Raw genomic sequence first — 108,596 nt, 5'->3', positions numbered from 1 at the left:
CTTCACCGGTGGGAATCGGCCGGCTCAGTCTCTGCTGCCCAGTTCCCAGCCGGCACGCCCTGCGCCCGGAGCCCTGGCTGCAGACACATAAATAAAGGCCGTCCGTGACAGCCAGCCTTGGCAGCCAGAGCTGGGGCCGGAGCGGGGAGAAGAGCCGATGCAAGTGCCGCAGAGACAACACTGTTTTTCTGGGACAAAGGAGAGACCGAGTGATGTGATTCCGTGGCAAAACGCAGTCTCATTTGCACACACGCAAACCATCTTTTTACAAATTCCGTCCAGCCCTGGGTCCAGGCACATGCTGTACCCAGGAAGCTCCAGTGCGGACGATCATTATTAATACCCTTGTTTTCCGCCCTCCCGCGCTCGCTCGCTTGCTCGCTGCCAAGGGAAACAGGGAGCGGAGCCCGGGCTGCCGCAGGAAGCGGGCCAGGAGCACGCGTCTCCGGAGAGAAACGGCCGGTCAGCTTTTCCGCTTCCTCGGGAGGCTCTTCCCCGAGGCTGACCCCCGGGGGGAGGTCGCCCCTGGGTGCCACCCTGGCTCCCGGCTCCTCTCCCGGGGGCGGTCCCCACATGTCCGTGGGGCTGGGGACACAGCCGGCCTCTGTCCGGAGAGGGGCTCCGCAGGGCCGTCAGCCCCAGCCTCGGGGACACTGCTCTCGGCCGGTTTCCTCTCGGCCGGGCCGGGCCTGGAGGGCGGCCTCCGTCGGGGCCGGAGTGGTTCTGCTCAGACCTCCCGTCCCCGCTCCTCGGCTCTGAGCCCTGGAGGAGGCGCGCGGCCCCGCAGGCATGCGCTAGTGCCGGAGGTATGCGGCCTCCGCGCAGTGGCCAGAGGAATGTCCCGGCCCAGCCCGCCTTTCCACCAGCTCAGGGCTTCTGCCTGCTTTCTGGAACATCGCTGAGCTGAGCTGTGGGAAGAAGAAATGAGTCCGGCTCCCTTTTTCCTTTCTTTTATTTATTTATTTTTAAAGCGAGAGAGACAGAAGCAGGCCTGTAGCTGCCCCACGCTGACCGTATGTTTCCTTACGGCCCCGCAGCCTTTCAAAGCTGGGCCGTGGGTGGGAGCCTCTGCATTCACGGAGGGGGCGTGCCGGCCACCGGGGAGGGCACCCGCCCACCCGCCCTCCGTGGTCTGGACGTCAGCCTCGCAGCCAGACCTGCGCCGTCAGGCTGAGGCTTGCAGGTAGCCCGGGCCTGACGTCCAAACCAGGCCCCTGGCCGCCCCGCTGGCAGGCCCGTAACCCTACCTGCCGGCCGCTCGGGGCAGCGGCAGACACAGCCCCACGGCGCGGATCCCTGGGAGGATCCTGTTTCCTGGAGCGGAGCCGAAGACCCAGTTGCAGAGGGTTAGTTTCCACCCTCTCCGGTAACAGAAGCCACCGAATTAGCCCCGGCTGGTGAGCTCAATGGTTAGAGCGGCAGCCTGCCCCTGAAGGGTCTAGGGTTCGATTCCGGGTCAAGGGCACCTGAGGGAGGCAACCAGTTGACATGTTGTACCTCTCTCTCTCTCTCTCTCCTCTCTCTCTCCCCCCCTCCCTTCTACTCCACCTGTAAAGGCAATGGAAAAATATCCTCAGGAGGATTAACGAAAATAAGAAGTAGCAGCCGCTGAATGAAAACTCCATAGGCAGAGGGAAATCTCCCTGTGATCGGTTTGCCCCGGGCGATGCAGCTCCCTCTAGTGACCGATACCCAGGCCCACACACACGTGTCTCTGAGCGCGTCCGGTGGGGTGTTCGGACCCGTTCCCGCCCAGCTGACCTCTGGGAAACGGAGTGGGACTGAAAGGTCATGGCCTTTGGGCTTGTTTCTTCTGGCTGGCCAAAAGGGTCGCCTTGTCCAAGTGTCATTTTTAGACCGTGACAGTGTGGTCCTCAGCATGGACACTGAGGCGCTGCGGGGGCCCGGGCCCAGACGGAGCGACAGGAGCCGCCTGCGAAGCCCACACCGAGGCCGCCTCCCGCCTTGTCCCGGTTTGGAGCATTTTCCCTGAACACGGCAGCAGGTCCACCTGCTCCAGTGCACGGTGCTGCCGCCCTGGTGGTCAGCCTCCAAAGTAAAGTTCCTGCTGACGAGCCAGCAGCTCCTGGCGTCCGGCGGGTCCAACCGGGAGTCGGAAACCACCCGGTGGTTTTAAGCGAGAGCGTGGGGCATGAGGAGCCGGTGACAGGGCTGAGAGCAGCAGGAGGCCACAGAAGCCGTCCCTCCGGGAAGCGCTGTCCCCGCAGGACCAGAGAGACTGAGCGGCAGGGCCCAGTGACCCTCGGCCGGGCGGGCCTGCGCCTGGGGCTGTTTGCCCGGCTGGGGGACCTGGGGGAGCAGCCCTGAGCGGGGCTGAGTGGAGGGGGCCCTGCGGGTGCAGGGAGGCTGGGCCGGGCCTCGGTCACCCGCATCCTCTGAGCTGCTGGAAGGGACCGCCTGGACGAAGAGCCGTTCCCGGGCCGACCCTGGCAGACGAGGAAACAAATGCCAAGGAGACTGTCCCCCGATGCCCCCCAAGGCCCCCCCAGGCCTCCTGCCCACAGAGCCTGCTGAGGAGCAGGCGGCGGGCGCTGAGGTCCGAGTGAGAGCTGGGGCCGAGGGCGGGGCGGGCAGGGACCGTGGCCTAGCAACCAGCACGCTCTAACTGGGACACGTGTAACGAAAGCCCCGCGCTGGGGAAAGCTGGGTTTGGGGCGCCGGCCGGCCTGGCTGTGAGTCTTCCTGCAGACGGCCACCAGGTGTTCCTCGGCAGATCCGGGGTTGTATTTCACTGCCCGAGGCCGTTTCCACCTGCAAACAGAGCAGCGCACCTGCCTCTTGAGGCTGGGGAGCGTGAAACAGGCGTGTGTGTGTGTGTGTGTGTGTGTGAGTGTGTGTGTGTGAGTGTGTGTGTGTGAGTGTGTGTGTGAGTGTGTGTGTGAGTGTGTGTGTGTGTGAGTGTGTGAGTGTGTGAGTGTGTGTGTGTGTGTGAGTGTGTGTGTGTATGTGAGTGTGTGTGTGAGTGTGTGAGTGTGAGTGTGTGTGAGTGTGTGTGTGTGTGTGTGTGTGTGTGTGTGTGTGTGTGTGAGTGTGTGAGTGTGTGTGTGTGTGTGTGACTGTGTGACTATGTGGTGAGTGTGTGAGTGTGTGTGTGAGTGTGTGTGTGTGTGTGTGTGAGAGTGTGTGAGAGTGTGTGAGTGTGTGTGTGTGTGACTGTGTGGTGGGTGTGTGTGTGTGTGTGAATGACCGAGAAGTCTGCCCGGCCGCCCGGTGAAGCCTGCAGCCCTCCATCCCTGTGCACGCCGGCTTTCCGATCGCCTGCAGCCCCAATAAGTCAAAGAGTAACAGGTCTGGTGAGGAGGGAAGTGTGTGGCTGTGAAAAGGCTGATAAGGACACCCTGTGGAGAGGGCATGGCTGTCCCGTAACCGGGCACCGGACGCACAGAACTGCCCAGAGGAGAGCAGCCTGGTGTGGAGGACAGTGTCCGTCCACCGGGACACGGGAGCGCGGGTTTCATCCGTGGACACCAGTGTGACACGGCTCTACCTGCGAGGGGACCCGGCACGCGCACAGGGGCTGCGCTGAGTCGTCTCAGCCCGCCTGTGGTCACACCGTCTCCGCTAAAATGTCAACGGAAAATACCACGCTGATGAAGACCAGGTGCTGTGGATGCTGGGGCTGCCTGCCGGACGCCCTCGCGTCAGCTGCCAGACCAGACAGATATCAAGCAGGTCCATGTCGTACTGAACATGTGAAGCCGTGTGCCCAGGGACATAAACAGGATGGTGTGAGGTTTCGAGGCCCATGGATTTACCTCCACAAACACAGGTAAAAGCTATGCTACTTTCCAATCGGATTTGGACTCCAGAGAGCAAACAAACGGGATATTATGGAAGATTTGGGGTGAGATCCTACCACACAAATGCAGAGCTGGGCACCGCACAGTGGTCTCCCCTGGGCCATGTCCTCCCATCACTCTTTTTGGCCCAAATCATCCAGAGCCGTGGTCAGCAAACCATGGCCTGAGAGCCACATGTGGCTCTTTGGCCCCTTGAGTGTGGCTCTTCCACAAAATACCACGGCCTGCGCAAGTTTATTTTGAAGAAGTGCTGTTAGAAGAAGTTTAAGTTTAAAAAGCTTGGCTCTCCAAAGAAATTCCAATTGTACTGTTGATATTTGGCTCTGTGGACCAACGAGTTTGCTGACCACAGAGCTAACCTCTCCCCTCCAGCCTGTGTCTGGAGGCAGCCGTAAGCCAAGCTCTCATCCTGAATGTCAAGATGAAGCAACATTTCAAGGAACTCGGCTGGCCGCACAGATAAGGAACGTCTCTAGGGTGTGTGGCCAAAGACCTCGCCAAACCGCCGAGGGAGCCCACAAATCTCGCCGTTTCCTGCGGGGCCTTATCTCTGTGCCCGCCCGTGCTTACACAAGCGGCGGCGGACCATCAGATTCCGTCTTCCTGCGGTGGGACTGCGGCGAGCGAACCCGTAGACCTGACCGGCTGCCTCACCCCCGCGGCTGCCCTGGTTCGGAGACAGATCGCAGCGGGCGTCGGCCTGGCTCCACAGTGATGGAGGAGAGCCGTCCAGACGCCCGCGGCCTCTCCCCGCCAGGAAGTCAGGCGCCCCGAGCCCTCGCTCCTGGCTCCTCGCTCCTCCCTCCGCTCCCGCGGGCTGCACCTGCTCTTCGGGGGGCTCCGAGCGTCTCTCCCGCCGTGGAGGCCGAGCAGGGTGGAGACAGCCCTTCTCCTGGGCGCTCCGGGCCCAGGCCCCGCGCGCACGCGCGCGTAATGAACGGAGAGTGTACGACGGTCACGCCACAGGACGCCGCTCAGTCCTGCAGCTGAGGGACAGCCGGGGGCTCAGACAGGAGCGGCTGTCACCGAGGGGAAATGGGCCCGGCGCTCTCATGGGGCTCATCGGATTAGCGACGTGGTGTGAACCCCGAACCAGGGCCGTCTCACTGGGCTCCGCGCAGAGTGGGCGTTCTGCAAACCCGCCAACGCCTGGGGAGGGGAAGTGAGAAGGAAGATCCTCACACGGGAGCCGTCCCTGCTGGGATGCGATGAAGACACGGGGCTCAAACAAAAGTCACCCTCTTCTTAAAAAAGAAAAAAAAATCTATTGATCTCAGAGCGGAAGGGAGAGGGAGGGAGAGAGAAGCATCCAGGAGGAGAGGGAATCATGGGTCGGCTGCCTCCCGCACGCCCCACACTGGGGTCGAGCCTGCAACACGGGCCTCTGCCCTGACTGGGAATGGAACCCTGACCTCCTGGCTCCTAGGTCGACGCTGACCCTGAGCCACCGGGCGGGCCTCCCTCTCCTTCGGAAACTGTTCTATTATTGCCCTCGTTCTAATTTAGGACCCGGCCGGCCAGCGGAGCCAGCACGCTCGCCCAGAATGGGTTTCCCGGCACCGCACAATGGTGGCTCCAGCGGGAGGCGATGGCCGGAGGCTGGGCCTCTTCCTCCCGCTCCCACCAGCTCCCGGGAGAGGCTGCCAACCGGGGCAAAGGGCGCCCTCGTGGAGTGCCGGGGCTCCGAGGCTGTGAGCGCCGCTCCGTCCGTCCGGAATCCCAGCCCGGGGGGCAGTTTCCAGGGGGCCGGCCAGCTCCGGTGAAGCCGGCTCAGACCAGCGCCTCAGCACGCCGCCTGAGCAGCGGGGGACAGCGGGAATTCACCCCTGTTCCCCAGCCTGAGCCCCTCAGGCCCCTTTGGTTTGGCCCCGATTCACACACAGACGGTCCCTCTCCCCCTAACAAACTGTCACACCCGAGCCCGGGAGACCACCTGTTCGCCCAGCAGCGGCCTTTAAGAAAAAACATTAAAAAAATATATATTTTTTTGATGTTTTACAGAGAGGAAGGGAGAGGGAGAGAGAGCTAGAAACATCGATGAGAGAGAAACATTGATCAGCTGACCAGAATCGAACCTGGGCCCCTCCAGTCCCCAGGCCGATACTTACCCACTGAGCCATACCAGCCAGGGCCCAGCAGCAGACGTTAGGGTCAGAGACAACGTGTGAACAGGTAATCTGCCACCAGGACCGGGGGCGGGGCCACGCCGGGTTCCTGGGGCCGTTGTGGTTGGTCATCGGTCCGCACGTTTCCTCCTGCCCCTGCCTTAGCCAGCGAGGCCTCACTTCCCGACCCTGAGCCTCGAACCCTCACCCTGAGCCTCGAACCCTCACCCGTCACTGCCACGCTCACGCACCCCGTGCTGCAGCGTCACCTTCCTCTCGCATGTAGCCTCTCACCTCCGCCCCCTCACCATCCCCCCCGGCCCCTCGGAAAGCCCTCCTGCTGACGCTGGCCACCAAATCACTCCTTCACTCCTCTCCCCCCCCTCCCCCCGCTGTCCCCCCAATGTCACAGGATGCTTGCCTCGGGCTGTCACTCTGCTCCCAAGGTCCTGTCCTGTCTGGAATGCCTGCCTGGCCAGGGCTTAGTCACCGCCCTGGGGGCAGTGGATAAGGTGTGTGTGTGTGTGTGTGTGCGCGTGTGTGAACGTCATTCAGAAATCACTTTAGCTTACTCCTAGTTTTAAATATATAGGCGTCCCCCCAAACCAGACACACTTAGGGTGATGATTCACCCCGTGGGTTACATCTGAACAGAAACATCTACTGAGCCATGAACACGTTGTGTGCACATTGGGGGGGCACCCTATATTTCCCCACCGCCTTCCCGGGGTCCCTCGGCGGGGGTGTGGCTGGGCACGGCCAGCTCTCCCGCTGCAGCCGGTCCGCAGTGAGTCAGGCCCCGCGCCCGGGCCCAGAGGCCCCGGCAGGGCCCAGGCTGCCGGCAGGCCCCCCGGACGGGGCTGGACGGTGGGCCGCAGAGTGACGGTGCCGATGCCGCCCGGCCCACCCCCCGGGAATGCCGTCTTCTCCGTGGGGCTGTCAGAGTCGCCGCACTCGAGGACGGTGTCACGCACTGGCCGGTATTTCCCAATGTCTTGTTTGCCTTGGACGCGGTCTGTGTGGTCTGAGGCCGGAGGAAAGCTATTCCCCCCTCGGAGGAGCCGACGAGAAATGGAGCTGCTGTGGTCAGGCTGCTAAATCATTAACTACAAGTGGGCCGAGGCGTCAGGAAGCCGTCACTCCTGTTTCAGCTCGCCGGGAACGCGACCTCTTGCACTTCCCCTGCTGGGTGCGTACCTGCACGCACGCCGGCGGGCGGCACCCCCCGCGCACGCCGACCTGGTGGCCGCCGTGAGCCCACGGGCCTGGGCCCCGCCCGGACCCTCCGGGCCAGGAGCGGAGCTGGTTCTTCCGGCAGCGTGCCTTCGCGTCGGCCTCTGTTCTCCCCGGGACACGCTGGGCCCCGAGCCCTCGGCAACTCGGCCTTTTTACTTCTCAGCCAGAGCCACCGAGCGCCATGCAGAGCCATGTCTTTCTTTCTGTCTTTCTGTCTTTTTAAAAATACATTTTATTGATTTTTTACAGAGAGGAAGGGAGAGGGATAGAGAGCTAGAAACGTCGATGAGTGAGAAACATTGACCAGTTGCCTCCTGCACACCCCCTGCCGGGGATGTGCCCACAACCAATGTACATGCCCTTGACCGGAATCGAACCCGGGACCCTTCATTCTGCAGACCGAGGCTCTATCCGCTGAGCCACACCGGTTTCGGCTATGCACAGCCATTTCTGTGATTCCCTGGACTGAGTGGGGAGAGTGGGAGGGACGGGTCGGGCTCTGCAGAGGAACCCACCGCTCTGAGCGTGCAGGAGGTCCTCAGGTGACCGCCGTCTCCTCGCGGGGGGGGTGGGGCCGAGGGAGAGCGGGTGGGTAGTCCTGGCTGCTGGAGCCAGGTCTGCCAAGGTGGCCGCGTCTCAGGAGCCCCACCTGGCTGACCCTCATCACACACCACAGGCCGGCAAGGTCGCCTGGGAGTGCTGGTGCGGCCGCGGCAGCTGTGCTTGGGGCTCGAGGTGGGGACTGAGCAGAGTCCTGGGCGGGAGGGCCCCTGACTACCTCCGCACCCATGTCCGCACCCGGGAGAAGACTCGGACCCTGGGAGGAGAGGGGTCCGTCCAGAACCTGCGAGGCTGGGGGGGGGGGGTGTGCTGGGGCGGGACGATGTCAGGGAGGGGAGACCGGCGACTCCTCAGGGGCCGAGAAGCTGTGGAGAGCCAGGCGGAGACCAGCCGGAGGGCGTGGAGGCTGGTCCCTGTAGCATCAGCACCCCAACCATCCCATGTGGCACGCCACATTGTGGAGGCCCAGACCAGCTTTGGGGGCTGTTCTCTGCCCCCTCCCCCCCAATATATTTTATTGATTTTGGAGAGGAACGGAGAGAGAGACAGAGAGACAGAGAGAGAGAACATCAACGATGAGAGAGAACCACAGATCGGCTGCCTCCTGCACGGCCTGTGCCCTGATGGGAATCGAACTGTGACCTCCTGGTTCCTAGGTCGATGCTCAAGCACTGAGCCACGCTGGTTAGGCAAGTTTTTCCTTCTTCCTGTACACACTCGCATGCGCACATGGGTGCACACACGTGCACACACAGAGCCGGAACTGCCCCACTCTGTGCCCTATGGCCGCCTTTCCGCCCAGGACCACGCACTGCATGTCGCTGTCACTTTCTTTCACCCAGAACAGCTCCTTTGCTGTTTAAACATCCACGTTTGACAAGGACACGGCTTTGTAGAGTGTCTAGATTTCGGGTGTCTGATTAGGTTCAGGTTAAGCATTTTGGCTGCAACATGGGTACAGGTGTGCCCATGCCCCCACGCCTGCCCTGCAGGTGGCTGCCCAGTAGCCCTCGGGGCCCTGCCAGGGACAGCAGCCAGCGGCGGGACGAGCAGGTGCTGGGCGGAGCTGGGCTCCGGGAGCTGGAGGGTCGTACCCCGGACCCCACGCTGGGAGTCAGAGGCAGTTCAGAGGAAGTTGCTCAGTGTTCCCTGTGATTCTCGCCTTCCATTTCTCACAGACATGCCCTCAGACCTCCTGGGTGCTTAGAATTGGACCTCAGTGCCCTGGTGGTCAGGCTAGGGGTCACTGAGGACCGACAGGGTGGAGAGCCCACGGGAGCGGGTGCGAGGCTCCCTAGGCCTGGGCTGGGGTGTAGGCCCGGGACCCGGACACGCCTTCCGAGCTGGAGCGGAAACCTCAGGCGAAGGGGCTGTCAGGCTGGGCTCCGGGCAGGAAGGACAGGCCCGGGGGCCGGGCGCCGGGCCGAGGACAGGGACTTGGCAGGGGCCCAGGCTCTGCCTGAACAAGGAAGCCAGGCCCCGGAGAGGAAGCAGGGGCACCGCTGTTCACAGCCAAGGTCAAGGTCAAGCCCAGAGCCCTCAGGGTGGAGGCAGCTGGACAGCTGCTCTGGGCAGGAAGCCCTTCCTGTGAGTCTTCCCCTGTGTCCTCGCCCGAGGGCATGTTTTCATGACGTCCGGAGAGTGGAAGGGAGGGGAGAGACACAGAGAGTTACGTCGATGAGAGACACATGGAGCCTGCCACTGTGGCCCGTGTCCTTGACCGGAATCGAACCCGGGACCCTCAGTCCAACGCCGTCTCTCTGCACCGCCCAGCCCGAACGGGCTCCTGTCAGCGGCTGTGCCGGGCTCGGAGACACAGGCCCTGCGCCCACGAATGAACAGACGTGTCCGCGTCCGGTTCGCTTTGCCGATCATTGTGTCCCAGGCGCCTGCTCCTCTCACGATCGGCTGCAGGTCCCCGGGGACGGCCCTCGCTCACACTCCTCTGCTTCCCTCACCGGGCGCCCCTCGGTCCGCCGCACCCCACAGCCCTGGAGGGGACGCCCCGACTCCGTGTCAGGTGCAGCCCGCGGAGCCGGTCCGGGCGGCTCTCACCAGGCCTGTCCGGGACGGTCCGGCCGTCCAGCCCGTTCTCCGGAGCAGCGGGACTGATCCTGAGTCTCAGTGTGAACGCCCTGACCTTAGCCTCCTCCCGACCCGCTGCTCACGGTTCCCAGGTGCCCTCGTCTCCGGCAGCGAGGCCTCGCCGACTCCGGCCGTCCTCTGAGCAGGGCGTCCTCCGGTGGGCGTCGCCATCGCAGCCCCCAGAGCCCACGTATGGGGGGGAGGGTCTGAGAGTCCCGGGGGCCATGGCGGGGGGGGGGGGGGACAACAAAACGCAGCATCCCTGGGGCATTCAGTCTCCTGGCGGACGTGACGGAAGCAGAAGGTGTGGACACACGTGTGAGGTCCAGGCCTTTCGAGGTCGTGAAGCAGCAGCACACCCCCCCCCCCCCACGGGAAGCCGGGAGGAGGCCCGGAGCGGGAGGAGCCCGAGAGGAAGCTCAGGCGCAGGCCGCCGCCCTGAGGCCCTGACCTGGGAGCACCCCCCCCTGGCGGACGGGGGCCTGGGAGGTCCCTTCCCGGATGTGAGCTGTGGGGGGGGCTCAGGTGACTCAGGAGGGAGGATTGGAAGTCCAGCAGCTGCCATTGTGCTGCCAGCGCCCGGTCAGAATGGAAAAGGCACAGGGACAGGAGGGGGGGCTGGGGGTGGCCTTAGACAGGCTCCTGCTCACACGCTCTCCGCTGGGTTTATTGGGGGGAGCGGGGGAGGGGCGGAGGGAGGGGGCAGGTTTATTTTTGGGTGAGCAAACCCCTGTTCTCTCAGCACTCCACAGGTGCTGCTCAGCCCTCTCTGTGCTACCACCAGGCCCAGCGCCGCTGCCTCCTACTGGCCGAGGCCCTGGAGGAGCTGGTGACCTTGTAGTTTCCATAAACCTCCTCCTGCCCCCACGCCTCCCCTTCTCCCACCCCCTCCCTTCTCCTCTTCTCCCCCCTCCGCTCCTTCCCACCCCCCAGCTCTGCCAGCGTGTCAGAGCAGCTGGGCCCCGGCTGCTCGCCCAGGCCTCCTCCTGGAGCTGCTGTCAGGGCTGGAGCGCTGGCAGCTGCCGCTGAGGACCTGGCGGGAGCAGCCTCTGGCCACGGGGCGCCTCTGGCTGCAGCACAAACACCCCCCCCCCCCCAAACCTGGGAGCGACAAGAGCCACCAGCTCGTTGGCCTTGGATGCTCCGTGGCCCGCCCGCTGCCGCCTGGGTACGGAGCCACGAAAGGACCAAAGGTCACGGCAGCCCGCCCTCAGCGTGTCCCCCCTCCCGCCCCCCATCCTCCCCAGCTGGCAGGCCCCCCGGAAAATTCTCATATTTATGGTCCCGGAATGGGTGCTGGCAGGGCCCTGAGCGGGAGCCGGAGGGAAGAGCCGGCGGCCAGCACCTCCTGCGGGGCTGGGCCTGTCCCCACATGCTCCTCCCCGAGGCCTGAGCCTCCGGGCGGCCTCCGGGCGGCCTCCGGGCGGGGTCTTAGGGTGATGACAGCAGGGCCAGGCCCTAACCCAGGAGCTGCTCCCCTAAGAGGGAGAGATGGGGACACGGGGACACGGGGCAGGAGGGGCCGTGGGGCGGGAAGACAGTCCCGACCCCCCACCTGGAGTCAGGGGCCATCCTTCCTCCGCAGGACCGGCCCCTCCCGCCCGCAGGTGCAGCTCCCGCGTCTCCTGCTAAAGCTCAGCGGGTGCGAGTGGTCCCAGCAGCCCCGTAACGTCGCCCCCTCCCTCCCCCTGGGCGCCGAGTCCTGCTCCCCCGGGCGGGACGGCCCGCAGCCACCACCGGCCTGGGCCCAGCGGGAGCTCCTGCCACCCCGGTGAGGGGTGTCCGAGGGTGGGGGCGCCCGGCGTCTGCTGGCCCCTCGCGGCCACCTCCGAACCCGAGATGCCATCATAACGCAGACGTGGCCCCGACACGGAAAGTAGGGCACTATGACTCACCAGCCCTTAAGGAAAAGGGAAGGCTCGTCCCCGAGAGCCACATCCTACTTTCCATGGGCAGCCACACCACCCCCGGAGTCCCCCCCGTGGGCGAGACCACGGACACACACCATGGCCACAGCATGCCGGAACCAAGACAAAAATCTCCTGCCCTGCAGGAACACGGACCGCCCGCGGCCGGACCAGAGACGGCAAACGAATCATACATGGAACACGCACTGCCCGCCCAGAGCCTGAAAGCCGGTCTGGTCCCCCTCACGTGTGTAGGTGAAGGGGATGCACCGCCCTTACGTACAGCCCGAGGGCCGAGGCCCGATCACCTTCCTGTGGCCCCGGGTGGGCTGGGGGCTTAGGAACCAGCTCACATCCCACAGAAGCGTGAGCTTCAGGTAGATCGACGTAAGAGACCAAAATTACCTTAAAAACTGGGATCAAATGAGGAGTTTGACGATCCCCGGTGATGGTCATGGGCACAATTTCACAGGACGAGTATTTCTAATAAAAATTTCTACTTTATTTCTGGTTATGTTTCCTGTGAAAACACACTGAACTAAAGCATGAACATAAGGTCATTCAATGAAGCATTGTTGACAACAGTGAAAAATCAGAAAGAACCAACATATTCCTCAAAGAAACATGACTACATAAATGAAGAGAGCCTGGCCAGGGTGGCTCAATGGTTGAGTGTCAACCTATGAACCCGGAGGTCATGGTTCGATTCCCGGTCAGAGCACATGCCCAGATTGTGGGCTTGGTCCCCAGGAGGCAGCCCATCCATGATTCTCTCTCATCAATGATGTTTCCATCTCTCCCTCTTCCTCTCTGAAATCAATAAGAATATATTTAAAAAATAAATTAAGGTATATCCTTATAGAATGCTGCACAGCTTAAAAAAAATTTATGCACACAGACATGAAAATACCTCTAACACATGTCTCAACTTATTTGAATTCAGTTCTTCACCTGTTAGATCACATGTGTCAAACACAAGGCCCGCGGGCCAAATCCGTCCCGCCAGGCCTTGCAATGTGGCCCGCACCGCGCTGTCATCACTGCACTCCGCTGCGTTTCCATCACAATGACAGTTTATGACTGTTCAGTAAACCATTCGGCCCGCGATTTAGGCTGGATTTTAGATTTTGGCCCCTTCTCTGATTGAGTTCGACACCCCTATGTTAGATGGAGAGGTTGGACTAAAAAAAAAAATCTCTGATTCCTTCTAACTTCATCTTATGCAAAGAGAGGTGTCATATAACTCAAGAATTTTGTGCTTTGAAAAAACAGAATTGTCCATTTTCATCATTTTTTCTTGGGAAAATCTAAAATTCACAAAACTGCTCCACTGGTGTGCTCAGAGGTTGAGTGTCAACCTATGGACCAGGAGGTCACGGTTGATTCCTGGTCAGGGCACACTTGCTGGGCTACATGTAGAGCACACGCCTCAAATGAATAGCACATGTCTGATCTCTGCCTGTGGGGACAGAATAGCTCTTTATTGTCCACTCGAGGCCCAACGCATGAAGATTCGTGCAAGAATCGGCCTTCTGTCCCCGGCTGCCAGCACGGCTTTCACTCCGGCAGGAGCTAGCTGTCTTTCCACCTTCCCACACTGCCCTGAGGCCCACTGCTGCTGGGGCAGGGCAGAACCCTGCGTCCCGCCCCACCCCCAGCCTCTCAGCACCTGTGTATGCAAATTAACCAGCCATATTTGGTTAATTTGCATACTCACTCCTGACTGGCTGGTGGGCGTCATGAAGGTACGGTAAATTTGCATCTTTCTCCTTTATTAGTGTAGATCTGCAGCTGGTTTCAAGCCTCTGCCCTCCTGCTTAGCCATCGCTGTGGTGCAAGGAAGGCTGTGTGATGCACTGCTCCCAGGGCGGGCAGAAACGGCTGAAACGCAAAAAAACAACAACAGACTTCCTGCCCAGCTTGGAGTTTTAAGAACTTGGTTTTGACGAGAAGAGTCGAGTAGGAAGGGGCGCTCAGCTCTCTGAATCCCGTCAGCAATAGAACCATAGCTAGCTGTTTTCTGCTTGTTAGCACCAGTTGTTAGAAAACGGTCTTTCTTAGTCCTTTGATGGCTGTTGGTGCTTCCTCTTGTGAATTGTCTGCTTTTACGTTCTTCTCTCATTTTTTAACTGGAATCTTAGATACTTCCATATTGCTATGTCAATCAGTAACCAACATCTTCCATATTGCTACGCCATGCACTAGCCAACATCTTCCCAGTTTGATATTCCTCTTTTGATTGACTTTATGACTTTTTAGGTCTATAAGAATATAATGGTTTTACATGATCAAATCTCCCACTTTTCCCATGCAATTTCCTCTCTGCTCTTTTTAAAAAATATATTCTTATTGATTCCAGAGAGGAAGGGAGAGGGAGAGAGAGAGAGAGAGAAACATCAATGATGAGAGAGAATCATGGATCAGCTGCCTCCTGCACGCCCCACACTGGGGATCAAGCCGGCAACCCCGGGCATGTGCCCTGACTGGGAATCAAACCGTGACCTCCTGGTTCATAGGTCGACGCTCAACCACTGAGCCACCCAGCTGGGCTCCATGGCTCTTAACCTCTGGGTTAACCCACGCAGTCTCGAGAGAAACATTGACTGAGTTTCTTCTATTTTGTTTGTAGTTTGATTTGTTACAATGCATCCGGAGTCTACTTATCCCACCAAAAACTTTCCCCAACGCCCAGTGGAGTCTGACCAGGCGCCGGGGGAGGGAGGGCAGCAGGCGAGTCCCTGCCTGTGGGGAGAGGAGCGAGCGACGATGGCTGGTTTCCAGCAGCCGGGGAGGCGGCGAGGCTGTGCTGGGCGCAGAGCTGAGCCTCGTGAGCGCGGCCGGCTGGGGCTCAGAACCCCGGGAAGCTCCCAATCTCGGCTGCTTTTCCCCCGAGGTTTCCGGTGCGTTCGCTGATAACGGAAACGACCCCGCAGCGCCGGACCTGAGTCACCGTGAGGCCGGCATGAATCAGCTCCCGCCATCAGGCAAGGAGTCACCAGACACCCAGGAGCCGTGAGGGCTATTTTAGAAGGACCCGCGGGCAGCGACCTGGACGTCCGCCGAGGTCCCAGACCGGTCCGCAGGCGCGGCTGTCCGCGGTGATTTAGACCGGCTCCGCACAATAAACAATGAGAGGAAATCGCAGGACGACCGCCTCCTGCGAGAAGAACAATCTCGCTGCTAATCAGAGGCTCCAGTCCCCAGGGAGCGCTGTCACTGACGCGGACCCGTGCGACCTTTCGGGTCAGCCTGAGGCGGGGTGCTGCCCCGGGGCTGGGATCGGCCCTGCCCGGTCTCGCTCCCTCCCCCCGCGGTCCCAGAGGCCCGTCCAGGTGTGCCGTCCACGGGCCCCATCCCTCGGGGCCCCAGGTGCTGCCTCGGACCCGCCACCCAGACAGGCAGGCCCCTCCCACGCCCAGCCAGCGCCCCCGGCCGGAAGGCCACAGCTCCGGGAAAGGGCGGCGAGCGGTGCCAGCCTGCCCTCCCGGAGTGAGCTGGCCAGGGTGGGAGTGAATTTGGTGTCCGCTTGGCCGGCCACACGATCCAGGCATTTGGTGAACCACGTCTGGACGTCACTGTGAGGATGTTTTAGACGTGACGAACATGGAAATCGATAGACTGAGTCAAGGACGTGTCTCTCCATGGCCTGGGCGGGCCTCGCCCAATCACCTGAGGGCCCCTCAAGAAAGACCCGCCTCTCGAGGAGAGGGCTCCTGCCACTCACACCTCCTGACCCCAGCTCCCACCCCACCTCTCCCGGCCTCCAGCCCCCAGCCTACCCCCGTGGATTTGAACTTGCCAGCCTCTACAATCACAGTGTCTTCCAACCTCTCCTCCCCTCCCCTCCCCTGCCCTCCCCTCCCCTCCCCTGCCCTCCCCTCCCCTCCCCTCCCCTCCCCTCCCGTCCCCTCCCCTCCCCCCTCTCTCTTTCTCTCTCTCTCTCCCCTCCTGTTTCCCGGCAACATGCTCCTGCCCCATGTGTCACAGGCTCTGGGGCTGGGGAGGGGGTTTATTGGCATGAATGCAGTCATGGTTCTGCCAATAAGATTGGGACTCCTGCCGAAACCAGTTTGGCTCAGTGGATAGACGCTGGCCTACAGACTGAAAGGTCTCAGGTTCAATTCTGGTCAAGGGCATGTATTAATACCTTGGTTGGGGGCACATTCCCAGTTGGGGGTATGCAGGAGGCAGCTGATCTCTCTCATCGATGTTTCTAACTCTCTAACCCTCTCTCATCCTCTCTGTAAAAAATCAGTAAAATATATTAAAAAAAAGATTGGGACCGCACAGCCCCAGGTGTCTGCACGTGCTCCCATCCTGGTCTGAGCTGCAGGAGACAGGTTCTTCCCCACCAGCTCCTCCGTCAGCCACGACGCCCCCACTGGAGGGCGAGGCTGGGGTGTCCTGGGGACGCAGTGAGAGGCGGGCACCTGCCGGGCACAGTGCAAGGACTGCTTCAGCTCCTGGCGCTCTGAGGCCAGCGCGGCCGTGGTAGAACTGCCCTCGTTTGCAAAGGAAGGAACCGAGGACCCAGAAGCTGGTTCCTGTCCGCCCGGCGAGTCTGCGGCAAAGCCGGTGTGAGCAGCCAGCCCGTGCCTCTCCGGCACTTTCCCTGCCTTCATGGTACCAGGCCGGTCAGCAGGCTCTGCCAGCTGCAGCCTCCAGCCCAGCCCCCGAAGCAGGAAATGTGTGGGTGATTCCGACAATGAGAGGAAAGGGAGGCAGCCGGTGGGAAAGGGCTGAGGGGGCCTCGGCTGTAGCGCTGGGGGCTCAGGGAGCCAAAGCCAGGCCCCACTGCCCCAGGCCCCGCTCCCCCAGGCCCCGCTCCCCCAGGCCCCGCCCCTCCAGGCCCCGCCCCTCCAGGCCCCGTTCCCCCAGGCCCCCCTCCCCCAGGCCCCACTGCCCCAGGCCCCGCCCCCCCAGGCCCCCGCCCCCCCAAGCCCCGCTGCCCCAGGCCCCGCTGCCCCAGGCCCCCCTCCCCCAGGCCCCGCTGCCCCAGGCCCCGCTGCCCCAGGCCCCCCTCCCCCAGGCCCCGCTGCCCCAGGCCCCCCTCCCCCAGGCCCCGCCCCTCCAGGCCCCGCTGCCCCAGGCCCCCCTCCCCCAGGACCCCCTGCCCCAGGCCCCCCTCCCCCAGGCCCCGCTGCCCCAGGCCCCCCTCCCCCAGGCCCCGCTGCCCCCGGCCCCGCTGCCCCAGGCCCCCCTCCCCCAGGACCCCCTGCCCCAGGCCCCCCTCCCCCAGGCCCCGCTGCCCCAGGCCCCCGCTGCCCCAGGCCCTGCTCCCCCAGGCCCCGCTCCCCCAGGCCCCCCTCCCCCAGGCCCCGCTGCCTCAGGCCCCGCTGCCCCAGGCCCCCGCTCCCCCAGGCCCCCCTCCCCCAGGCCCCGCTGCCTCAGGCCCCGCTGCCCCAGGCCCCCGCTCCCCCAGGCCCCGCTGCCCCAGGCCCCGCTCCCCCAGGCCCCCCTCCCCCAGGCCCCGCTGCCCCAGGCCCCGCTCCCCCAGGCCCCCGCTCCCCCAGCCCCCGCTCCCCCAGGCCCCGCTGCCCCAGGCCCCCCTCCCCCAGGCCCCGCTGCCCCAGGCCCCCCTCCCCCAGGCCCCACTGCCCCAGGCCCCGCTGCCCCAGGCCCCGCTCCCCCAGGCCCCGCTCCCCCAGGCCCCGCTCCCAGGCCCCGCTGCCCCAGGCCCCGCTCCCCCAGGCCCCACCCCTCCAGGCCCCGCTCCCCCAGGCCCCGCTCCCAGGCCCCGCTGCCCCAGGCCCCGCTCCCAGGCCCCGCTGCCCCAGGAGAGCCCATCCCACGTCCAGCAGGGAGTCGGGCTGTCCTCTCCTCTCCTCTCCTCTCCTCTCAACTTGTCAGACTCGTGTACGTCCATGGCCCCTCGGGAGGCAATGCCTCACCCCCAGGCACGGCCATCACGGGCGCACGCCCTCAGTGCAGGGCCGGCCGTCCATCAGGCAGCCGTGACCTTCTCCTCAATGGGCTACGACTGGGGCAGAGCGCGCCTTTCTCCACACTCCCCGACCGAGGCGCTGCGAGCTCCTCCGTGGACAGATGCCGCCCCGGGACGGGGGAGGCCCGTGGGGGACGGGGGAGGCCCGTGGGGGGCGCAGGAGGCCCGTGGGGGACGGGGGAGGCCCGTGGGGGGCGGGGGAGGCCCGTGGGGGACGGGGGAGGCCCGTGGGGGACGGGGGAGGCCCGTGGGGGACGGGGGAGGCCCGTGGGGACGGGGGAGGCGCGTGGGGGACGGGGGAGGCCCGTGGGGACGGGGGAGGCGCGTGGGGGACGGGGGAGGCGCGTGGGACGGGGGAGGCCCGTGGGGGACAGATTGGCCCGTGGGGGACGGGGGAGGCCCGTGGGGGACGGGGGAGGCCCGTGGGGGACAGATTGGCCCGTGGGGGACGGGGGAGGCCTGTGGGGGACAGATTGGCCCGTGGGGGACGGGGGAGGCCCGTGGGGGTCAGATTGGCTCGTGGGGACGGAGGCGGCTGTCACGTGATGCCTCAATGGGACGGTCTGGCAGGAAGGATGATGACCTTCAGCTGCTTTCTTGCCCGGGTCAGGCAACAGCATTTCCCAGCAAAATGCAATTAAACAAAATTCCACAGTTGTTTTTTTTCAAAACAATTTGATTTCGTTTCTTTTATTAAAAGACAACATGACCTTCCCGAGGGCACAGTTTGGGCTCGGAGTTCCCGTCAGACTTGTGCAATGCATGCGTGTTTACAGGATCCGAAGGCAGGTCGGGCGCGGTCCCCGGGGACGGACTGGCATCTCCCTTTAAGTCCCAGCCTGATGCAGTTCTGTGGTTTAGGCGTCAACCAAACGTGGACAGTGCTTGGATGTGCAATTGGGAGGAGAGAGCAAACCCCCCGCCCCCCGGCCCTCACAGGCACCAGCCAGGCCGCTGTGATGAGAACACGAGCCTCGAGGCTGCCCCGCTCAGCGCTGACCTCGCCGCGGGCCCGGGGATGTCCGGGAGCCGCCCGCTGGCCCTGCGCGAGGCGCCGCTGCTCCTCCCATTGGTCAGTGCGCTCTGCCGCCGAGAGGCACCGCGGGGGCCGCGCCGTGTTAAGGATGCCGAGAGAACACAGCAGACAGAGGCCGAGGAACACGCCTCATAAAGCTCGGCTCACACGCAATTCACCAATAAAGGCAACCCGCTCCACCGGGGCCTCCTGAGGGGAGGCAGCCGGGGTCTGGACTCCTGGCGGCCGCTAGGAGATGCGTGAGCGTAGTCCTGGTGTGGTCTTGGCGTGGTCCTGGCGTGGTCCTCACGTGGTCCTTGTATGGTCCTGGTATGATCCTGGGTGTAGTCCTGGCGTGGTCCTCACGTGGTTGGTCCTGGCGGCCTCTCCCAGCCCCCGATGCCCGCCGGGAGGGTCAGTCTCTCCGTCCCCAGCAGCCCCTGCTCACAGCCACCATGCACACGGCTCCTCCCTTGGATCACACGTTGTCTGGGGCACGAGTGTCAGCTACACCGTTGCCTCCTCCAAGGCACGGACAGTTCATTATTTATGAAAATAAATCAGATTCCGACAGAAATTCGCCCAGTGAGCTCCAGGTGGAGACAGACCTCTCCGCCTCCGCAGAGCAGCTGACGGTAAATGCACCGGCTGTGAGTGAAACGTTCCCGTCCCCGGGCCCCTCGGCGGTGGGCCCTCGCTCCAGGACCTCGCATGTCGGTGACGGAGCTGGGAGGATGGTCCTTCATAGGTGCCAGCGTGTGTCCTCCGCCCAGCGCCAGCCGACCAGCACCCACCCAGAGCCTCTTGGAGGAGGGCGTCTCCAGAAAACCCACTTTTGATTTTATCACATCCTCAGGTGTGCGTTAAGTAAGCAAATCCAAAGAAACTAACGCGAACCACACCAGAGCAAAAAGCGAGAGAGGAGGAGTTAGAGAATGCGGAGCGATGGCGGCAGAGAAAGGCCACAGCTCCCCACGGGGTCTGACTGAGCGTGTCTCAGCCTCACCTGGCCCGGCACGCCCACCGCTCAGAGGCCCAGGCCCGGGGGCGGCGTTCAGGACAAGAACTAAAGGAGGCAGCGCCGCTCAGCATCAGCCTGAGCCGGGTTTGGACGTCCCTCAGAGGAAACAAAAGACAAATGCCCGCTTTGCCTTAGTTCAGTGAAGAATACATTCATTGTCTGGTTCACTTTGATTGCTCGATGGGCAAACACAGGTCAAATCCTGTTTCCGTGTGTGAACATCCAAACCCAAGTCTTCATTGTTATGTGTTCACTGGAGACCCGGTGTTCACTGGAGACCCGGTGCAGGAATTTGTGCAGGAGAAGGCCTTCCTTCCCCTCTGCCGGCACCCCTCGCAGCCCCGGCTTCTCCAGGAAGGTCGTCGGTCTAATTAGCATATTATGCTTTTATTATTATACACTTATTTTAAAAATATTTCTATTAGTTTTTAAAGAAATAGGGAGAGGGGGAGAGAGAAACACGGAAATGGGAGACACACATTCATCGGTTGTCTCCTGTATAAGCCGGAACCTGGGCCAGCAACCAGGTACATGCCCTGGACTGGGAATCGAACTGGACCCTCGGTCCTCGGGCTGATGCTCTATTCTGCCGGAGCTGAAAACTCCTTTTCAGAGATGAGAGGGGCCACTGGGGGGAGCAGGGGCCGAGCCTGCAAGATCTCAGGGAGCCCCTGGCTTCTGATTCCCGGGGCTCCGACGGACAAGACAAAGCACACAGCAGAGGACTGCCCAGCACAGACACGCATGCTCTCCATCACCTGTGCTGAGACAGGTCAACAGAGCCAGACATGAACGGGGCGTCTCTAACCCACTGGCTCCCCTGCAGGCCCCCTCTCCCGCTCCCCCCAGGCTGCCCGCCAGCAGGAGTACCGAGCCCGAGAGCGCCTCGGAAGGAAGGCTGTAGAGATGGGAGTGGCTGTAAGTATTGGGGGGCGGGGGGAGGAACTCGGGGTGCGCAGAGCAGACTCAGCCCTCTCGGCGTTACTGTCAGGGGCCGGCCCTGGGGTGTCAGCCGGTGATGCTCTCTGCTCTGTGTGGGCCTGAGCATGTTCCCGGCGAGGCCTTCTGAGAAGAGCTTTAGGGAATGGTCCTCGGTGTACGCCTGCGTCTGTGGACGAGGCTGAGGGCTTCGCTGAGATACGTCGCCAGTTACACAGTGGGGGCGGGGGGGTCTCCTTCTGCAGGGCTCCCCTCGCCCAGAGCCAACCTGACCCTACAGGAATGAGACGCAGTGGGCGGCAGACCCCACTCGGGCCCCTCCTCCACCCCCTGCTCCCTGGGGGGGCCTGTAGCTCTGCTTCCTCCGCTCTTCCCACCGGCAGAAGACACCCCCACCCCCTGCTGATCGGTGGAGCAATCACACTCCACTCCGAGGAACTAGGATTTCGACCGAAGTCACCAGATCAGAAACGAGAGAAGTCAGACAGCAGCCAGTGCCATGAGTGCATTTATTCTGTATAAAGTTCATGGCCACAGCCTCCAGTGACCTTTTCTTTTTCTTCCTTTCTTTCCTGGTTAAAAACTCAGTCTATTAACACTGGTGTCATGGAGATTTCTCTTTAGAAAATGAGGTATTTGGTTTACTGTCCCCAACGGTCAAGGTTTGGGCAAACTGCAACAACGGTCAGGGAGTGACAGAAGGAAGGGAGTGCAGTGAGCCTGGGCGGAGTCCGGGCGGGGCGCCCTGAGTCTTCGTGGTCGCCCACCTCGTGCTCTCCTGAGGGCACACCTTCCACGCAGGCCCCAGTGAGGAAGGCGGCGTGGGACAGGAGGCGGGCGGGGACCAAGATGGCTCTTACTGTGCCTCCCCGCAGGAGCCACGCGGCTGCCGCCCGGTTTCGGGTTTTCCCGGCAGGATGTGCAGAGCCGCGGTGGTGACCAGCGCTCCGGGCGGACACCTGGCGCGGACAGTGTCACATGAAGAACTGGGCCAGCAGGTTGGCCAGGCCCAGGACGATGAGGAGGACGTGGAAGGCCAGCGTGGGCCACGTCAGGCGGTCCTCGTGGCGGAGGGAGAGGATGTGGATGAGGGACGGGTAGACGAACACGAAGGCCAGGCCGCAGGCCGCTCCCGAGAACCTGGAACGAAGCGCCCGGGGTGAGAGCCGCACCACTCGCCTTTTCTGATTTACCAGGAAGGTGACTACGGCACAACCCGCCCTCCTCATCCGCTGAGCAGGCCTCCGGATCCACCTGCTGCTGACACAGCACTGGAGGCCAGTCATTGGACTAGCCAAGTTACTATAAACCATCACTTCCTGTGCGTCTTTACGGCAACTGCTCGACAAAGGGTTTTACTCGTCCCTCCAATCCAGGGATTTCCTCGGGAACATCTGGAGACTGGCTCTCTCGCTTTGATCTTTTATAAACTAACTAGAGGCCTGGTGCACGAAATTAGTGCATGGAGGGGGCGTCCCTCAGCCCAGCCTGCACCCTCTCACAGTCCAGGAGCCCTCGGGGGGTGTCCGACTGCCCTGGAGGCAGGAGAAGCTCCCGCCACCACTGCTGCACTCGCCAGCCGTGAGCCCGGCTTCTGGCTGAGCAGCACTCCTCCTGTGGGAGCACACTGACCCCCAGGGGCAGCTCCTGCACTGTGTCTGCCCCTGGTGGTCAGTGCGCATCATAGCGACCGGATGATCAGCTGTATGGTTGATTTGCATATTAGCCTTTTATGATACAGGACTAGGATTCTGCATGTGTGAAGGGCTGCATCTCCTGAGGATGAGAGGATGAGCATGCGCAGCATTCAGCACCGATATCAAAGGTCCTAACAAAACGTCACACACGAGCCTGCAGGCCACACTGCCTCCCGGTTCGCTCGGAACCGGTCCGCGTGTCCAACGGGCATCGGGCTGCTCGCCACTCTCTGAGGGAAGGGCCTTCGGCAGGGACTCAGCCCTGCGTTCTGTAGGTTCAGGGACACATCATTCTGAGCCCCGTGTCCGTGAGAACCGAGGCACCATGTTCCCAACCCACTCGATGTCCCCAAACGTCACAGTGTCTCTGGGAAAGAATATTAAGGAAAGCTCCCTTAGGACCTGAGCTCTTCCTTCCTGACAGCTGACATTGGACTATATTCTTCTTTTTTACTAAATTATTGGGGTGACACTGGTCAGCATGAGCACATCAGTGTCAGGCTGGGCTTCCATGTTACAGGTCTGTGTACCGCACAGTGGCCACACCCCACAGCCAGAACTCCCCGTCATCTCCTATCAGGCCTTTCCCCCGGGGCCGTGCTCCTGAGCAGAAAGTGAGGGCACAGCCGTGATACGTGAGAGACCTCCCAGGTGCCCAAGACATGCTATGTACTACACGCCACTTCCACGGGTGAGACGACAGGACACAGGAGACAATGAGAGAGAGAGCAGGTGCTGCCGCTCAGGCCCGGGGCTTCCAGTTAGAAAGGAGCAGAACGGAGGGCGAGACGTAAGCGACAGCAGACAACGTGCACATTACAGTTTTAAGCCCTGAAATCTCCCACAATTGAAGGAGACCGCAGCCACACGGACAGCACCCCTGCAGAGAGCACCCCGCAGGGGCGAGGCCCCCAGCAGAGAACACCCTGCAGGGACGAGGCCCCCAGCAGAGAGCACCCCGGCAGAGGGCACCCCGGCAGAGGGCACCCCGACAGAGGGCACCCCGACAGAGGGCACCCTGCAGAGAGCACCCGACAGAGAGCACCCCGCAGAGAGCACCCCGCAGAAAGCACCCCGCAGAGAGCACCCGGCAGAGAGCACCCCGTAGAGAGCACCCCGCAGAGAGCACCCGGCAGAGAGCACCCCGCAGAGAGCACCCGGCAGAGCACCCGACAGAGGGCACCCGGCAGAGGGCACCCGGCAGAGAGCACCCCGCAGAGAGCACCCCGCAGGGGCGAGGCCCCCAGCAGAGAGCACCCCGCAGAGAGCACCCCGTAGAGAGCACCCCGCAGAGAGCACCCGGCAGAGAGCACCCCGCAGAGAGCACCCGGCAGAGCACCCGACAGAGGGCACCCTGCAGAGAGCACCCGACAGAGAGCACCCCGCAGAGAGCACCCCGCAGAGAGCACCCGGCAGAGAGCACCCCGCAGAGAGCACCCGGCAGAGAGCACCCCGTAGAGAGCACCCCGCAGAGAGCACCCGGCAGAGAGCACCCCGCAGAGAGCACCCGGCAGAGCACCCGACAGAGGGCACCCTGCAGAGAGCACCCGACAGAGAGCACCCCGCAGAGAGCACCCCGCAGAGAGCACCCGGCAGAGAGCACCCGGCAGAGAGCACCCCGCAGAAAGCACCCGGCAGAGAGCACCCGGCAGAGAGCACCCCGCAGAGAGCACCCCGCAGAGAGCACCCCGCAGAGAGCACCCGGCAGAGAGCACCCGGCAGAGAGCACCCCACAGAGAGCACCCCGCAGAGAGCACCCGGCAGAGCACCCGGCAGAGGGCACCCCGCAGAGAGCACCCGGCAGAGGGCACCCCGCAGAGGTGAGGCCCCCAGCAGAGAGCACCCCGCAGAGAGCACCCCGCAGAGAGCACCCTGCAGAGAGCACCCCGCAGAGGGCACCCCGCAGAGGGCACCCCGCAGAGAGCACCCCGACAGAGGGCACCCCGCAGAGAGCACCCCACAGAGAGCACCCCGACAGAGGGCACCCTGCAGAGAGCACCCGACAGAGAGCACCCCGCAGAGAGCACCCCGCAGGGGCGAGGCCCCCAGCAGAGAGCACCCCGGCAGAGGGCACCCCGACAGAGGGCACCCCGCAGAGAGCACCCCGACAGAGGGCACCCCGACAGAGAGCACCCCGGCAGAGAGCACCCCGGCAGAGGGCACCCCGACAGAGGGCACCCCGCAGAGAGCACCCCGCAGAGAGCACCCCGCAGAAAGCACCCCGCAGAGAGCACCCGACAGAGAGCACCCCGCAGAGAGCACCCCGCAGAGAGCACCCCGCAGAGAGCACCCGGCAGAGAGCACCCCACAGAGAGCACCCCGCAGAGAGCACCCCGCAGAGAGCACCCGGCAGAGCACCCGGCAGAGGGCACCCCGCAGAGAGCACCCCGCAGAGAGCACCCGGCAGAGCACCCGGCAGAGAGCACCCGACAGAGAGCACCCCGCAGAGAGCACCCCGCAGAGAGCACCCCGCAGAGAGCACCCCGCAGAGAGCACCCCGGCAGAGGGCACCCGGCAGAGGGCACCCCGCAGAGGCGAGGCCCCCAGCAGAGAGCACCCCGCAGAGAGCACCCCGCAGAGAGCACCCCGCAGAGAGCACCCCGCAGAGGGCACCCGGCAGAGGGCACCCCGGCAGAGGGCACCCCGCAGAGAGCACCCAGCAGAGCACCCGACAGAGGGCACCCCGCAGAAAGCACCCCGCAGAGAGCACCCCACAGGGGCGAGGCCCCCAGCAGAGGGCACCCCGGCAGAGGGCACCCGGCAGAGGGCACCCCGCAGAGAGCACCCCGCAGAGAGCACCCCGCAGAGAGCACCCCGCAGAGGGCACCCCGCAGAGGGCACCCCGCAGAGAGCACCCTGCAGAGAGCACCCGGCAGAGGGCACCCCGCAGAGAGCACCCGGCAGAGCACCCGACAGAGGGCACCCGGCAGAGGGCACCCGGCAGAGAGCACCCCGCAGAGAGCACCCCGCAGAGAGCACCCCGCAGAGGGCACCCGGCAGAGGGCACCCCGCAGAGAGCACCCCGCAGAGAGCACCCCGCAGAGAGCACCCCGCAGAGGGCACCCCGGCAGAGGGCACCCCGGCAGAGGGCACCCCGCAGAGAGCACCCGGCAGAGCACCCGACAGAGGGCACCCCGCAGAAAGCACCCGGCAGAGAGCACCCCGGCAGAGGGCACCCCGACAGAGGGCACCCCGCAGAGAGCACCCCGCAGAGAGCACCCCGCAGAGAGCACCCCGCAGAGAGCACCCCGCAGAGGGCACCCCGGCAGAGGGCACCCCGCAGAGGGCACCCCGCAGAGAGCACCCCACAGGGGCGAGGCCCCCAGCAGAGGGCACCCCGGCAGAGGGCACCCGGCAGAGGGCACCCCGACAGAGGGCACCCCGCAGAGAGCACCCCGCAGAGAGCACCCCGCAGAGGGCACCCCGCAGAGGGCACCCGGCAGAGGGCACCCCGCAGGGGCGCGGCCCAGCAGTACCTGATGATGCCGCCGATGTTGGGGTACAGACAGGCCATGCTCACGCCGGCGCCCACAATGACCAGGTTCAGGACCAGCACGTGGAAGACGCTGTGGAGGGAGAGAAGTAAAAATAAAACAGGCACGTTATACCACGGACGTGAGAACACAGTTCTACCAGCACGTCTACAGTCAGCACGTCTCACACAGGCCAAGGACGCCCGCGGAGGCAGAGGTGGCCCGCGGGGCCCGCCCTCTGTGCGCGTGGAGGAGTGCACGGTGAGTGTCCCAGGCCGTCTCCACCACTGCCCCGCTCAGTCACCTCCAGACAAAAGCTCTACCATCGGAGGCCAGGACAACTGCAGTGCCCTGGGTCTGCCATCAGTCACCGAGAACGCGTCAGCCGTGCGCGGAGGGCGGAGGGCGGCGCCGGGCAGACGCGGTGTGCGCTGGCGGTGGCAGAAACGCCCTGTGAGCACAGGGGCATTCCAGACCTTCCCGAGAAGGAAGCCCATTCCGCGGGCCCACAGGCCGGCCAGGGCAGCAGGCAGGCCCAGCGCGTTCACTGGCCGTCTCCGCCGGCACACCGCGGCCTGACCCGCTTCCCGACCCCTCCCGACGGCACCGCCAGCACCGGCTGCCACACCGTGCTGCCGGCCTGGGGACCCGGCCTCCTGCTTTACGGTTTGTCACCAACACACTCCAGATGGACTGCCTCAGACCATGGTGTGCCGGTTACTGTACACATGACCTTTGGTCAGGTTTTACCCGGATGTTTTCTTCGTTTAGGATAATGCTTTCCCAGTAAGACAGGGCCAGCCTCGGGACTGTCTGGGGGCTGTGATGAGACTGAGCAAGAGAGCAGGGAGCCGGGCCCACGGTGTCCGGGAGCCTGGGAGAGGCGCGAGCCATGCGATGCCACTGCGGCTCGCAGCTCCTCGCCGGCGAGACGGCCACGCAGGAAAGACCCTGCCTGACGCTGCCTTGCCTTCGGCGGCCAGCTGCCACGCAAAAAGGCACACGCGAGGAAAGGCACACGCCTGTCAGGGACTAAGTGGACACCAATCGCCATCACGCGAAGGAGGCCCGGCCCAGGACCTCTGCCCCCAGCTGCCCGGGCGTGCGTGTGTGCATCGGCGGCAGCAGCCGAGTCGGGTCCCGGTCCCGGCACAGCCGCAGTGACCTGTCCCCAGACATCTCCCCGGTGCTGCGGCCGGCGGCCCCCGCCCTCGTGCCCGCTGGTCGGGAGCCCTCCTCACCTGGGGTACGGGTCCCCGAACACATGGCCCAGCAGCTGGACCCGGGCCAGGTAGCCCAGCAGCGGGTACACGGTCACCATCTGGAACAGCAGGAATATGCGCGCCACGAAGGACAGCACGTCGCTGCTGGGGAAGTTGTCCAAGAAGTTCTGGTCCGAGCGAGTGAGTGAGAGAGAGTCGTGTGAGAGCCGGGTCTGGGCCCGTCTGCGAGGTGGTGCCTGCGCCCTGTGGGCGCCCTGTGATCGCCCTGTGGGCGCCCTGTGATCGCCCTGTGAGTGCCCTGTGGGCGCCCTGTGATCGCCCTGTGAGTGCCCTGTGGGCGCCCTGTGGGTGCCCTGTGATCGCCCTGTGGGGCCCTGTGATCGCCCTGTGGGGCCCTGTGATCGCCCTGTGATCGCCCTGTGGGGCCCTGTGATCGCCCTGTGGGGCCCTGTGAGTGCCCTGTGGGGGCCCTGTGATCGCCCTGTGGGGCCCTGTGAGTGCCCTGTGATCGCCCTGTGATCGCCCTGTGGGGCCCTGTGAGTGCCCTGTGATCGCCCTGTGGGTGCCCTGTGATCGCCCTGTGGGCGCCGTGTGAGTGCCCTGTGATCGCCCTGTGGGCGTCCTGTGATCGCCCTGTGATCGCCCTGTGGGCGCTCTGTGATCGCCCTGTGGGTGCCCTGTGATCGCCCTGTGGGACCCTGTGATCGCCCTGTGGGTGCCCTGTGATCGCCCTGTGGGTGCCCTGTGATCGCCCTGTGGGTGCCCTGTGATCGCCCTGTGGGTGCCCTGTGATCGCCCTGTGGGACCCTGTGATCGCCCTGTGGCGCCCTGTGATCGCCCTGTGATCGCCCTGTGGGTGCCCTGTGATCGCCCTGTGGGGCCCTGTGAGTGCCCTGTGATCGCCCTGTGGGGCCCTGTGAGTGCCCTGTGATCGCCCTGTGAGTGCCCTGTGGGTGCCCTGTGATCGCCCTGTGGGCGCCGTGTGAGTGCCCTGTGATCGCCCTGTGGGTGCCCTGTGGGCGTCCTGTGGGTGCCCTGTGATCGCCCTGTGGGACCCTGTGATCGCCCTGTGATCGCCCTGTGGGTGCCCTGTGATCGCCCTGTGGGTGCCCTGTGATCGCCCTGTGGGTGCCCTGTGATCGCCCTGTGGGGCCCTGTGATCGCCCTGTGGGTGCCCTGTGATCGCCCTGTGGGTGCCCTGTGATCGCCCTGTGGGTGCCCTGTGATCGCCCTGTGGGTGCCCTGTGATCGCCCTGTGATCGCCCTGTGGGTGCCCTGTGATCGCCCTGTGATCGCCCTGTGGGTGCCCTGTGATCGCCCTGTGGGTGCCCTGTGGGTGCCCTGTGATCGCCCTGTGGGTGCCCTGTGATCGCCCTGTGATCGCCCTGTGGGTGCCCTGTGATCGCCCTGTGGGTGCCCTGTGATCGCCCTGTGGGGCCCTGTGATCGCCCTGTGGGGCCCTGTGAGTGCCCTGTGATCGCCCTGTGGGTGCCCTGTGATCGCCTTGTGGGCGCCGTGTGAGTGCCCTGTGATCGCCCTGTGGGCGTCCTGTGATCGCCCTGTGATCGCCCTGTGAGTGCCCTGTGGGTGCCCTGTGATCGCCTTGTGGGCGCCGTGTGAGTGCCCTGTGATCGCCCTGTGAGTGCCCTGTGGGTGCCCTGTGATCGCCCTGTGATCGCCCTGTGAGTGCCCTGTGGGTGCCCTGTGATCGCCCTGTGGGCGCCGTGTGAGTGCCCTGTGATCGCCCTGTGGGTGCCCTGTGGGCGTCCTGTGGGCGCCCTGTGATTGCCCTGTGGGCGCTCTGTGATCGCCCTGTGGGTGCCCTGTGATCGCCCTGTGGGACCCTGTGATCGCCCTGTGATCGCCCTGTGGGTGCCCTGTGATCGCCCTGTGGGTGCCCTGTGATCGCCCTGTGGGTGCCCTGTGATCGCCCTGTGGGGCCCTGTGATCGCCCTGTGGGTGCCCTGTGATCGCCCTGTGGGTGCCCTGTGATCGCCCTGTGGGTGCCCTGTGATCGCCCTGTGGGTGCCCTGTGATCGCCCTGTGGGTGCCCTGTGATCGCCCTGTGGGACCCTGTGATCGCCCTGTGGCGCCCTGTGATCGCCCTGTGATCGCCCTGTGGGTGCCCTGTGATCGCCCTGTGGGTGCCCTGTGATCGCCCTGTGGGTGCCCTGTGATCGCCCTGTGGGCGCCCTGTGATCGCCCTGTGGGCGCCCTGTGGGTGCCCTGTGATCGCCCTGTGATCGCCCTGTGGGCGCCGGCCCACGAGGGGGGGAGGGCCCTGCCACGGACTGCGCTCCCGTTCCCCTCAGGGAGCCAGCCCGGGACGGAGTGTTCAGGAACGTGTACAGAAACACGCCATCGACATGTCTGTCCTACTTCATGACAGCACCAGGCTGGCCCGGCCGGTGGCTCAGTGGCTGAGTGTTGACCTAGGAACCAGGTCACGGTCCCATTCCTGGTCAGGGCACAGGCCCAGGTTGTGGGCTCGATCCCCAGTGGGGGGCGTGCAGGAGGCAGCCCGTCCATGATTCTCTCTCAGCATTGATGTTTTTCTCCCTCCCTCTCCCTTCCTCTCTGACATCAATAAAAATATATTTAAAAAGTATCAGCTGGCAGCTGATGTGGCATCAGAACGACAAAGAAAGCCTTGTCCTTGCTCCGGAGGAGCCGGTCCGAGGGCCCCGCCTGACCATCGAGTGGATTTAATGGCAACTGAGCCGAGGCGGTGCCGCCCCGAGGCACACTGCCTTCCCGCCAGGGGCGCAGGGAGGGGGCAGGCCTGTCCCAGGGTCCCTGCATCCACAGCCCATCACCGGGAGAACAGGACTCTATCCGCTTCCTCTCACGGCTCTTGTCCGTGTCAGCGTGGCATCTCAGAGGAGCAGCCAATCCCCTCCCCCTCAACAAAACACCACGGACACCGCTGCTCCCGGTGAAGGGCCTTATGGGCTGTTGGTCAGGGAGTCTGCAGCAAACGCCTGGCAGCCAAGTTCACACCACAGCAGCCACTCAACCTGTTTCTCTTACCGAGAAGAGATGCCATCAGCACAACCATGCTGAAGCCACCTTTACCACTCACCTGTGGCTCTCACACCCATGACACTCACACCTGTGACACTCACACCCTTGACACTCACACCTGTGGCTCCTCACCTGTGGCCCTCACACCCGTGACACTCACACTTGTGGCTCTCACACCCATGACATTCACACCACACCTCCCACTGCACCCAGCAGGGAAATGCTGGCCTGGCGGGGGCTCAGTGGTTAGTGTCGCTCACACTCCGAAGGGCTGGTGTCTGGTCCCACAGAGGTCCAGGCTCACCTGCTCGATGCAGTCCTTGGACAGCGGGGGCGAGGGGAAGGCGGCGAAGACCAGCACTCCGATGTACAGGTAGGTGAGCGTCACCAGCAGGTAGGCGATGGACAGGTCCCGCACCTGCGGGGAGGACGGCAGCTACACGCGCGCTGCCGCGGAGTGCGTCCCACAGGACAAAGCAGCCTGGCACACACGGGGTCTACTTTGGCTGTGTGTGAGTGTGTGTACATGTGTGTGCGTGTGCATGCGTACACCTCCCATCTGCTCACAGAAAGGAAGGGAAACAATTCACAAGCCGGACAGTTAGTCTGCCGTGTGGCGCTCCAGGGGGGTGCACACGGAGCTGCCGATGGGCAGGGGTAGGAAGCTAACCTAAGTGGTGGTTTAAGATGGTAGGAATTCTGGCTTAAGTTCAAATAGCAAATAGTTTACCAAGTGAGTAAGTTTTAACTGAAATAACAAAGCTAAGGGACTACCACTCTCAGGAAGGCCCGAGAATGAACATCTCCCTTCAGTAAGGAGCTCCCAGCGCCAGAGCCTGTGCAGCCCAGACCCGGGACGGAATGGAAGACGTTATGAGGAGGGGAAGCTGCGGAGGAGCAGGCAGCGGGCAGGCACCACAGACAAGCCTCAGTGACGTGAGAGCAGGACGTTAGCGGCAGCCGTTGCACAGCCGTGCCTGCCATGCCGGCGGCCAGCGGAGGCGGGCGCCGTGCACAGCGGGCCGTGGCCCTCCACAGCCTCCGCCCCCCACGGCCGGCCGGACCTCAGCACCTCAGAGCGGGACAGGCCTGTTCACTCTTCATCTTAAACACCAACGGCCGTGAGCGCTGAGGAAACTAAGCACACGGGATCAGGGACTGTCTGACAGGCGGACACCTTTCCTCCTGTGTCCGCCCGATTCGCTTTTCGCTCCCGTGCGCACACTTCTCCTTCCTCGCTGTGCTTTCACCTCGGTCTGCCGTTCCCTCTGGAGCGTTAGGAGACCTTGTGGAAGTGGCTTTCACGTGGAACCAGGCAGGGAGGAGGGAGCGAGAAAGGCAGGATCGAGGGCCCCGGTAGGCGCTTCCTAGGACCTAACTCATCCAATCGCAGGAGGGAGTCCTGGCCAAAGCCAATGTGTCTCGTTACACAACTTCATGGCCCAGACGAACCTGCGGGAGACGCTCCTGTCAACAAGTTCTGTCCGTCCATCGCGTCAGGAGGGAAAGGGAGGGTCCCGACCACGTGAAACGCCTCTCCTGCTTGGTAGGAGTTACCTGCGATGGAGACCCCGAGGGCCAGTGTCAAACCACACTGCTACTCCCTGGGAAGACCGTGACAGTGGAAAATCCAGATTCACTCCATGCCAGCTCCGCTCCCAGGTCAGATGCCAGGTGTGTGCTCCCAGGTGACCCAACACATGAGAACAGAGGACCTGACCCACATTCTTGCCCGAGGTTGACAGCTGACTTCCCTCCACTTGAAGATGTTTGCCTTCTCGCTGCCTCTGCCAAAAGCTGCCCGGAGCCCCCTCAGAGCCCGGGGCCCAGGAGCGCTTCCTTCCTGTGTGGTTCAGTGCCGCCGCGGGAACCTCTGTTTACACGGTTAGAAGCCATCGCCTGAGCTCAACATCCGCAGAGAGGCCACAGGCACCTGGCTCCTCCTGCTCGCTCTGGGTCCGGTTTGCTTTCTTCTTCCAGAGTCTTAAGGTGGAAGGGTAGGCTATTGACTTGCGATCTTTTTCTCTTTGAGATAAGTGTTCACAGCTATAAATCTCCCCCTAAGCACTGCTTTAGCTGCATCCTTTACATTCTGGTGTGTTTTGTCTCCATTTCAGTAACCTCAAAACATTTCCTACTTTTTCTTGTTGGTTATTTAAGAATATGTTGTATAGTGTCTGCCAACTTCCCAGATTTCTTTCTGTTACCGATGTCTAACTTCTCTATGGCCAAAGAAACACTTGGTACCATTTCAGTCCTTCCACATTTACTGGGACTAGCCCGGCACATGGGCCACCTTGGGAAATGCTCCGTGTGCGTTTGAAAGGAAGGTCCATCCTGCTGCTGTGTGAGCGGAGACTTCCATAAATGCACTGAGACCAGGAAGGCTGCCAGTGCTTTCGTGTTTTCTCTCCCTCAGTGATTTCCTGTTTGTTCCCTCAGTTACTAAGGGAGGGGCCAGGAGATCTCCAGGAAGTTGTCATAGGGTGCACACATGCTTGGGATTATTATGTCTTCTCGATGAATCGATCCCTAAAGGTCATTAGACAATGTTCCTCTGTATTTTGGCGATACTCCTCACTTGAAGTCCACCTTTCTCTGTGCAGCGTCTTTATGGTACGTCTTTGTATTGGAAGGAAGTTTCTCATCGATAGCATAGAGCTAGGTTTTCAATCATTCTGACAATCCCTGTCTTTTAACTACAATAATTGGACTGTTTTTTTTCATGTGATGACCAGCGTTATGGGGTTAAAGCTCTCTTCTTGCTCTGTGTTTCCTATCTGTCCCTTTTCCTGGCTTCCAGGTCACTGGGTATTTTTAAAGCTTTCATCACTCTGCTGGCTACTGGCCTGGCCTCTGTGTTTTCAGTGCTTGCTCAAGCAGGAGCTGGCAAACTGTGGCCCCCGGTGAAATCCAGTGAAGCCCGGCAGCTGTTCATTTTGATAAATAAAGTTTCCTTGAAACACGGCCATCACTTGTTTACATAGCGCCCATGGCTACTGGGGCCACCACAGGCCTGGGGCGGTGAGGACAGGGCCCCCATGGCCTCCGAGGCCTGAAATATTGACCACCTGAATCTTTACGGGAAAGGTTTGCTGACCATGGTCTACCACTTAAACTTAAACTTAGAAGCTAAGGCCGAAGCAAGCTCCCTTTCCTCAGGTGTCACTCACGTTGTGCTCCTGGTTCTTGTTGCTCTTGAGGAGTGTGATAACACAGTTGTGGATAAAGAAAGCCAGGGTCAGCACGCCTGTCAGCTGCGGGAACCGAGCTCTAATCTCTAGGAGAGAAAGAGGGGAACCACGTTAACCCCATTAACACCGACAACTACGAGAGCGTAAGCTGCCAAACGCTGATCACTAACAACCAGCTGTCTGCGTTTGTCAAGGGGAGAAGAACACAAAAGCCTCTTTATGGAGTTCCTCAAGGTTCATGCTCTTCTGAGCAAGTGCTCAAAGTGGCAAAGGAACCACATGGGAGTGACTCCTCGGGAAAAAATAACTTGAGAAAAGGAATCCTGGGAGGGAGGATTGGTCGCTTACCATTTCTTAATGGCTAATGGACATAGCATTGCTCAGAAATACCGAAATGACTTGGCCGCCTGCATGACGGGAATGGCTCTTCGATGAGCTGTCAGTGATGTGCAGGTGTGAGGATCTACAGGAGGACTGCATGTCACGGCAAGTGCTCAGGACGATGGCAGGATCTTACTTTTACTGAAAACAGTGCGCATGCACGTGCGTGTGTGTGTGCCTGTGCAAAGAAATATGGGAGGACCATCCCAAAGCACAGATGGGTTGCCTCTGTGAGTGGGATTTATCTTAAAGGAACCCTTACCCATGCTCTAAACTTTCTGCAATAAACACAGTGGCTTTGAAAGGGAGAGCAGTAAAGGTGACATCATCTCAATGGCAGCATTATGCTTACGTAACTATAATGGAGGCACCCATGTGGGAAAGTGGATAAAATTTTTACTTATGACCTTATTTGCAGATACAGTACTCGTTCCAGAGGAACAATGGAAAAATTCAGTAAGAATCCGACGTCACCTCCCCATGAAGGAAGAACGGAATCACAGGAAACAGTGAACAGCACGGCGATAGGAAGCCCACACCCACCAATGATTAGTTTCCGTGAGAACAGACTGAGCTCTCCAAACACAACACGGTGTGGCTGAGCGGACTTGCTGCAGCCTGACCCACACACACGGATGGACAGACGGACAGAAAGTGGGAGTGAGAGGGGGAAAATACTCCGAGGAAGCCCAGGACCACTGCTCAGTGAGTTAAGGAACACAGATTCCTTGACAACGTGGTCTTGAGGAGCCCCGAACCGCCCATCCTTGCCAAGCTGCTGCCTTATTGGTTGGAGAAGACACATTGAGAGAAGGGGGCAGGGGGCATAGCTGTAATACTGCCATCTGACACAGGACGCACATCTAGAATGAAGAACGCTTACAAATCAATTTAAAAAACAGGAAGTCGGGCAAAAGACTTGAAGAGGCACAGACAGTATGTGGGCTTGGCATTGTAGGTGAAATAACCTGAGCAACGGAGCCACCCACCAGGGCCCCACGGACCTGCTTCAGCTTAACGTCCCCGACGACGCTCAGCTCAGCGTAAGCAGCCATTCCCGTCATGGAGGAGCAGCCGTCCACGTGGTGAATGTAAAGACCCGCTGCTAACACATTCTTACAGCAGCTCTCCTGTCTACGGCCATGCCACCTGACCACGTCCCATCTCGGCTAAAGCAGCTCACTTGTCTACAGCCATGCCACCTTGACCGCGCCCCATCTCTGCTAAAGCGGTTCATCTGTCTACTGCCATGATACCCGACAGCGCCCCATCTCTGCTAAAGCGGCTCACCTGTCTACGGCCATGCCACCTGACCGCACCCCATCTCTGCTAAAGCGGTTCATCTGTCTACTGCCATGACACCCGACCGCGCCCCATCTCTGCTAAAGCGGCTCACCTGTCTACAGCCAAGCCACCTGACCGCGCCCCATCTCTGCTAAAGCGGCTCACCTGTCTACAGCCAAGCCACCTGACCGCACCCCATCTCTGCTAAAGCGGCTCCCTGTCTACGGCCATGCCACCTGACCGCGCCCCATCTCTGCTAAAGCGGCTCACCTGGCACAAAGAACTCCGTGGGCTCGAACCAGTGGAACTCCAGGTGGAATCCCGAGCGAGCGGCCTTCAAGGTGACGAGGAAGGTCAGGTAGACGACGGACACCGTGCCTGTGGGAGACAGACCAGCGGGCCTGCTCAGTGCAGATGCCGCCACCTGCTCGTCCCGGCTCTCAGCAGACGGGCCCTGCCGCCGGCACTGCTTCCCCACCACACGGGGGCGGGGCGAGAGCGGGCAGGAGGGGGCTGAGGCAGGAGCGGCGCGGTGAGCGGCACACAGACAGCGGAGCAGGGGGCCGGAGGACCGAGGAAGGGCCTCAGCCGTCGCTGAAGGCCGCGGCCAGCGCGCGCCCGAGCTGAGCTTAGCGGAGGCCGGAGCCCAGCACAGAGCCGCCGGGCGACACAGAGAGGGACGTGGTCTTCGTGCTGGAAGGTTCGGGTGTTGACAGGCTGGAACGTCAGTCTGCATCCAGGGCAAGGCGAGGGGCCTAGAGCCGGGGCGCCGCCTGGGCCTGGGGGGCTGTGATGAGCAGCTGCTTGTGAGGGGCGAGGGGTGTGGGGGAAATGGTCCACCCACAGCCTCAGGCACAGGGACGGGGTTTTGAGGGACTCAGCCTGGCAGTCGGAGGGGGAGGGCCGGTGGATCGCTCCCGTTCAGGTGTTAGGTCGTCACAGTGGAGCTGAGCCAGGAGGTTCCTAGGGAACCAGGTGCTAATTTCTCTCAGGAAGCTACAGCTTTACAAGAAAATGGCTGAGGCGACCGTCCTTACTGTCTGGGCGTGCATCCTGCGAGGCCGAGCCAAGAGGACAACCCTCCCTCGTCCGTCGTCGGCTGGACACCCGAAGGCCACCTGCTCAGTGACGGAGCCTCTGGGGCCTATGCTCAGGGCTGCCAGCGGGATCGGGTCTGCAGGGAGGGAGGCGCTACCCTGAGCTGGTCATCAGCTCCTCATGACGGCGCCTGGTCTCTAGCTAACCGGCTCGGGGCTGCCCGGTGCCTTTGGCCACCCTGAGGCTGAGGAGGAGACACCGCAGACTTCGCCCCGTGATTTCAGAAGCGTGTGAGACAGGCTCCCCGGAGGAAGCCTGCTCCTCTGGAAGGCCACATGTTCCGCAGAGAAAAAGCGCCGAAGAGCTAAGGCAGGCAGACTGAGGAGCGAGTGCAGACGGCCCAGGCGGACGGTCAGGTGATGCTCCTGTGCTGCACGCCAACTAGGATTGGGAGAGCCACGCCGTGTCCTCCCTCGGCGAGGGCTAACCTGCCAGCCTTCGGAACCGAGGGCCCCCAAACCCCTCCCTCCACACTCGGAGGGAGCGGGCAGCGCTGTGTGGCGATGGCCAGTGGGGACCAGTCCCGGGTTCGATTCCACTCAAGGGCACGTACCTTGATTGCGGGCTTGATCCCCAGCCCTAGTGGGAGGTGTGTGCTGGGGGCAACCCATTGATGTGTGCCTCGCATCAGTGTTTCTCTCTCTGTCTTTCCCTCTCTCTTTCCCTCTCTCTAAAACCAAGGAACAATGTCCTGGAGTGAGGATCAACAAAAAACACAACAAAACAAAACAAAAAAGCAAGCCCCCGAGAGGGGAAATGTGCGCGTGAATAATTAACACGGAGGCACGGCCGGGCAGCCCCGCCCCCCCCCAGGCATCCCCACGGGCCAGCAGCTCCCCGCCCGCCCGCCCGCCCGCCCGCCCGCCCGCCTCGCACCAGCGCACCCAGCACGTTGAACCTGGCGAAGAAGGACGGCGACCGGAAGCTGAGCAGCGGCAGGAGCAGCCCCACGAGGTAAAAGGGCACCGTCCTCGACTTGTCCCACCAGGCCTCGAACTGCGGCAGGCCCGCGGCGTCCGCGGAGAGGACGGCGGAGCCGTTGTCGGGACGGCCGCTGCCCGCACTCGGACAGACCACTGCAGGGGGAGGCGTCGGTCAGGAGAGCAGGGAGCAGGCGGGACCCGGAGGCTCGGCCTGCACCCCACACCCAGCCCCTCGTCTGGGGAAAGACGGAGGCTTACACTCCGATGTTAGACACAACGGAAGGGGGAGGAATGTTAGAAATGGGCAGGCACGCCCCTCATTTCTGCTGGGAACTGTGAGTGCTCCCACAAACCCCTGTGGCTCCACGGTTACATACAGGTAACGGTAACATTACACGTATGTAACGGTAACATGAGAGAATCCACGCGGGTGGCATGCTGTGGTCAGCCCCCCGCGGCCAAAGGACAGGCTTCTGCCCACACTGAGCTGACCCCTGGTTCTGGAGTAAAAAGCGGACGCCGCTGAAGGAGCTGTCACGGTGCTGCCCACGCCTCACCGCCGGTCAGAGCGTAGGGACCCTGACTTCCGGGAAGCCAGTCATTCTCCCGGAAGTGGGTCCCAGTGGACGGCAGCCGGGCACCCAGAGGTGACCAGGGAGCGGGGAGGTGAAGCCAGCTCCCAGCACCGACGCGCATGTCAGCGTCACGCAGCTGGAACACGGCCCGCCCCGCGCCCGGGCTCAGCGGGCAGCGCAGACCCACCGCCAGGCCGTGGTGTCCCTGCCGCTCCCGTCAGGAAGGAGCGACCCCACGGGAAGCAGGCGTGCGCCTTCACGGCAGTGACCGAGCACCGAGGGCTAACGCTGAGGCAGCAGACGGACCTGCGCCCCGGACCCAACACGGGCAGGGCTCCAGGCGCGTGAGCTGCGTGCTGAGTCTTCACGGCAAACACGGGCCCTGCCGGCGGGGCCGCAGCCGTGAGGTGGCACAGGACCTGGCATCGCGCCCTCACATCAGCACAAGCTGGGGTGCGGCTGGTTTCCTGTGCTTTTTAAACACGCTGACGGCCAACAGTTCAATGGTGGCCCGGGTAGACAGTGGGAACGGTTTTGTGGCAGATTTACCTAAAACAGAGCCATCATTTCCACCTTAAACCTATTCTGAAGCCCAGTGGGGAGTAAAACCAAGCTGAAGGTTACGTCGCACACGACTTACCAGGGTTGCTGTCGTTGGTCCTCAGCACAGCATCTGTGTCATTAATGTGATGAATGAAATCTGGAAACGAAGGAAAACAGAGTTCGATAATGCTGAGTGAGGGGCTGAGCTGATCACCGCTGATGTCTTTATCCGTGACCAGCTGGGAAGGTCTGGGCGGCCGGGGGGCCGGGCGGGGGGGGGGGGGGGGGGTGTTTCCCGCTGCCGGGGCCTGAGAGGCTTGCTCTGCGCTGCATGGCGCTGACCTTGGTTAACCCAGGAGGCGTTAATAAGCCTGCTTGGTTAAACTTAAAAGAGGCAGTAAGGAGGTGAGAGGCGATCTCAGGTCGTAAAGTAGGTTAAACACGGGGTCTCTGCCGTGTGGGTGTTGGCAGAGTGAAGGGAGTTCCGTGCTCCGGGTTTTACGGCATCCCCGGGGCAGGGTGTGGTCTGCGATGAGAAGCTGGGGATGTTCATGGCGACCCTGGCGCCCACGCTCACGCCTGCCTGGAGCCAGGAAGCCCTGACACCTGTGCCAGCGGGTTCCCGAATGGGATCCTAACGCCCCGAGGATCCAACGCCCCAGGATCCAACGCCCCAAAGACGAGCCTCTGCAGTTTGCTTCCCCAAGACCCTATACAACTTCTTTTGTAACCGACAGCTATGAACGAACTCTGTAAGCAGTGTTGCACTAAAATCTCCTGGTAGACACGGAAACTGCTTAAAACATCTGCTGGAGCTCAATACATTTTATATTAATTAGAGCAGTGTTTCCCAACCTTCTCTCATGATGAGAATCACCTGGTGGAGTTGTTAAAACACAGATTCCTGAATCCCAACTAAGAAGTGCTAAACTAGAATTTTTGAGAACATATAGGTAAAATTGCATACCTAACTTAGTGCTCTGTATATAAAATCTGTCTTAGAGCACTAGTTAAATATACAATTTTACCTATATGTTCCCAAAAATTCTAGTTTAGCACTTCTTAGTTGGGATCCGGGAATCTGTGTTTTAACAACTCCACCAAGTGATTCTCATCATGAGAGAAGGTTGGGAAACACTGAATTAGAGAATCTGAAGGAGCATAACCGATTCAAAAATTAGTCTTTGCAAATGAGCAACACACATTATATATGAGATCATACCCACAGAAACCAAATATATTTCCTAGAATTACAAATAGCACCTTTTTCTTTGTCCCAGTTCAGAATTTAAGGTGGGAACTAAGCCATGACAGTGGTGATGGCACCTGGAATGACTGAATGCACGTGGCAGATGTGGAGACTTACTGAACATGAACTTCCCGGTGTTGAACAGGAAGTTGGACATGAGCACCCAGTACACGACCATGGCCCCGACGAGCGACACCAGGGAGAACAGGAGGCTGGACCACTGGCCGAAGGCGCCGAAGTAGTGCCTGCACACGTCCGGGAACTCCCAGGCCGCCGTGTCCACCGACGCTGCGAGCGAGAAGGGGAGGAGAGAAACTGGGGTCGATGCCATATTCATCCTTTCTTTCCCCAGATTAACTCAGAACATTCAGTAAAAGGCGATGAGTGTTACAGCAGACATAGCAGATCACAGTAAGAAATAACACAAGTGAGAACACAGAGCAAACGCATAAAAATAAATGTAGGTCAACAGAATGGTTGTAACCAGAGAAACAGGTAACAGCACAGGAACAGTTTGTCATGAGTAAAAGCACGTGGTAAGCCCCGGAGAGACACAATCGTTAGTAAAGGGACAGGAGGCATCATGCTTAGATAATAATAAGGGAAACAGTTTTCTTGAGTCATGCTTTATAGCACACATGCCAATTTAAGCTTCACACAACTGAGTTAAGAATTAAAAAAAATCAGCGGGGCCGGAATGGATCAGTGGTTGAGCGTGACTCACAAACCAGGAGGTCACGGTTCAATTTCTGGTCAGGGCACAGGCCTGGGTTTCGGGCTTGACCTCCAGTAAGGGATGTGCAGGAGGCAGCAATCAATGATTCTCTCTCATCATTAATGTTTCTATTCCCCTCTCCCTCTCCCTTCCTCTCTCTGAAATCAATTAAAAAAAAATTAAAAAAAGAATTTAAAAATTAAATTACAGAAAAGTTAAAAGACTGTAGAAACAGAACATGAAAGTTTATCCTTTTTCTACCAACTGAATTACAGTGGAAAAGATGGGCAGATATAAACAAACCCATGTAATAAAAAAGCCATTCAAATACGGAATGGGGGGAAATTGACCAGAAATAACAGAATAAGGGCTAGTGGCTACATCATAGACAGAAGTTGGCACATCTACAAGAGCACCAAGGGGCTTGTGGGTAGAGGGGAAGGGCCGTGAATAAGCAGCACAATGAAGGGGAAACACGCCACTGCTGAGGAGAGACAGAACAACTGGGCAGTGCCGTCGCTGACTCACACTTGCTGGGAGTCAGTTAGGTCACGTGCGCCTGTTTAGCCCTACGTTACCCCAACACAATCCAGAGGGCGTCTCCCTGATCAGAGTTTACGGAGACGAGTGGAGGAAATGTGTTGGTACAGTTTTTAGAGTTCGCTATAAAGGCCACATTGCTCACGTTTTCATGTTTTTCTGGATATAATTTCCACTTTTAGGAGAGCCCAACATTTAGGTCTCTGGGTCGGGATAGGTCAAAGCCAGTCACCGTTAACTGGAGAAGATCACGGATTTTTAACGTGAGCTTCTGCAAAGCCTCCGTTTACCAGCAGGCCTTCTCCTGGGAGGACTCTAACTCCACGGGGAACGTGTTCCGCAGAGAACCGCGGCTCTGACTGCCGGGGGCGGGCAGCCAGCGTTGGGCACCACACGGGAAGCACAGGCCGGCGGCTCCCTGCGCGGGAGGCCCTGCACGCCCGCCTGTCCTCACTGAGCAGCGCTTACGTATCGTGGCTCGTGACCTCACCACCCGGTAGCAGCAGTAAAGGGTCAGCAGGCCCATCAGCAGGATGATGCACACGCCGGTCGTGAACCCCGCCTGTTCGAGACAAAACGCAGAGCGGCACACGCATCACGTCAGAGCGAACACTGACGCCGCCATGGGACGCCGCCCTACGTGACCCTGAGAAAAACCTGGCCAGCAATTACAATAAAGACATCCCTCTTCATGTAGAATTAAGTATTATCATCTGCTCTTTTAAAAAACTGATGTAGATTTATTAAAACCAATACTCCAAAAAGAACAAGAATTCAGGCTGAAAAATGACATTACCTGCTTCACAAATAAAAAAAAGCTAAAGAAGTTCATCACCGCCAAACCAGAATTATATGAATTGCTGAAGGGGGTTATTTAGGAAGAGGAAGAAGATAAAGTTAAAAATTATGAACAACAAATACGTAACTATCAACCAGTGAAACTAAAAACCAAGGGAATTAAAAAAACCTGATGAACAATATTAACTGGTGAATATATTGTAATAGAATCAGAGGTATGGAAGGGGAGTGGACTGACGATTCTCGGGATAAAGGGGAGTGGGGGTGCGGGAAGAGACTGAACAAAAACTGTACACCTATGAATGAGGACAATGGGCGATGGGGAAAGGACAGAGGGTGGGGTGGGAACCTGGTGGAGGGGCGCAATTGAGGGGGAGGGGAAAGAGGATCACATTTGTAACAATCTGAACAATAAAGATTTATTAAATTTGAAAAAAAAATAAAGTAAAAAAAAAATGACATTACCTGCTTGATGCCCCAAGGAATACTGAGAATGGAGGTCCCCATCATGGTGTTCCAGATCATGAAGCTGGAACAGAGCGGCAGCGGGCGGGGTTACTCCGAAGAGCTTCCCGGGACAGCGCCCGCGGCACCCCCCGCGCCAGGCCCACTCGCGCCCAGCCCCCGCGGCGGCCGGCGGACTCACATGGTCACGAGGCTGCTGTTCCTCCCCGAGCCCTCGGGGCAGCTCTGGAGTTTGCTCGCGGAGCCGAGCGGGCTGTACACGTAGCGCTCCTCAGGCGCCGGCACCACGTGGTCCGGGGCAACCTGTGACACGGACACGCATGCTGCCTGTGACACGGACACGCAAGCTGCCTGTGACATGGACACGCAAGCTGCCTGTGACACGGACACGCAAGCTGCCTGTGACACGGACACGCAAGCTGCCTGTGACACGGACACCCAAACTACCTGTGACACGGACACGCAAGCTGCCTGTGACACGGACACACAAACTACCTGTGACACGGACACGCAAGCTGCCTATGACATGGACACGCAAGCTGCCTGTGACACGGACACGCAAACTACCTGTGACATGGACATGCAAACTACCTTTGTAATGGACACACAAACTACCTGTGACACGGACACGCAAACTACCTGTGACATGGACACGCAAACTACCTGTGACATGGACACGCAAACTACCTGTGACATGGACACGCAAACTACCTGTGTAATGGACATGCAAACTACCTGTGTAATGGACACACAAACTACCTGTGAAGTGGACATGCAAACTACCTGTGACACGGACATGCAAACTACCTGTGACATGGACATGCAAACTGCCTGTGAAATGGACACGCAAACTGCCTGTGAAATGGGCATGCAAACTACCTGTGACACGGACACGCAAACTCAGGGACGGCAAATGCCACTCAGTGTGTCTCCTGTGTGTCAGAGCACCCGACGCCAGACACACGTCCAAGCGTCATGAGCAGACGACAGACACATCCCGATAACACACGTTCTCCTGCACACAGTGAACCCTGCAGGGCGAGCTCGTGAGGGCTGGCCCCCAGGAGCCCTCCATCCGAAAGGCGGGAGGCCTGGCCACGCAGCCCCCACGTGGGACTCCCCTCCTCCGTCCGGGAGCGGAGAGGGGTCGGGAGGCCCAGGTCAGGAGGCTCCGGCAGCCTGGCCTCCGGGGGGGAGCCTCCAGACGAGGTGGGATGGATTCTGAGTGAGGGGGGCGGCCCGCAGGGAGGGGCTCCCACTGTTAGGGGCGCAGGAGCGGCCAGGGGAGAAGGAGCGCTGCCGTAGGCCCCTCGGACCCTGCGGTGGCTGGAGGGAGGGGGGCAGCGCAGCGTAAGGAAAATGATGGGTAAACACCTTCATTAAAAACGGTCGTATCCATTGCTAATTTTAGATCAACCGTGTATGTGCTTGGATTCACCAGTCACCTCACAGCCGGTCACAGAAGGGCTTCCCCGGGGTGCACGCTCACCGAGTATCCCGGCAAACCACACACAGCTGGCCCGCCCGGGCAGGCCCGCCATGGCTGCCTCCACAGGCGGAGCTGCAGGGTCTGACCAGATCCGAGCTGCTGGGCTCCCTGTGCTCCCAGAGGCTGACGCAGTCCTGGGATGAAGCCAGGACTCACCACCACCACGGACGGGAAGGCCTCAGGAGGAATCGGTGAAAAACTGGGGGAATCATCTCCTCCGGAATGTTCTGGAAGCCCCTGCTTTGGCTATGCACAAGGTCATAATGCCTCCCAGTGCTTAGCATGAGCTCTCCACGAGGGACTGCCCAGCCTGCTCCCCAGCCGCCGGCAGAAAGCTGCTCCCTTCCCACGCTGGTGATCACTCAGGAAAAGCACCGTCTTCTCTCTCAGAACGCCTCCTGGCTCTGTAAGCTTTGAAGTTTCTGAGTATCTCTAACGTGCTACTGCTTATAGGCAACCAGCTACTGAAAACCCATGTTTTTGGTCCTCGGCTAGCAATGCAGTATGAGGAGGTGAAGGTCAGGCACCCCAGTCCGGGGCCGTGGCCTCCCTCCGGGCCCCCAGCACAGGGTAAGCAGCCTCTCCCGCAGCAAACCGCCGGCTGTTGTCAACACGGGGAGAGGTTTGGCGTGCCAGGCCCCGCGGGAACGGCCTGCCGGAGGGAGGACGGGCACAGTGAGCCGCGTCTGACTTTCCATGACGCCACCCTGGGACCGGGACCAGCGGAGCCGAGCCCGGAGCCGCCCGGCGGCTGCTCCCGTCCATCCTGAGCCCCAGGCGGCGGCGGCCTTACCAGCGCCTGGTCTGCGGGGGCCGCCAGCCGGCTGTAGTAGTGGATCCGCTTGCTCATGGCTGCGGCGCGGTCGCTGACCCTCTGCGCCACGTGGCTCGCGCCGACGATGTTGGTGGGCTCCACGTGGAAAGGCCTGCGGAGGGAGACACTTGTCAGACATCCCGGAGGCTGGGACCAGGGTGCCTGCCCTCGGGGGGTCAGGAGGCGCTGGGCCAGGCTGCCTCCCACGCGGGCAGGAAGCGCACAAAGGGAGCCTTCTCCGGCGGGCTCTGCCCACCACGCCCGGCCGCTGAGCTGCCCTTTAAAGGAAGACAGCAGCAGAGGAGACAGAGCAAAGGGCCTAGCCGCTGTTAGAACAGAGCGGCTGCCAGTTTTCACCCACAGACTCAGACCCACTCTCCTGGGTCTGATGGCATTCAGAGCTTGGCGTTCTCTCATGGGGCTGCTGGCCCTGAGTCAGAGAGACCGACAAGAACGTCCCTCCCTGTGCTGGGGGCCACCCCGGGCCCAGCAGCTCCTGCCATGTGGCCCGTGTGCCCAGGCTGCGAGGCCGACCCCGGGGACGGCCGGGGGAATGTCCAGACGCCAGCTCTCACATGTGCCGAGTTCAGCTTTGCCTGGAATTCAGTGACACGTCCTATTTGGTGAGCTCCTGCTCATGCCCTGTCCCCAGAGCTCAGACTCTGCGTGTCAATCACCACTCTGTCTCCACCCCTCCAGGGCCTCCCTGAAACCCCCGCCTGTGCTCTACGCATCCAGGGGCCCCCTCCGCCCAAGGAGGCGAGGCAGAGGCACGGAAGGAGCCCTCCTCTGCGGATGCCCAGGCCGCCGTGGCACACGGTCTGCACCCCACACGGCCAGGAACGCGCCATTTCAGGAGGGAAGACCGGGGCTTTGTCACTGGTTCCGTGCGACTTCCCTGCACGCTCGGCTCTGAAGGCCGCTGAGGACGCACAGAAGAGGGGCCGTCATTTCTGAAGACACCGCCGAGCTGGAGACCCAGGGACTGGAGTCTAACTTCTGCCGCTCGAGAGAAACGGCGGGAGAGGCGGGAGAGCAGCCTTGTGTCTCGGGTGAGCACAGATCTCCGGATCGCTATGACTCATCCCCCGCGGAGCACTCGGAAACGGAGGGTACGTTCACTCTAACCAGCTCAGGTCCAGGAAGGGCCCTCACCAGGCCGACGCGTGGCTGCGAGACCGTGGGACCTACTCTGGGACCTGGCAGAGAAGCGGAAGGAAGCGAGCGGCCTCCATAGGCCTCACGTGGACGGGAGGGGAGGAGGGTCAGAGGGGAACACCGGCCTGCTTACACATCAGAAGCCTGAGAAAGCCCCCTCACAGCGTCACACTGTCTGCGGAATTTAGGCCAGGATGGTGACACTCAGCAGGACTAAGAAGCAATGCAAAAACAGTATGTCTGCCCGGCTGGTGTGGCTCCGTGGTTGAGCATCCACCCAGGAACCAAGAGGTCGCTGGTTCAATTCCCAGTCAGGGCACACGCCCAGATTGTGGGCTTGATCCCTAGTAGAGGGGCGTGCAGGAGGCGGCCGATCCATGATGTTTCCCTCTCACGGATGTTCCTATCTCTCTAAAAACCAAAAGAAACATTTAAAAAAAAACTATGTCCGGGAGACGTGATCATCCCTGGGAGCTCACGCCCACAGGGCTCCCTTGTTCTGCAGCAACGACACCCAAAGCTCAAGGAGGGGTTACAGCCTTGATGTTGCTTAGGAGGGGACGGGGCCCAGCCCGGGAGCAGCAACGGGACCGAGGAGCGCGGCCCCGACAGGGACAGGGACGTCCTCCTGCAGCCGCTGCTCTGAGCCGTGTGTCAGTCAGGTCAGTCCCGGACTGATCGCGGCCGGCAGGCAGGCATCAGGGTGCTGCCTCCCTGGCTGCCCGGCCCCCACCGGGCTGCCACCTGTACCCGCTCAGTGGGCTCCACGGTATCTGAGCAAAACCACTCGGAAAGTTTTCCTTTTCCGACCGTTTTCATAGAGATGCTCTGCGCCTGTTCACACAAATATTTGGGCATCTTTACAAAATAGATTCTCTTTAAAAATATACAACTCAGCATATTTCAACGGAATTATTAGAAACAGATGCTTAGAGCTTCATCTCACAGAGCAAATACAGAACTTAGACGTCTAAACTGAACTTTCGCTGGATCTGAAAACACTTTTAAAATGAACGCTCTGTTGGGAGAACCCGTTCGGAAGCAAGGACGTGAGACTCGGGCCTTCCTTTGCCCGTGTCACACGACCGCTTCCTCCCCACGTTCCTTGGCCGTCCCACCAAAAATACATCACAGAATTTCATGTAGCTGTCACATTCGTCTGGCATTCTATTTATGGCCGCGCTGCAGAAAAAATGCATTTAACCTTCAGCAAGATTTAAAAAATAGTTTAACTTATGACTCAAAATCCCGCATTTTTATTTAACATCCTTGTAAACAGAGAAGCCTTATTTCCACCACCGCCTTTCCCGGGTTCCACTGCTTACATTCCTCGGACGCTTTGGCTCTCGCCTGGGCCTCCACCCTCCTGCCCGCCGGCTGCCCCTCGGAAGGTTAGGAGCAAGCACGACCGGACGGTCACCCTCGGGAGGAAGGCCCTGGCCTACAACTGCCCTTCTCGTGCACGGCCAACGCCCGGCACCCAAACCCCTGCCGATGGGCCGTGCGGAGAAGAAAACGAAAAGGGGATCAGGATTAAAAAAATATCAGGCCAATGAACACGCACAGAACGGCCCACCTGCTCGCAGCTCCTGTGTATATGTGTGTTTGTGTGTGTGGGGGGGGGCATGGGGGGGTGGCTGCGGGTCTGCCAGCGGCTCTCGGGAGCAGGAGGAGCTGAGCGAGCGTAGGACCAGCCCCACTGCGGGATGCCCTGGGACCCGGGCCTCCGCTGGTGCCCACAGGACTTCCTGGCACAGAGCACGGCCCCTCACCTCGGCCCACACCGTCCCCAGAGGCCCACCATTCTCTTTCTATGCCGGGTTCTCAAACCTATCTACTTCCTGCAGGTTTCACACCAGTCATTCCCATTCACAGACCCGCCCTGCAGCCACTGTGTGTGGGAACAGAGCGACCTCACGGAGGGTGGAATTTACCAGCGATTTCAACAGACACTTCGAGCTGATTGTTGAGCAAGATGGACGTGGGATTCATATGAGTCTGAGTTACTAGCTGGCAGCTAAATGCTTTTAAAAAATAAAGGCATATTCAATTATTGCCGATGACATTATAAAGTCAAAAGTTTTGGCGACTGTTAATGAGTAAAAGGTGATTTGTCAAGGTTAATTATGACATCTTACAATTTTAGATGCGATTTTCACGGTTCATAATGTACACAGCACACACATAGGATCTCAAACACACAGGCACATACACGCGGACAGGCACTGCACTGCTTACAGACTGTCCCTCTGCCCGTCGCTGTAAGGGTGGCCTGACTTCTCTAAGAACAATTTCAAGTTCTTTTCATGCAAGTCAGGCCTTCAAATTTTGGTTTTAAAAATATGTGTAAGTTGTTTTAATTCTACTGTTGTGAAAACACTCTTTTCTCTGTGGCTACAAAGTGACGGGCAAGAGAAAGGTGAGGGGTTTTGTGTTTTGTTCCTGCTATCAGCCTACCCCAGTGGTTGGTAAACTCCTTAGCCAACAGAGCCAACTATCAACAGGACAACGATTGAGATTTCTTTGGAGAGCCACATTTTTTAAACTTAAACTTCTTCTAACGCCACTTCTTCAAAACAGGCCGTGGTATTTTGTGGAAGAGCCACACTCAAGGGCCAAAGAGCTGCATGTGGCTCACGAGCCGCAGTTTGCCGACCACGGCCCTAGCACAAGGCTGAAAGGCTAATGGAAACGTGGGTCCAGTTCAGAAGCACCTGTAGGTAATACCCACCGACAGGTCAGCTCCCAGCCGCTGTGAAGCAGCGGCCCAGCCCTGCGGACGCCAGCCCATCCGCCCATCCGCCCATCCGGGAGGCAGCCCACTCCGCACTGGAGTGACACTCAGCAAAGACAGGTCCGGTGTGGGAAAACTCCCCAAGCGGCTCCTCCTTTAGCCACTGGACAGGAACGTCAAATAGATCACAGGCGGCCTTATCTTAATTAAACACAGTTAAGATGGCCCGCTGAATATTTTGAAATAAAGAGCTTGTCTTAATTCTAAGAAAAGGGCCGGCTTCCGCCTGCGGTATCGTGCCAATTATTACTCTCCTACACAAACCTACCAGAAGAATTTCTGGGAAAAAGTAGCATTTCAAGTTTCATAACCTAACTATTCCCCATTAAAAAAAAAAAAAAAAAAAAAAAAAAATGCCAGAGAGAACAATGCCCGGCCAGCATTTTAACTAAAACTTCCTCCCAGCTCCAGGCTCAGAACAGGCGACTGTTCTGAGCTAAAGGTGACCGAGCCCCTCGGGCTCCAGGGGGACATCTGCCCCCACCAGCCTGGGGGGCTCTAAGGGAGGGGCCTCGCTCCCCCCGGGGCCAGGCTCAGAAGTGACTTCCTGGCAGAGCCAGCCTCTCATCAGGAGCACGTGCTCTGTTATCTGTGGGCCTGGCTCCCCTCCCAGGCCCGGGGCTGGGCCTGCCCCAGCCCAGGTCACCTGGGCCTCAGGTGCCTTGCTGTGCCGGCCTCTCCGGGACGCGGGGTCTGCCTCTCCTGTGTGTGCGGCTCCCACACACGCGCCGTGAAATGGGGTCACTCTCTCGTGTCAATCTCTCAGGAAGATCTGATGACCGGGCCCGCAGGCAGACACCAGAGGGGAGAGGGAGGGTCTCCCTCCCCCACAGCCAGCTCTCCACCCTCTCCCTCCCACCCACACACAGGATCCCTCCGAATGCCGCTTCTCCAAATTCTGTGGACGAGGAAGAGGAGGGGGAAGAAAATAAACCACGGCTGGTTTGTGGGCAAGGCAGAAACAAACAGAATCGGAAGGAATTCGGGGGGGGGGGGGGGGATTGGGGCAGGCATCTGGGGAGAGAAGGTGGGGAGGAAGGATCCGAGAGGGCAGGTTCTGTGGAGCAGAGCTCAGATCCCACTCCGTGGTCACATCTCCGTATGAAAGCTCTCGAACCCGGGCTGGGCTGTCTCCCAGAGCCTTTAGCAAAGCAGTGACACGGGAAGGTAATGGGAGATGGGGAGAGAGCGGGAGGAGCAGATGCAGGGAGGCATCCACGGGCAGGGCAGGGGGAAGGCCTCCCAGGGATTCTGCCCCTGGAGAACGGGGCACAGAGAGGAGCCCCAAAGCCGAGGCTCGGGGTGGGGGAGGAGTTGAAGAGGGAAGCTCGCAAACCAACCAGCAGGCTCTTCCCAGCGGCATCGCCGGCAGCAGGGCCGTCCAGAGCCGGGAGGGCACCAGGCGGTCCCCACACCAGCTCCACGGCTGCCAAAGGCCTGGACAGGCGGACTGCCTGAGCCCTGCTCCCGGCTCCGCCACCCACCACGCTGTCCAACCTTCCTGCGTCAGACCCGCACCCCCACAGAGGGACGGCGAGAGGACCACAGCTCAGCAGCAGGTGCTGTTTCTGACGTTAAAACCACCAGCGCGCCAAGAGGCCCGCCAGCCTGGGATCACGGCCGGCACCACGGAGGCACCGCCTGCCAGCCCGGCCTTCCTCGGGGCACCCTCCTGGCTGCAGTCATCGGCCCCCTGACAGCGACCCCTCGCCGTGTCCCTCCTGATGACAAGCCCTCCCGTCCGGCACAGAGGCCCGTCCGGGTGCACCGGAGGCTGCCGGGCCGAGCAGTGCTGGGAAAGCCAGTGGGATGTTCTTTGGCCAATCCACAGTGTCCCAATGTGGCTGCTGTCAGGCGGCTCCGGAGCAGGAGGGCAGGGGCAGGGAGGGCGTGTTGTTTTAACTGTTTGGCATGATGGCAACGCGCTCCTTCAGACTCATCCTTTCACAGACACATGGAGATGCGGCTAAAGTGGCCCTAACTCTTAAAGGTTAATAACGGACAGATACACTAAGTCATCCTGTGATACAGGCGGCCGCGGGGTGTCCCTAGTCAGAGCGTCACTCAGAAACGCTGGAGTTCTCCCAGCAGCTGCCGAGCTGGTCCTCTAACGGAAGGCACGTCCCCCCGGGGAGTCTGACTTTTGTTACGGACGTAAAGTGGAGTCACTCATATTGTCATAGAAATAGAGTTTTAAGGCACTCCAGCATTTCTCTTCGTCAGGCAGCGTTTTGAACATAGATCATTTCACAGGCAAATTAACACTCAATGCTGTTAACACTCCATCCGTCTGGATATTTTCCTTCCTTACCCCGGGCTTACCCAGGAGGCTATGCCGGGATGGTGAGCCCGTGCTTACCCAGGAGGCTATGCCGGGATGGTGAGCCCGTGCTTACCCAGAAGGCTATGCCGGGATGGTGAGCCCAGGCTTACCCAGAAGGCTATGCCGGGATGGTGAGCCCGGGCTTACCCAGAAGGCTGTGCCGGGATGGTGAGCCCGGGCTTACCCAGAAGGCTATGCTGTGATGGTGAGCCCGGGCTTACCCAGAAGGCTATGCCGGGATGGTGAGCCCGGGCTTACCCAGAAGGCTATGCTGTGATGGTGAGCCCGGGCTTACCCAGGAGGCTATGCCGGGATGGTGAGCCCGGGCTTACCCAGGAGGCTATGCCGGGATGGTGAGCCCGTGCTTACGCAGGAGGCTATGCCGGGATGGTGAGCCGTCGCCCTCTCATTCAGTTAGGTTTCGTTACAGAAAACAGATTTCCATGTCATCTCCAGGGTCAAAGCATTCTCTCACCTCACCTCCCGCCCACGCCCTGCCGTGGAATGTGGGGTGATGCCCTGTATTCTCGTGTCACAGTGTCACTTACTTATCATAGAACTTAGAGCCGTGGTTCTCTGCCTTCCTCATGCCGCGGCCCTCTCCTACAGCTCCTCACTGGTGGTGACCCCCAGCCATAACATTATCTTCGTTGCTACTTCATAACTGTAATGTTGCCACTGTTATGAATCGTAATGTAAATATCTGTGTTTCCCGATGGTCTTAGGCGACCCTGCTAGCGGTTCTCACCCTGTGGGTGGAGACTCAGGGTGACCGCGTTGAAGCAGCAACGAAAATAGTTTTATGGTTGGGGGTCACCCAACGTGAGGAGCTGAATTGAAGGGTCGCGGTGTCAGGAAGGTTGAGAAGCACTGGCGTAGAGGCTTCAGAGAAACCCCAGCACCCATCAGCGTCCCTCCTTTCTGTCCTCCCTGGAGTGGGAATATGCAAATGACAGTGACAAGATCCGTGATCTCCCGTCACGGCCGCCTTACATGCCTCCTGCGACCACCCTCACACTGCCGTCTCCAGCTGCAGCATTAAGCACCATCACGTGCCACATGATGACGCCGTGGACGACGCCGGGTGGCGTAGGTGACGATGGTCCCCAAAGGCTATGACGGGGCTGGAAGGTTCCGCTCGCCTAGTGGCACCTAGCCAGCATGCGATCACGGCACAACACGTTACCATCCCGGCAGTGCTCGGCCCGGGACACGCTGGCCAGGCTCATGGCCCGGGAGCCACAGGCTGCACCAGACGGCCTGGTGTGCCGGGGCTGGACCGTCCCAGCGTGTGCAAGGGCCTCTGTGACGTGTGCACAACGCACTTCTCGGAAGCCATCCTAGCCGAAACCGGTTTGGCTCCATGGTAGAGCGTCGGTCTGCGGACTGAAAGGTCCCAGGTTCGATTCCGGTCAAGGGCATGTACATTGGTTGCGGGCACATCCCCAGTGGGGGGTGTGCAAGAGGCAGCTGGTCGATGTTTCTCTCTCATCAACGTTTCTAGCTCTCCATCCCTCTCTCCTCCTCTTTGTGGAAAATCAATAAAATATATATATTAAAAAAAAATAGAAGCAGCAGCCATCCTAGTGGTTAAGCGACGCACGACTGTCTCTGGAACACGGGAAGGGGACGTGGAGACTGGCTCACCCCGCCCCCTCCCCTCGGGGCCTGTACGACTGCGCCCTTAACAAAACCAGGGCTCTGCGGGCAAGGCCCAGTGAGCTTGGCGAGCTCCCGTCGGGGGTTCGTCCGACGGCGTCTGCTGACCCCACCTCGGCTCTCAGGCTCTCCCTAGGAGGCCCCGCGCTCCCGCGCCCGGCTGCCTGCAGAGTCCCGTGTACCCACGGTGCGATGTTTACTCCTCGACTGATTTCCTACCAAACGGCGGTGTACCGTTCACGCCGCCCTGCACTCCCCTTCGCTCACCTAGCAGAAGAGGTGGAGGTCTCCTTCTATTATGACACGTACTAAAGCCACTTCCTCCTTCCTAACGGGTAAAAGATTCCATTGTATCACCCTGCAAACAAGGACCTTCTGGCCGTTCTCAGTTTCTGGCTGTCACACACATACCCCGCTGAACAGCCGTGCACACGCGTGGGTTGGCGCTGGGAACGGGTGCTGGGAAGTGGAGCTGCCTGTGGTACCCAGTGCAGTCACGGCCGCGCCCCTCGGCTGGCGGGGGCGGCCTGCTGCTCCTGGATGAAGCCTGGCCGGCATGCTACCAGGCCGAGCGCTACAAACATTCAAATTGGCTGCGGCAAGGGGGGTGGGGGGATCACATTAAATTTATGGTCAGCCGAAACCGGTTTGGCTCAGTGGATAGAGCGTCAGTCTGCGGACTGGGGGGCCCCAGGTTCGATTCCGGTTGGGGGCATGTACATTGGTTGTGGGCACATCCCCAATGGGGTGTGTGCAGAGGACAGCTGGTTGATGTTTCTCTCTCATCAATGTTTACTAACTCTCTATCCCTCTCCCTTCCTCTCTGTAAAAAATCAATAAGATATATATATTTTTTTAAATTTATGGTTAAATGTGAAGAGCCATTCCAGTCTTCCACTGAGAGCAGAAAGGCCTTCCGCTCCCGTCACAGTTTCCTCGCTCTCGCACACACGTAAACATTTCTCAACTCTGGCTGCAGCACACGGCCCAGGACTCCTTTCAGCCTCTGGGAGCCAGGAATTACTCCTGGTGGCATGGTGGACAAGTGTCAACCCGGTCACGTCAGTCACCAGAACACTTGAGGACCATTTAAGGAAGAAATATGAGCCCTGGTGTTGTTAGAAAACCTTTGGTGACACCTCCTGGAAAGAACAGGCAAGTGCAAGCTTCAAAACTACAGGTGTCAGCGATTTGGAAGAAAATGCATTATCAACGCTCTTCATGGTATAATACAAAGAACAATTCTGTATGGAGTGGGTGGGGCGGGGAGGCACCGATTTTGATGACTCCAAAAAGTGATTTGGAAGAACTGTTCAAATGAGGAGAATCACAATAGTAATATCTTAGCTGATACACTGTTTAGATTTTCATTTTTATAGTTATACAAAAGGTATGAACAGAATAAAGTGCCAAACAAGTCCAAGAGTTCCTTCAATAAATAAAAAACAATGCAAAGCCCTAAGAGAATATTACATCAAAAGTATTGGCCACAGCTTATCACAGAGTCTAAGTTGCACTGTGTGTGTGTGTGTGTGTGTGTGTTTGTGTGTGTGTAGCATCGTATCCATCATGCTATCACACACACAGTGTGTATATATGTGTACACACACACACACACACACACACACACAGTGCAACTTAGGATCAGCACCTCAGATTTGAAGAAATCCTCAAATCTTACTGTAGGTCCCTCAGTAGTATTTCCAAAGATTCTCTTGTATTGATTTTGCAAGGTTATTCCTATGTATGTTATCTCTTCTTCCATTACATTTTTTCATCAGAATGCTATTTATTTTTGCCTATTTAATAAATAGTCACCTGACTAAACTCTCTTACTATTTATAACAAAATTTCAGGGCATTCTTTTGGGTTTCCCAAGAATGCAATGAAATAAGTTTAAACTGAAATCTTAAACTAACGTGCTGGAAGTTACCGTATTTTTCGGACCATAAGACGCAGGGACTTTTTCCCCCCCACTTCTGGGGGGAAAAAAGTGCGTCTTATGGTCCAAATATAGCCTACACATATACTTTTAAAAAAAAGTTTTTTTACTTGCCCGGCTCTGTGTGGTCTCTGTGTGCTTGCCCGGCTCTAAAATGGTTCTAAATGCTGCTGTTTACTTTACAGGGTTGATTACATGTGTTTATGACTGTGATGTTGGGTTTTAATGCACATAAAATATTTTAGGACACTATTTGTTTCAGAATCTTTTTTTCTTCATTTCCCTTCTCTAAAAACTGGTGCGTCTTATGGTCCGGTGCGTCTTATGGTCCGAAAAATACGGTAAGCCCCAAGAAGGTCAGTACTGTGCGTTACTTTCAGTGTTCTATGCTCAGCACCTAGCCCATTACTAACCTCTGTCAATGCTGTTTCATCCAACTAACCCCTACCCACAGAGATGTGGAGTTTAGTTAAAAAAGTCAAATATAAATGAGGAAATGGTATTCAGGATCTTACAGATCCTGCCAGAAACTGGGCATTTTATAACTGAAGCACTATACGTTTGGTTATAATCAGTTCTATTTTAATAAAAAACAAAACAAAAACTAATTGTGAAATAAGAGTTTTACTTTCAACACTCACCTGTTGGATCTTAGATCGGACGACTCAAACTGGATATTCATGGGCCCAGGATGGACTTCATGGTCCGCCTCAGGGATGAGAAGCTGCCTGGAATCGCTGTCCAGATCTGCCATTTCCTCCGGCTCCGAGCACTGCAGTGGTCAGTCCTAGGTAAGTCAGAAAAGATGGGCCATTTAAAGTTTAATTAAAATTTATTTCACTGTTAAGAAATAATCCTTTTGCATGCATAAGAAACTGGAAAAATCCCGGAATCTGCTGCAGATATCTTAATGCAGTCTATGCCTGAAAGACACTTATTTTTATCAGAAACTTGAAGTTACTGCTTATTTTTCAGCTTGCTAAAAAAAATAAGTGAATCGATTCCTTTCCAGGAATAAAACAGATTTGGCTATTTGACCCATTTTTCTGCAGAAAAACAACTAAAAGTCAGGCCAAGTGTGGGTAAACTTAAGGAACCTAGAGAGACAAGCAGCTTAAGGGAGTGTTCCTGCCCTGAGGCTGTTTGCTGGGCCAGGGGTATTGGGCTGAAGTTTCCAAGGCCAACTGGGCGGGATGGCTCAGCTGGATGGAGTGTGGTCCCAAGCACCAAAAGGTTGTGGGTTTGATTCCTGGTCAGGGCACATACCTAAGGGAAGCAACAGACCCATGTTTCTCTCTCTCCCTCTCCCTAAAAATCAATAAACAGATTCTTGACTGAGGATACGTTAAAAAAAAGAAAGGACCCATACAATGACCGAAATTGAAAACTCAATGAATAGATTTAAAAGTTGATGAGGAAATGAATAAACTCAAAGATTAAATCAGAAGAAGCTATCCAGAAGTGACAGGGGGTGGGGTGGGGGGGAAAGACAGAAAATGTTGGACAGATGAAGAAAGACAGGGGATAGAGTGAGAAGGTCTAACATGCATGTAATCAGAGAGTCAGAGAGAAGACAGCAGAGGCACTATTGGAAGAGATAATAGCTGGAAAATTTCTAGAGTTCATAAAAGATAATCTGCAGACTCAAGGAGCTTAATGAATCTAAGCAGAATTAATAAACAATATATTACAGGGTTGAGACCTACTGCCCAGAAGGAGATTCCTTTTAAACTATTCCTGCTTACTGACAATGCACCTGGTCACCCAAGAGTCAGAGGGAGGTGGACGATAAGATGAATGTTGTTTTCATGCCTGCCAACACTGCGTATATTCTGCAGCCCATGATCAAGGAGTAAACTTGACTTTCAAGTCTTATTAGTTAAGAAACATGTTTCGCAAGGCTATGGCTGCCACAGTGATTTATCTGATGGATCCGGCAAAGTCAATGAAAAACTTCTGGGAAGGGTTCACCGTTCTAGATGCCATTAAGAACACTCACAGGAAGAGGACAAAATGCCTACACAAAGAAGTTAATTTCACCCTCAAGCAGGACGGAGGGGTTCAAGACCTCAGCCGAGGAAGTGACTGCAGATGTGGTGGGAACCCCAAGAGGAGGAGAGCTGAAGTGGAGCCTGACCAGGAGGACTGCGGCAGAGCAGGAGGGCTGCTTAGGGACGAGCGGGGAACAGTGGCTTCTAGAGACGAGTCGGCATCTCAGAAGTGAAGAAAGCCACTCCCGGTGATGCTGTGAAGATGGCTGAAATGACAACACCGGGTTTAGAAGAGTCCACAGGCTGAGCTGGCAAAGCAGTGGCAGGGTGTGAGAGGACGGACACTACAGTGTTCACAGTTCTGTGGTGGGCAAAATGCTGAAAGAACGCATCCCATGGGCAGAGACATCAGCAGACAGGAAGTGGATCAGATCAGCGCAGCAAACTCACTGTGACCACCTGTCCCAGCGCCCAGGCCAGCAACCCCCGGCCCATCGCTGCCCTCCCCGTGGAGGCTCAGAGTTTCCATTGAGATGTGCACGTTCCTCAGACACAGCGCCATGGCACATGAACAGGCGGCCGTGGAGTGTAAACATGGCTCTCACAGGAGCGGGGGAACCAAACAGCTTCTTTCCTGCGGGGCCCATTGACCAGCGAGGTCTCCAGGATAGAGTGAGAATCCAGGGTCCGCCTGGATTCTGGACGGAAGAGGTCACGCCTCCTCCCTGCCCGGCCACGCACCTCCCCACGGAGCCGGCAAAGCTGGAAGCCGTACCTGCCCGGCCCGCCCACTTGTGGTCCCCGCGCGGGACCCCGGGCGCCCTCCGATCCCGCGGGCAGCGCTTCGCCGGCCGCCGGGGCAGCGAGGACGCTCCGAGACCCGCACCCGGTCCCTGCAGCCCCTCAGTGACCCTGGGTCCCTACGGCTCCCGCGGGCACCCACTCGGCCTCTCTCCGCGAGCCGCGCGCGCCCCGCTCCGGAGCGATCTCCTCGGGCTCGGCCTCACCGCCCCCCTAGAAGCCACTGTTCCGCCGAGTCACCCAGAACTTCCCCGACTGACAGCCGCGCCGCCGCCAGCTCAGCCGTGCCGCCGCTTCCCCTCCGCTCCCTCCCGACGGGCGATCTGCAAGCTGAGGGAAGATGCTCTACCTGAGCAGGCCGGTCCTCGGCCTCCAGAGCTCAGGGGGGGATAGGTGGGAGCCTCCCCAAAGCCTCGGGACTCGAGGCAGCCCGGCTTCCCGTAGCCGGGGCCGGAAGGGGCCACGGCCTGACCGCGGGGGCCGGCGGGGAATGGAGTTCCCAGAGCGCTGGGCCGAAGCTGTGGACTACAACTCCCAGCGGCCCGTGCGGCAGCCACACGCCCCCGGCCGCGGAGCCCCGCCTGGGTGTGGCGGAGCGCGCGGCTCCCGTCGGCTTCTGCCTGGGGGCTTCCCGCCGGGGCCCCACGCCTGCCTGAGGGTCCACGGCGGCCTGGAGGAGGGAGGCGTCGCCGGCTGCCCTCGCAGCCCGGAAGCCTCGGGGAAAGGGCCGCTGTGGCATCCCATGCGCTGTCCCTCGGGCTCTCCTGGAGGCCTGAGCCATGGGCGCCCCCGGGAAGCTGGTGGGAAGAGAATTGTCGTGTTGGCACGCTTCCTCCTGCCTAGACACTGAGCTTTTTTCCCCCACTTTTTTATTTTATTTTTTTATTTTTTTATTTTTTACACAGAGAGGAAGGGAGAGGGATAGAGAGTTAGAAACATCAGTGAGAGAAAAACATGGATCAGCTGCCTCCTGCACACCCCCCACCGGGGATGTGCCGGCAACCAAGGTGCATGCCCTGGCCTGCCCTGGCCAGAATCGAACCCGGGACCCTTCCGTCCGATGCTCTATCCACTGAGCCAAACCGGTTTCGGCTCTTCCCCCACTTTTAAGTGTGTGGACAGATTGATGGCGGGGGAAAGGGGAGCTTTGGGAGGACTACGTGCACCCGAGTACATTAGTGCTTGGGTTAGGAAAGTCTGCTCCCGGCGGCAGTCTGTGAAGAGCGCGTGGCAGCATGTGCACTGTCATGTGATACCCCGAGTTCAGGAGCCCACGGGTAACAAACTGCTGAGGTGAGCTTGGCTCCAGATGCCTACTGCCCCCGGGGTACAGATAAGGAAACAGCCTGGAGAATTTATGACCTACCCGAGGCCAGAAACTGAGAGGCAGATAAGCTGGAGGCCAAACCGAGACCTCATTCCCCAGAGCGAGTGCTCCCACTGCTGGCCTTGCCCCACCTTTGCAGGCGTGGGAACTGCATCGGACGTGTCACGGTGGATATGGACGGTCTCTACCTACAAGGACTGAGATACGATTTTTGACTTCACGGTGGTATGGAGGTGGTACGCACTTGGTAGAAACTGTGCTTTGAATTGTGATCATTGTGATCATACCCTCTCGCGCTGCAGGTCCCGGCAGCAGTGTGGTCAGTGGGTAAGTCACCAACGCTCCACAGCGAATTAATCCATCCTGAGTGGCTTTGCCCAGCTGCAGGTTAATGTCAGTGACCTGAGCACATACACTGAAGGGGGGCCAGGCTTAACGATGATGTTCGGCAGGCTAGGTGTGTTAAATGCATTTTTCATGAACGTGACGTTTCACCTAAACCATGGGTTTGTTGGGGCGGAACCCCACTGTAAGTTGAGCACCTGTGATTACTTTAAAACAGATAAAAGCTATTCTGCTGATGATACTCTTGCAACAGCTCTTTGACCTGCCTTCAAATCAGCAGCACATTTTTTTTTTTTTTTTTATAGCTTCAGCGATAGCAAAATGTTGCTCTTTCTCTGCATTCCATGCTGGAATAATAATCTGAGGCTTGGTCGAGTAAGTGGTACAGAATGACATCAGCGAAAATGGCAGAGTAAGGAACTTCAAACTGTCCCTCTAAAAGCAGCAAATGAACTGGAGAAATTGGAGTCATTTTTTTTTTTTTTTTTAAACACTGGAATCTAGGAAAGACTGGTGAAGTTTGGTAAGAGATCTGTGATCCTCTACATTCCCATCTTGGAAGTGGCCTTGAAGACAGCAATCCATATTCTTGGTGTGGGTTGCTGATACTAAGGAGCAATATGGACCTAACTCTCAGGAAACTGTATTGTGTGCGTTACTATCTGGCGGAAGGGCTTGCCTTTGCTTTGCCGGCCTCACAGCTGCCTGGCGTAGCTTCCCAGGCAGCATGTGTGGAAACGTTACAGAAAACGCATCAGCACTGCCACTGGGGCTACGTTTACCAGCCCGGGAAGCAAGAAACAGACAGGAAACCGAGGAAGGGAGAGACTGGGGAGGCAGGCACTTGGAGGAAGAGGGTTTAGAAATGTCCCTCTGACCCTGGGAAACCAAGAGGGCCTCACGCATGCACTGTTCGGACACCTGCTTGGAACACGCCTGAGAAGACCCCAAGCTCTCACCTCTGGCTGACCTCCAGGCTCTGCAAGCAGAAGTGAAGGCCAAGGCAAGTTGCACACTGACTAAGCGCTGAAGGAGTGCCCCAATACACGGCTAACTGGCAAAGGCTGGGAGAATTTGTTTGCGTTTTGGCTTCTTTTTAAAATTTTTAATGGTTTGCTTCCAGGGTTTAATAAAGACATCCCTGTTAAATCACCAGCTGACCACTAAGCTCCTGGGGCAGAGACTTCAGTGCCACACCACAGAGAATGCAGACTTTGTAAATGAGGAGACTGGTAGTCAACTTTAAAACCTGGATCATACTCAAACTTGGTGTTTTGTGTGTTTTTTAAATATATTTTTATTGATTTCAGAGAGGAAGGAAGAGGGAGAGAGAGAAACACTAATGATGAGAGAATTATTGATGGGCTGCCTCCTGCACACCCCACACTGGGCATTGAGCCCACAACCCCGGGCATGTGCCCTGATCTGAAATCGATTTGTGATCTCCTGGTTCACAGGTCTACACTCAAGCACGGAGCCACGCTGGTTGGGCACAATTGGTATTTTACATCAAGCGTTCACAGGTGGTGTCTGTACTTCCCACCATGCCCGGAAGCACAGGAGGGCTTCCCCTGGTGACATGAAGGCTGTCCGGTGGCCTCAGATACTGCTTCTTCCTAAGTTCCTCTCGCCAGCTTTTCACCACTCATCGATGATCACCTGCTAGACCAGGTTCCTGCCGCTTCAGTGTCTGAGTAACTTTTTCTCAGTGTCCTTAGTTTCTGTTTACTTAGTAAGTATTTAAGTCCAAACAAATTAGTATGTGCTTCGGTCCTAACAACTTAGTAGCCATTTAAAAACATAGATAGATGAAAAGAAAAATGTTTTATTTTCTTCTTATCCACCATTGCTTACTAAGGGGATGCACACACGTGTGGGCCCTGCACAACTTCCTCAGATCAGATGGGACACCGCTCCCCCATTTCCTGGCCCACAGTGGATTTTGCATACTTCTTTGAGGTCACAGCAACTGCTGAAAACTCAGCTTTGCAAAGTAGGATGTTCTCCAAACGAATGAATGTGAGCTCATGTTGAAATTGGGCGCTACCTCAGGTTCACATCGTGCCTGGCAGAGGTTGCTGTGTTTTTCCTCAAAAATGTAAAATGCTCTGGTGTCCCTGCGAGTTTCCATGGTGCGCTCACAGTTTGGGAGAGGCGGGTCACTAGCCATATTTTCCTGGCCTACAGCAAAAATTGGCAAGCGTTGTCTGTAAAGGCGCAGTAGCAAATACTTTAGGCCATATAGCGTCTGTGAACAATTAACACTGAACGTAGTGCGAGTGCCGCCAGCGGAACACATGTAAACGAATGCGTGGCTGCCTTCCAATTCGTAGCAACAGCAGGGGCTGGGCTGGCTTTGCCCCCGGGGCCCTAGTTTCCTGACCCCTGGCCTAGAGGACAGAGTGGAGGCTTTTGTTTACCAGCTGGAATTCGTCTAAGGGAAATAATTGTTCCACCACAGTTTCATCACCCCCAAGCATGTTATCAAACTTGTTTTTCTTTTCACCAGTTTTCAAAACGAGTTGGCTGCCTAGCATCTCGCAAAGGTGATCCATTATTTGGATAACGTGGAGATACTAATTCGGAAAATGCCTAATATGTCCATTCTCCTAATCTGCATTACCTTGGAGGATTTAGAGCCTCTTTCTAAAGTGGGAAGGGTCTCACCTGTAAAGTTGCTTCCAAACTGTGAGACACTTTTGAGGAAACTCTTGTTCTTCCTTATTACATCAAATTTGGAGAAACTATGTAAGCTTTCCAGCAAGTCTTTTGAGACAGGAATCCTAAAGTTCTAGCTACGGCCACGCTTTTCACTGGGCGGCTCCTTGAGAGACGGGCTAATTCCATGTGTAGCACATGGTGTAGCACCTGGAATACGGTAGGTGCTCACTTAAAGCCTATTTAACAGCTAATGAGTTTCTGCTGTCTTTTTCTACGTTGCCATGTATTACCACCACCAATAAGACCAGGGAGGCTGAAACCGGTTTGGCTCAGTGGATGTGTGTCAGCCACTGGAAGGTCCAGGTTCGATTTTGGTTAAGGGCATATACCCTGGTTGCGGGCACATCCCCAGTGGTGTGTGTGTGTGTGTGTGTGTGCACGCGCGCGCGCGTGCGCGTGCGCGCAAAAGGCAGCTGATCAATGTTTCTCTCTATCCCTCTCTCTTCCTCTCTGTAAAAAATGCCGACTGGTCTGTTTGTCCTCTTTCACTTGATGTTCACATTTTTGAGTTATATCATTTCCATCCACTTCCTTTCCTCAATATTGAACTTCAGTTCTCATCAGAATTCACTTTTTTAACCAGAGCTAGCTCTCCAAAGTTATGTAAATTGGATGTTCCATAAAGAACCATTTTATTGTAATATCTGAAGGCAACAAAAATCTTTTCTTTCCAAGAGGTGAATAGCAGAGAATGTTAAATGTTTTTTTAAAAATGTTTATGTAAGAAAGTATCTCCAAGTTGTCCATATCTTTTAAAAAAAATTTAGTTGCTTATCATTCTATCTACATAATTTCATATCTTGCTTTTTTCATTTAACGTAAGACATTTTGAAAGAACCACATTCAATGTAAAGTTGGTTAAGACACTTCGGGGAAGCCTGCATAGGAATCCAGAGCACCAGGGGTGCCATGGCTGTCCCCACACAGAGTTACCTCAAGGACACGATGTGAAAATTTGGTGTAAAAAGTTATTAAGCCTGACCTGCATGACTTAGTGGTCGAGCCTCAACCTATGAATCAGGAGGTTGCAGTTGGATTCCCAGTCAGGGCACATGCCTGGGTTTCAGGCTCGATCCCCAGTGTGGGATGTGCAGGAGGCATCTGATTGATAATTCTCTAATCATTGATGTTTCTATCTCTCCTTCTCTGAAACCAATAAAAATATATTAAAAAATGAAAACAAAATATATTTTTATTAACAACATAAACTGATGAACAAAAACAGTTCCAGAGACAGACATCGATTAGAGCCAGGGGTCCTCAAAATTTTTAAAGTGGGGGCCAGATCATGGTCCCTCAGAGAGCTGGAGGGCCGGACTATATGAACTACTAATTCCTACTGTAACACCTCGGCTGCGCTCACTGCCCAAAAAACCTGGCGGGCCGGATCAGACTCCTCTGCGGGCCGCATGTGGCCCGCGGGCCGTAGTTTGAAGACGCCTGGATCATTAGACCATCAAACCTCAGAGGGAAGGTAGGGGAGGGTGGGGGTAAGGGAGAGAGGTCAATTAAAGGACTTGTATGCAATGGACACAGACAACAGGGGGGTAAGGATATGAGTGGGAGAATTGGGGGGGAGATGGGGGAATAAGGACACATATGTAACACCTTAACCAATAAATAAATTATATATTTCAGAGAGAGGGAGAGGGAAAGAGATAGTAACATCAAGGATGAGAGAGAGTCATTGATCAGTTGCCTCTTGGACGCCCCACACCAGAGTTAAGTGCCCTGACTCGGAATCGAACCGGAATCGAACCGTGATCTCTGGCTCACAGATCAACGTTCAATCCCTGCGCCACGCCGGCAGGGCTCAATGAAAATATATTAAAAAACAACAACCAGAAGTTATTAAAAATGACGGTCATGTTAACATACATTCTGGTTTGACCTTTGTTAAATATGACCTCTTGGAAACAATTCACCTTGAAAATCATCTTCAAGGTTACTGCGCACTGGCTCCATCCTGACATAGTCCTGGCGGGAGACCGGACCCACAGGCGGCTCCGGAGACGGAAGGCGCGAAGCCCAGTCTCTGGGCCGGACCGGGCCGCTGGGCTCCACATTCCCGCACGAGATGCTGGGCGCACGGAACAAGATGGAGATAAAACCCAGAATAAGGAGGACAGTCGGCGAGCAGCCAGCGTCCTCGTCCGAGGGCTTGCGCCTCCAGACCACGTGACTGAGGGGTCCAGTTTGACCTGTGCCCCTGGGGTCGAGGGGTCACTGGCCCAAGCGCAGCTTCCTCTTCCTTAGGGTCAGAGGGCGGCTCTTCTGCAAAGGCGTGGACCCCGCCTCCGGACCCCTCGGCCTCCTGGGACACGCGTGGGCAGCACCCCTGCCACCCCGGGGCTGAGCGGAGTCCCCGGATGTGAAGCGGGCACCGCAGACACCACCCGAGGGGCCAACCGCCGGGCTGCGGGCTTCGGGGCAGCGCAGGGGCGGGACCGGGTAGGCGCGAGCGAGCGCAGCCCGCGTTCCGGGTTAGGAGAAGGCGGGGTGACTGGGCGCTGGCACAGGGGGGCCGGGGCTCCGCACGGGGAGGGCGCCCCAAAACCCGAGAGGGTTACCTCCCCCCTCCTCCCCCCAGAGGCCGCGGCCAGCAGAGCCCCCTGAGGCCCAACGGGCCCGGCGTCGAGGGTGAGTGGGCGGGCGGGCGGGCGGTGGACGGGCTTCGGGGGGCGGGGCCTGGGCGGGGCCCCGCGCGCGCTCCCGGCGCTGATTGGCTGGCGGCTCGCGCCTCGGGGTGCCTTCCGCGCAGCCTCACGCACTGACGTGGGCGTGGCGTGGGCACGTGCGGCCGTTTAGGCGGCGGCGGCGCCCGCGAGGACCTGGGCTCCGGGCTCTGGGCGGCAGCGGGCGGCGAGGGGTGAGCGGCGGGGACGCGGGCGGCTGGGCCGGAGGGACCCCGCGGGGGACGGGGTGGACGCCGCGGGCCTCGCCTGCCGCCCCGGGTCCCGTCGTCGCGGGGCGAGTCCGGTGTGAGGGCAGCGGGGGTCGTGCACGGACGCCCCTGGAGGGCCCGTTGACCTGTGTGGGGGCCTCGGCCTGCCTTCGGGGAACTCTCCGGGACGTGGGTCTGCGGCCCGCTCCCCGGAGAACTAGTCAGCGCCTCGAAGCTCAGCACCTTAGCTCCCCCGGAAGGGACCCGGCGCCCCTCCGCGGGGGTCAGGCTTTCGAGTCCCCGGAAGTGTTCCCGCCCAGTCTGGAGACGGAGAGGAGGGGTGGACGTGCCGCCTCCGTGAGACACGGGACTTGGGCCCCTCGGGCGCCCCCCGTTGGCGGGGAGATGGGCGCCCCGGGGAGAAGGTGCAGGGCGGGCGCGAGGCCGCCGTGGATGCGCCTGAGGACGCGGCTCTGGGCTCCTGGAGGCCAAACGTGTGTGTGTCTGTTTTAGGAAGGCAGGGCTGGACCACCATGGGCGATGAAGACTGGGAAGCGGAAATCATCACCCCGCACCTGTCCTCCTACGTGCCGGTGTTCGAGAAGGTAGCCCTGCGCCGCCCCCGCTGCGGGGCAGGGGGTGGGATAGGGGTGTGTGGGGTCCAGGGAGGGCGCCGGGAGAACTCCGGTCCGACTTCCGGTGCCTCCTCTCCGTCCCCCGCCGTGTCCTGGGATGGATGTGATGACAGTAAAACTGCCGCTGGGAGTGGACTCCCGCTCCGGCACTGGTGCTGCTCCGCGTTCCTGATTGCCTGAAAGTGACTTCTGTAGGAGAGGATCAAGTCTAATCTGATTGACTTCCTGTTGGCGTGACGTTAAGGGTTAGCTTTTCACTGTAATAGTGTCACGGATATCTACAGCTTATTCTTTGTTTCAGTTTGGGAGTATTTTTTTTTAAGTGGAATTACTTGGTCAAAGGGTATTTTATGTTTTTTCTCCCCTACCCCAAGTTCTCAATAGAGATGTTAGACTATAAAGTTTAATTCACAGATACCTTCTCCAGTGGACTTTCATGGTCACCTGTCTTTTTATTTTTCCTTCATCTGAGGTTTTGCCCGTATTAAGTTTCCTCAGACAGTACGCGGGCCTGTGGCATCCTGTGCGTGTCTGGCATACGTGTTTGGCGTTAGGTGTGGCCCACTCAGGTCTTTCCAATGTGCCCTTTTAGAATGTCCGCGCTATTCAGTGACATACCTTGTTTCGTGATTTGGGAATACTAACTTGAATGTAATTTTTGTCAACAAATCTACCTTATGATTCTTGATACATATTTGTGTGGATCCAATTGTAGTCAAATTTTTGGGTTTGTGTGCAAACTTAACACTTGGTGCTGGCTTTTGCGGTAGTTACATGGGCTGCTTGACTTGAAGGGACGTGGTGTCGTTAGCAGCTTTTTGGCCTGCCTTGGTTGAATAAAAAGTGCAGACACTAAGGAGGAACATGGGACTTTTTAAAACAACATTTTTAATGTAGGAGGACTCGAGTTCTTTTTTTCAGCCCAGTTCATTGTGAAGGCATCATTTTGATTGGCTTTTCAGACCCAGTTTCCAATGGTAGAGACAGCTGGGTTTCCTTTCTGTTGAATTGATAGTGGCTCTGAGACCGTCTTGAATTGGTGTCATCTTAATGTCTGTGCTCAGCCCTTTCTGAATCTTCTCAGGATTCTATTTGGAGATTTTTTTTTTTAAGTATTTTATTGATTTTGTACAGAGAGGAAGGGAGAGAGATAGAGAGTTAGAAACATCGATGAGAGAGAGTCATCGATCAGCTGCCTCTTGCACACCCCCTACTGGGGATATGCCCGCAACCAAGGTACATGCCCTTGACCGAAATCGAACCCGGGACCCTTCAGTCCCCAAGCCAACGCTCTATCCATTGAGCCAAACCGGTTTCCGCTCTATTTGGAGATTTAATGTTGACACGTGCTTATATAAATTTGAATAATTGGCTAGTGTTCTGGTAGCTCTTAGGATTTCGAGATTCTAGATTTTGAAGGGAGTGTACCACCTCAGGATCGAACAGTGAGAGGTGGGAGATGAAGAAGAGTCGATCACTAACACGTACACGTGTAGGCAGACATCTCAGTGCTCGGGCAGTGGTCCTGCATGCGAGCTGGTTGGGACATTGCAGAAAGCAAATACTCCTATGCTTCAAATGGAAACAGCTTGAAATAGTCCATCCACAAATATAATTTTATAAAGCTGGAGCAGCAAAGTTTGTAAAACGATTTAGGTAAGAAAGTAAAATCTGCATCCTCTCTGTTCCATCCATGCTGTGGTTCTGAAGTAGCGGAAACAAATGTGGTCCTCGGCCATCATGGAGTCGGCAGACCTAAGGAAGCTGGCGTGCTGGAGCCCGAGGGAGAGTTCTGGCAACTTCTGCGTCTGGTCATCAGCGAGATGTGGGAGGAAAGAGTGGCACATAATCGAGAGCATGACGCTCATTTATGCTGAGTAGGGCACGCTGTGGGAGATGGACAGTGTCTCCTCCTCACACCCTAACGGATGGAGTCCAGGCAGAGGGCCGGGTGGGAGAAGGCAGGGGGGGCGGGGAGGCTAAAGAGAGGCAGCGACGGCTGAGCTGATCCAGAGATGGAGAAAAGCCTCCTCTTGGAGGAGGGCCCGCAGCTTAGACAGCTGGTGGGACGGCTGACCTGGGAGGAGCTGCACCCAGTCTTCTGTCCATTGTTCTGTCCTCATCTACGCTCTGTCCTCATTTACGGTAGTTCTGTGCAGCCTGTCGCCGATCACCTCACTATGAGTTTGGATTGTTAAATGCTTTTGTTTGGGGAAATTACTTTTATTTGAAAAGGGGTTTCACACATAAACCAGGGCCCACGTTGTAAGCTCCACAGCAGTCCCATTTGTTTCTAAATTTGAGGTGCTTTGCTCTTTGTTGGGAGACCTGGAAGCCCCTGCACTGTGGGTCTGATGGGACACGGGACTCAGGCAGGTGTCTGCAGCTCAGAAGGGGCCAGGAAGGCATCCCTTCCCCACAGCAGCTGTCAAAGTGCTGACGGGGGAGCCAGGCTTCAGCGTGGGGCTGATCTGGCTGGGACTGCTGAACCAGAAGAAGGGGTGGAGGATGGCATTGTCTGTTCTTGGGACATTAACTTGTGTGAGACCAAAGGAGGAGAGATGTATTTTGTTCAGAATTTAAATTTATGTGGCAAACGACCTGTGTAACCGGCCTGGTCGTCTGTCTGGGCAGCCTGCTCGGCGTTGTGTGACGTGGAACCTGGTGTTTGGGACAAGTCCATGTAACACTCTGCTGGCTCAGGGATTTCGGCATCAGATGAAAGCGATGCTTGCCAAGACCCTTCAGGGGCTGTGAGGAAAATGTGGAGCTGCCTGCATGGACACTCACCTGGGCCGGGAGGCAGCAGCTTCAAGGTTCATGTTGTCCAGCTACACGCTTATTTGAGTAGCACACTTGACAAGCATTTGGGTCCAAACCTTACCATGTCTAAGAAGAAAAACAGCTTACCATGTGAGGGAAATACTCATTTGCTTGGAAAAGATAAAAGACTTAAAGCTGTGGTATTCCAGATTTAAAACAAGAGCACTAATGAGGGGAAAGAAATGTGTTTATCAGCATGCACACATTATTTGCAGCTGCACGTGAGGGGTATTTGTAGTTGCATATGCTCTTATGTGAAACATTTTGAAATTTCTAAATTGGTTCATATGGATGGGTTAAAGGTGACAAATGGTTTGCAGTGAAGTCTTCTAAAAGTAAGCTTAAGACAAGACCTGTGTTTTATCCAGTAAATTTTATGGAGTCCTGCTAGGTGCTGGCGTGAGTGGTGAGCACTGTAGGAAGGTATTTGCTGTCATGGATGTTATATTTTACAGGGGGACAGAATAAGCACATTGAGAACAAATTATAAATAGTGAAAAGTGCTAGGAGGAGTTCTGAGGAAAGTGTGTGTGCAGATGGGGAGCGTGGGGTGTGTGTGAGACAGACAGACACAGACAGACGGTGGATGGAGATCAAGTGGAGAGGACAAGCGTCCCTGGGACAGGGCCTCAGCCTGGGCCCCGAGGAGCCCCACAGCACGCTGTGTGCAGAGGTCCTGAGGGGGAGCAGGGCTGGCCATGGGGGGCCATAGGAGGCAGTACAGTGTGTTAGTTCTAGGACTGCTGGAGCGAAGGGCCCCGCTGGGTGCTTCAAGCAGCAGACATGGTTCTCTCCAGCCCTGAGGCTGGACGTGAGCAGGCGGGTCAGCAGCATCGGGAAGCTGTCAGAGAGCCCACGGTCCCTCCAGCTCTGGTGGCTGCATCTCTGCTCCGTCTTCATGGGGACTCCTCTGTGTCCTTTTAGCGCCCTTTGCTTTGCCCTGTAAGTACACGTGTGATGACATTGAAGGCCCCCAGGATCCCACACTCACCTCCTCATTTCTCAATCTTGAATCACACTTGCAATAACTTTTTCCAAGTAAGCTAACATTGACAAGTTTCTGGGATTAGGGATTGATATCTTTGGGTAGGCATTATTCAGCCTCGGACAGTCTGCTTAAAGCACAGCGAGATCAGACAGGAGGGGTAGGAAATGAAGTGAGCATGGAGGAGGGGAGAGGGGCCTGGTCGTAGCTGTGGACATAGGAGTGAAAGGAATCCAAGGTGCTGGCTTGTTTTTTTGACTTAAGCTACCAGATGGGTGATGTCATTTACTGAGAGGCAATCTATGGAAGATGAACAAGTTTGGGACGAAAAATGTCTTAAGAACTCTCTGTTGTGTTCAACTTGAGATGCCTGTGAAACACATTAGTAAGGATGCCAGTCACTCTATGAATTTGTTGCTTAGGAGAGGGATCAGACTACAGATATAAAATTGGGAGTTATCTGCATGTTAATGGGATTTAAAGGTATGCGATTGGGTAGAGTTCAATAGAGTAAAACAGAGGGATCTGCTGTGACCCGGGCACGCCAATCTCAGAGGCTGAGAGGGGAGGAGCTGGGAGGAGCTGGCCCGAGGGCAGGCAGTAACCAGGGCTTGGTGCTCCTCCAGCCGGGAGAAGAATGTGTCTGGAGGAAGACACTGTCATCTCAGATGCTGCTGAGGGCGCCTCTGGAGGAAGCACTGTCTACCAGTCGCACGCATCACTTCCTCATTGGAGGCATAGTCCCTGCGGAGATAAGCTGGAGGCTAGGCTTGGGGGCTTAAAGAAAGAATGAAAAAAAAAAATTACAGCTAATAAGTAAAAGGATAAAATATGAATCTGAAAAAAGAAAGGAAGGAGAAGGTGCAGGCGGCAGTGTTTAGGAGGGTCGGAGAAGAGGTGCAGTCGTTGGAGGGGGAGCGGAAGGAAGCTGGCACTTTGGAAGGTAATGAAAAGGTTAAGAATTTTAGGATGAAATGATTATGCTGAAAAACATTTTTTGATGTTTTGTTTCAAAATTTTTCCTCAAAATTTATAAGTTCCATGTATATAGGACAGGAGATCATCTAGTAATAGCTTTTCAGTTCTTTAGTGCCGGAGTGTTCATTATTTTTTACCAGCTAAAACCAGCCCTCTTGTGGTGCTCTACTCACCCAGTAGTACTTTGACTGCCAGAGAGGGAAACATCCGTTTATTGCTCCACTCTTCTGTGCATTCAGTAGTTGACTCTTGTATGTGTCCTGACCATGGATGGAACCCACAACCTTGGTGTTGATGGTCTAACTTTGTGGTCGGCAAACTGCGGTTCTCGAGCCACATGCGGCTCTTTAGCCCCTTGATGTGGCTCTTCCACAAAATACCATAGCCTGAGCGAGTCTGTTTTAAAGAAGTAGCATTAGAAGTTTATGTTTAAAAAATCTGACTCTCAAAAGAAATTTCAATGGTTGTACTGTTGATATCTGGCTCTGTTGACTAATGAGTTTGCTGACTACTGGTCTAACCGATTAAGCTGCCTGGCTAGGGCCTAAGTGATAAGTTAATATGCTACGCATACAATGTTACTGTGAGGGTTTTGGAATAATTAATAAAGGAGCATCAGTGACCCAGGAAATCTTAACAACGTACCTTCTTTTGTTCTGAACAAAGCCAGTTATTGAAGTTTTCTAGGATTTGTGAACTAGATTACACATTGTTCTTATTCAGGGTAGAAAACTAGTCTTCTCGTTCTTCTTACAGGATAGATATTCTTCTGGAGCCAATGGAGACACTTTCAGCAGGACTCCAGTTCCATCGCCAGGTATGGTTAGGCCGAAAGGAGGAGTCCTTCCTGGTGAAGGCTTCTTCTCGGGAATGAGGAGCTGCTGGTAGACGGCTATGGAGACACTTTGAAGGTTCCCGAGCGAGAACTGTCTTGTTGGGATATTTGGGGTGGGGGCCGCTTCCAGCTAGAGAAGGGAGAGACAGAGAGTATAGTGCCATAACAGCTTTATTTGATAGAGGGGTTTGCTGTCCCCTTCTAGGCATAGCCTAAGACAGTGTTTTTCAACCTTTTTTGGGCAAAGGCACACTTGTTTCATGAAAAAAATCACGAGGCACACCACCATTAGAAAATGTTAAAAAATTTAACTCTGTGCCTATATTGACTATATATAAAGTAATTCTCTTGAATAGGAATCAAATAAACACAAAGAAAGTATTTTATAATTTATTATGAAATATTAAGTAAACAAAATAGTGAAAAATTATAAAATTCTTGTCTTGTCTGCACCTACGGCACACCAGGCAACATCTCGTGCCGCGGAACAGCGGTTGAAAAACGCTGGCCTAAGAATCTCAAAACGCAAACCTGAAAGAACATATGCACCCCTGTGTTCATAACCGTGCCATTTACCACAGCTGAGGTCTGGAAACAGCCCCAGTGCTCATCAGTAGACGAGTGGACAGAAAAGCTGTGGGACATCTACACTATGAAATATCATGCAGCGGAAAAAGGATTGATTACCCTTTGAGACAGCAGGGAGAGACTGGAGAGTGTTATGCTAAGCAAAATAAGCCAGTCAGAGATAGACAAATACCACATCATCTCTCTTATATGTGGAATCTAATGAACACAATAAACTGATTAAAATAGAACCAGAGGCACAGAAACATGGAACAGACTGAGGAATCTCAGAGGGAAGAGGGGTGGTAAGAGATTGAAGAATTTATATGCATGCATGCATAGCCCATGGACACAGACAGTGGGTGGTGAAGGCCTGGGGGGGGGGGCAGGAACTGAATGGAGGGAGCAATGGGGAAAGGAGGACGTCTCCCACGCTCTCCCCAATAAAGGGGACTCACTGAAGCCTCTGCCCCACCTGGTGCTGCATGTTTGGCTTTTAGGCTGCTAGGAGCTTGCCAGGGTCCCTGCCGTGAGGTGGAGCCAGTTGCAGTGGTGGTCACATTGATTTCTGTCTGGAGAACTACCTGTTCTTATTCATAGCCCTTTTCCGCTAGGGCTAGGCCATCCATCTTTTCCATTCCTAATGAAAACGCCTCCTCCGCCATGTGAGCGGGTAATTGGAAAGGTGTAAAGTGTGCGTACCACCAAGATACTTGTTATTTTGACTCATTTCATGATGTTATTTGCTTTAGAAATTGATGATGGACCTTCTCGAAGAGATCATTTCATGAGAAGTGGTTTTGCCTCTGGGAGGAGCTTGGGAAACAGAGGTAAGTGGCTTTGTCTCCCCTTAATCTGTCAGCGGTGAGCAGTGGGCTGAGTCGAGGCTCCTGTGGCTGCTGAGTGCAAAGCCAGGTCTGTTTGATTTGGTGACTGGGTTCTCTGGCTAATGCAGTCATCATCTTCTCAAATAGCATTGTTTCTACTCCTGTCCTTACTTCTATGGCTTAGCAGGAAATAGTGGAACTGCTTAGATAGATGGGTTAAAGGGAGTTGCTTCACAGAGCGGCTGTGTTTATGATGATTGATTCCCACCAACTGTCGGGAGAGGGGAAGCTTCAGAGGCAGGGCGGAGGGAGCTCCTCCTCAGCTGGATGTTTCTCATGGGAAGCATTTCTGTCATCTCAGTAGTAAGAGCTTATTTTTCAAAGTTTGAATTTTTAAGAACTTGATCTGACAGATAATGACACAACCTTCCCACGGTCCATCTTTAGATTTGATAATAAAATGCTGAAAATATTCTGCACTATGGTTTTTTATAGTGAAATAAAATATTAGGATCTCAAATATATTTAAAAACACGTGACTATTTTTTTATGAACTGTCATAAGCTAGGACTAACTGTAGTTTTAAATACACATAGCACTTACTGAATTTATTAGATAGTCTTTGAAAAACTATGGATATTTCTAGATATTTTTATTCATTGGAAATGAGAGGTTGATGTGTGTGGTATTTCATTTGATATTTGGAAAACTTAATTTCTTATTAAGATACAGTTAACAAAAATATGAATTTTATATTTTGACATGTTCCTACTACTAATGGATATAATTCATTCTTTAAAGATGCATATACTGTTTTTTAAACCTGTGCGTTAACTAAGAGGTACTGATGATTTGGACCATGTAATTCTGCCAAGAGGTTCAAGTGTGGGTTTTGTGTGCTGTTACTAACATTAGAAATAATAAATGTCTTCATATTATACTCAAAGGAATGTTTAATACTTAGGTCTAGTTTACGGCTCTATTTTAGAATAGGTTTTGTGATATTTTTCATGCAGACTCGTAAACACTGTTGAATAAAGCCATTTTAATGAGAAAACCATAACAGACATTTTACTATAATTTTTAAAATTATATTTTTATTGATTTCAGAGAAGAAAGGATAGGGGGAGAGAGAAATATCAGTGATGAGAGAATCATTGATCAGCTGCCTCCTGCATGCCTCCTACTGGGAATCCAGCAACCTGGGCATGTGCCCTGACGGGAAATCAAACTTGACCTCTTGGTTCATAGGTCAATACCTAACCAGTGAGCTACGCCAGCTGGGCTAAAACACATTTTTAATTCCGTATGTTTTAGGTTGAAATACACATTACATTTCTGATCAAAACTCTTTGTTGAGTGCTAATACTTTAGAAAGTGAACTTTATACTCCATATAACCCTGAAAATTCACAGACCCATGAGCATAACTTCTTTCTCTTACGACTCATCTGACTTTTTAGCTAGTTTCAGTGTCCATGTTATTTCCCCTCAGAACTTGTATACCTAGTAATATGTTTTTGAAAATGACTCTTAACCACTTAAAATATAACACTGGTTAGCTTTTCCTGGTCTGTGAAGTAAGGCCTAAATAGCCTCAACTTCTCCAATCACACACACCCTGAGAGTCTGATGAAAAGTGCTGACGTGGCTCAGACACAGCTTTGCATGTGGCTTTAGGAGTTGTGTTGGATGTTACAGAGATGGCTAGCAGTGGGCAAGGATCAGGAACCATGCTTCCGCTTTCCCAGGGATGGAGTGCAGGGCAGTTTAGCTGCTTGGGTGTCTGTTACAATGTTTTGTTTTAAATAACCCTGCTACTTGCCATAGTAACTCTGCCCTTGACATTCTTAATACAATGGGGGAGAAACACAGGAATGCAGTGTTGCTGGGGATGTGGGGGAAGGGCTGGTTCTGACTGGAGCACTAAAGGGAGACTTCACCAAGAGGTGGCCTTTGGAAGGGGAATTTGTAGAGTGAAGAGAGTTTGATAGGGAGAGTAGAAAAGCAGGCCCACTGCACTACAGGAGCAGCACGCAGAAGCTCTTGGGGGCGTGGCTAGCGTGCACTGTCGTGGCGGTGGTGATTGGCAGGAGGCTCGTGTAGGGACATCTGTGGCAGGGAGAGGACGCAAAGGGCAATGGCACTCAGCTTATTTTCTGTATCTGTGGCCCCTTCCCTTTCAGTTAGGGCAGCGGAGTGAGAGGGATTCACTCAAGAGAAAACGCATTACTGGTAGAGCAGTTTGGAAACAGGACCAGAGTATGACAGCATTTTGAGTAGCAAAGACTTCCCCCGGGGGCATAGTGTCAGTAGCTCTCTCTCAGGTGAGGTTTCTATACAGAAAGTCAGAGTTGCCCTAGCCTGTTTGCTCAGTGGATAGAGCGACGGCCTGCAGACTGAGGTTTGATTCCGGTCAAGGGCACATGCCTGGATTGTGAGCTTGATTCCCCAGTAGGGGGCGTGCAGGAGGCAGCTGATCAATGATTCTCTTTGATAATTGATGTTTCTAGTTCTCTCTCCCTCTCCCTTCCTCTCTGAAATCAGTAAAAATATATTTTTTTTGAAAGGAAGAGTTGAATTTTCTGAACAAAGGTTACTACTAAAATAACTAGTCTAACGCTGTATTTCCTGGTATGTTTATTTTTTTGCCTTGGTATCACAATTTAAGAGTTTTAAAAGAAGTTGGAGTATGTTAAGTACATCTCCTAAGCTTTTGTACTTCTCTCTCCCTATCCCTGAAAGTCTCCCAGATTCTTCCGATCTCTGCTTGGATGACATGCTCACAGTTCCCTGCTAAAGCCTTGTCCCCTGAACTCTTTCAGATGCCGGCGAGTCTAATAAAAGGGAGAGCGCGCCCACGATGGGTGGCTTTGGAGTTGGAAAGGGTTTTGGAAACAGAGGTAACTTGCTTGTGATGTCTTGCAGTCAGAACTCGAGGGACCACGAGTCCTTCCGTCTTTGAGTTCCTATCTCCCTGTGGCGCACCCGGGAAGTATGTGCCTTTCCCAGGAATCTCTGTAGCTCCTGGGGTGCCCCACTCCGGTTAGAACAGCCGTCTGTGCTGCTCTGGGGGGTCTGCTCTTCCATGTGGTTTTTACTGGCCAAGCTCCGTGTGCAGCATCTCTTCATGCTGACCCCACCACAGGTGACCCCAGTTCTCTTCTTCTGTACTCGTCTCCCCGCCCTCCCAGACACGAGGCAGGCCATACTTCATGGTGATTTGGAGCAAAGAGAGCTTTGAAAATTAAACTTTCTTCCTAAAACCTTTAAAAACTAGATCAAGAGTAGAGTTTAACCTCAGGGCCAGTAGGTGTAACTGGGAGACTCTCCTGCGCATGTGGAGATCAGCATTGGCTCTTGAGGGAGGCGAGGACAGCAGGAACGGGGCCGTTGCAGAGGGTAGTGGAACACAGTCCTTTTCTGAGTCAGCTGCAAAGATTGCCAGCATTTCAATGAACAAAGGAACTGAAGACTTAGATCCGTGACGGCTCATGCTTTCTGTAGGATTATCTTTATTTTGAAACGACATCTGCTCTAAGAAAGACACCTTTATCACCCAATTACATCCCAAAGCCAGGGCACTAATACTATAATGGTGTATTAAAGCTGCAGAGAGCTTCATGCTGGAAGTGATGTTAGGTTAGGGTTGAACCTGAGATGTTAAGTGACTTGATAGGTATACATTTTTCATATAAATTTAATATCTGTCAAACAGTAATTGGTTAGTCTCTGAATTACATAAACTATAATTTAATATTTTATAATTTAGATTAAATACTAATTGACAGACATCCTATTTTATAACTAATTTTAAAGTATATAATTTCTTGAATATGTTTTTCCCTAAAGATTATTTTATTATTAAGACTCAACATTTTAAAATGCTGTAAAATATTTAGAATTGATTTTAGAGACATGTCTATATGCTCCAGAGATGCATAAGTCTAGACACAGGTTTTTATTGAAGGAGAAAATTAAAAGCAAAGGTTGGTGGTGAAAGGTTAAAAAAATTTTTTATAAACAAGAATTTGGCAGAATTTTCTTGTTACTGATAAGGGAAAAATTACTGAATATTGGATTACAATTTAGTTGTACTATCCTCTGGCACATAAAGAAATTGAGTTAATTTATAAATTTTTTTAAATTTTGGTACGTGGATTTGAAAGTATGTAGTAGTAATACTGACCTGCACCCCTGTAATGGTCTATGTACATCTAGAGGGTCTGTGACACCTGAGGCCTAGAACACTGGCTGACATTCCCCCTCAATAACTGACACAGCAGCCTCTCCGGGCCACGGGTTCCCTGCAGTGTTGCCCAGCACACCAGAAGGTAGTGAGTTCGAGTCCCTGTCAGGCATGCATGGGAGGCTTTCTCACATCAGTGTCTTTGTCCCTCCGTCCCTCCCTCTCCCTTTCCTCCCTCCTCTCTCTCTCAAATCAATAAAAATATTTCCTCGGGTGAGGACTTAAAAATATATTAATAAATTGACACAAGGGAGAAATTGTAATACAATCTATGTGAATTCTTCAGTATTTGTATTAGTTGTCTGTGGTTTACCCTGCTCTAAAGGGACATCATAACAAGTAGTTCCCGGAAGGTGTTTTTTGTTTTACCACAGAGTACAGGTAATGATTGTTTTCAGAAATTTGCAAGTTTACTTTAAATGTTTACAGGTTTTCCCAATAACAAGCTTGAAGAAGGTGACAGCTCTGGTTTCTGGAGAGGTGAGTTCAGTGTCTTTGTACTGACTTAAAATTTAATGTCTAGAGTACATGCTACAGAGAAACTAAGATGGAGTCTTTTAGTCTGTTCCATTTCTGGAGCACTATCACTTTATACTTTCAAAGTCAACATCTCTGGAGGTGGGCCTTGGGAATTTATTTTTAATAAACTTTCCAGACAATTTTTAAGCATTTAGAAACCCTGGTAATGTCAATAAACCCAGAAAAGCCAGGATATCCCTTCATTTTTTCATTAGCAAGAATGGGGAAACACGCATTTCTTTTTAAAAAACACTGATGTCTCAGGTTTGTTAAACAGGCAAAGTACAGACATAAGGATGACCCATAAAAGAACAGTCATGTGCTTCTAGTGTCTGCGGACCATGTTTGAGACGACTAATGGTTAAGATATTTCTGAAACCATTCTAGTCAAGTGGGCAATCGTGAAATGCTTACGTCTGGCTGTGCCCTGCGCTGGGCACAGGGTGCTCAGTTACACACCTCCCATCCAGTAGTTGGCTGTAGTTGGCGATTTGCATGGGGACTGACTGAGTAATGTCTTTGTATTTCTGTTGTTAAAGTATTTTAAGAATTGTTTGTAAGTTAACTTATGAAAATGTTTTTCTTACTAATTTAGCTTGTGATGGTGCTATTTTTATTAAAACAATTTTAAAGTAATTTATTTTTTGGTCACAATTGACATATAGTTCTATAATAATTTCAGGTGATGACAATGTTCAGTTTTGATATTTCATCTTTGAAGTTAATTTTGAGATGCTATTTACATGTTAAACTTTTATTCAAGAGTCTAATAACTTCGGGGAAGACACTTCGGCGCAGAGCAGGGGGTTCTCCAGGAGAGGAGGTAAGGACCAGGTTTGGAACAATGTGTACTGGTGACTGATGCTCAGCTAGCAAACTGCTGTTGGAAGAGATGAAAGAGAGGGAAGTTTTGGTGGTGCAAACCTTTGAAGAAAACTAGGTTGGCAAATGGCCTGTGCTGTTACTACGTGGGTGAATCCTGAAAAGGTGCTCCTCTTTCCGCTTCTGTCGCTGGGTTCCCCCAGTTCCCCGGCACATGCTGTGAAGTGCAGAGCAGGCGGGCTGACGGATCCTGGTCAGTCACAGTTTAGATGGGCTGGGAGGTCTTTGTCCTGCATGGAGTCACCAGAGACGTGGGGGCAAAGGAATTGTAAGTTACTTTTGTTCTGGTCTAATGGGGCTCCCCTATACCTCACTAATCCTGCCTTTAATGAAGCAGATGTGAGATGGAATACCAGTTGTGATGCTTAATTCTTGATGATCTGTAGGCAGACCTGTTAAAACAGCTGCAACAAAGCCACAGAAACTCTCGTGAGCGTGCAGAGCTCCTTAGGGTCAGAGTCTCCCATGTGGAAGGCATTCCACGGTGCCCAATGTGCCGGTGCTCTCGCTGCCGCTTAGGGACATTCTTTCCCTGGTCGCTAGGTGGTCAGCTGGTTGCCTGGCAGCCTGCCAGTGGACTGGCTGTGTTTCAGTGTAGCCTTATTAGGGATGGGAGGTGAGAACTTATTTTGACATTAGAGGCCCAGTGCATGGATTCGTGCACCGGTGGGGTCCCTCAGCCTAGCCTGTGTCCTCTCGCAATCTGGTTCCCCTCAGGGAATGTTGGACTGCCATTTTCAGCCAGATCCCCATAGGCCAGGCCGAGGTCTGTGCACCAGGCCTCTAGTATGCATATAAAATCTTTAATTAATCGATTCCTGCCCTTGCCCCTCCCCCCTTCCCTCTGAGATTCATCAGTCTGTTCCATGTTTTCATGCCTGTGCGTTGAGTGCCCCCTGGTGGTCAGCACACATCATAGTTACTGGTCAAATGGTCACTTTGGCTTTTATATAGATTGGTGTGCATACTATCTGTATTTTTGAAAGGTTTAATATTATACCTCTTAATGACTTTTTCTTCAACATTTTAAAAGATTTATGTATTGAAAGTGTAGCTCTAAGTTTATATATTTTGACTATTATAATATTTCACTCTTGCTTAACATTTATTTTGACAAAGATGATTATTTTAAAAATAAATACTTTTATTGATTTCAGAGAGGGAGGGGGAGAGAGAGAAACATCAGTGTTGAGAGAGAATCATTGATCGGCTGCCTCCTCCACACTCCACACTGGGAGTCAAGGCTGCAAACCTGGGCATGTGCCCTGACCTGGAATAGAACCATGACCTCCTGGTTCATAGGTCAACATCAACCACTGATCCACACCGGCCAGGCAAAGATGATGATTTTAAGACCATGGGATATGTGGTGTTTGTGCCTCTGCCTTTGGAAGAAGAAGATTGTGCAGATGTTTAATTCTGCAGAATACCTGTGCTCTTTTCACCTCGAGTTCCTAGGCTCTGTATATAACTGGGAACTGGCATCACTCATGCATATCCACTTAGGAGTCAGAGCCTCTGCTGGATTGGCCCTTAAGCTGTGGACACCAGAGATGCTGGGGCATCATAGGGTCTTGGGCTCCACAGAGAAGGTGGATTTGAAAAGGCACCAAATTGAATTTATAGAAAAGAACAGAGTTGGGGAAATGATGGCTGGATTAATCATATTAAACACAGATGAATAGAATTAATGAACTCAAAGATAGATCGGAGGAGGAAGTTCTCTAAATTTGAAAAACCTGAAAGCTGTTACCAGCTTTGGAAGATAGACTGAGAAGTGCTCTTATTCCAACATGTGCCTGCACAGGTGAGGAGAGCACAAAAGGGGGAGACAAGAGAGGGGAAGGAGGAAGATAACAGATGAGACTTTTCCAGTGTAATGAGGCACGTGAGTCCCAAGGAAATTAAATAACAAATTCACACCCTACACGTGTTGAAATTACAATATTAAAAGATTAAAAAAAAAAACCACTAGAAATCCCAGGGGAGAATATGAACCTGAAGATCAGTAGGTTGAGAGAAGAAGTGTTTTCCTGGTGAAGGCAGGGGAGAGGAGTTCTGAGCCCAGGTGGGGGAGCTCATGCAGTTCAGGTGCTGGAGAGAAACGGTACCAAGCAGACAAAGACCGCGTTTAGTACTCAGACCATCGAGGAGAGAAGTGCTAAGGTGTCTAAGAGGAACTGAGCAGGAAGAAAGGAGTAGAAAGCAATGATGAGCCGCATCCTACATAATAAATCCTAATATGCAAATAGATTGAATAGCAGAATGACCTGTGGAATGACCAGTTGCTGTACACTCACTGACCACCAGGGGGCAGATGCTCAACACAGGAGCTGTCCCCTGGTGGTCAGTGTGCTCCCACAAGGGGAAGCATCGCTCAGCCAAAAGGCAGGCTCACGCCTGGCAAGTGCAGTGGCAGTGATAGGAGCCTCTCCCACCTCTGTAGCAGCACTAAAGAAGTCCAACTGCCAGCTTAGGCCTGCTTACCATAGGCCTAAGGGAGCAGGCCTTGAGGAGCAGGCCTAAGCTGGCAGTTGGACATTCCCTGAGGGGTCTCAGATTGCAAGAGGGCGCAGCCGGGCTGAGGGGTACCTCCCCCCCACCAGTGCATGAATTTCATGTACCAGGCCTTCAGTAAGTAAATAAACATTTTAAAATTGGTAAGCCTAATATAAACTGCTGCTGCTGCTGAGATTAACTTGGGCGGTTTTAAGAACAAGAAAATTAAAATACTAGCGCAAAGACTTTTGTGTGTGTGTGTGTGTGTGTGTGAGTGTGTGTATGGGTGTTTTTGTTTTTGTTTTTTTCCCACTCAGTAGGAAGGAGAATCGATTGAAAATAATTTACATATGGTAGAATTTAAGGGTGATCAGAAAAAGGATAAATAAAACATAACTTCCTGGTGGAGGAAATCTAATAGAAGGACAGAGCTTTGGAGGAAGGAGTTTAGGTTTATAATACTTAAAATATTTAAGTATTTGTGGTGAAATAAAAGGATATCAGTAAAAGTATAAAATAAAATACAGCAACTGGGGAAATCTAATAGAACAAAAAGGGGCACAAGAAGCATTGAAATTCTGTTAAGAACACTAAGATGTAGAAATAAAAACCCATATGTTGATAATCACAATATTATATGAATATATTTTATTGCAGAACCAAAAATAAAGAGAAAAAGTGTTAGTATTAACCAAAAGAAGCTGATATAGAAATCTATACTAAAAAAAGGATAATATGCTAATTAGACTGGGTCAACTGGCCATCTTCCAGACGGTTCGACTTCCTTCCAGACAAAGCCACGGTGGTGGGGGTCGAGGCAGAGGCAGTTAGGGGCAAGATCAGGCTGGCAGGGGAGAGGAGTTGGGGTGAGATCAGGCTGGCAGGGAGTTAGGGGTGATCAGGTCAGCAAGGGAGGGCAGTTGGGGGTGACCAGGCCAGTAGGGGTGGGCAGTTGGGGATGAGAGCAGGTCAGCAGAGGAGGGCAGTTGGGGGCATTAGGCAGGCAGGCAGGTGAGTGGTTAGGAGCCAGTGGTCCTGGATTGCAAGAGGGATATCCAACTGCTGGCAGATAAACCGGCAGTTGTACATCCCCCAAGGGATCCCAGATTGGAGAGGGTGCAGGCCAGCCTGAGGGACATTGCCCCCCTGTGCACAAATTTTGTGGGCCTCTAGCAGGAGATAAAAAGACTTGCATGTTAGTGATAAGTAATTAATGATACAAGGTATGCTCACTCTGAAGACATTACAGTCTGAGCATGGTTTGAATCTAACAACATATTCTGTATATAAAGCAAAAATAGAAGTAATTTGAAAATCCTAGTTAAACGCTTAATTCTAGATTTAAACCGTTTTTTCTTCTGAAACTGATAGACTGAGCAGAATGGAAAAGAATAAGACAATAGAAGATTTGAGCACCAGTTACTAGGCTTGATTTAATATTTCTGTGTGGAATAATACACCCCCAAAGGACAAATTACAAACTCTTTCCCAGTGTATGGAAAAAATATGTAGAATTTGACTATCAAGGCCAAAGGGAAGTTTCAAAGTGCAACATAGGCCAAAACTGGTTTGGCTCAGTGGATAGAGTATCCGCCTGCAGACAGAAGGGTCCCAGGTTCAGTCCCGGTCAAGGGCATGTACCTTGGTTGAGGACACCTCCCCCTCCCCCATAGGGGGTGTGCAGGGGGCAGCTGATCAATGTTTCTCTCTCGTTGATGTTTCTAGCTCTCTATCCCTCTCCCTTCCTCTTTGTAAAAAATCAATAAAAATATATTTTTAAAAAAGTGCAGCATAGGATTTATATCAAGGCCATGTCTTCTTGCTAAAGAACAATAAAAGTAGAAAGTTTAAGAACAATGAAAGTAGAACAAAAAGCCTAATGCTTGTGGTTTAGGAATTGAATTTCTCAGTTTATGCAGAACAGTGCATATGGAAATAATGAAGTATTTAGAACAGAGTGACAGTAAAAACAACATGTCAGAACTTACGGGATATAGCTGACACAGCTGGCTTTTTAGAGGAAATGTTATAATCTTAAATGCATCCATTAGAAAAGAAATTAGATGGGTGTTCACCTTAAGAAAGGAGGAAGAAAGTTCACTTAAAGATTAGACACGAATGAAATAGGAGCATACAATGGAGTGCTGTTCAGCAAGTGCAGTTACAGCAGCCAAAACGGGTGAATAAAAGAGGCATGACGGATGTGTTTAAACATGTTCCCATTATATAAAGCTCAGAAACAAAACTAAGCCATATCTTGAGTAAAGAGAAGTACATAATTGGCCAAGTTAAAATAAGAGCAAGGAAATGAAAACCCACTCAGTATAGTGGGGTTTAGAGGGGGGGTTTCCAGGAAGAAGAGATGCATTATAGGACAAAGGTACCAGGGACTGTCTACTCTTAAACTGGGTGACGGATCCATAGGTTTTCATTTTATTTTAAACGTGCATATGTTTTGTATGTTCTTTTATTTACATACACAAGCAAGGAAATAAGTTCTGCCTAAAAGTAGAAAAGCAGATCAAAAGGACTTTCTTGAAGAGAAATTCTGACAGGGTTTCTTAAAAGATAAAGGAGGCACAAATAAGCACTTAGAAGAATAAGGTGGGTGTCAGTATTGATCAATAACGTGTGGCTGGATTGAGGAGTCTCTATGAGGGGAGGGAGGTGATAGATGCAGAGCTGTCAGCCCCATTTTATAAATATGCTCTAAGCATACATAGCACCAGGTATCAAGAAATAGCATCTGTAGAATTCTTATTGATTAGTTTCCTTAACTAAAAATAGTTCCAACTTCATAAACTACATAATTTACACATTCCTACCCAGTTGGCATCTTGGTTTTAAATTGATCTTGATCTGTCATAGGTGGGATCTCATTTTACTTGAACTATTTGTACTGATTTTTTAAAATCTTTTTTAATATATATATATATGTATATATATATATATATTTTTTTTTAATATATTTTATTGATTTTACATAGAGGAATTGAGAGGGATAGAGAGTTAGAAACGTCGATGAGAGAGAAACATTGGCCAGCTGCCTCTTGCACACTCCCTACTGGGGATGTGCCCGCAACCAAGGTACATGCCCTTGACCGGAATCGAACCCGGGACCTTTCAGTCCGCAGGCCGATGCTATATCTACTGAGCCAAACCAGTTTCAGCTGTACTGATTTTTTTTTAAATTTTTATTCACTTGAGTTAAAAATGTGTTGTTTATAACAGGAAGTCACATTGTGTGTGTGTCTACATGTCTGCTTTGAGTATCATGTTTGCTCTTTCCTGTAGGAGCAATTAGAGGCACAGATTTATGTAATCTCTGCGGACTGTATACATTCTGTTAGTGATGCAGTTGTGGCAACCCTGCTTCCTTATGGTCACCTTTAGTTTTGATTCCTAAAGCCTGCGGGTTTTTTTTTTTGTTTTTTTTTTTTTTAAATATAGCCAGATCTATTCATAGTAGGAGGGTTAAACATTTATAGTCAAACTAGAGGCCCAGTGCACAAAATTCATGCACTCAAGGGAAGGGGGCCCTCAGCCCAGATTGCAAGAGAGGGTGCAGGCCAGGCCAAGGGACCCCACAGGTGCACAGTCGGGGCCGGGGAGAGACGCCAGGGAGGAACCATAGGAGGGCTCCAGGGAATGTCCAGCCCATCTTGCTCAGTCCCGATTGGCCACACCCAAGCAGCAAGCTAACCTTTCTTGGTGGTCAGTGCATGTCATAGCAGCTGGTCAACTGTCTGCCCCATGATAGTCAGTGCACATCATAGTAAGCGGTTAAGCAGCCTTAGCCTATCATTAGCATATTACTCTTTGATTGGTTGAATAGGTGACCAGACACTTAGCATATTAGACTTTTATTATATAGGATATGGTGTTCCTTCTCGGTGACTCCTTGTTCATGCCTTAAAATATGTAACGTCATTGAATGATGCGAGGCTCAAGTTAAACTGTGTCCCAGAGCATCTGTTCTGTGCTGATCACATGTGTGTTGCTGTTTTAGGCTTTCAGGATGGAAATGACTCAGAAGCTTCGGCGCCACCCAGAAGAGGTGGACGAGGTGGCTTCCGAGGTTGCCGTGGAGGGTTTGGCCTGGGAAGTCCAAGTGAGTAGTGGGTGCAAATGGTGCGGTTGAGCGAGGAGGACACGGTGCAGACAGGCCTGTCCTGGGGTTGCTGGGAGGATGCTAGGATGGCCCCGCACGGGCTGGGGCACAGCCACCTACGTTGCACATGTGTTACATGAACGCATCCTGCTTTTTAGAGAGCATGCGTCTTCGTAGGCGTCTGTGTGCCTCAGCTCTTAAGTGTTATGCACGGTATTGTTTTGGAGCCGTGCTAACGTGGCCGACCTTGTCAATAGGTGGCCGCCTTCTGGCTCCTGAAGGAAATAATTCGTGGAGAAAACCTGTGTGCAATACTTAACACTCAGGTGACTCCCAGTGTGCACGGGGCCTCCAGTTTGACTATTTCACCCACATCTTTTAACTCTTGGCACTATAACTTCATTTTTTCTTTTTACCCACGATTTTAAAACGTCTTAGAAGTAACAAGTAATCTAACTTTATCATCTGTAAATCTAGACAGCGAGTGCGAGCAAGACGAGGGGACGCCACGCACTGCCGGCCTCTTTGGATCCAGGAGACCAGCGTTTAGTGGCCCGGGTGAGAAATAGAATTCACTATTGACTAGTAATCGTTTACATACGCGTTCAGCTCGAGGATTGGTAAACCTAGCATATATGTTTAAGTATGCGAGGTTGGCTCATGATTTTTTTCTGCTTTCTAGATCTGTAGGCAAAAATACATGGACATTTTTGCCTCATAAAATTTATACACTGTGAATTACTTCTTCTCTCTTATCTACCAGTTAATTGGAGTTATAAATTGTGCTTTTAATTAGAGAAAGGAAAATAAATTTTGCATTCGTTTCAAAGAAGTGATTCTGAGTTTGGAGATTTTAGAAGAAAATGAACTAAGAATACAATTGTTGATGAATAATGTTCAAATGTGAGTACATAAACTGTGGTACATCCAGACAATGGACTATTACTCAGCATTCAAACGAAATGAGCTGCTTACCAGGCTATGCGGAAATGTGGAGGGCCTTCAATATCTATTGCTAAGTGACAGAGTCACCTGGAAAGGCTGCGTACCTCTGATCCCAACTCCATGTCCTCCTGCAAAAGGAGCACGGTGGCATTTCGGGGTCAGTGGGAGGTGCTCAGGGCAGTGGGAGGGTTGGGCAGGCAGAGCATAGAGGTGGGAGGGGCAGTAGGAGGGGCAGTGGGAGGGCTGAGCAGGGCATGGAGGAGCTCAGGGCAGTGAGAGGGTTGAGCAGAGCATGGAGGTGCTGGGGGGGCAGTGGGAGGGGCAGTGGGAGGGCTGAGCAGAGCATGGAGGAGCTCAGGGCAGAGGGACTGCTCTGTAGAACGCTGTAGTGGTGGTTACGCCTCCTTCCATGGTTGTCAAACCCACAGAATGGTCAGCACAGAGTGAGCCTGATGTTCGCTCTGGCCTCTGGGGTGAGGACGTGTCAGTGAAGGGTCTCAGTGGTGACAGGTGCACCCCAGGGAGTGTTGATAGATGGGGAGAGGGGTGTGCATGCGTGGAAATAGGAGGAAATGGGAAATCCCCATATCTTCCTTCATTTTTGCTGTGAATCTAAATCTGCTCTAAAAATTGAAGGTTTGTTAATGTCTTTATTGTTGAAAGTATTACATTTGTCTCTCCCCCTACCCCCCTTCCCCGTTGCCTTTCCCAAGCCTTCACCACCCACTGGCTGTGTCCTTGGGTTATGCATCTATGCATATGAGTTCATTGGTTGATCTTACCCCTTACCTCCACCCTCCCCTACTTTCCCTCTGAGGTCTGACGGTCTGATTGATGCTTCTCTGTCTCTGGGTGTATTTTATGTATCAGTTTATGTTGGTAATTGTATTCCATAAATGAGTGACATCATGTGATATTTATCTTTCTCCGACTGACATTTCGCTTAGCATAATGCTCTCTAGGTCCATCCATGCTGCTGCAAATGGTAAGAGTTCTTTCTTTTTTACAGCTGCATAATATGCCATTATATAGATGTACCATAGGTTTTAATCCACTCATCTGCTGATGGGCACTTAGGCTGTTTCCAAATCTTAGCTATGGTAAATTGTGCTGCTATGAACATAGGAGTGCAGACTTTCTTTCTGATGGGTGTTTCTGAGTACTTGGGTTGTATTCCTAGAAGTGGGATCTAAAAATTTGAAGTTTGAAAAGAAAACATTCAGATGAGAAAAAGGTTTAGATGGGACGTAGACTGCAGAGGTGGATGTCGAGGGACTAGTCCTGAGCACGCGCTCAGGGTTTGGTTAGAACAGCTCTGTGGTGTGTGCGCTGGACGGGGGGTGCTTTCTCTCAGGTCTGCAAAACCGTGTCTTCCAGGCCATGGCGACATCTTCCAAAGCAGGAGCGGGAGCGGGCGCGGTGAGTGTGTTTATTCATTTGTTAATCCTCACCCAAGGATAATTTCCCATTGATTTTTAGAGAACGGAGGGAGGGAGGATTGGGGGGTGAGGTGAGAGAGACACATCCATTGGTTGCCTGCCACACATGCCTGACCAGGGCTGGGAATCAAAACCCCAACCCAGTGCCCTTGCCCAGGAATTGAACCCGTGGCCCTTGGTGGGCAGACCAATGCTCTAACCACTGAAGTGTTAAAATTATTGTAATACAAGTTTAATTTTTGAAGTTAAATATAGCTGTTACTGCATTTATCCACTTGGAGGAGCATACATTTGTACTTAATGCTGCAGATGTATTTGCTTAATATGTGTATAGGGCTGTTTACTGAAGTAAGGACTGAAAGTCACCTAATATTTACCAGCAAGTAACTTCTGTAATATAACCATGAAGTGAAATATCAGGTAAATATTAAAGATTGAGGAACATCTGTGTATAGTTCCTTATTTTAACACAGTTTGATTTGGTGGGGGGGTAAAGTTCAGTATATCTGACGGGGTGCTCCGAGGGGTGTTTTCAATTCCACATCCTTCCTGTCCTGTGAGAGGGGTCACACTTTCCTGGCTGCTGAACAGTGAAGCTGGTGGGCTGTCTGGATGCCCCTCAGTGACATGGCGAGTCTGGGAGCATTCAGAGCAGCACTCCCGCTCAGGTTCTGGAGTCCCGATTCTAGAAAGAGGTTCTTCTCCAGATGCTCCTGTGCGGTTTGAAAAGAAACGTTTCAAGACCTTTCTGTGGACAAGAAAAGCATAGTGCTCCCAGGAAAAGGCTCCATCTGTTAGCTTTCCACATAAGTGCCGTCTGTGCTGGGCTGTGCTGGTCCCCCAACGGCCCAGAGGGGATCGGTGCCTGAGGTAGGAAGGTCACAGGGCAGAGTTAGCGTAGCAGCCTGCTGCTCCTCAGGCCTGCCTGCACTGCACCGTGGGGTCTGGAAGTGGGTTTGGGATGCTCAGAGTGGTTCACTGTGACTCACCTGTTTGTGCAACAACGTGGCTTCTGCTGACACCTGCTTTCTTCTGGGGTGTGGACGTGCAGGCCGGAGGTGGTGGCATGGTCAGTCCCGCAGAAAAAGCCTGGGTCTCGAGGCTTCTGAGCTGCCTCTGCGGACAGCAGTCCCAGCTCCTTGCTGGGGGGTGAAGCGCGTCCTGGGAGTCAGCAGGGGAGAGGACATGGCGCTTGGCCTGGGTGTCTGACTGCCCCTTGGCGGTTCTGCTCTCTGGCCTTTTCCTGTAATAAATCATCGTGGGAGTCCTAGGAAATGGTGGGACCTGGAGGTGCTGGGGGACACCCCAACACAGGTGAATGCTTAGTTCCTTTTAGAAAATCCCTTTGCTTGAAGGATATTAGGAGATATAACAGCTTAATTAAAAAAACAGTCATATTTAACAGGGTCCTCTGCATTAAACCAGGATTTTGAATACTAAGGAAACTTAAAATGCTCAGGATTCTGCATATCTTAATTGTCTCAAGTATTGTTTATGCAAAAGGACTTTAAAGACGCCTGTCCGCTTTTAGACTTGTTCTCTTTGAAGACAAGCAGTGGAATAAAGGTGGGCACAGCCGTGGTCTTGACTGATTGTCACTTGGGTTTCCTTGCCAGGTGGTTACAAGGGGCTAAATGAAGAAGTCGTCACGGGCTCTGGGAAGAGTAAGTGCTCATCCTGTAGATGAGGGTCTGACTCAGAGTGAGAGCTTTCACCCCAACTTGAAAAAACATTGATCTCTTTTTTGGGTTTATTCCCTTTAAGATTCTTGGAAATCAGGAACTGAAGGAGCAGAAAGTGATGACATTCAAGGTACATAATTTTGTGTGATTCACAGAATGTGTATTGCATTTTAATAAAAACGCAGAATATTTAGAAGCAAAGTTAACTTTTTAAACTTAGAAATGAGAACTTTAATGCTAAATACTGAGGAATTCTATAGTATTTAAAGTTTGATTTTGCCAGTTTTGTCTGTTTCCCTCTTACTTTTCTTTAGTCCTGTAATGTAGCTTCTGTTTATTATTGAATTCCAAGGACCCAAAGTGACCTATGTTCCACCTGCCCCGCCCGAGGATGAGGACGCCATCTTCGCACACTACCAGACAGGCATCAACTTTGACAAGTACGACAGCATTCTCGTGGAAGTGTCTGGACACGATGTTCCACCAGCGATCTTGGTCAGTGTAACCACTATCCCTGTATTGACTATGTCTCAGACTGGGGGTTTCAAAATATATGGTACATCCCTTTAAGTTGATCCTAAGAATACAAGAATTTCATCTTAGTAAATAAAGTGTTAGGAAATTTGAAAGCATGTCTGCCATCTATATAGCGTTAATTCCTGCGTGGAAAGGCTGCTCTAAGCCAGGGTGCACGTTTTACTTAAATTTACCAAAAAGGATACTTCTTGTAGAGGCAAGTATGTGAGAAGGTGTGGGTGAGGGGAGCGATTTCCTGCGGTGGGTGGGACTTGTTGATGAGGAGCCCTTGTTACCAATCAGGTACTTATGTCTCGTGGGCTCACAGGGCCAGAGAGTTGCTTTTAGAGCCACTGTCTCTGGAACTGCTCTTACGCGATGGAGTAGTGGTTCGGGCTGGAGAGTGCTGGGAGTGGGCGTGTTAGTAAAGTAACTGTATTATGTAGAGTGGAATTAGAAAAACTGAAAACAAATGCAATCTGTTTATGGAATGATCGGCAGTTGACAAATGGAAACGAATTACTCCCCTTTTCTTCTAGACGTTTGAAGAAGCTAATCTCTGCCAGACGCTGAATAACAACATTGCTAAGGCTGGTTATACGAAGCTCACTCCTGTGCAGAAGTACAGCATCCCTATTATCCTCGCAGGGCGAGACATGATGGCGTGTGCGCAGACGGGATCGGGGAAAACTGTGAGCCCCTCTCCCCTCGTGTGCTGCCCGCACTCAGGTTCACGTTTTTTGAATGTATTAACTAGTGTGCAGCTTGAATCTCTTGTGGGATTGAAGTTGAAGATGATGTCCCTGAACTGTTGTAAATACTGTACTGGAGGTTTTGCTTCTGGTTTCTGCTTTTATTGGGGTGTGCATAGTTCTGAAGAAAGAATTTTGAAGTGATTTTAGACTAGTTTTGCAGTTAACATGTTTAATTTTCCTAAGTGTCTTCAGCTCCTTCTGGAACACGGTAGTGTCTAAACCAAAATGATGGAGGGTGAAAGAGGATGCCTGGCAATTTGTAAACTGTGCCATTTCACTTGCAGGCAGCGTTTCTCTTGCCGATCTTGGCACACATGATGCGTGACGGCATCACCGCCAGCCGTTTCCGAGAGCTGCAGGAGCCCGAGTGCATCATCGTGGCCCCCACGCGGGAGCTCATCAACCAGATCTACCTGGAGGCCAGGAAGTTCTCCTTCGGGTGAGTGCGGCGAGGCCACTCCCAGCAGGCGCTGTTTTTGAGAAGGAATACCTTCTCTGGGGAGAGCTCAGTCACAAGGCAGTTATGTAACGCAATTGAAGTGCTCCTTCTCCTAATCTTGTTTGTGGAATCCCTGCTTATTCTTATTTGTAAAAAGAAACATGCTCGTGAAAAATTATATGATAATAGAATGATAAGAAAGTAGTGAACATATTGGTGTATGTTCTGGTAGGTTTATTTTATTTTATTGATTTTTTACAGAGAGGAAGAGAGAGGGATAGAGAGTTAGAAACATCGATGAGAGAGAATCATCGATCAGCTGCCTCTTGCACGCCCCCTACTGGGGTCGTGCCCACAACCAAGGTACATGCTCTTGACCAGAATCGAACCCAGGACCTTTCAGTCCGCAGGCCGACACTCTATCCAAACCGGTTTCGGCTCTGGTAGTTTTTAATTTAAAAAATTAAGTTCAGGTATTCCTAATTTTCTGTCTTTTTACACATAAATATGGAAAACTGCTTATTTCATAATTAGACCTAATTCTTAAGGACTTTAAAATTATGTGTATACATTTTATTTCCCTATTTGGGGGTATTGGAGTTGTTTTTAATTTGGGGCTACTATGAATAAAGCATTCTTATAACCATTGTTTTGAACTCTATCTGGTACATTACTCGCCTCCATTTCATTTAGTTCTTTTTCTAGATTTCTGCAGTTCTTTCATTTGGGGCACATTTCTTTGACTTCTCATTTTGGCTTCTCTCTGTGTTTGTTTCTGAGCAGTGGGTAGAACTGTTGAGTCTCCCAGTCTTGGTAGGATGGCCTTACTGGTAGGTCCTCCGGGGGCCAGTGGCACAGTCTCCTCAGCCCCTGGGCCCGTTCTCCAGGAGTCTCTGGTGTGGGCTCTGGGCCTCCGGTGGGAGTTGAGCCTTGAAGGAAATACGGTGCCCGTGGGCCTGCAGTAAGAGGGCTCGACATCCAGAGCCACACGATGCGGTCCGTCCCGTGTGTCTCTGACTCACCTGGACAGGTCGAAATCCCTGCTGATTTTTACGGCCAGAGGTTATGTGGCCCCTCTTCCTGGCTCTGGCACTCTTGGCTGGAGAGCCGGGCATGGGGTTGAGGCCCTCGCTCGTAAGGGGGAACCTTTGCAATGAGACATCCTTCCTGGTTCTAGCCACTCGTGGGCGGGGCCCAGCCCTTCTCGCACCTCCCCCCACCCCACCAGTCTTGGGTGGCATCCTCTGTATCCCTGGCTGTCAGGCTTCTGTTCAGCTTCCTCAGCTGTCCTCAGCTTGATGCTCAGGTGGGTGGGTTTGTAGTTCAGTTGTAAGGTTGATGTGGTCATGGGAGGAAGTGAGCAGTGTCCACCTGCTCTGCGTCTTGCACCTTCCTCCACATGTGCATTTCAGTCCTCATGACAAATGGTCGCCTACTCAGCTGTGTTGCCTGTGATTGTAAATGGTGTTGCTGTGGTATTGCTTATTCCAGAGCTGACCCTTTCTCTTTATGAAAGATAGTCCTTTGGATGGATGGACTGTGACTTGAGTTTTCTATTGTTAAATACTTAGGTAGTTTTCAATCTTTCAATACTAAAAATAATGATGGCACTGAATCTTATTATTATACAGTCATCTTTGCCCATTATGGGGACATATTTGAAGGATAAATTTGTATGTGTGAACTTACTGGAATAAAAATATGTTTTTACATTTTAATAGTCACTACAGTTGTGAAATGGGTGGCATCAGTTTACCCCTCGAGTGCCAGTTTCCCTACGGTCTTTCTGGTGTTATCACACTTGAGGAGAAATGTTATATTAATCTTCTTTTGTTTTCCTTTTTTAAATAATGTGTGATTAAAAGCTTTAAAGGTCATTTGTGCTTTTAATGAATCATCTTTTCATGTTTTTGTCCTATTTTTGTGTGGGCGGTGGTGGTGGTTATCCTTGTTTTTGAAGAGCTCTTTATCAGATACGTAATAAAATATTTTTCCATGGTTTTTCATTTATCAACTTCTTCCTGGGAAGAATTTGATTTTTTAAAGGTTGTTGAATGTATTAGGTTTTGTCTTTATGGATTTTGCCTTTTCATTTTGTTAGATATAAGTGTCTAATTTTCAAGTAACTAGAAAATAACCTATTTTTTCTTGTCAATAGAACTTGTGTAAGAGCTGTTGTCATATATGGGGGAACCCAGTTTGGGCATTCAGTTCGACAGATAATCCAAGGCTGTAATGTGCTATGTGCTACTCCAGGGAGACTGATGGATGTCATCAGTAAAGAAAAGGTAGGCCCCAGGGGGAGGCTGTGTGGACGAATTAAGTTTGGTTTGGGAAATGGAGACAGTGGTATAAAGAAGGAGATACTTATTAGAGCACCATTTATAGCCATTTGTATGTCAGGCCCCCTCACATTTTTTGAATGTGTTATTGAAATAATTTCAACAGGAGATAAATAGTATTTTTAATTTCACACTTGGGAAAACAAACTCAACATGATCTTGTTATTTATTTAAAACCCCCTAGTTAGCTCTAGAAAGTTAATAGTGCTAGGGTAGAATCTGGATCTGTTTTCAGAATCCATATCCTATATCCAGCCACAGTAGGAGAAAAATGTGATAAATGCTTTTCTCTAGTTTCATATACACTGAGTGGCCAGATAAATATGATCTCTGAACGCATAATAATCTGGCCACTCAGTGTTTCCTCTATAATAAAAGGCTAATATGCAAATTGTCCCCTTGACCAGGCATTCGACCAGCAGGCAGGCTGTCCAACCACCCATGTCCCCTCCCCATGGCCAGACTGGCAGGACCCTACCCATGCACAAATTCATGCACTGGCCCTCTAAAACACACACACAAACACACACACACACTCACACACTCTGAGTGGCCAAATTATTATACATTTGGAGATCATTATAATCTGGCCACTCAGTGTATGTCTTGATGAAATCTTTTTTCCACCTAGAGCAGTGTGGTAGGCAAACTCATTAGTCAGCAGAGCCAAATATCAATAGTACAGCCATTGAAATTTCTTTTGAGAGCCAAATTTTTTAAACTTCTTCTAACGCCACTTCTTTAAAATAGACTCACCCAGGCCATGTTATTTTGTGGAAGAGCCACACTCAAGGGGCTAAAGAACTGCATGTGGCTTGAGAGCCACAGTTTGCCAACCATGGCCCTAGAGTAGGGGTGTCGAACTCAATCAGAGAAGGGGCCAAAATCTAAAATCCAGCCTAAATCGCGGGCTGAATGGTTTACTGAACAGTCATAAACTGTCATTGTGATGGAAACGCAGCGGAGTGCAGTGATGACAGCGCGGTGCGGGCCACATTGCAAGGCCTTGGCGGGACGGATTTGGCCCGCGGGCCTTGTGTTTGACACATGTGCCCTAGAGGAAGCCTTTAACAATAATAATTTTGTCTCTCATTTAAGAGTGGGAGCAATAGTAACCAGACTTGTTAATTTTCTAAGACCTTAAGGAGATTTTAGGGCATGTAGTGATTTTAGGTCTCACATCCCACACTCTTATGTCCCTGAACAATACTTTAAGTTCACTTTCACGAATATGATTTGCTATTTTTTAGCTCTTTTCTAAAGAGGTTACTCCAAACATGCTTTTCCTGCATCAAGGCACTTCTCTTAGAATCCGTACTAAGAGTATCCAGAGGGGAGGTAGGGTGGGGACGGATGAAAGAGGATGAAGGGCTTAGCCAGAGAACATGCTGTCTGTGCACAGGTCGTGGACACACACAGCTGTGTGATGGTGGCCAGCCGGAAGGGGAGAGGGGCCGGGGACGGTGGGCCAAGTGGGGGGTAAAAATGGGGACGTCTGCAATAGTGTCAGCAATAAAAATAAAGTAAAAAAGAGCATCCAGAGAGGGCCATCTTAGCCTTTCACTAAACATGTCCCATGGTGGTACCAAAGTCATTCGTTTCCTGTTTGCAAAAGTGTGCTGCTCTTTATAGCAATAAAGGTTCAAGGTCAGAGGCGTTTCCCAGTTGTTCTTGAGTGATTAGAGAACGGAGAATTTATTCAGGGTTTGAAGGAGTTAGAAAAAAATTGCCATTTAAAAGACATTTGTATTTGTCATCATGTTAGAAATTTTTATTTCTCAAGGAATCTGACTTTATCAGATAACACAGTCTAGATCTGTGCTGTCCAATTCATCATTCATGTGGCTATTTAACTTCAAAGACTATACAAAATTTAAGATCCAGTTTCCCAGGCACACTAGCCACAGGTCAAGTGTGTGAGTAGCTGCAGTGCCCGCGGCTGGTGTGTCAGGCAGCGAAGATGCAGAATGGTCACGTGAGTACTGGAAGGCCTGCTGTGCAGTATGATATGGATGTTCTGGTTTTAATCGTAACTTATGAAATGTTTAAAACATCAGAGATCAGTGAGAACTGAAATAATCAGTAAAGCATTTTCTAAGTGTAACCATTCTCATTGCATTGATTTCTAATCTTCATCCTTAAGAAAACATTAATAGTTGGAGTAAGGAGAATATTTTAGTTTAATGTATTAACTAGTGTGCATTCTCTTCTCTAACCTTTGAAAATACCCGTAAAGATTGGTCTTAGACAAGTCAGATACCTAGTTCTGGATGAAGCCGACCGCATGCTGGATATGGGCTTCGGACCAGAAATGAAGAAATTAATTTCCTGCCCGGGAATGCCTTCGAAGGAACAGCGCCAGACCCTTATGTTCAGTGCCACTTTCCCAGAAGAAATTCAGAGGTTTGTTTTCCTTCCTAAGGATGATTGTAATGTGCGTAAGTGCTTTCATAGAAACAGAAACGTGTTTTTTGAGAAACATTTGATTTTTTTAAGATTTTAAAATAGTTTAAAAAGTAGATGTATTTCTAAAAACTTGACCATACTTTTCATTGTTTCTTACCTTTGTTCTTGGTTTTGCATTAACGTGTATGTATTATAGCTCATAGCTAGGATTTAGTCAGTTCTTACTCAATGAAGTTGTCTTTGTAATTGTTCCTTTTCTTCACATCAGTTACAGAGCTTGGGGGAGCTGGTCTTGGGGAGGAGATGTGCATAGCAACTGTTGACAGATGTGGTCTGAGAACCCTGCTAGTGTGCTGCCTCTTCTTTGGTCTGCCGGTCCCAAAGCCGTGCGAGCCTGCGGTGTCCAGACACCGCAGTGTCGGCTCCCGAATCTGCTGTTTTCAGAGGCGGGACTGTTCTCTCTTTGGGACCAAGACCTCCAGACCTGCAGGCCTATCGTGGGGGCAGGAAGCACGGGTTCCATGGCGGGTCTCTGGAGTGATGGGAGGGGGCCTCTCTTGCTTGCGCCCGTTGGTGCCCAGGCTCCTGCCCCACAGAAAGATCCTGATTCCGAGTTCCTGTGCCTATGGCGTGATGCCAGCCTCACAGGGTCTCTTCAAGCCGGGCACTGGCTGCTTTCTAGGGAAGGGCGGCGTCAGCTCCTGTCCGGTGGCAGCTCCAGAGGCCCAGTGTGTCGTGGCCTGTGGGCCGCCTGTGCTCGGCAGAGGGCCCGGGCCTGGTAGAAGTAGCATGGGACCGCACACCCCAGGTCCTCAGAGGGGGCTGGCTGGCAGTTCCTTCACCAGTGTCTGCGTGTCTGCCCTGAAATAGGAAAGCCCTTGGTGTCAGCCGGGCCAAATGACCATGTGTGCCCATCGGGCAGCAGTGTCTGCTGAGGCTTTTCCTGAGCCGTGTTGGATTCTGAGCCTGGGAACATACAGGAAGTCGGGTGGATTCCCTGCTCGTGGGTTGTGTGTATCATTCAGTCCCTGACTCCTCGGTCGCGTCCCTGTCTTCTGCTTGACTCCGTGCTCCTCTCTTCATGCTCGCCGAGGCCTTGCAGCGTCCGTTTCGCTGGCTGGCACCTGCCTGTTGCCCGTACCCCTGGTCTCTCCTGAGCTCTGGCACTCAGCTCTCACCTCTTGGCGGCATTTTCCTCTGGGCTGCATCACCAGCAACTCCTGCTCCTCACGTCCACGCTGAGCCTCTTCCCCTCCCTCTTGCCAGTTTTCCTGATTAGGATCACGGTCTTTTTAAGCCCAAATCCTTTAAATTATGTTGAATCCTCCCTCACATCCCTTTACATCTCTGCTCTTGAAAATTATTCAACTTGGTAGTTATCCCTAAAATGTTTCGAATCTGTTAGTTTCTTCTCTGTTTCCGGCCATAATTTAGAGCCTTTTCAGTTTCCCCCTACTTGTGGGCAGTAGCTTTCTAACCTGCCTCCCTCCCTCAGCCCCTTTTTTGCGTTAGAAATAATTCTAAAATGAAGTCTGACCCTCTTGGACATTGATTCAGAATAAACCCATCATGTTTCCCATTCCTGCAGACTAGCAGCTTTCAAATGCTCCCCTGCCACTTGCTTCCTGGAACGGTCTGTTTCTGCTCTGTGAGAGCGGCGTCCTGTGGCAGGCAGGCCGCACTCCATCCTCCTCGTCATCTGTTCTCGTCTCTCCTCCTTTGGCATGGAAGCCTTGCCCAACCATTCCTCTTCCACACTCTGACCTGCTGCTTCCTCAGATCAAGCTTCAAACTCGAAGACTCTTCTGAATAGACATCATTTTAAACCGTTTAAAACACATTGTACATTTATTGGAATGTAAGAAGTGTTCAGCAGATTGTTATATAAATACATTAAAATATCTACTATAAAACTAAAATGTGTAAATATTATAGTAGTTATTTTTATATAAATGGATGTGACACCTCAGAGGCAGAGACTGTCACATTCATCTTGGTTCTCCCAGTGCCCTGGCGCAGGCACTCACGCTGTGGGTAGGGAATGAGGAGGAGGAAGGGCAGGAAGGAACTCCTGACACTGTCGAGGTGACGGACGAGAGGGTGCTTGCTGGAAGGAGGTAGATCAGAAGGAAGCCCTTCCCTCTTTGTGGTGGTGGGGGTTGGAGGAGCAGGTGAGGAGAAAGGAGCAGCAGTGATTGATGAAGAATCTGGATGCACTGAGTTAAACTACTTCCACGGCGTTCCACGGCGTTCTAGGAGGCAGCTAGAAACAAGGGAGAGAAGGGGACTGAGGTGGATTTGGATCTGCCCTTTCATCCCCCAGACGCGGCTGTGTGACTGCCTGTTCCCCTTCTCCACCTCCCAGGTCTCTGGGGCACCTTGTGCCTGTCAGGAAAGATGCTGGTGCCCGGCTTTGAGCGAGCATCATCAGCCGCCTGGCCTGGCCTCTGGGCCCTTGCCTCGTTTTTTCGCCTAGTTTGTTCAAGAATGATTTTAATGTGTGTCCCGACGAGAAAGGCACTGCCCTGAGGTCTGGTTTGCTCATGAGAGTTCGTTTGAAGTTTAGTGACTTGATAAACAGTATTTTACATGATAAAAGCAATGAGCAGAGAACAGGATTTTTGCATAAACTTACATTTCAGTGGAGCATCCTTTTCATAGTTATACACACATTTTATAGTTTTGTGTGGGCAGCACATGCAGTTGGAATTACTATGTCCATTATTTGACACAAACTTTTCCACTAGTAGTTATGTATTTTGCAGAAATTAGTATTTTATATTGATTTTTGAAAGGAGTGTTTGGATGACACAAGTATTTACCTTATGTTGTAGTTGTTATGATCTGTCTTGCAGGATTTCAGCAGATGTTTTTGCGTGTTAATGGAAGAGGTAAAGTGAAGGAATAATCTTTGTCTTTCCAGGATGGCTGGCGAGTTTTTGAAGCTGAACTACTTGTTTGTTGCTGTCGGACAAGTGGGTGGAGCCTGCACGGACGTCCAGCAGACGGTGCTCCAGGTGGGCCAGTACTCCAAGCGAGAGAAGCTGGTGGAGACGCTGCGGAGCACAGGTGCGGCGCGTGGGGCTGGTTCTGGCTCTGGGTTTAACGCTGCTGCTAGTGCTGTTTGGGATGGGTTTTAACGCTGCTGTTAGTGCTGTTTGGGATGCGTTTTAGTAAGTTTATTTTCATTCTTTTTCTAAAGCTGTTTTTATGATTTGGTTTTCTGTGTAAATTATATAGTAGTGTAGTCCTTTCTCCTCCATAAAGCTTAAAAGTAGGAAGGATGTGAGACTTTGCTTAACAGTATTTGACTAAAAACTATTCCAGCAGAAAAACATGGGTTTTTGTTTGTTTTAGAAAACAGAAAGGCTTAGTAACATACTTTTACATCAGACTCTTCTCCACAAAAGTGAGCTCTGCTGTATTTCTTGCTCCCGTTTTTGCTTCCGAAGGCCTCCTGTGCTCATGGATTGGAAGCGTCTTAGCACTAGAAGGGACTCTAAAAGACCTGACTCAACTTCCTCACAATTCTGAGGAGAAACCCAGTTCCCCTTCCCAAAACCATTCCTGTGGGAAGTCACCCCTGTGTCTCTTTGTGTGAGGGAGTAGCTGGAGGCTGTACCTGAAACAAAACTTCCAGGAGGGCCGTCTAAGGCCTCCCACCTCACAGGGAGTGGGATGGAGTGCGTTACAGACTGCACGTCCCACCCTCTCTCCTCCCTGTAGCTGCTCTCTCTGTTTGAAGGGAAAGAGGCAACATGTGACGCTAGAAACCATCTGGTTTCCAAAAGTGAGCAAAAGAAAGAAAGCATTTGTTAAAGGTGTCTGGTATTTACATACAGGTGTCCCTCAGAAATACATGCCGTACACACTTGAACAGCTGACTCAAACGGGTTTTCTCTCCTCCCAGCCCAACCCAGGAGGGGATATTTGTGTCTCGATCTGACCAGGTGTTGGTGGAGGAGCACTGGTGGATGAGGAGGTTTCCTCCTCGCCTCCCTTTTCTTCTCCTGAGTTTTTAGTTTGCATGTTAGTCAGTTTCATTGTCTTCATTGTAGGTGATGAAAGAACAATGGTTTTTGTTGAAACTAAGAAAAAAGCAGATTTTATTGCCACTTTCCTTTGTCAAGAAAAAATATCAACAACAAGCATTCATGGGTGAGTAGGTAAACACCACTTCCTAGGAGGGAGGCGGGATCTACTTGCCGATTGTTCAGAAACATGAGTGTGTGCCACGAATATGATAGAATCCTAGGATTCATGTTCGGAATTCTCAAAACAAAACTATTCTTCTCCTTCACTTTAAGGTTTTATGTGAACTCAGTGTCGGACGAGGAGGTCAGGCCTGTCTTAGGGCTCCTCCTCCCGAGGAGGGGGGGACTCCTCTAAGGTGCCCCTGCAGGGCCGTGCTCAGAGCCCATGGCTTCCTGTGCCGAATCTATCTCTGGGCCCACTGCGTGCTACAGCGTGTTAACCGGCAGGACTGGCCCTTCACCGACTGTACATGTGAAATAACTAATCAGTGACTGTAGAATGCTGAGGCTATACTTTGTCAGAAACCTGTATTTTTTAAGAAGTATTCTAATCAAATTAGTGTTTCTTCCAAGACTAGAAAGATTATTAATAGAGATTACTAATAGGTGAGACTTGACATCTGTCATCCTGGAGTTCAGTTTGGCTGTGTGCATCAGCTGTACGTCACCTGCAGCTGGGGATGATGTTCCCGCCTCAGAGCATTGGGGAGCTGTGTGATACGTGTCATGTGAGAGAGAACATTAGCGTCACATATTGCTGGTATTAAAAAGAAATTGAACGTCAATGCTTTTACTGGCATTAAAAATAAATCCACACATCAAACTGTAAAGGCTCTCCTTATCCTTTTCTTCAGAGCTGTCCTAAACACCTGCTTTCCTTTCTTCCAAGTGACCGGGAGCAGAGGGAGCGAGAGCAGGCCCTGGGAGACTTCCGCTGTGGGAAGTGCCCCGTGCTGGTGGCCACTTCCGTCGCCGCCAGGGGCCTGGACATTGAGAATGTCCAGCATGTGATCAATTTTGACCTGCCCTCCACCATCGCCGAGTATGTTCACCGCATCGGGCGCACCGGCCGCTGCGGGAACACGGGCAGAGCCGTCTCCTTCTTCGATCCTGAGTCAGACCGGCCCTTGGCGCAGCCGCTCGTGAAGGTGCTGTCGGATGTAAGTGTCCGTCGTCGAGCTGCACCAGTGTCTCCCTCAGCGGGAGGTGGGCACTGCACACAGGCATTCCGGAAGGTGGACGGCAGTCTCTGAGGCTGCGTCTGCGCATGTGGTTCATGCAGCTCGTTTGTTTTAAAGGCCCAGCAGGACGTCCCCCCGTGGCTGGAGGAGATCGCCTTCAGCACCTACGTGCCCGGCTTCAGTGGGAGCAGCAGAGAGAACGTGTTCATGTCGGTGGACACCAGGAAGGTTGGTGGGGTGGTTCAGAGGGGGCTTCTAATCACTCCGTGGACGTATGTCTGCTACTGTGACGTGCCGAGAACCGCCAGTATTGGCCTGGCCATTGTTTTTATACCTGAAGGTTCCTGTAATATATCTCTAAAATTCCTTGTATATAGGTGTTTTTGGTGTTAGAGGTGAGGAAGTAACATCAAGGTTTATACTCATCAGTCCCCCTCTCCCAAGTGTGCTGGCATTTTAAATTCTAATTTGGTATCTTTTGAACTTACTGTAGGAATTCTTTATTTTTGGAATTCTTGCCACATTATTACTAAGATACAGTCCTAGAAACATGAGTTGTACATCTTTTTAAAAATATATATTTTGATTTTTTTACAGAGAGGAAGAGAGAGGGATAGAGAGTTAGAAACATCGATCAGCTGCCTCCTGCATATCCCCCACTGAGGATGTGCCTGCAACCAAGGTACATGCCCTTGACCGGAATCGAACCTGGCACCTTTCAGTCCGCAGGCCGACGCTCTATCCGCTGAGCCAAACTGGTTTCAGCTGTACATCTTTTCTGATGTGTCAGTTTCTAGGCAACAGAGACAGTGAGCATAGGAATCATGAAGTAGTTGCACGTATCATTGGTGTCAGAGCTTTAAGTTTCTCCATTTTGCCAGATTGTTGGCTTGAAGTGTTTTCCTTGACTTCCCTGGTGGAGCCGGACCTGGTCCCCAGAGAGCTGGTTCTGGAGACGTGCTGCCTGCTCTCAGTGTGGGCCGTGGAGCCGGAGGGGTCAGCACACTAACTCTCTCTCTCTCTCTCTTAAAGAATTTCCATGGCAAGAGCACTCTCGGCACAGCAGGCTTTTCCTCTCCGCAAGTCCCGAACCCAGCAGATGACGAGTCGTGGGATTAAAGCCACAGCAGCCTCCAAGCTCGGATAGTTTTGATGCAGAGAAGCAGTTTTGATTTTGAGTTTTTAACGGACGTGTGAAACCCAGTACTCGTATCTCCTGTCGTTCTGTTCTTACTCCCGCCCTTGAAACCCCTCACTGGCCAGTTACGTGAGAGGCTGATACAGATGGTGTTACCTGCAAAGATTAAAGCATTTCTAGACATGCTTCCTTCTGGTGTGTTCTTCAGGGCCTGCAGACGTGCTTCCTGTCCGAAGGCTAGCTGACTCTTAGGCGAGGGTTGATGACTCTCAGATAAGCAGCAGCGTGGGTGATGCGCTTGGTGATAAATGATTGGGCTCGGTTTTCAGTGCAAGGAGGCTTTGGCCAAAGCAAAGGTGTGTCCCTGGAACGTGAGGCAGAGGTGAAGTAGGACCCTCTGCTGGCAGCTTCTAGTGGTCAGAGGGCCCAGAATGCAGCTCAGTGTGTGCACGTGAGGTCTGAACTCAGTGGCCAAACGTGGTTTCTGTCATGTGCAGATTCCTCGAAAATAAAGGCTGAGACCCTGCCCGCTAAGCCTTGCCACCACGCTTTTCCTTCGTTGCATAGCGTAGTTTCGACTCCTCTCTTGAGAAATTTGGTGTTATGAAACCAATGAAGTGAACAAAGTCATCTTATCTAAATTAAATGTTAATATATAACATACACGAATACACTGATGTAATGATGAAAATCATTCTTTGAATACAAACTAGATCAACAAAAAACAACGTTGCTCCTTCCTGCCAGAATTTTCCTTTTGATTTTTTAAGATTAATGAGGGAAACGGCCCCCTTTTCACTTGCCATTATACATCTTAAAATTACTGTGTCTAGAATGTAAGAAGTTCTTAGATCAGTGAGTGAATGAACCAAAACGTTAAGACATAAAGCAGTGAGGTGTAAATAATAGGGCGACAGAAATTATCTGTCTTGAGGGTATGTTATTGTTCACTTAAATCCAAAGCAACATGTCCTCAACATATATCTTGTTGTAGGAATTTGGTTAATAAATGAAATCACATATGAAAAGATGTTAGGATCACTAGTTAGATGCCTGCCACATGCTATATTTAAAATAAATTTCATGTGAGTTATACAACTACAAACATTAAACCTTTAAATTGAAGGTGAAAGTTCATTGTAAGCTCAAAGGACAGACATGAAGGAAACAACAGATTTGATGACAAAAGGATTACTTATATTAAAAGAGCCAACAGGCAAGTAAAACTAACACTGCGCCTCCCCGGTCTGTCAGTGTGTGAGTCTGTCGGTGGCTCGTAGGATCCGGGAGACAGATGCACAGACACCAGTGGCTCTGAGAGAGGTTCCACCATAAAATATGGGAAACACTTCGTGACCTCACTTCTGGAAAAGGCGGAAGGAGCGGGTGTCTGCGTTATTGTAATGCCTCTTAATTTTCTCTCCCAGGTTGTTCTGTTCACAGAGGTGATTTACAAGCCATTTCTGTCTTTCCACTTCCTCAGAGAGCTTCTTGGTCTGATTGCTTTAAAGGCTTTTGACTCCCTCGATGTCACACGTAACTGCATTCCTGAGCCACAGGTAAACGTGGGAAGAAAAGCACGCACAATCCACTGTCTTTGCAGCCCGATCGCAAATGGCCCCGGGTCTCATGCCTTATTTCTACATATAGGTTTGCTGTCTTTAGAAGAATATCAGAGTAGCAGACACACACAAGATGAGAAAGGGAAATGTGATGGTTTAAAGGAAGCCTTTTCTTAATTGCTGTCCCCTGTCGCTTTCACCTGCCTTCACCGGATCTGGTCCCATCACGTGTTCCTTGGCCTCACCAAGCCTAGACTTCTGTTGACTTCTGTATGAGATGTAAATATCTAACCGCCTCTCCTAGTCGTTTCCTGTTTTCTCTAGCTGTGTTGAGGTAATTGACATGCAGCACAGTGTGAATGTAAGGCCGGTGGCATAAATGTTTGTGAAGTGACTACTGCAGTAAGTTTAGTTAGCATTCATCCTCCTCCTCACACAGACACGAAAAAGGTAACAGCCCCTGCCAGCGGCTCAGTGAGCTGGAGCGTTGTCCCACACAGCAGAAGGCAGCAGGTTCGATTCCCAGTCAGGGCACATAGCTGATTTCAGGTGGATTCGGTAGGGCACCTTCCGGAAGGCAGCTGATAGGTGTTTCTCCCCCTCCCCACCCCCCTTCCTTCCTCTCTAAAAATCAATGAAAACATACCCTTGGGTGAGGAGTAAAAAGCAAAAGAAGGAACACTGGCCGCTGTCAATACTGTGGTTGGGAGTGTTGGCGGTGAGAGGATGATAGCCGCCTCCCCTCCCCCTGGTTCTCTTCCCTCCCTGGGACGTGCAGCCTGCCGCCTACCTTTCCAGAGTCAGCACCCACCTCCTGCTCGTGCCCTGCAGGCCGGCTCCTTCCACAGCCATTGTCCTGGCACCCGGAGCCCACAGGCAGGGCCACGGTGCTATGTTGGCTCCGCTGGGCCAGCCATCACAGTCCGACACCCATGCCTCCACGGTGTTTGCAACCTTAGGGCCTCTGTGTCTCCAGGGAGAATTATTAGGTCAAGATCAAGTGAAGTCTCCGTCTTATACTGGGGTCCCGATTTGAGCTGGGCATGAGAAGTTAAGCAGCCATGGGGCCAGGAGACTCCCTCAGCAGGGGTGAGGTTTCAGGCCCCTGTAAAGTTTTGGCAGTGAGGGTCTATGCCCCATCTCAGTTGACCCCCAAGTTCTCTCCCGATGGCCCCTCTTCGACTGTGCCTGTCTTAGGTTGTTCCTCCCCTGAGGAATCTTACCCATCACTGGCTAACCAGCCATCCTCTGGGGCCAGACAGGGTGATGTGAGGTTCAGTTCTGTCTCCTTGGTATCCTATGCCCCTGTGGCCTCCATGTCCAGCTCCTGTTTTAGGATTCCCACGCCTGCTGGCTGGGCCCCAGCACTGATCACATATCTTGGGGAACCCAGGTTTCTTCTCCAGGGAAGACCCAGCTCTCCCCACTGGGTGAGAGATCCATGGTACCAGTCATCACAAGGCTTCAACCTCAACATGAACAGAAAGCTCAGGCAGCAGCTGTGGGCAACTGGATTGTGAGAACAAGAGGGGCCAATATAGAATGCTCAGGTGCCTTCCCAGGGGGCCCTCTACACAATGAAAGGGATTAAATCCTTTCATGTCATTTTTAAATTGCTGCCAGACATACAAAGAATTGGTTTGTAAGTTTGCTTGGAGTAATTGTATATTATGCTTTTGTAATTTTAGAATATTAAGAGATTTGTCATCTTTGTCTCCAAGCACCAAAAAGATGATTTTTTTATTGATCCCCAAGAGTTCGAGGTACTATTACATCAGTCATATTATAGTGCAAAAAATTAAAATTTAAAAGCTATCAAGATTATATTATAAAATTTTCAAAAGCCTTCTACTATTTAAATCAAAAAAGGGGGAAAGTAGAATATCATGTAAGGGAAAATATCCTGAAAGTAAATTACATCTAGAAAATTTGTACTTCAGAAAATTGTAATGCTAACAGCAAGACACCCATGAAAAACACACATGGTGTCAAAACAAGCCAGAGGAATATCATTTGAGCAAAAAATGAAAAAGGATCCCAAGTCAAATTTATAGAAAATATTCCTTTATTAACTTTTGGTCAAGAATATATTTTCAGAAAACAACTTCAAGACCATGTGGATTCTGGCAACAGAGAGGAATTGACAGGACTACTCCAACCATGAAGACAGAAGAGAAGCAGTCCAGAGATGGAAGTCGCTGATGATGCCTTACCATAATAGCAGTCAGCAGCTGTGTGTCACTGCAGGTTGCCCAGGACCAAACTAGAGAGGATTAGACCTGCATTACCACCATTTCCCCACCATCCAGAACTGAAATATCATTGCTGACTTGTACACATAAGGAACTGTTTGACATTGAAATTGGGTCTCAAAAGAACTGGTGGCCTAGAAAGAAACTCTCTACAGACTAATTCATATGCCTTTCAGCATATGATTATTGCTTGTCTCATTTTTGATTCTTATATTTCCAGTAGGACATGATCTCACTCATCTAGGGGAAATGGTGAACACCATAGACTGATGAACAAGAACAGACCCAGAGATAAGGAGCCATGGGTCAGACTGTTGGACCTCTAAGGGAGGGTGGGGATAAAAGGGAGAGATCAACCAGAGGACTTATGTGCACACATATGAGCCTAACCAGTAGTCAAGGACAAGGGGGCGGGGGGGGGGGGGTTTGAGGGCATGAGTGGGGGGGATTGAAATGAGGGGTTGAGGACAACTATGATACCTTAATCCACATGTGTCAAACACAAGGCCCGCGGGCCAAATCCGTCCTGCCAGGCCTTGCAATGTGGCCCGCACCGTGCTGTCATCACTGTACTCCGCTGCGTTTCCATCACAGTGACAGTTTATGACTGTTCAGTAAACCATTCGGCCCGCGATTTAGGCTGGATTTTAGATTTTGGCCCCTTCTCTGATTGAGTTCGACACCCCTACCTTAATCAATAAAGAAATTAATAAAATAATAGATCAAGTGAAAAGTGATAAAACTGTTCACACACCCACTTGCTTTACACCGGACCGTTTGTTCACTCTGTGGCTTGCTGTCCTCTCCTCACAGGAGCGGGAATATGCCCCTTCCCCGGGGTGCCTTCTAGGATCCCGCCCCGCCCCGCCCCAGTCCTCTGGAAGCTGATGGCGAGGGCGGTGTGCTGGGGCTTCTCCCTGAGGGGCCTTACTCCAGCGAGTGCCTGCTGCGCCCACTGCACCCCTTTTCTGGACGGGGGTTTGGCTGACTTCCCCGAGTTTCTCTGCTCTCTGGTAGATTGTACAATTAGTCTTCTGTACCTCCTGCTTTATGGTTCTTCATCTGTTTGTTTACGTTCTGGTAGAACTTTCACTCTCTCCCAACCCTTTCATTACTTTGTTATCTTTTCTTTCCAAGAGCTCCCTTACTTCCTCTCGTTTTCCCAAACGTTGCTTCGCAGTGCGTTTCTGTCCCACTAACCTTTCACCTGGGACTGAACAAGATGTTTGTTTTTACCTCCAGCGTGTGTTTTTCGCTGTTTGGCCTCAAAAACCTTCAGCCTCCCTTGCGTTCAGGTTTTGGGGGAGGTTTATGTAGACCGGACATTCAGCCCTCCCCCGATGTGGCCCTTCCCCCAGGTGCTCTCCCCGCTCTGAGGTCCAGGCCCGGGCTCCGGAGGCTGGGCTGGGACGGGCCTGAGGCAGTGCGCCTCGCTTCCTGTGAGTCCTCGCGCGTTAGGGAGGCTCTGGGGTGCAGGGGCAGACGCCTCCCCCTGTCGCCAGGGTCACCTGGCTCACGGCAGCACGGCAGCCGTGGCAGAGGCCTCCCTGCGCCCCGGCTCACACAGGTGGGCAGCGCCGTCGTCGCCCCTAACGTGAGAGAAGACAGCCTTGCACTTGGGAGGTGTGAGTGCCGCGCACAGTATCCAGTGTGTTAAAGCATCTTCCTGCGGCCTGTGTGCGACGCTGCCCTGGGCGGCCGCGGTGCCCGCTGTGGGCCTAGGCCCCACCCAGGGCCCCATCCTCAGAGGGACCGCCTCCCTCCCTCTGAGGCCTGATGGCGAGCGGGCGCCCGGCTTCCTGCGTCGGCCTGGGAGAGCCGAGCAGCCCGGGAGCTGCCAGTGCTGGGGAGCGGCTCCGGGCATCCCGACCAGGCCGGTCCCCGCTCGGCCCAGGGATGCTGCCAGGACCCGGCAGGACCCTGCCCACCGGAGCTCCGGGGCCGGCATCCAGCCGAGCGGCCCGGGCGGGCGGGCTTGCCCTGGCCCCCTCCGACCTCAGGCGTCTGTGTCCTCTTCTCTCACCAGGACTGGCCCCTGGCTTTAGGGCCCAGCCCAACCCGAGGGCACGGTAGGGCCCTCCCGCCGCCACACGGAGAACCGCTTTTCCAGACGAGCGTGTCCTGAGGTTCCGGGTGGAGGTGAGCATGCAGGGACCTGCCTCTGGACTCCCCCACAGGAGGCGGTCAGGGTGCGGCCAGGCCCAGCCCAGTGCCCGTAACTGGCTGCCTCTCTCCTCTTCCAGGAACACTGTCCCTTCACTGTCAGGCTGTGCATTTGTTTCCACAGGCCAGCTTCCGTCCGCTGAGATGTCCCTGCCTCTCACCGTCCCCTGGGGCCTGCGTTCCGGGAGCTCGGGGCACACCCTGTGTGGGCCTGGCCGGCGGGGCCGTGGCACCCGGTGGACTCCCCTGGGCCTCCGCCTCCCTCTGTCCCCTGAGCCGAGCGCAGGACGGGCGCCGAGCCTCCCTCCAGCCGGTGGTCCTTGTTCAGGGGGCAGTCGTGTGTGGTGGACAGGGGCTGCCATCTGAGAAACGGGTGCTGCACCCCTTGCCGCCGAGCGAGCATCCCAGAGGCCTCACGCCTGGGCGGCGAGCCCTGGGGCCGCAGCCCTGACAGCCCGTCACCGTGCTGAGCGCCGTGGGCAGTGCGAGCAGAGGTAGCTGTGCCAGCGCAGAGGAGGCACGGCGTGTGGTGTGCCGTGGGCACAGGGCCGTGGGCTGGGCCGTCCCGGGGGCGCCGTGTGAGGAAGGCCAGACATGCTGCTCGCTGTCCGTTTAGAAACATAAAAAACAGGTTTCTTTCTCCAGCGATACATGGACCTTCACGTTCTCACACCTTTTTACTTGCTGAGCTATTCCCGTGGTGGTGTTTTTGTTAATCCTCACCGAGGGCATGTCCCCTCGATTTTTAGGGAGAGTGGGAGGGAGAGGGAGAGACAACCATGGGAGAGACATGTCCCTCCTTCCTCAGAGACCACCCCCGGCTCCCTACGTCCCCTCAGCCGCACCCGTCGGTGTCCTGCTCCGCGCCTCCGCCCCCCCCCCCCCCCGGCAAAGCCTTCGAGGTCACGGACGGCCCTCTGAGGCCTTCTCCCAGGGCCGTTCATACGGCCGGTGGCCCTGCCCCCTCGCTCAGGTGCGATGCAGTCCAGGCCGCGGTCCTCTCGGAGCTGCTCCCGCGTCCGGCCAGGGGAAGCGGCCTCTGAGCTGCTGTCACCCGGCCCCCGGGTGCTCAGAGTCGGAGTGTGAAGGGAGAAACGCCGCTTTTCAAAACCCTCACCGAAGAGGGACAGAGAGAGCGGGAGGGAGGGAGGAGGGAGAGAGAGACACTAATGAGAAACACATCAATTGGTTGCCTCCCACCCGACCGGGGCCAGGGATCGAACCTGCAGCCGGGGTGTGTGTCCTGGATCGAGAATCAAAACCGCGACCCTTCGGCCTGCAGGCCATCTCTCCCCATGGCGCTCCGGCCAGGGCCACGCCATACGAGGCCCACGGGGGACGCCGCAGCACTGTCAGCCTGAAGCGAACCCCGGAAGCTCTGTTCCTCCAGACAGCGCAGCTCAGGCCCCGCCGAGGAGGCGCCGGTCACCCTGACCGCTCGCCGCTCCTGGGGCCGCTGGGGGGCGCTCCGCACAGGGCCACAGGGGCTCCGAGTGCAGCCTGCGGCGTGGCCCCGCGATGGCCTGCCGCCTGTCCTCACCCTGCGGACGGCGTCCTCCCAGTCTTGTCTGCGGGGTGGTCTCCCCCGGCGGATCTGCGCTCCGGCAGCCGCTGCCCTCCACGCAGCCCGACAGGAATCCCCGGCATTCCTCAGCGGCCACGTCAGCTCCGGAGGCTCCCCACGCCTCACGCACGGCAGTGCGTCAGCACCGTCACCGGGTCCGGCGTGCCTGTCAGCATCGCAAACGCACCCCGCTCCGGCCGCTGCG

At 54.0% G+C, this 108,596-nt stretch overlaps 2 protein-coding genes and 1 long non-coding RNA gene across 7 annotated transcripts; 2 read left to right on the top strand and 1 right to left on the bottom strand.

Moving 5' to 3' along the window:
* Positions 1-21,131: 21,131 nt before the first annotated feature.
* Positions 21,132-57,286, bottom strand: SLC38A9 (solute carrier family 38 member 9). Of its 5 annotated transcripts, XM_036410538.2 has the most exons (15): positions 57,137-57,286; positions 54,637-54,782; positions 44,099-44,231; positions 41,998-42,119; positions 41,817-41,880; positions 41,022-41,115; positions 39,416-39,586; positions 38,147-38,206; positions 36,893-37,084; positions 35,181-35,288; positions 33,225-33,331; positions 30,356-30,469; positions 27,046-27,194; positions 25,808-25,897; positions 21,489-21,774 (listed from the first exon to the last, which is right to left on the bottom strand). In XM_036410538.2, exons 2-15 carry the CDS (start codon positions 54,747-54,749, stop codon positions 21,609-21,611), a joined length of 1,683 nt encoding a protein of 560 aa, XP_036266431.1. In that variant the 5' UTR covers positions 54,750-54,782; positions 57,137-57,286; the 3' UTR covers positions 21,489-21,608. The 5 variants fall into 5 exon arrangements, with proteins under 5 accessions (XP_045427507.1, XP_045427508.1, XP_036266431.1 ...); XM_045571551.1 differs by lacking the exon at positions 27,046-27,194 and having other exon boundaries at positions 21,132-21,774; XM_036410539.2 differs by lacking the exon at positions 25,808-25,897.
* Positions 57,287-57,795: 509 nt separating this feature from the next.
* On the top strand, positions 57,796-59,551 carry LOC123651213. Its single transcript, XR_006739766.1, has 2 exons — positions 57,796-58,441; positions 58,765-59,551. It is a non-coding gene; the product is annotated as an uncharacterized LOC123651213 (long non-coding RNA).
* A 5,030-nt stretch (positions 59,552-64,581) lies between these two features.
* On the top strand, positions 64,582-101,026 carry DDX4 (DEAD-box helicase 4). Its single transcript, XM_036410826.2, has 22 exons — positions 64,582-64,669; positions 70,242-70,302; positions 71,640-71,717; positions 74,539-74,616; positions 76,392-76,442; positions 77,245-77,304; positions 83,872-83,973; positions 84,451-84,531; positions 86,296-86,337; positions 87,047-87,052; positions 87,974-88,021; positions 88,122-88,169; positions 88,392-88,534; positions 89,095-89,247; positions 89,595-89,749; positions 91,908-92,037; positions 94,328-94,494; positions 97,421-97,566; positions 98,556-98,655; positions 99,421-99,691; positions 99,830-99,940; positions 100,745-101,026. The coding sequence occupies exons 1-22, from the start codon at positions 64,598-64,600 to the stop codon at positions 100,829-100,831; spliced, it is 2,190 nt and encodes a 729-aa protein (XP_036266719.1). The 5' UTR covers positions 64,582-64,597; the 3' UTR covers positions 100,832-101,026.
* The last annotated feature ends 7,570 nt before the right edge of the window (positions 101,027-108,596 follow it).

Source organism: Pipistrellus kuhlii, unplaced genomic scaffold (genome assembly GCF_014108245.1).
Source record: "Pipistrellus kuhlii isolate mPipKuh1 unplaced genomic scaffold, mPipKuh1.p scaffold_m20_p_4, whole genome shotgun sequence".
NCBI lineage: Eukaryota > Metazoa > Chordata > Mammalia > Chiroptera > Vespertilionidae > Pipistrellus > Pipistrellus kuhlii.
The sequence above is the reverse complement of the archived record's forward strand: the minus strand, read 5'-3'. Positions and strand labels throughout refer to the sequence as shown.

Bases quoted from the DNA above. Each gene is read 5' to 3' on its own strand.
- DDX4 (XM_036410826.2), top strand. From the start codon at position 64,598: ATGGGCGATGAAGACTGGGAAGCGGAAATCATCACCCCGCACCTGTCC. The intron at 88,535-89,094 runs GTCAGTGTAACC...CTTTTCTTCTAG, and splicing joins ATGTTCCACCAGCGATCTTG to ACGTTTGAAGAAGCTAATCT. The intron at 98,656-99,420 runs GTGAGTAGGTAA...CTTTCTTCCAAG, and splicing joins TCAACAACAAGCATTCATGG to TGACCGGGAGCAGAGGGAGC.
- SLC38A9 (XM_045571551.1), bottom strand. From the start codon at position 54,749: ATGGCAGATCTGGACAGCGATTCCAGGCAGCTTCTCATCCCTGAGGCG. The intron at 37,085-38,146 runs GTAAGTCGTGTG...CTCCCCCTGCAG, and splicing joins GACCAACGACAGCAACCCTG to TGGTCTGTCCGAGTGCGGGC. The intron at 35,289-36,892 runs GTGCGCTGGTGC...TGTCTCCCACAG, and splicing joins CGCCAGGTTCAACGTGCTGG to GCACGGTGTCCGTCGTCTAC.